This window comes from Pituophis catenifer, unplaced genomic scaffold, assembly GCF_029215685.1.
Source record: "Pituophis catenifer annectens isolate HBS135680 unplaced genomic scaffold, rPitCat1.0.hap2 SCAF_7, whole genome shotgun sequence".
Taxonomy (NCBI): Eukaryota; Metazoa; Chordata; class Lepidosauria; order Squamata; family Colubridae; genus Pituophis; species Pituophis catenifer.
Window position 1 is genome coordinate 19,972,203 of NW_027256887.1, and position 144,179 is coordinate 20,116,381.

General features: G+C 37.0%; 1 protein-coding gene across 1 annotated transcript; it reads right to left on the reverse strand.

The window, feature by feature from the left end:
- Window positions 1–6,291: 6,291 nt before the first annotated feature.
- On the reverse strand, window positions 6,292–116,319 carry PLXNB2 (plexin B2). Its single transcript, XM_070947750.1, has 35 exons — window positions 115,216–116,319; window positions 114,336–114,518; window positions 112,132–112,254; window positions 109,663–109,763; window positions 103,880–104,006; window positions 100,694–100,844; window positions 96,932–97,043; window positions 95,857–95,959; window positions 94,849–94,950; window positions 88,009–88,101; window positions 85,993–86,074; window positions 80,082–80,242; window positions 79,217–79,365; window positions 78,583–78,691; window positions 56,630–56,766; window positions 52,597–52,767; window positions 51,269–51,404; window positions 49,831–50,046; window positions 47,908–48,084; window positions 45,962–46,098; window positions 44,823–44,923; window positions 37,008–37,237; window positions 36,112–36,293; window positions 34,143–34,209; window positions 33,694–33,840; window positions 31,237–31,393; window positions 27,648–27,748; window positions 26,822–26,906; window positions 23,288–23,442; window positions 18,663–18,823; window positions 15,284–15,431; window positions 13,614–13,678; window positions 9,696–9,771; window positions 6,973–7,047; window positions 6,292–6,396 (listed from the first exon to the last, which is right to left on the reverse strand). Exons 1-35 carry the CDS (start codon window positions 116,308–116,310, stop codon window positions 6,292–6,294), a joined length of 5,520 nt encoding a protein of 1,839 aa, XP_070803851.1. The 5' UTR covers window positions 116,311–116,319.
- Between the last annotated feature and the right edge of the window lie 27,860 nt (window positions 116,320–144,179).

A 144,179-nucleotide genomic window follows, 5' to 3' on the forward strand; every position in this document is an offset into this window, starting at 1 on the left:
CTCACCCCTTCTGTTCAACATTTATGTAAAACCGCTAGGCGAGATCATCCGTGGTTTCGGGGTGAGTGTTCATCAGTATGCTGATGACACACAGCTATAATCTCCACCCCAGACCACCCCAACGATGCCCTTACTGTGATGTCCCGTTGCCTGGAGGCCGTGCGGATCTGGATGGGAGAAACAAGTTCAGACTCAACCCCTCCAAGACCGAGTGACTGTGGCTTCCAGCGTCCCGGTATAGTCAGCTGGTACCATCACTGACAATTGGGGATGAGACCTTGTTCCCCACAGAGAGGGCCCGCAACTTGGTTGTCCTCCTGGATTCACGGTTATATTTAGAAGATCATTTGATGGCCGTGGCCAGGGGTGCCTTTTATCAGGTTCACCTGATCCGCCAGTTGCGTCCCTTTCTGGATCAGGATGCCTTGCGCACGGTCACTCATGCCCTAGTCACCTCCCGTATGGACTACTGTAATGCTCTCTACATGGGGCTCCCCTTGAAAAGCACCCAGAGGCTCCAACTGGTCCAGAATGTAGCCGCACGGGTGATTATGGGCGCAGCTCGTTGCGCCCATGTAACACCTCTCCTACGCAAGCTACACTGGCTCCTGGTGGTCTTCCGGGTGCGATTCCAGGTGTTAGTCATCACCTTTAAAGCGCTCCATGGCTTAGGACCTGGGTACCTATGAGACCGTCTTTTGCCACCAATAGCCTCCCACCGACCAGTTCGTTCTCACAGGGAGGGACTACTCAGGGTACCGTCGGTCAAATTATGCTGACTGGTGACTCCCAGGGGAAGGGCCTTCTCTGTGAGGGCTCCAACCCTTTGGAATGAACTGTCCCGAGATACGAAATATCCCTGATCTCCGTGCTTTCCGCCGTGCCCTCAAGACCCTGATGTTCCAACAGGCGGGGCTAAACATATGAACATGTGAATGATTTTAAAATGTTATCTAATTTTAGGTTCTATTTAATTGGGCCAAACTATGTTATAATAATAATTTTAATTAGCAATTTTATGATATTTGTGTATCTATATTTTTTCTTGACTGTACACCGCCTTGAGTCCTACGGGAGAAAGGCGGTATAGAAATATAATAAATAAATAAACAAATAAATTCCCACCCCACTCCAAGGGAAAGATACTGCAAAATCCCCATTCCTTCCCCATTCCTGGATATTGCAAAGTCTCCATTCCCAACCCACTCTGGGATAAGCCAGAGGTGGTATTTGCTGGTTCTTTTTCTGCTACCGGTTCTCCAGAACCTGTCAGAACCTGCTGGATTTCACCACTGGTTGGAAGGGAGGGAAAGACATCCTTAACTCTTGGCAATTGCATGGGTACTTTCAAGTATAGAAATAATGGCCATTGCCTTCTATTATTTTGCTTTTTAAATTATCTGATAACCTCTAATCCAAGTAATATGACTGATTAGCTCACTGTGATCAGCAAGATTGGCCACATGCAGTGAGGGAGGTTACCAAACTGGAACAAGATTAATTTAATCAACCCAAAAGAAATTCTAAGCTATGTTCTCTTGCTCCATATTGATCTGGATGCTCATTTCTGTCAATAACCTCCTTCTCCTGGGTTATTTTATTTTTTCAAGACCAGGAAAACACTTCAGATAATGGATTGTCATCCAAGTGTGTTAAGGAAGCCCACTTGAAGGAATTTCTCATTGACATTTTAAATCTATTTGCCTTGAAAGAAAAGGTGGTTGGGATAGGAATACTGTACAATTCCATGTACATTTTTTTTAATAATAATAAAAATAATAATCTACCTGGTCTTTTTTTCCCTCCTGCAGCAAACATTGGCCCACCAGTGATGGAAGTTCTAATGCATTTGATTTGCTTGAAAAAGAGAATGCAGTTTTAAGCAGGCTTTAACAGAATCATAAAGGTGCAAAGCAGAACAGAATAGAACAGCAGGGGGGGAAGCAATGAAACTGATCAAGACCCATTAGAGAGTAAGGTTCCTAGAAAACTCTTGCGGCAACTTTACAATTGACAGGACCATCACAAACCTACCTATGCTCAGCTGCAGCAAACACATATTTTTTTAATATCTCAGGGACTGGCACTCAGGCCATGGAACCAGCAAGTGTGATCTTGTACTGAATAGGTCCAAGCTACAGGAGAGAAAAGATTAAGGGTATCAAAGGGATACTTTCCCGCTTTCATTTCTTTCTTGCTACATGGAGGATTAAAAGGGGAGGGGGGAGTAACCATTTCACTCAACGTTCCATTTTGAAGAGAATTAAATTAGCCCCAAACATTGTTCAGAATTAGAAGAGCGAAAAGGCGATTTTAGAAACACAGCATGTGACTTGGTAGTATTTTTCCTCTTCAAAACCAGGCTATAGAAAACTTGAAAAAGGAGCTATTATTGTGCTCTACCCAAGCAATGAATCATTTTTTCTCTGTCTTCTGATAAATACTTTTAAGTCTTTAAAAAAAAAAAAGACATTTTTCTGATTCAAAAAGCAATTCATCCCACAGATTATATAGAATGTTGGTTGAATCATTTAATTCTGTTAAGCTCTCTTGGGTCTTTTCGTTTAAGGTTATCCTTAAGTCTTATTTTATTTTAAATCTTTAATCACTATATATTTTAATAGGGTGGAATGATAAGAATGAATGAAAAACAAGGAAAAGTTATTTATTTCTGTTTGTTCATTCTACTGGTTCACTTTATAATTTTAAGCATCATTTTTAAAACAGCATTTTAAAACAAGCAATAATAAACTCCTGTTTCAGGCTATCAACATTTTGATGCAAAATAATGTTGCTAACCCTAAAACTGAAGCTTATTATTGAAAATTCTTTGCATCTCTTTTTCCTTACTCTTTGAATTCCGTTTCCTCTCAAATTCCCCAATCTGGATCAGCTGAATTTCATAATCTAATATATAAATATTGGACTACTGGACCTAGCAGTTAAGATGCTTTCTCAAATGTCTGAAAGATTTGTCCCTTATGTTTCTGTTTTTGTTTTCTCCCGATCGCTATTAAAAAACAGATAAATACTAAGATGGACATAGTATTATATATTCCTCTTATAAAAATTTTGAAGGCAAATTGTCTTTGTTTCAAGAGTCCTGCCTTCCTTGTTTCATCAAATCAACTATATTGCTTCATCATAATGCAGTCTTATGATCTACAACAAACTCAAAACAGGATTGATGGAAAAAAAGAGATCTTTTTCAGATGAAAATGAAAGATCATTTCTCTTTCAACCTTCCCTCCCTGTCTATTTTTATTTTAGAAAAGGATTGCTTTCTACTGTAATACTCAGAAACTTTATACCAATTTGTGGGCTGCTGCTGCTTTGAATTGTGATTTTCAATTCTTCAAAGATGTGAAATACATTCTTTTAATAAGAGTACTCAGTTTCAGCACCAACTTCCTGTGAGATTTTCCTTGCATAAATTACAGTTGCCTGATGAGAAAGATAGATTTAGCTTTCAAAATGTTCATTGGGCATGTAACCTCCTTTCAGTCACTCACTGGAATATTGGATTTCAGAATTAGCTCTTCTTTGAGCCAAACGTAAAGAGTTATTATCTGATCCCATTGAAATCCTTGGAAATTTATGGGATTGTACAGTTTGTGCAGTATTTTGCTTTAGTAACAGCATTAAATGTTGTAAGACATAAGCAGAAAATATTGAGTCAAAATCTAACACACATCTTTATCTGGAATTTATCTAAAAAAGCCTTTGCTGATTTAGAGAGAATACACATTAAATGAGTCAGCATATTGAATATCACTGTTATCACCAACATATTGAAAAGTAGTTTGAGAAGCAGCTCAGTTTCTGCTTAAACCAAATATTCAAGGATCTGAGGACCATGTCTTTTTAAAGACTCTTGCTGCTACTATAGCTCTTTCACAACTTAATAACTAGAGGTATTTTTTTCCTGAGGCATTAACTTGTGACCTAATACACAATCACAGTTACAGAGGAATCTTAATGAAAAGCCAACTCAAAGATCTATTTTTAAAAAAGAATTAAAAAGAAACTTTAAAAATTCAAGGAAAATGCTTTGTGGAAAACAAAAACCCCTTGTATTTGATTTACAATTAACAGGATTTACAAACAATGACAAAAACAAAGCAGGTAAGCATGTTTGTTGATCAGTCAGAAGGCGAGTAAAAGAAGCTTAGTTTGACCCAGAATTCGTAGGTAAACTCATCCAAACAATTCATAGTTCCATATACTAAGGTGTGCATACAATGTATGAAAACAAAAGGAAAACAAGAAAAGCAATATGCTGTTTCCCTCTTTTGCTTCTGCAATTCCCCTACAGTAGGCAATGAACATTGTCACCAGCCAATACAGTCTGTAATTCACTCTACAGAAATCAAAAGATTAATAAAATACATTTTAAAACCGACATCAGGACAAAAGCTGAGATCAACTTCAATACAGATAGAGGTAGCAAATAAAATTGTTATCATGTTAAGAGCAAAGCAAGTTTAAGGTACCAAAGAACAGAGCTATCTGGAAAATGCTATTGAATTGACCAAAATAATCCACCTTATTGTAAAAAATAAATGTAACCAAGATTGCTTATGTGTGTATACATGTGTGACACAACATTTTAAGATTACATATCAAATTTTATAAACTTGCCTATAAGCTAATACTGTCCACACACATTACATACTCAATAAGGTACTTTAATTTCAACTGCAAAGGTAATAATTCTATTGACTGCAGTTTTCCAAGGCTCAGTGTTTATCCTTGACAAGGCATGGAATTTCTTTACAATTAGTATTTCAGACACAGGGTATTCTTTGTTTCTACTTGTGTTTTAAAACAATCTAATAGCAATCTTCCCAGGATAATGTGAAAATTCATTTTAAAAATCCTATGAACCATTTCAACAAAGATACACATATTTGAATCAGGTCAAACTGCACATTATTGGCAAAAAGCTAATTACAGGCATTCTGCTGGTCAAATTTTCTCACAAAAGTCATCAAACCACACATAAATATTTTTGATATGATTCTCTTTACAAAACCATTCAGATCCACATAATTAGTACAAGTAAGGCACATTAGCATATATAATAATTAACAATTAAAAAAGAACAAAAGGAAAAGCCAGTTTGATTTGACAATCTTTTGAACAAATAGAATTTGTTTTTTCATCAGAGATTTTAAGAAATGGTCTGCAAATAAGAAGAGCCTAATCCAGATCCAGAACCAGGTATTTCTGAATCTTGGATACTTGCTAACTCAGAAAAGCAGCCTTGAACGTTGCATTATCCTTGATACAGCTAAAACTATGCCTCAAGGGTAACTGTCCATGGTGGGTATTGCAGATTCCAAATGTAACAGTAGGTTGAGATGCGTAACAATCACTTTACTCAAAGTCAGAGAAAAGGGTTTTCTATCTTTCTGGTTCCCTTTGTGCCAATGGTACACTGGATCAACTTTGGCTCTTTAGAAGTACCTTGGGACTTCATCCCATTTCCTACTGAGGAATATAAACACCATCCAAAATTTGAGTATTTGTGTTGTATGCTAAAGTTGGCACACAAGATTGAAAGTTATGTTCTTAGAGACTTGCAGAACCTTCCAAGATTAAAAAAACCCCAAACCATCACAACAGACCTACAGCATCATCTCCTTAGACTGTGAAAAAGTGGGTCTGGGGGCAGTAGTTACAACCACGTGTTTTAGCATTTAACATTCACATGAATGTAAAAAAAATATGGTACCCCAATCCACTGCAATCTCCTAAAAGGAAAGTCATTGCAAATAATTGTTTATATCCTCCTCAAAAGCAGAAGATTGATGACTGGTTTTTCAAAAAAAGAGGGGAAAAAAAGCTATTTCCAGTTATTGAAATTAAAAGGGGATATTGCATTTATCTTTCCAATATGCTATTGTTTTTTCTAGTACAAATATTGCTTAAAATATAAAGAAATTATAGGTAGTGATTTTACTAGCATAATGACTTCTAAAAAACGCTGATGTTTCAAAAATTGTATTATTTGATTAAATGAGTATAACTGCCCCCCACCCTCCCTTCCCCCTATGGACCTCCCACACGTCCCTCTGGAAATTCATTTATACACCACACAAGATTTTAATTAGAAGCATAATTTACAGTAAAAACTCTTTACATTACAGTGGTTCTATATAAAAAAGGAGCCTTTTGTTTTTTCATTTAAAATTGTAATTACACATTAAAAAATAGAACACTATTTTCTTATTAGGGAGAATGAATTTACACATCTTCAGATCAGACTTTTTTATTGCAGCTTTCAAATCAAAGGTCAGTCACTTTATGCTCTAAAGCAGCTGCTATTTGTTGTAATCGAATAGCAAGCTGCATTTTTTGTGCAGCTGGGTCTTCTTCTAGTGCATTTATAATCTAAAAGAAAATAAAGAGGAGAACATTCAAGTCAAGATATTACAATATGATCCTATAAGTATTTCTTGAGAAATATACTCCAGGGGTTTTAAAGGGTGCTATCTATTAATCAGAAAGAACCTTTCCTGCTAAAATGAATCTGTAGAGCTATTTTCCTCATTGTAAGCAGTGGGATTTTCAAAATGTAAGAGAAGAAACTACTATCAAATGGATGGCAAAATGTATTCTCTATCTACTTCAAGGGCGGTAAGCCAGGTTTGTTACATTTGAGGCCTCCTGGACATTTTGTTAATAAGCAACTCTTCACTGTTCTTGTTTAATGTAATCAAGAAATCTGTTATATTTGGATATAAAATACCATATGAAACACACCTATATTTAGAGATGGGATTCTTCTGAACATGCTTTAAAGGTGTATATTTCTCCTCATATGTGAATTACAGTCTCTTGGTCAAAGCCAAGCATCCGGTAAACCAGGAAATTATCATCCTGGAGGCAACTCAGCTTGTTAGATCTTACCCATCTCATGACTTTCTACAGAATAATAATAAAACAAACTCAGTGGTGGAAGCTTACCTCATCATAGTACTTGTTAGTATATTGGTAGAGCTGGTGTAAAGCCACAAGGGTGTTTAATGAGTCTGTGTGGGCCTATTAAATTAAACAAGAAAAACACGGTGTCAAACATAGAGCTGGCTGCACAAGAACTTTAATGAAACCTATATAGATGCACCAGATGTAATATTGTTCTTCTTCCTAGCCACAATTTTAATAGCTGTCCAGGTTGATAAGGAAGTAAAGATTCATTTTTTTGTCAGAAATATCACACCAAGCTTGTTTGCTGATTTGTTACAGCCACTACACTGTTGTCCCAATCTTAGGAATTACTGTAGAATAAATAATACCTCAAGCAGAAACCAACACTGCAGATGTATTTGCCAGCTGCTTCAATTAGTCTTCTAACACCAATCTCCTCATTTTAAGGAAGATTGTGGAGAAGATAGTAGGTCTATAACTACTGTAGGAGGAAATGTATTGTTTGGATCCCTTACAGCAGGTTTCAAGTTTGCGGCTGGTATTAACATTACATTGATTGCTCTTAGATAGATAGATATAGACAGATAAACAGATGCAGCTCCCCTGGTCTTGCTAGACCTTTTAGGGGCTTTTGATAGCATCTTTACTTTACTTTACTTTTTACTTTACTTTTATTTGATTTATATACTGCCCTACTCCCGAAGGACTCAGGGCGGTGAACAGCCAACAATAAAATACATACATACAAAATTTAAAAAGCATAAATAAAATCGAATTAAATAGTTTGGTCCAGACAGATTAAAAAACCCCAATCAATTTAAAACAAATTAAACTTTGAATATTAAAAATATTAAAAAATAATAAAAATTATTTAAAAAGAGGGAGAAAGTTAGGCCAGGCTCGCCTGGTGAAATAAAAAGGTCTTAAGATCGTGGCAGAAGGTGCGCAGATCCGGGATCCTCCGTATCTCCAGGGGAGCTCGTTCCAGATAGTAGGTGCCCCCACAGAGAAGGCTCTCCCCCTGGGGGCCGCCAGTCGACATTGTTTGGCCGACGGCACCCAGAGGAGCCCCTGTCTATGAGAGCATACCGGCTGGTGGGAGGAGCTTTAAAGGTGGTGACCAAAACCTTGAAGCGCACCCAGAAGACCCCCGGGAGCCAGTGCAGCTTGCGTTGGAGGGGTGTCACATGGGAACGCCATGTCGCTCCCATTACCACCCGCGTGGCCGCACTCTGCGCCAGTTGGAACCTCCGGGTGCTCCTCAAGGGAGCCCCATGTAGAGAGTGTTACAATAGACCAGGCGGGAGGTGACGAGGGCATGAGTGACCGTGCGTAAGGAGTCCCGATCCAGAAAGGGACGCAACTGGCGGATCAGGCAAACCTGATGAAAAATTCTCCTGGTCACGACCATCAAGTGCTCTTCTAAAGACAGCTGTGAATCCAGGAGGACGCCCAAGTTGCGTACCCTCTCCGTGGGGGCCAGTGATTCGCCCCCAATAGTCAGTGATGGTGCCAACTGACTATATCAGGACGTCAGAAACCATAGCCACTCGGTCTTGAATGGGTTGAGCCTGAGCCTATTCCTCCCCATCCAGATCCGCACGGCCTCCAGGCACCGGGACATCACTTCAAGGGCATCGTTGGGGTGGTCTGGGGTGGAGATGTACAGCATCAGGCAAGGTATGTTACTGGAGTGCCTTTGAGGTACTATTTCCTGTGAGAAGGGAGCCAATACTCTTGTACTTAACATCCATATGAAGCTATTGGGTAAGATAGGGTAAGGATGAATAGATTCGGGCTTAATCTTAGCACAACAGACTAGTTATGAATTCAGAAGCCTTCTGGTACCAGAGATAATCCAATTTTGGACTCTCTGGTTCTGTCCTGTAACTTAGGGGTCATTTTAGATGCAAAGCTGCTACTTGAAGAAAAGTTAGCTAGGAAAAGCATTGGTCAATTTCATCTGGTCAAACCAGTTACAGCCTTTTTTTAGGATGCCCTACTCCACAGTGATGCATGCTGACTAATTTTATGCACTCTACATGGGCTACCCTTGAAGACCACTCAGAGGTTTCATCTGGTTTGGAATGCAATGGCTTACCTAATGATGGAAACTGATAGATTTTCCTAGATACCATCTTATCAGAAAGAGATTTCTAGTTACAAGTTTGATTCTGGGGGCAATTTAAGATGCTTTGGGGTAGACCAGATATAACAAAAGATGCTGCAAGAAAGTTTTGGTTGGGTCCTTTCCTGAGAGCCCTGAGAATACACTGTTGATAAAATAGTTGTTATGGATTGGATGTTGTGGTTGTTGGTCAGAATAATGCTGATTCCCACCCAACCCCACATTGTTTATGTCTTATTTAAAGCTACTTTGAGCTCGTTGGCTTGAATGGCATATAAAATAGAGATGGATCAATCAATCAATCAATCAATCAGTCAGTCAGTCAGTCAGTTCGATCTGGTTAACTTGACTCAGGGAACTATGAAAATAAAACTGGTTTGAAACCACTAAAGATTCCCCCCCCCATTGACCTCAAGTGTGGTCAACCACTGAACTAAACTATTAGGAATGCCAAAACCTTGGGGAGGGGGGGAAAGTGGGAAAAACTCCAGAAAGTGGGGAAAACTCCATATCTTCTATTTTATGAAATAAAATAGAAGATATGGTACAAATAATTCAAGATAAAACAAATAACCCAGCAGTTCTATTTTTATCAGGTACATTTAAAAAGGGTTGTTTCCAATTTTGTACTTACTCGAGAAATCTCTGCTAAATGTGTATTCATATCTTGATCACTCACTTGTACCATCTGGCGAATACCTCTATAATAACTAGAAAAAAATGTTTTCGTTGAAATAACAACCTTTAAAAATACTTCAACACTTTGTACTGAATTTATGACATATTCTTAATAGACATTACTATATTGAACTAGAATTTTTAAAGGATGGTTGCTGATTTTTATCTTGGATGCATTTCAGTGGTGGGTTGCTCCCGGTTCACAACGGTTCGCAAGAACTGGTAGTAAAAATTTGTAGTAGTTCAGAGAACCAGTAATAACATTGGCTGGCCATGTCCCCGAACCGGTCCCCGGCCCGGTCGCCGCTCACTTACCCCGCCCACCTCATCAGAGGCTTTTTTTTTTTTTTTACTTTTAAAAGCATTTTTTCTACAACCTCTTTGGCCGAAAAAATGCTTTTAAAAGTAAAAAAAAAAGCCTCTGATGATCGCACGGCTCAGCTGGGATCGTCAGAGGCTTCTGAAAGCATTTTTTCTGCAACCTCTGCGGCGAAGAGGTTGTAGAAAAAAAATGCCTTTAAAAGCCTCTGGCGATCCCAGCTGAGTTGCCTGATTGTCAGAGGCTCCTGAAAGCATTTTTTTCTGCAACCTCTTACGGTTGTAGAAAAAATGCTTTTAAAAGTAAAAAAAAAAAAAAGTTGGCCACTCCCACCCAGTCACATTACCCCACCACCAAGCCACGCCCACAAAAGAAGCCACGCCCACAGAACCAGTAGTAAAAATTTTTAGAACCCATTCCTGGTGCATTTGTTTAAAAAGATCTGATATCCTCCTTATAGATTAATGTCAGGACCTGAGGTTTTCTCCATGCTGGATTTTGCAGGTTTTTTAGAGCAATTATTGACAGCTAAAATGAATCAGAATAGCAATAGTTTCTTATGATGCAGAATAAAAACATTACTGTAGGCCAGAGATTAGCAATATTATAGGGGTAGTCTACAAGAAACTATCTGCTATTGTCATGAGAAGAGAGAACCAACTTTTGGTCTATTTTAGGGGAATAATTTATTTATTTATTAGTCCAATTTATATGCTGCCCTTCTCCGTAGACTCAGGGCGGCTTACAATGCATTATAGCAATAGCCTGCATACTTTTTTGTATATACCTGCTTATTAGGGCTTTCGGCCCCTCTAAGTGGTGTTGTTCTATACAAAATTGGCTTAATGCCCCCACAGTCCGGGTCCTCAATTTACCTACCTTGAAAGGATGGAGGGCTGAGTCAACCTTGAGCCTGGTTAGATTCAAACTTGCACTAATTGCAGGCAGCTGGCAGCTAAGTGCTAGCATTTAACAGCACTTTAGTCTGCTGAACCATCGAGACTCTATACTTATTGTCTCTATACTTATTCTTAACTGTCTAAGCCCTCTCTGTGGGCATGTGCACCATCGCCAGCTGTTCTTCTGGTTCCTAGTGCACGCATGCATGCCGGCCAGTTGGTCTTTGTGCGTGCCAGAGCGCCAGAAACCCAAAGACCAGCTGGCTGGTGCATATGTGCGCGCCAACCAACCCGTCTTCGGGTTTCCGGTGCTCCGGCGTGCACACACACACGCATGCACACACATGTTCCAGTTTGGGCACTCGGTGCCGAAAAGATTCGCCATCACTGGTCTAAACTCTAGAAAAATCACATTTGGGATATTTTTGGTTGGAAATGTAAGTATGATGGGAGACATCCATTTTTATCATCATTTTCAACTTTAGAAAAAATTCATGAATAAATAGACTGTCAAAACTGTTCCCTTTTTGCTGTTGAATTCTGGCAGAGAAACCTTAGGATGCCTATGGGTTGGTTAAGGGTCTGCTTATGGCTAATAAGCTATCTATCTGGTGGTATTACAGCCAAATTCCATGCCAGCCTTTCTCCCATTCTAACCATTGGAGGAGAACACTTGAGATTTATAAGCTAACCAGGACTAGCCCAATAGGATGCTTGATAAGACATAGAGGTAAGTGACTTTCTGTAGAGCTTTCAAGTCATTAGAGCTTCTAATGCATCCATTTCTCCTTGCCCCTTGGTTTGAACATAAGCATTTCAGTGGATGGCTGCTCTTAAACCCACTAAAGGCTTATAGGCTTGACTTGTACCACAATTTGGATCAGAATTTCCATCACTCAGTTATGTGGTTATAAAGCGAGATGTCACATGACCATATTACTTAAGAAACCACAACCCTGGCTGCTATCATTAATCTAAAATCACAGATTAAACAGACTGAGTCTCAGGGAAATAGTGTGAGGTGTGCCATGGGGGGGATGAGGGAAAGCCCTGGGAAGTCTAACGCAGGATATGATCATATAAGCCCCAGCTGCCCATCACCCTATATTTCACAGGCTCTACTCTGCCCAGCTGACCTTCACTTTTTCCTACTGCTGCTAAGATGCAATCAGCCTGACCCTACTGTATCCAAGGCAGCTTCTGGTCCTGCCAAATCTTCTTCCTGAAGCTTTTATGGCATTCTCCAAATCTCTTGTGCCATTCCTCCAAATTGCATGTCCCATTCTAGTGATCCATTAGAAACCTTATGGTCTTCCCCAGGTCTCACAAGAACAGATGTGCTGTTTGAAGAATGGTAGGAGTCCTGTTCTCACAGTGCTTTGGAAGTCCTCATTCTTCAAATTGAACCCCTGCCCTTCTGAGAATTGGGGAAAACCAGAAGGTTTTTGAAGAACCACGAGAACAAGATGCATAATTTGAGAAGGACTGGTACATGCAATTTGGAGAATGAAGTCTTGCAGAGCACCATGACAACAGGGTTCCTGATAATTTCCAAATATTGTTCTTATTCTTGTGAGTCCTGGAGAAGAGCAGAACGTTTCTAGAGCATAAAAATGAGGCACTTGATTTGGGGAAGGAATGGAGCACATGATTTGGAGAACAGTGTATGTGGCCTCAGGAAGAAGGCCTGGTGCAGCCAACATATGCCGCCTTGCATATGTTAACTTTGGGCATGAGCGCTGTCATTAACTGTGAATTGTCACTGGACAAATGGTCATAAATTGAAGAATACCAGTATGATCCAGCATGACTTTCCTAATCAGCTGTTTAGCAGGATGCTTCATTGCAGTTCCCAAATGGATTCATTAGTGGAGATACTGTAATAAGGATGTGGCTCATTAGAGTATCTGCTATACTCATAGCACATTTCGAGAGGCAAGAAACCAAAAGATACAGTAGAACAATCTGTGCAGCCATCTAAAGCACCCACAAGCCCAAATTTCTCGTTTTGATTCAGCCCCAAATGTTCTCTGTTGCTTTTATTGATCTCCCACTCAGTGACTTCTTTAGAGTAAAGAAAAACTGTCTTTTCTAACCTACCCAGAAAAACTTTATCTCAGAGTAGATGATACCTTATAAAAATTCATGCCACAGGAAGTTTTGCTTCCTGACAGATATGCTGTCATACTTTTTCACTTTTGAAAGTATTTCTTGGATGGGGAATTAAAGTAAGTATCTTATTTCCTAAATCCATACTACACACAAACAAACATGCCTGAATCAAAAAGTAGAAGCTATCACAGTGAAATACTGGAATAAAATACAAAAGGCAAAAATCATGATGTTTTTAAAAGCCATGAATATATTCAAATGTTGAAAAATCATTCTACACATTAATTCAGTTTCATTTGGCATTGCTAAATTGCTATCTATTTTGAAAATGAATATATTACTGCTATACTATTTGAGTTTATTTGCCTAATTTCCAGGTCACTTTTATTATGATAAATATTCTAGTAAAATTATTTTTATCTTGATAATTTTTATTCAGGACATACTTAAGACCCAACTTGCCCCTAAGCAGAGATATGATGCGAGAAACAAACATTTTGTCCTTGAGAATATAAAATAATAATTTGTAGTTCTCTCTACTTACTCCTCCACCATTTTCTTATATGTAGAGATCTCTTTTGCATAGAGTAACTTGTTACTTGGAGAATCCTGTAAAACAGAAAGCAATAAAATCTGATTTTTTGGAATTCATATATTTGTTTTTTCCTAGCATTGAAGAAATTTGAGGTAGAAAATCCATTGCCTTCAATAAGGTGTATGTCACAGCATCATGGGTAACAAGATATATGTATGTCAACATCTACTCGATGACTGAAGTTCTACCCATCTTGTTGACTATGATGCTGAGGCAGTGGTGAAATCCTCCGCCAGTCGCCACCACTTCGATGCCCGTGTAACCACGGTACATGCCAGATGAACGCTGTGCACGCATGCACAGTGTGCACCAAACACATGCTACACATGCATGCGCACTGTGCACCAAATGCATGCTGCATGCGCGTGCATGCGCACTGTGCACCAAATGCGTACTTCGTGTGGAAAAAGAAGCCTTTTGAAGGTAAGTAGAACAGCAAAGGGGGGGGAACAGCTGTATCGCACGATTTAGATTCACTAGAAAGCAGGATTTCCTGCTTTCTAGCGAATGTAAATCATGCGGCACAGCTGATTGTCGGAAATACCGGTCCGGACCAACCGATAGCTTTTTTTACTACTGGTTCCCCGAACCGGTAGATTTTATTACTACCGGTTCACCCGAACCGGTGCGAACCGGGTAGGATTTCACCACTGTACTGAGGCCATCATATTGTACTTTCTCCTTCCTTTATGGATGCAGCCGCACACCATTTGGAAAGCAGAATATTGATATGGTCTATCAACAGCAAGAAGAAAAGTCATGGTGTTTAAAAGTTATTTATCTTTCAAAACAAGCATGAAAGAGATAGACTACCCCCCCTCCCCCAAATCCGTTGCTGCTGTTGGGAAAGCAATTCTTCTTCAGTAGGTGAAGTTAGCAGCCCATGAAAACATCTATAGAGAATCCAATTTCTGAAGAGCAGATTAACACTCCTTGAGCATCAGTATTCTGAAGCGTCAGAATACATTTTCTTTATTGCTACCTCCTGCTCATGTGTTTATTCAAATGTAACAGCAACTTGTGGTTCTTTCTCTGTCCTCTACCTTTTCCACTACCACCTCTCTTTCTAGGTACCCTCTCTTACAACATCTACTAGACTTCTTCAACCCTGGGTACAAGAAGGTTTGACTGGACTCAGCATATTTTTTTCACGATATCAGGAATACCAGAAAGAAACCAAGTAGAGAAAAATTTAGTAACGCCACCCATTTTGGGAGGATTTACTAAAAGCCCAGATGCCAGAGAAACAGGTAGAGAGAAACCTCTGACAGCTTTTGTGACAGAAGGGACAAGTAGCTGTTAGTCAGTAATGGTGACATCATTATTTTTAAGTAACTAAAAATATTCTATTATTAGATGCATTATAGAAACTGCAGGAAATAAATATCCCTGATTCTGTGAAGCAGCATAAATATCCCTTACAGGTGATGGAAAAATGAATTAATGCCTTTAATAAATTAAAGACTTAGTCTTCCCAACCTGGTGTCTTCGAGATGTATTCAGTTTTAACTCCTTTCAAGTTACTCCTTTATAGTTGGATTTTAGTGCAATAGGATTGAGGGAAGTGGTTGCAGATTCCTGTGTGTATCAGAGACATAGAACTGAAGATAAAGCCTTACCCTGCTTAGTTTGTGCTCTGTTCTTGTGCAAGCATCCATAAAAGTTTGTGCGATGACTGATAAGGAAGCATCTACTACTTCATGAACGTGAACATCAAAAATGAAATGGGGATTTTTCAATATGTTCACCCAGAACCTAAGGGGCAAGCTGGAAAGAAAACAAGAAATAACTGAAACTGGTATTCAGGAGTGAATGAAAAGGTAATACTAAGCAAAGTGTTACAAGCAATAACAAGCAAAAGTGTTATTATTAGTAGGTAGGTACAAACTAGGTTTCTTTGCATATCATCATAAACAGGAATTCCTGACATTTGGATGAATAGGATCAAACATGTATGTCAATACATTCTTATTATTTCTGCTTTGTGCTTCTTGGCAACACAAACAATTAAATAATCAAAAGTTGATTGGCTTGCTATTGTACTCAATGTTCTATTCATGGACTTGTTGATGCTGATTTGGGTTTTTTGGAGAGCAACAAAGCAGAGTGTGGTTTCATCAAATGCTAAGCAGGTCTCAGATAGAGTTTTCTTGATTTATTTAATGAGGAGCACAAGTGAAAGAAATAAAGCAGAGTGCACAAAAGAGCTTATTTATTCTAAGTAACCCAGAACATGTCTACCTTAATATGATATATTAACAAGCTTCCAGAATGTGCTTTTATACTAAAAAGAATTTAAATAATCTAGCTCCAATGCTCCATGATCCAAAGAAATGCTGAAAGGCTTATTAGCAAAAGCTCTACGCTCCGTAATAAAGATTTGTATGTAGTTCTAAGGATCTGACTACTCAGTCAAACTGCAAAAGCTTAGTGCTCATGTTGCTGACATGTATTATTCCAAAGGAAAGTCCATCTGCACAAAGAATTAAGGTAAAGTTTTTCAAATTGAGCTCAACTTTTGGTAGTCAAAAGTGAAACAAGAAAGAATCTGGGCTGCCACATATTCTCTGCCACGTCTAGACTTTTCAGGTCTAGCAAGCAATAGCAACAGAAGTGAGTAACCCTTCTCTTCTGGAAAATTGGGCTAGTGAATTCAGTGAACAGCTGGAAAACCCTATAGACAAATCCTTTGCTATGATCCCACTGCAGTGTTGGGTTTTATTGTGAACCTAGTATTTGTGAATTTCACAGATATCACAAGAAGGAGGGACTGTTCACCCTTAACTGCCTGGTGAATTGTATACTCCTTTGTAACAAAAGGCTGCTTAAATTAGGGAAATATCCAATCTCCTGTTTAATGTTTCCACCATTTCCCTTTAATAGTTTGTTGAACATATTCCTATTGATTTTTCTTTCATTTACCAAATCTTTGTATCACTTAATTTTTTAGTAATTGGTTTTTTTTTAAATCTGCTTTCAATACTCTATGCTACCCAGAGTCATGGTGAACTGGGCAGCTTTACAAATTTAATAAATTAAATTACATTGGATTTTGAGGTTCTTGGTCTGAATTTTCAAGGTTTGTGGTTGAGCAATATGAGTACCCAGAACAGCCAGTGTGATGTAGTGGTTAAAACACTGAACTAGTTTGGAAAGTCTTAGAATCAAACCATCTTCAGCCCAGGACAATGACTGAATTATACTTCTAGAATAGATTGGGCTCTGAAATTGTACTTTCAGACCCCAACCTAACTCAAGACCTGCTGCTTTGAGATAAAAGTAAGCGAGAATCCTGTGTTTGCTATCTTGAATGAAGAAATGTGGGATAAGGCCCACATAAGGCCCAACAGAGACTCCATTTCCTTAGGGTCTTGCATAAAAACAGGGTGGAACAACAACTGATGACTTCCTTTTACTAGTCCACAATAGAAAGTGTCCTCACTTATTGCATTACGGTATGGCATGCTGGTTTGACAGCCGCGGATAGAAAAACATTACAGAGGGTGGTAAGCAGAGCACAAAACATCGTGGACTGTTCCCTGATACCACTAGATGAGATTGCTAGAGCTCGCTGCCTTAGAAGAGTGAGGAAAATCCTCATGCCCTTGTCCCGTCCGGACTACTGTAACACTCTCTACATGGGGCTCCCCTTGAAGAGCACTCGGAGGCTCCAACTGGTCCAGAATGCAGCCACGCGGGTGATTATGGGGGCGACATGGCACACCCATGTAACACCTCTCCTGCACGAGCTGCACTGGCTCCCGGTGGTCTTCCGGGTGCGATTCAAGGTATTGGTTACTACCTTTAAAGAGCTCCATGGCTTATGACATGGGTATATACAAGATCACCTTCTGCCGCCCATAGCCTCCCACCGGCCAATACGCTCCCACAGAGAGGGGCTCTTCAGGGTGTTGTCGGCCAAACAATGTCGACTGGTGACACCCAGGCGGACAGCCTTCTCTGTGGGGGCACCAGCCCTCTGGAATGAGCTGCCCCTAGAGGTTCGTATGATCCCCGACCTCCGTACCTTTCACTGCGCCCTGAAGACTCTTTTATTCCAACAAGCTGGGCTGGCCTAATAGGAATTTTTAAATTGGGTATTTGTTAGTTTTTAATTTCGTGGGCCAAATTTTATATATTTGTTTTTAAATTGTTCTTAAATTTTGTGGTTTATATGTGTTTTAATATGGCTGTACACCGCCCTGAGTCCTTTGGGAGAAGGGCGGTATAGAAGTTCAATAAAATTTAAATCTAAATCTAAAGGGATGACTCACACCCTGTTCACCACTTCTTCATCCTCCTACCATCGGGAAGGAGATACAGAAGCATAGCCAGCCGCACAAACAGGCTGAAGAACAGTTTTTATCCGTGGGCTGTCAGACTCCTGAATGTGAAATAACATCCTAACTACTTGGTACGATGGACTTGCAGGGCTGGCGCTACATGTAATATGTTCACATTGGTGCAATAGGACTGGGTATTTTGTTAATATGATTTATTGGGTTAGGGATTTTCTGTCTTCATTGTGAGTTGTATTGTGTTGGGGGGTGCACTGAGGGAGCTCAACCAATCTCATTATACATATGTTGTGCACTGACAATAAAGATTTGAAATTAATATCTGGAAAACTGTTGAACCCTTCTCTGGAAGCTTAAGAGAAAGTTTGCTTACTCCCTATTTTACCTATAGTTAGTTTGTTTGTTTACTTTATTGATTAGCCCATGGGTCACATCAAAGTGCAGAGTTCCAAACACAAATTATTACTAAAATCCGATAAAAAAAAACAATGAAATTGGAATAAATGTACAATTTAAAATGAGATTGGAATAAAATACAATAATTTAATATATGGATAAATAAATAAATAAAATATGATAACATTATATTTCAGTGTCACCCCTACAATCTACCCCAATCAGTCCCACTCCTATAGTAATAACAAATAAAAAGAAAGAAAAGAAACATAGTTAATTATGTGCTATTTTTCTCCCCAGCTACCTGTTTGTTTTCCAGATGTGGATAGTGTCCTCGTCTTTGATGTCATGCTTCTCTGCTTGCTCATCAAGAAAGTCAAAGAAATATTTCACAGCTGGTGGAACAACATGGTGTGAATCAAGTACACTATGGAAAAAGTTATCTACAAATTGTTGAAGTGTACCCTAAAGTGGGGAAAGCACACACACAATACAAACAAATTCAGGTTATGGTGTTAAGTGTAACATTTTCCAGCAGATCCTTTCAATTTATAAGAATGCTCCCAAAATTGACTTATAGTCATCTGTACAAGACTTTATCCCAAATGGCCACGGAATCACAATGGCTCCAAGTGCTGCATTTTTCAACTATAAATGGGTTGTAAATGCTCTTATGAACATAAAAATGAACAGTCATAACAAATATTCCAGGGACTTCAGAAAGAATAATTCTCAGCTCTGTTTATAAAGAGGTGGCAATTTCAGCATTGTGGCTCAGGGAGAACAGACAACTCTAGTCTGAAATAAATGAGCAGCCAATAGCAGGAATTGGTGGGAGAGTAATGCACTTACAACTGAGCTTTCTGGATATATTACAACAACAGTAATGAGCTTGGGGGGGGGCATTTGATTTTTTTAATGATTTAGTAACTTTATTATAATAAAGTTTGAAAGTTCGTATTTCTTATAACAGTGTGTGTGGAAGGATGGATAGAAGGGAGGGAGGGAGGGAAGGAAAGAGAAAGAGAGAGAGAGAGAGAGAGAGAGAGAGAGAGAGAGAGAGAGAGAAAGAAAGAAAGAAAGAAAGAAACAAAGAAAGAAAGAAAGGAAAAAAGAAACTGAATGTGCACTTAGTGCACTCAAACAATGCATCAAAGATCTGGAAATCCATTAAAATAAGTTTGCTCTTCCCAATAATTTTTTTTTGAGCATCAAACTCCTCCTTTTAAAGTAGTGAGATACTTATATCATATAACTGTCCCAAAAATCTGAAGGGCATTAACATTAGCATGCTGAAATGCACTTCCTACAGTGGATTTGGAGGCCAATATAAAAAAACTCCATATGAGATGAGATTATATCCACAGACAAGGAGCCATTAAAACCACAATTCATGTCCTGCTATACTGCATCTTCTATATGGATTCACGAACTCAATTTATAATAACTCACCTAATAAAATAACCAGGAAATATTGATCTCTTTTTTGTACAACTGCTGTTATCAGATCAGAACAAACTAGTTTCTTTGAATGTAGTCAAATTTTGTTATATTGTATGCAAAATTAGACAGACTCTAACTGCCCACTGATAATCCACCCCAATGATAATATATTATTTTGTCTGCTTTTTATTTTTATGTATTGTTGCTATTATTATTTTAAATGCTTTTATTTGTAATGCTGGTCTCTGTAATAAATGTTGATAGGAAGGCAGGCAGGCAGGCAGGCAGGCAGGAAGGAAGGAAGGCAGGCCGGCCTGCCTTTGGAAAATAATTCATATTTAATTGGGATGCATAAACACAGCAAGAACACTTGTGCAATCTGATTGGACACCTTGCTAATAAACCAAGGATTTTCATAGAAAATCAGTTTGGCTTGATGAAATTTGACCTGGTCCTGTCTGCTCTGCATATCATATTTTTTTGCAGATACTGTTAAGCAGATTTTATATATCAGTAAACAGCTCACAAATGAACTTCAATATAGTTTAAATGAAATTACACACCAAGTTGCTATAGATATATTAATGTTTACAGAAGAGGACCGCATGAGGAATTCTTCCTGGGCTTTAAACTGATTTAAGCCCTATTTAGGCATGAAACTTTCCATTTATATGAACAACCCTGCAGGATGTTCCTACAGATCAGTCATATGATGTATCCCTAGGACAGTCCTCTGCATATTCAGCATAAACTTCTGCCGAGGGGAACTGCTCTAAGCTACCACGTGATCTAGAAACCTATGATGTACATCCAGAATCTTTTGCAGAAATTGGTGCTATTCATGCAGAGACTGCAAATATATTTAGCACCAAGGACAATGGGATTCTACTCTGCCATTTTCCAAATTTATCAATACCTAATTATAGATAACTCAAGTATTTAGAATTTATCAACACAGCCTAAATAAATACATATAGAGGATAAGTCTACATATCTAATTTAAAAAAGCCCCAGTATTATGGCCCTTTTTAAAATTAAAGTTTAAACTGAGCTTGGTTTCTTTGAAATAGATAAGGAACAGAACAGCATTCTAGAAATAGATTAAAATGGAACCGTTTTTGTGAGAATGGCTGGGGAAACAAATGAGCTAGTGTTTTCTGTTTTTGGTTGCTTCTACTTGTTTAATCATTGCTATACTGCATTTTTTGTGGTATTTTTAATTTTTTATTACAGAGAGCCCCAAAACATAGAGATATATGCATCTAAACAAATAAATACATTTCTCTTCTTTAATCAAATATTTTCAGAACTGAAACAATAGTATTAAATTGTTATTCACACCTTTTTTGGCTGGTGAAAATGTTCAGAATTGGGGCTCTGGCGGCTACTGGAAATGACTATAACTCCAAACAATGGCTGGCAATAAGCTATGATGTCAATTAAGATCAGGATTTTCCTTACCACATCATCTTATTGCCCTCCTTTCTATTTCTCCTTTTTGGGATGAAATGGGAATTCTTTCAAACTGCAGTCCCCCATTTAATTTTTAGTTGTTAAGGTTATTTATTTTATTTATTTTATTAGATTTTTATACCACCCTTCTCCCACTGGACTCAGGGCGGTGTTATGGGGCCCACTTGATGCTAAGGTTCATTCATGGAAATAATCATAATACTGAGGATTAGAGTTCACTTTGCAGAGTCCCCTTTTTTTTAAAAAAAAGAACAGTGTCAGGAGAAGTAGGAAATTTGGTAACATACAGGAGAAATGCCTGCAGTTACATTCAGACCCCAAAATGCCATGTTGAAAAACCCAGTTTAAAACTACATAACATTAGCCTTTCAAATTACTAGAGGAAAAATATTGCAATGGCTAAGTATGATTTGTATTAAGAGATCTCTGAGAGGTTCATGTACTTGACTTTAGATCCCAGCAGTACTTCAGACATGGCCATAACAGAAATAGAAAAAGGGAAAAGGAAAATGTAAGGGTTTTACAGTCTTTGCAAAGTCAGTATATATTGGCTTATATCACATCTAAAATTTGGATTTTTATTAAGATAAAGTTTTAATATTCTACCTTTAACGGATCTATACAAGCAGAATAGATTTTCAGAAGGTTTGGCAGAATTTAACTGTTAATCTTATTAACAGTCGCCCTGAGTCTTCAGAGAGGGGCGGCATATAAATTAAATTAAATTAAATTAAATTAAATTAAATTAAATTAAATTAAATTAAATTAAATTAAATTAAATTAAATTAAATTATTGTATAATTTACACTGTGCTGACTACTGCTGTTGATACATGTTGATATTTATATATTGCTTCAATTTTAAAACAATCTGTAATTTTAAAAGTAATATATTCAATTACTTAATAATAGTTAATGAAACAATCGAAGTTATAACCTAATTATATGATGTTTGTAAATTTCCTCTTTATTTATGGTCTTTTAATATGTTTCTGTATTTTCACTCCTCTTTTATCTATCTTTTTAAATTATTTTTTTTCCTTTTTTAAAAAATGTTAAATGAAAATATAGTAACAACAACAACAGATATAAAACTCTGGTCACAATAAATCAATTGGTAGTTTATTGAGTCAGCCTACTTCAACTCTTATTATGCACACCAGTCAATAATATGTTCTTTTAAGAAAATGAAAACACTGGAATGTTTGTTATCTCTTGGGATTCTTTGTTTTCTAACAGATACATAGTGTATTATTTCTGGAATTTTCAAACAATAGGTTCATAAGCAAATATGAAAAAAACCTGACTTTCTTTAACATCAATGAGGCTTAATTGAATCTATTAATTTTAATGCAGGTACTGTCAGCCCTGGTGTGCCTGGCGCCCCGGGGCTGCCATTCCCGTGGGGAACAGAGAAGCTGGGACTGCCTTTCCCGGTGAGCGCAACACCCACCGCATGCTACATCCACCAGACCCACACCAGACTGACGGCTGGTGTGACTGACTGATGGGCGAGGATGAGCCAGACCCAGCCGACCCGTTACCACTGATGAAATCACTGCCAAACAGCTGTGAAGTGGCCACATGGCTGAGATGTAGGCTGATGCCTATGAGCCGGGTGTGGCTGGTGCTTGGATTCTGCTACCTTCCCTGCTTGCTTTAGTGTGACCCGGCTTGTGGAAGCGTGAGGGGTGGGGCGCGCACGTGGATGGCTGGGCGGGGCTGGGGAAAGATTTAAATGGTCGGGAGGGAACTGCGTGGTTAATCCTGACTTTGTACTTGATGAACGTCAGTTTGTGCTGGGCGTTCGTGAGGGAGATAAAGCATTACAACCCATGACTGTGTTCTTTGGTGTTTTCCTCATGCTTTACCGGAACTTGACAGCTACTCTACATATCACTGTACCTGAATTCAGCCCTTTCAATCTAAATCTTAATCCTAAAGGAAAATTCTACATCTAAACTCACTATCTATTTAAACATAGTGAAATTTGATTCTTGGCAGTCAATTTTACCTTCACAGAGAGTAGCCTCGTCAGGTAGATTTCAGTGATAGCTTTGGTCCTTTCCTTCTCCTTCATACTCCCTCTTTTTGATTTACCTTCATCAACTTCATCTACTGGTCGAACTAGATGCCAGATCTTATTTTCTTCTTCCAATAAAGCATGTCCTGAATAAACCATAACATTTCAAAGCAATCAACAGATGAAATGAAATCCAGGGATTGAGCAATTGATCGCCATGCCTAAAATAATGTCCACTGCACTGCAACTAAATGGCATATTTAATGGCCTGTAATAAATATCATTTGTATTTCATAAATGAAAGAAAAATCTAAGCTCACATTATTCTTGCTTATAAGTTCCAGATTTTCAAATGAAAAAGTTGAGGTAACTTTAAAGTAAAATGGGAGGGTATTCAATATCCCCCCTTCTCCATCCCTCACAGCTGTTTTTGACTATGGTTGATAGTATTAGTTTGAAGAGGGAAAAACACAAAAACAGTAAAATAAGCCAGTATTTCCTAAAGTCTGCTGTTAAAGCCAGCTATGTCTATTTTGTGATATAGTTTCACCTGTTTGTTGCTCATAGATCCTAAGAAATTTCAAGCAGATCCCAGCAATTCAAAGTTTATCATATCTCCACAAAATTCAATAGTAACTTATACAGTTACTCCTCTACTTATGACCACAATTGGGACCAGAATGTCCATTGGTAAGCAAAGTGGTTGTTAACGGAGTTGTGCCCAATTTTACGATCTTATTTGTCATGTTGATAAGCAAATTACAACAGTAAAATGAATCATGCAGTTGTTAAATCTATCCAGCTTCCCATTTCCAAATTGGAAACTGACTGGGAAGGTTGTTCACATGTCTTTTGGGATGCTGTTATAAATATATGCCAGTTGCCAAGTGCCTGAATTCGGATCACATGACTGTGGGAATGTTGCAACGATTATAAGTCCAAATACCGGTTTTAAGTTACTTTTTTCAGTATGGTAACTTCGAACAGTTGCTAAACGAACAGTTGTAAGTCAATGACTACCTGCAGACACCCATTTCCTATTTATTTTCCTATATTTATATTTAGGCCTTGGAACATTCTTAGGCAGTTACAGAAGTGATAAAATCCCTGACTGAATCCACATTACAAAATGCTTGATTTCTTACAGTCCCAAATGCCTCAATGTTTTAGAAATGTCTCATAGACTTTGTGTCTGAAGACACCATAATCTGTTCATTTTCAGAATATATATTTCAACACATCTCCTTTTGTTGATAATGAAATTCTTAAGTCAGAGAACAGGCTGTGTAGAGGAAAAATCAGACACAGTTTTATGATAGGGCCCTGTGAATTTAAAAATCATGAACGAGTGTGTAAGGGCGGCATATAAATCGAACCAATAAATAATAAATAATAATTTATTATTATATAAATAAATAAATAAATAATTCCGTTTACTAACCTATTTATATGTTTATCTCAATTTGATTTTCCCCCCCACCAAACAAAGATTGTAAAGCATTCTTACATGGTGTGGGAACAGGAGACCTTAAAAGAAATCTCTTGAAGAGTATAAATGTAGTCCATCTGTTTAATTAACTGTACAGTTCACAGCAAAATGGGCATCGTGAATGATATAAAGATTCAAGCAATTACAAGTCTGCACATTAAATATAAAAGTTTTGATCTATGAAGCTGAATAAATATACAATAATGGCGACCAATTAATTACAGTCGTAGTACGCTCACAATGCATGTATGTCAGAAAGGTCAAAGCATAAACAATATGTACATAATGACATTTCTAACCATTCTGAATTGTATTGTTTCTATTCAGTTTCCAGCAGCATCGTGACTTTTAGCAATCAGAGAAAAGGCCACTATGGTACATTGTTCTTTCTTTGGGTAAGAAAGATAATTTCCAGGCCAAAAAATAATGAATACCTGTCGTTCTGTAGAATTATTGATTTCAAAAGACCAGTAATATAAAGAAATGCAAAGTCTAGCTCTGCTAAACAATTTAATGGTATAATGCCTATTGTAAATACTACCTAAATCCTGCTTTAAAAATTTTTGGGGCTTCTACATGTTATTGTAGTTCAGGAGCCCTGGTAGTGCAGTGGTTAAAGTGCAGTATTGCAAACAAAGTGCCTGTTGCAGGCAAACTCTGTCCACAGTCTTGAGTTCAATCCTGATAAGGCTCAAGGTTGACTCAGCTCTCCATCCTTCCAAGATCAGTAAAATGAGGACCAAGATTGTTGGGGACAATATGCAAATAATGCTTATATATTAAACTGCCCAGAGAGTGCTGTAAAGCGCTATAGGGAAATATGTAACTCTAAATGCTACTGCTATGAACATAACCTATAAAATAAACAAATAGACTGTCACTTTGATGATGCCATCATTATTTTCAGAATCATTTTCATAAACCTATGGTATTTGGATGATTCAAGTTATTTAAAAATGAAGTCTGAAAATACCATAGAGAACTTTTTTTTTGTAATCATGGTGGCTGCTAATCCAGAAGACAAATCAGTTTACCAGTTGCAAAGATCATGACAACCACTAGATGGCAGTCAAGAGACAGAAAACTTTGCTGTAAGTGGTAATGTCTGGAATTTTGCAGATAAAAGACTGGTATCTCTATTTAGGATGGAGAGTCTTTGCAAAAACACAGTTATCTTTTTCTAGTTTTACTTATCTATAAGGAGACAAAGAACTTGTGTTCCTCATACCAGTTTTAACATTCTACAATAGGAGAAAACTCCGTAAATTACTAATAGCCAGGTTAGTAATAGATGGAGGTCAGCATGACTGGATTCTTATTTCCATGTACGATTGGATTGTGTGCTACATATGATGCTGGAATGTATAAATGCAACATTTGTGAGAAACTAGCAAAAGAAAGCAAGTACTGAACAGGGATACAAAAAAAAAAAAAAAAAAAAAAGGAATAGTCAAACCAATTTTCCTACTTTCAAAATCCCACTGAACCGAATGCAGTGCAACAGCAGTCATTTAATTTAGAAATGTGAAATGTTATTGCATTATCCCCTAGGAGGATCTGTAATTAGCTACTGCATTTACCTCTGTTAAAACATCACTGCTAAACAATTTATACTTTTTAGTACTAAAAATACTTTTTAGTGAGCTGTAATCCTATTTTATCTATTATGTAATAAAAACCAACTTTGAACAGTGTCTAGTTTTATCCAAATTCATCTTTAAAAGGAGAATCAAAGCTCAAGGAGTCAACCCAAAACAATCCTTTTTAAGCCACTATTTTTTTATAAAACAGGCAGGAGTATTTCAATCCATCTCTTTTTCAATGGAAAACACTGTATCTGATTAGGGTTAATTAGGGTTCGATAGAACGGGTAGTAAAATTGGCAGGAGGCCCCGCCCACTGACCCCGTTACCAAAACGCTTCTGTGCATGCGCAGAAGAGCACACGCGCTCGCTTTGTTCGCGCATGCGCACGTCCCTGCTGCAAACCAGTAGTAAAGGTAAGTGGAACCACCCCTGCTACCATGCTATACTTACGTTCCTCTGGCATGTCTTGTTGGTGATCTTCTGGCTGCTGGGAAATCCCCATTTTTGACAAGATGAGGGTAGCACCATCTCTTACCTTCAAGAACATACAAGCAACAAATTGGTGAGAAGAGCAAAAATAACTCCTATTCCCATGCAGTTTCTACTTCCAATTTAAGCATTGTATGCGGTATAAGAATAAATTCACCTTTCTGGCCCATTTTTTTTTTTTCAGGGCATTCAATTATTCTTTTTGATGTACTGTATGTATGCCACTGAAAGAGACTAAAAAAAATCACCTAGTCTTCCATTTTAGTGGCCTCTTCACCTACATATTCATTGGAGAATAAAACTAGGCCTGTCTTTGAAGTCGTTTGGGAAGGAAATATCATGGACAATTCTGCCCAGAGTTTTTGCCCATTACTGAAAGGTATTTTTTAATCAAGCAATCTCATATTCAGGTCCTCAAAATTCTTTTGAGATTAGAAAACTGACATTCACGGAGATTAGAGAAGATATGCTGCATTCCTTAAGTTTAAGCCTTACTGGAAGGACTTAACTGATAACAATTTCTGTGCTGACTTTAAACAAAGATAACATTTTTTATCCCTAATACAGAATTTGCCAGTTTCCAAAGAGCAGCATTCAATAATTGCCCACTTGTGGCATAGCAATATAATTTTCAGATTCTGAAACTAGGCTTTGTTCAAAGAAAATAGATACTGGGTACAATAGGAAGGAAAGGGAACATTTTTTTGAGACAGATTACTTTTAATGAAAAGCTCTGGATTACTAAAAAGCAGCAAGGAGGTGTAACATTTCCAAAATGCTTCCTTACATTATAGTGCATCAGGGTATTGATGCGCTTCCACCTCCCTTCCCTTTGTGACGTTAAATCCAAGTCTGAAAGTATCTGTGCAGTAGATCCTGGACGCCACTCTGAGGAGCAATTACAAGAAGAAAAACATTTTACAGGTGTCCAAAATAACCTGCATATAAAGGAAGCCTCCATTTAGCAAATTACTGAAGTTTTGCAGAATTCTGTTCTCTTCTCTGGATCCACCCACCCAAGCAATCCTGTTTTTAAAAATGATGAATTAGATTTAATAGAAAAGTTATTTTCCTGTAGTAGAGATAAGGCATTATACAGTGGGATAGCTCCTTTTCTTCCACCTACTCAGGAAGTCATGCTAGAAGATTCTGTACTGTTGAGTACAGAATGACCCTGATGCAGCCCTCAATGAAATTGAGTTTGACACCCCTGTTATAGACATACAGTTGTTGCCTATAGGTATCAATTCTCCAGATGTTTTTTTTGTAAAAAAAAAAAGTCAAAATCATCACTAGAGGAGGAAACTGCATTTAATAGTTGAGATATTTAGAATATCCCCCAAAATTTACTTCTATTAAATGGTTTTCCTTGGGTTAGTATATTGTATTCAACTCTTTTTTTCTTGGAGATCAAGAAACAGTATATCTCAAAGTAAAGATCTTAGCTGGCATAGTGTAAGCATGGTCTTTTTTTTTTATTGAAAAGTTTTATTTTATAATCAAGCATACATACAATATATAATCAATCAATGAGTGTATCATCTGAATACATCTTTTTTCCTCATACTCCTCCAATATTTATCATATCTTGATATTATCATTTCATATGTTGTAACATTTTCCCCACATTTACTTTTATATTTGTACCTTTATCTATTCAACAATTTTATCCCAACCCAACCCTCCCCCCCCCGACTTCCCAGAGCAAAAACAGGGTATAACATTTAACAAGCAAAAGCTAAAATATACTAACCTATTACAAAGTTTAAAACTCCCTCACACTCTTTAAACTCCTCTTTTACAAATTCATCAACCTCCCTTTTGTGAATTCTCAAAATCAATTGGGTTAAATTCTTTCTTCCTGAATATAAAAACCTTTTTCTTGGTATGTAATCCAATAACTTTAACAATATTACAAGCATTAACAAACACTGATAAGTTTCATTTTCATCCCTCAAACACCTTTCTTTTTCAACATTGCTCCCTAATAAGATTCTAAATTAAACATTTAACCTCTTTATTCCTTCATAAACCAATTATCAATTTCTAACTATTCAGCATTAAAAATTCTAAATTAAACATTTTAAAACTTTAAACATTTTATCACCTATGCCTTTTAAAATAGTATAATCTTATATTAAACATTTTAAAAATCTCTTAATGCATCAATAAGACCTTCTTAATTCATTTCTCAAAATATAAATTTCAAAACCTTCAGTCAACATTGCTCCCTTATAAAGTTCTAAATTAGACATTTATCCTCTTTAATCCTTCATAAAATTAAACATTTTAAAACTTTAAACATTTTATCTCATATACCTTCTTAAAATACTATAATCTTATGTTAAACATTTTAAAAATCTCTTAATACATCAATAAGACATTAAGTCATTTCTCAAAATATAAATTTCAAGCCCTTCAGAAAGGTATCCCTCAAATTTTTAATTAGCCATTTTAATATCCCAATAACTCTTAAAAAGCTATCATTTTTATGTCCAAAACCAATTGTAATAACACACTTCCTTTATATTATTATCTTAGAATAAACTTTAAAAATACAAATTTAATTAAGCTTCTCAACCTAAATTTGCCAAAATCCTCCCTAAAAAAGGTTAATCTTCAGTTCTTCCCTTCTTTCTGTATTTTTTTCCAGTCCTTTTTCTTTGATAATTCTTTCTTCTTCAGCATTGCTCCTCCTCCTGCTTTTATTTTCGAAAATTTTAAAATTTGGATTTGAGGTTGATGTCTCTTTAAAAGTTTTTGTCTTCTTAAACTTATTTCATTTAATTTGAAACCCCCATAAATCTCTCTCAAGTCCTCCTGGTTAATCTTCCAGATTCCTTTGCTTTCCCCTCTTGGTCTGGAAAGCATCCTTTTTATCCAAAGTCACATTAAACCGGATTTCTGCCCCATCTTCTTCCAACAGCTCACTACTGTCTAACAAGCCTTGAAATGATACTATATTCTCCTTTGTCTCCATGTTTTGAGTCAAAACAGTTTCCTCTTCCTGAGATCTTTCATCAAAAAAACCTTTAAGACTTTCCAGTAAAGCAGTGGTTTGTGACTCAAAAATTTCATGTATTATAACTCTTATTTGTGTATTTGCTGGTGTGTGTAATAATAGTCCTTCAGCACTTTCAAAGGTACCAGCCATTTTCTTTTTTTCAAAATCCAATTATTCACACAATTTAAAAATGTAAATTAGTTGAAATCAATTCCATAGTCTTTTGCTTTCCGCTTCCACTTTAAATCTTTTTCTTAATGTGTAATCCGGTAGTTGTTAACAATGTTGCAGACATTACAAGCACTTTCACTGGTAAGTTTCGTTTTTCACGCCCTCAGGCGCCATTTTCCCCATTTTTTAAACCGAGTTAAAGCTCAATACTTGCTTTTTGTCGTTCTCCTGATTTTGTTCTGCCAGCATCCAAAGTCATAATATCTTGTAAAACTTAGAATTGCATTGCTGGTGTGGTCGTTATGCCTCGGTCTGCAAAAGGCAGACTCACCCTGGATCTGGAGCTAACGAAGGGCTTTCGGGGAGCTCTCACCCTGCAAACCCCAGGCTTAAAAAGAAAAAAACCTGGGGGTCTAGGGGAGCTCTACCCAGACCCTTCTGCTCTTCTCTATCCCTTTTTCCCAGGGGGAGATTTTTTTAGCCGCTAGACAGCTGGTTTTCGCTGTTCTAGCGGCTATACAGATCGCAGGGCTGGAGCTCCTACAGGAGCGTCCATTCGGCCTTCGCGAATGGACTAATAATGGACTAATGGATTAATATATGCAGGGAAATTATCTGGTTTTAAATTTTTTTAAATCTTATTGCTTTTAAATTGTTTTTTAAAAATAATTATAATTATTACTCTTAATAGGTATTTTTTTCTACCTACAGCTCAGCTGAGTTATACATTATTATATTGCTGGACATAGTATGAATAGATTCTACATCAAATGTAGCATTTCTATATGGAAAACAGATCAGTAAATTATCACTAACATAAGGAGATTTTAACGCCATAAAATTTACAAGCCATACTAACCATAACGCAAAGAGAGGCAAACTGGAGGAAACAAAGTTATAGCCCTTGCTTCTCTCTAAATTTTATCTGTTCAGGTAGGAAATTACAAAGGGAGCCATACTTTACCTTCTTTATCAGACAGAGTAAGTACTTTTCAAGTAAATGAGAACTTCTGAATGTATGGAAATTGGAAAAAAATTGGGGTAGAGTTTAGTGGGCAAAGTACTTTTCTTTTTACTTTTAAATCATTCCATGGATTCAGATGGAATTACTAAAACAATCTTTTTGTTTTTTGCAAACATTTGCATTTTGACAGCAATGTGTTCTTTAAAATACATAAAAAAAAACATCCCAGATACATACCAAGAACAACACTGTCAGGCTTTGGCCACTGTGAGTAAGGCAGATTTCGATATACTTGCTCTATGATCTTTTCTTTTACTTGAGAAATGGTATCACAGTTGAGCACTTTTACAGGTGTGGATTCTGTGCCTTCATCTTGAACAATCACATTTACAGTCTGCAAGGTTAGAAATTTCAGGGTTATTAAAATCACACAAGAAAAGTCAATGCTGGTATAAACCTGTCTATTTATAGACATTTAGACAGGTGGTACAGTTCATGTCATTTCATTCCATACCCGTTTCTCTGTTTTTTGATGGAAACTGGGTCATACTGAGATTTCTTTGAGAATTCATTATTTTTAACACTGAACCTGCTGAAAATATAGAAAGCCTTCAATATATTTCTGTATCATCACAACTGGATTTTGAAGACTTATTTTTTTTATAAATTAAACTGAGACATATCATCAGACTAGTGCACTAGCTACTGTTTGTAGATGCTTAGATTAGTCCATTAACCTTATAGGAAGACACTTACTATGTTAGAAACTCCCCCTGTCAACACAGCAGAGAAACCAATTTCCAGAAAGGTAAAGCTTCACAGACATTTAATTCCTACTGTAATCCCCAAATAACAGTTTTGATTGAAATAGACTCATGCTCTTAAATTAGAAGAGGCAAGTGAAGTCATAACTTTTAGTAAAAGAGCATACAATACACAGATGACATTCAAGAGATATTTTGGTGAACATTTTTTTTAAAACTTACATATATACACTAAAACATTGCTTTCACGAGCTGATTGAGTAAGGGGTAGTTATCCATTAAGTCAAAAATTAAGCCATTTGCAGCAAATTATATTGTTTGCATATGCAAATTGGCACACATTATGTAAATTTAATGTTTAGTTAACCTCCATTTAATTGCCTCATTCAGAACACTTGTCCAGCTATCCTTTTATTACAAAGATATTTAGGCTGTCTGATTTACCAATCTGTAAATGTGTTTCAGCCAGTCCACCAAATGAGGTGGACTGTAAAATTACTCTATATGGTTTATTACTAATTGCTTCCCTAGTTTTGATTTGGCAATTAAAAATGATACATATTTAAACTTGACTAGAAGGTTCTTGTCTAGGGAGAAATCCCAAATAATGAGGCTGAACTACAATGCACTGCTTTTCACGCTGGCAGGTAAAGCATTTACAGATGCTTGATTTTACTGAGTATAGTGGATTAATGTTAGTAATTAACTTTGTCACTAGTTACTTTCCTGAAATTACCTAGATTTATACTTAAAAAATGGGCTGAAAAAAACATATAATTCTAATAATCTATTATTTTACAACCAAATCTTCCATTGATGTCATTTGCTTCCATTTATTTGCAGATATTAAATTAAGAAGAAATTAAATAGTAAGTGAGAACTTGGCATAAATTGTATTGTTTAAGAAGGCTAAAAGTTTTTGATGGTCTCCCTATATAAATTTTGGAATAATAGTTTTGGAAATCATATTGATGATCAATAACTGAAAACCCTGCCTGACAGAGATGGTCATTTGGTCAATTCAGAGTTATAGCTAAAGAATTGAGAAAGGATTTTAAATATTTTCCTCTGCTTCTGAAATCCTGAGAAAATCCTTCCTTCAAACTAATTCTGAATTAAGAGGAAGATATTTTGGGAGTTCCTCTCCAAAGCAAATAGCAACTTCACCTGTGTTTTTGATTAGCTAATCTGCAACTTGTTTTAAGAAAATAAAACAAAAAAATTCACACATATTTTACACATTAATATCTGTGCAAAGACATAGTAGTTTGGTTCTTCAGTCCCCTCAAATGAAGAGCCTGTTTGATGTAATCATACCCTCTGTTCAGCAAACTAATAAAATTATTAATTGTACTAATATTTAGCTGTCTAGAACTATTTTGGGCCTTCAATGGCCATCTGGCCATCCCAACTTCTTATCTTTAAGAAGAAGGAATCCTTTTTTCCTCTAATTCACACGTGGCATTTTTAGGCAGGCTGGCTTTATGTACCTGAATTTTATATATTAGTTGACGTAGTCAATTAAAGTACTGAACGTCATAACAAATCATTACATTAGTCTTAAAGCTTTATCTCATTCTTTCTGTATGTCCAGCAGTTAAGATGCTGGACTAGGAGTGGTGAAACAATTATTTTAGTCCTTCCTTACATGTGGAAGCTGGATGGACCAATCACTGTTTCTTTTCAGTAAACCAGGAAGTTGAAAAAGTTATTTCTAGCAACCCACACGGAACCAGAATTTTGATAATGACCCATAACCTTCGAAGCCTTCATTTTTCAGTGAATTGATTTGACTGACAGTAATAATACTTTTCTATCACTCATGTTTTACAAAATAAATACTGTAAGTGGTGAGAAAATAGTAGATCGTACTTCAGAAGCATTTCATTTTTTGAATATTCTAAAACAAATATTAATGAAAGCTACATACCAATTGTGAATACTCTACATCATCTCCCAACAAACCAGTGTCATTCAGTGTGTATTTGGCTTTCATTTGCACAGCATCTACTGGTCCTTTCTCTACTTGATGTTTGATAGCTTTGAACAATTTATAAAGAGGTTCCCCAGCATTATCCTGATAAAGTTGATGAAAGAGGGAAAAAAATGGTAAGTCTACTTTGTAATGGAGAATTAGCATCCCACCATTGTTGAATATTAAAAAATCTTCTTAAAATCATTATTTCTGCAGAATACATTTTCCCACTGAATTTAAACTAGCATTTATAACTGCTTTCAGATCATGACTACTGTGGCATGTTTGGTTATTCTTATTGGCGTATACTCGGAAGAAGGCACAATCAACTAAAGCTTAATATCAGTCTACAATTTGATACGATATTCATAATAAATGTATAGTGAATGCATTTTAGATCATACCTTGAGGTACTGATACAGACAAATGGACATCCAATTAGAAAGCATTCTTTCCACAACGGTTTCAGATCTAAAATAAAACAACAACAACAACAACCCTTGTGTTGAGGTACATGGCTAGGAATTGTACATGAGTATGTCAAGAACTAAACATGCATTATATGTTTCTCCCATTTCTCCATATCCAATGTATGCAAACTAATGGCTTTGGAAAATATGAGGCCTACTCAAATCCTTCAAAAGAACATTTGGCTTTGAAAGCTGATCCTATTTTGCTGATGAAGCAACTGTGGATGATCTAGATAGCTTTTGAAGCAGTTGTCAATTCCTCTAGTTAAACCAGATCAGGAAATCAGCTCCACAAGAAGACTAAAACTATTTCTATTGGGATTGACTACTGTAACACAAACATGTAAATCTGATTGTGCTGTAACTCCTCCTCTTCCTTATTAGTTCAGTGAATTATGGAGATCAGTGTTAGTCACTTCCAAATATTATCTGGCTGTTCTGGACTTTACAAATGCTTCTTCCCCCTTTGCCCAGACAATAGCTCCTTAATATCTCCATCAAATTTATGTTCTTTACTCTTTATAGCATTGTGTGAATTTGGAAAAAAGACATGGCTGCTTTAATGATTAGGAAAGAGTTGCTTCATATGTGCTCTTGCATTCTTCAAAATCCCTCTTTGAAAATATTTTTGTAGCTTTCAAAAACAAGTCATTGCTCTGTGTTGCTGTTGCAGTGAAGCAGAGTTAGAAAGATTAGGCTGAAATTCTCACTTCTTCCTTGGTGACTTTAGACCAGTCACCCTCTCTTGTTTAAACTTTCTCTCAAGGTCACTGTAAGGATAACATGGGAGAAGAACCATATATATGTGAGCTTCTCCTGAGGCAGTACAGGGCAAAAATCAATAATAGTAATCCAGTAAATAAAACATTATCTCAGTGAAGAATGTGCTGACTTTCCTGCTGTCATACGATATAGGAACCACCCATGTTGTGAGCTGTGGGAAATGCTAAAACTGTCAGTAAGATAAACATGCTGTCATGAGTCTTCCTCTCAAATAATTATACCAGAAAACAGATTCTAGATTTTTTTTCTCCTTGGGTACATCAGTGAATTAAGTGCAGACTAAGATGGTTGCTTCTCATTATTGGCATGAACAAATATTCTAATTTCAAAATTAAGTAAAGTTGCATCCTGTACTATGGAGACCAAAAGCACAACAAGTGACAAAACATGAGAGAGAGGGGGGGGGGGGGAGGGAAAGAGAGAGATAGGAAGGGGGAGAAAGAGAGAGAACATCATACTCTGGAACAGTGAATTCACAAGAAATTAGAAAGAAAAATGCTGAAGTTAGTAGGAAACAGAACACAACTCCTTAACCAAACAGGTGAGAAACATGGTAGACCTCACATAATAAGTAAATAATATAAAAGTAAAAGAACTATACATATCCATTCAATATGGCATAAATTTTAAAAAGACAAAATTCCATAATATGGCCAAATCAAAGGCTTTACTTTCATAACTAAATGTGGCTATTCTTTAAATTCTAATCAATGACGAATGGTCAGATTTTTGCAGTTGTCTCAAACTGGCAACTTGGTTGCTTATTTGGAAAGTCAGAAATCTGTTTTAACAGTCCTTGCCTGTGGCTCCCAAGCTAGCTAGCTACACTCAGATGAAATGGTGGATGCATCTCATCTTCACCACTGGAGCAAGACAACTGGTTATTTGGCTTCTCCATGAGAGGAATGAAGTGGGCGGGAAAGCAGGCTTTTAATCTTATCTCAGACAACAAAAACATATTGGACCCGCCTACTTGTAATATATTAAAGCAAACCCTTGCATTTCTTGCATTGCACGGTGTACTCATTAAGTTATGTAAAGATTAAAAGAAAACCAAAGAAATGAGAATTTTAAAGGGGGAACTTCCATTGTACTAGATTACTGAAGAAAATGTCCCTACCTTCGGAGCATCAGTTTAGGATTTTTGGCCACAACATACTGCTCCATAAGTTCCAAAAACAATGTCCTCATGATGTCAGTATAGTATTCTAGCTTCCCATGCAAAGCCACGGTCAAAAGAGATGCAAAATATACTTTTGCACGGGCAGAAAATTCCTTTTGCTTTTCCAACGTGTGAATGAACTAAACAGAAACAACAACAACAGATATATGAATGAAACAGTTGAGGCTTATTCTTTTTATTGCTCATTCTGGAAACATAGTATATAATGAGATAAAAATTGGGGTACAATACATTCCAGAATAATTGAATATAGTTTTTGTGGTTCTGGCCAGATAAACTGAGGACTTTGTTTAATACACCTTTTTTGCATTCAGTTTATCATTTGCAACAATTTCGTGCACATGTTCAGGACTCTGTTTTATGCTTTAATTTTGGTTAATTTGATCCCTGGCATATATTAAACAGGGTGCCAACAAGGCAAGTCAGCAACCTCAAAATAACAGGGACAACTGAAGTCTTGTCTGATACTTTTTTAAAAAGGATGGTGAGGCTTCATTTGACAGTTGCTTCCACCAGGTTGCTGCTGTTGACCTTTCATAGATACCCCTGAATATGTACGAAAAGGGTGGGATCTAATTGCATTTCATGGTTGGCATAACTATATAATGAATGTAATGGGTACCGGCTAATAGTATTTCTGGTGAATACCATTCTTCCACAGATGACAGGTACAGGAACAAAATTATGTAAGATGCTATTATACATCACATACACAGCTTTACAAGATGTTCAGGACACCAAATATGCAGATTAATTTATTATTCTAATAAACAGATGTATCAAATGAAAATGCTTTTTAGCAACATAAAAGTTGACCTTTATTTTCTACTCACGTTAATAAGGAATGATTTACTGTTGAGCAGATTGGAGAACTGATTCAACGCCTGCTCTACGGTTGGCCGTCTGGCTTCAGGAATGTCCAATTTTCCAGTGATCATTACATCTTTTTCTCCGTCTTTAGAGGGCAGAAAGAAGACTCTGTCTGTATAAGTTTTGTAGTCGAGCACGGGAATTCTTGCTTCATTGATGTCATTTGTCTGATCCTCCATTTCTATCATTAAATCTATGCAACAGGAAACAATTTTAAAGCTTTAGTAGAAAATAATATTATTGATTCAATTATTGCTACCCTGAACAAAACATTACAATGCTTTAATTGAAAATTCTCTTAACTTATTACAATAATACTTACACCCAACCAGTAAATAGGAGTTTTGGTTTTAAACACATTTGTGAATGTCTGATTTAGATTCCAATTACTTTTGAATAAACATCGTCACCATTCTAATCTTAGAATGAAATCATTGGAAGAGAAAACGCTCTTTCTTTAGCAGCTCTAGTTGTTTTTCTTGGCGACACTTTGGAGGGCTATACTGGGGGCTGCATAACAAAAATAATGTGTAGGGCAAGGACAAAAATTGATTTCATTGCACTGATATGTAAATTTAATTGAAATTAAATGTGGCTAATTTGATTAATCTCTAGTTCATGTATTTAATAATTTTCACCATCTGTCACATGTAAATTATAATTTGGTGTGAACCTTTAATGGTATCTGAAGGCTGTAAACAAGGTTTTTCTGCAGGGGAGAGAGGACAAAGAGATTGAGGTTGTACAGCTCTGCATTCACACACACATAGCCCACTGAGACTAGGATATTTTTGTGTTAATTAGATCAGAATGAATCCAAATCTCCCAGGTCATATTCTCTATCCACAAAGTGGAACTGGTTCTTAATTACAATCTACCAACAAAAGGTCCTTGAACTTTTATTTGTCTATAGGAAGGAAACGGTCTCATCTTGCTGTTGCAGTCTGGTTTAGCTCTATTATATTACCAAAGAGAAAGGCAGTGAGGAATTCTTGCTCCCTCTGACTTTCTCTTGCTATAGCTTTGGAGCAGGGGTGAAATTTATTTATTTATTTATTTATTTATTTATTTGATTAATTAATTTTGTCAACAAGTATAAGGAAACAAGTAACAGTATAGACATAGGCAAGGACACATGAAATATTTTTTGGCACAAATAAAAGGATATAAATAGGCAAAACAGCCATAAACACATAGAATAATTACATATAAATGGGGATAGTAGGACAGAGACGGTAGACATGCTGGTGCGCTTATGCACGCTCCCTTAGGCACCTCTTAAGAAACATGAAAGGTCCATGGTATACGTTTTAAGGTAAAAGGTATGGGGATTAGAGAGACTAACAACAGGATCAGGTAGAGTGTTCCAGACATTTACTACTCTACTGCAGAAGTCATATTTCCTACATTCCTAAATTCAGCAGGTTCTGGAGAACTGGTAGCAGAAATTTTGAGTAGTTCAGAGAACTGGCAAATACCACTTCCGGCTGGCCCCAGAGTGAGGTGGGAATGGAGATTTTGCAATATCTTTCCCCAAGGTGTGGGGCAGGAATGTGGATTTTGCAGTATCCTTCCCCTGGAGTGGGGTGAGAATGGAGATTTTGCAGTATCCTTCCCCTGCCGCGCCCACCAAGCCATGCCCACAGAACCGATAGGGAAAAAAATTGAATTTCACCCCTGCTTTGGAGATGGGATTGGAAGAGGAATGGAACATACTTGCGCTGTCCTTTTTCAGTATAATCTTCAATTCCTTTCAAAGCATTGTTCACAGTGCCCAAATAGTGAAAAGTGAGGGCATCCATCATCAGGGACATTGAGCTGATCCTGCTTCTACACACCCATAACAATGTGACAATAAAAACAAGCATGCTTGTCCTCATTCTTGCTTTGGGACAGGGACAAACTACTCAATATGTTAGATACGTAGCTATTTTTCATTAAAAAGCAAAACAATATAAAATGTTGCATGAATGTGCATGAATGCCAACCTGAAATCGAAATTACCATAGCACTATGGGAATTTAATCTTTTTTCCCCTTTTGTTTGGGAAATATATAAACCTTCTTTTCTGTGTATTGTTGTTATTTCTCCACTTTGAAAAAAAAACTTAATTGGCACCAATTAAATGTTAAAGGAGTATATATTCAATAGATGAATTTTCTAAAACAGTCCTTGGGGAAGAAGGATTAAATTTCCTTCAATTGCATTGTAAGACTCAGAATAGATCTACCATTAAATGAACTAACAAAAAAAGAAAAGAAAAAGCAGTTCCACATTACACTGTAAACATATTGAACTATTTTATTTTTTTTTAATGGATAACTTCTTTCAACTTGTATTAGACTGCAACAGAATGTGAGAAATGGGTGCTGGGGAAAATAATGTATTAAAACAATTTTTATTATTTATTGGATTTTTATCCTGCTTTTAGTATTTTATAAGTACCTCAAGGCATTGAACATACCTAATCTGTATGTTCAATGTATGACTGTAACCTTGTTGCTGGTATCCTTACGATTTATATTGATATTGTTTCCTGATTGCTTATTTGTACCCTATGACTATCATTAAGTGTTGTACCTTATGATTCTTGATGAATGTATCTTGTCTTTTTATGTACACTGAGAGCATATGCACCAAAGACAAATTCATTCTGTTCTGTTCTGTTCTGTTCTGTTCTGTTCTGTTCTGTTCTGTTCTGTTCTGTTCTGTTCTGTTCTGTTCTATTCTATTCTATTCTATTCTATTCTATTCTATTCTATTCTATTCCATTCCATTCCATTCCATTCCATTCCATTCCATTCCATTCCATTCCAATACCCTGTGAGGAAAGTTGGGCTGAGAGAGTATGGCTGCCCAAGGTCACCCAGTTGGCTTTCATGCATAAGGCGGGATTAGAACTCACAATTTCCTGGCTCCTAGGCCAGCACCTTAACCACTACATCATAAAAAAAAAAGTCCTACCCCAAAATACTGGTTTTAAGGGATTCAAGTTACCATAGATTTACACTGATATTTTTTCCAAGTTGTTTAGAACAGGGGTCCCCAACTCCCGGTTCCTGGACCGGCACTGGTCTGTGGCATGCCAGAAACTGGGCTATGCAACAAGTGAAGCCCCATTTGTGAGATGCAGGCAGCACATGAAACCGTGCCCCCTCTGGTCTGTGGAAAAACCTCTCTCCATGGATCTCGTCCCTGGTCCCCAAAAGGTTGGGGGCTGCTGGTTTAGAAAACTAGTGAATCTATGATTTAGCTCATTTTGAATGATGACTGTTCCAAATTTGGGATTGATTTTTAAAGACAAAAATGATTTAGGTCTCTTAAATTATCATCCTTTGATGTTTTACTTCATATCATTTCCAGCAGAGATGCGCTCTGTACTGCCCTATGGCCGTATGAATGTAAAGTGAACATAATGAGAAAGGATGTGGAGCTGCTTGGAATAGAAGGAAAAATAGTTATATTATAAAGCCCACAAAATTATGCGAGTGAAAAGTATGAATAAGGGTGCTTGGTAGAACAGTCAAATGAAAGATGCAATAGATGAGAAAAATGCATCTATTTATTTGCTGCAAATAAAAATAAGAGAAAGATACTGTATAAAAGAGTTGCAAAAAGTGTACACAAACATCAAGGAACAGTTAAGATTGAAAGAGGCAGATAAAGTGTAGAATTTTATACTTTCATTTTGATGAAAATAAGAAAAAGTATTTTAGAAGTTGGCTAAACAAGTAAGTTTGTAATATATTTTAATGTAATATATAAAAATTATGAATTGATTTGGAATGAAACTGATGTGATGAGTGCTGGAATAATTATTTTAAGCATTCATCTGGTAATTACTGGTATCTTAAAGGTGAAACCAAAATAAATGCTATAAATATTAGTTCAGAATGAAAAAAAATCATCCTTAATAGAGTATTACATTTTGCTCTTTAGCAGGTCAGTGAGAAACGTATGCATGAATGACAGTCAGTATATTGTACATTTGTAAATTAGAAAAATTAGAAAAAGTATATGATAAAGTGAAGAAGCCTGAATCCTATATATAAGTATGGACTTGAAGATTGTTTGCTGAGAGGTACTCTATGTAATAGAACTAAAGCATGGATGAGAATAATTAGAATATTTAAGGTAATGGTTCACAATTGAGTTGGAAGAAAGAAAAGGTTCTGTGATTTCTTTATTGTTCAGTATTTTGCTATATAAACATAGAAGAAACATGTGGTGACAATAGAGAGGTATTAGTTGGTGAAATTTTCAGATTATTGATAGAACAGTAGTGTATATATTACATGTGTGTGTATGTGTGTAGTAAGATTACAGAAAGGGTTTATATGTCGGTGTTACAAATAGTCCTTATCTTATAACCGTAATTGGGATCAGAATTTCCATTGCTCATCAAGGTGGCTGTGAATTGCACTTGATTTTAAAATGATTTTGCCACAGTTATTAAATGAATCATTGTAATTGTTAAGTGCATCATGCGGTTATTAAGCGAGTATGGCTTCCACCATCAACTTTGAGAATTATGGCTAGGAATGTTGCTAATGGCAACCAGATTTATTTGTTTGTTTGTTTGTTTGTCAACAAGTACAAGGAAACAAGTAACAGTATAGACATAGACATGGACACATATAAAAGGAAATAAATAAGCAAAACTTAGCCATAAACACATAGAATGATTACATATAAATGAGGACAGTAGGACAGGGACGGTAGGCACGCTGGTGTGCTTATGCACACCCACTTAGGCACCTCTTAAGAAACATGAAAGGTCCATGGTAGACAGTTTAAGGTAAAAGGTATGGGGATTAGAGAGACTAACAACAGAATCAGGTAGAGTGTTCCAGACATTTACTACTCTATTGCAGAAGTCATTTTGGATTTAATTTTTCTTTTAAATGTATTTTAATGTTTATATTATATGTTTTTTAATCTTGGCTGTTCACCGCCCTGAGTCCTTCGGGAGAGGGGGCGGTATAAAAATTTAATAAATAAAATAAATAAATAAATAAATAAATAAGTCGTATTTCCTACAATCAAGATTAAAGGGATTTACATTGAGTTTGAATCTATTGATAGCCCTTGTATTATTACGGTTGAAATTAAAGTACTCATTTACAGGTAGAACATTTTGGTAAATAATCTTACGAACTAAGCATAGGTCAGAACGTAGACGGCATATTTCGAGGCTATCCAGACCTAAAATTTCAAGCCTGGTGGGATGATGATTCAAGATGATTCAAGTCTTTCAACTATTATAAATCCCTACCAATTGCCACATGTCTAAATTTTGATCATGTCATCTTAGGGATGATGAGACAGTCTTAAGTGCAAGGACTGTTAATTTTAGTATAAATTATATGTATGTTAGTGGTCAGCAGAGCTAAGACTGATATGTGTGATTTAACAAAGATCAGAGAAAACACATTAGGTCAAACAAATTTCTTTTAAATTTGACACAGGGGACAATTACTTTGTCCACTTATTGCTGACAAGATCTTCAAGTTAATTAATCTAATAGCCTGCCACCTCAGAAATTTCTGTTGACTATAGCAATAAAAAAATTAAGAAATTGACTGTTCAGTGAACAATTTAGCATCTACGAGAGATTCTAAGATTCCTGACTGGTAGCAGCCCAAACATAGTTATCTGTTGACAAAGAACTAGATAATAGAACTGAATAATCAGTGGAAAGAAAAAAAAATCAAAGAAGAAAAGTAATTTCAAAGTTCAAGGCAAAAGACTAGACAGAATTAGTAAGGATTAAATGCAATATATTGGCATGTTCTTTGTGTTGGACAAAAAGATATATTTGTACCTTATGCTAAAGAAAAAACTGACTTCAGTATAACACACACAACATGATTTTGGGCTCTGCCTGTGTAATAAATCAAACTGGGATTTGGTACTTACACACAACTTCTATCTATGTCAGCCTCCAAATGATTGAGGGCTATTCTTGGAAGTCAAAAATAATCTTATGAGGCCTATGACAATTTTATGGCTTTAGGTAGGCTGAAATCATTGCTAAGGATGAAGCATAGTGCCAAATTAAATCAACAATATGATTTCCCCAAATTCACAAACATGAGTTTGAACTGCTATCAGCAACGAACAAGCACATGAATATCATACATAGATGGCATCCATGAGTCAAAGAGGTGAGACTTTCTCACCAGCTTCAAAATATGACGGCTTGAATGTATAATGAGCATAATAGATTCAAGACAGATGTGTGCATTTGGAAATTCCAGAACTGTGAAATCATTATGTCTAAAATTCTTACAAACTGAAGATTTCAGATAAGTCACTTCCAGATTGTGAAGTGCTAAATTGACACAAGCACCATATGCCTAAATGTGACCTGGGCTGCATTCCTTAAATCTTGTTGAAAACTGGATTGATAGCATATTTCTACTTTGATTGCTATCTTAGATATATAAATATGGTTTTTATTCTTTATTAACATATGATATAGTACTGTATATTGGGTAAAGAGATGCCTCTTTGAAAAAGGCTTGTCTTTGCTGCCTTTTGGGATATATTCCGGCTTAGGGCCGGAATATTTGGTGGACCATCTGCAGCCAGCAACAGCTTCCCATCGCCCTGTGCATTCCCACAGGGAGGGCCTACTCAGGGTGCCATCGGCCAGACAGTGTCGGCTGTCTACCCCCAGGGAGAGAGCTTTCTCTGTGGGCGCACCCACTCTCTGGAATCAACTCCCTCTGGAGCTCCGGGTGTCCCCTGACCTTCGTTCTTTCCGCCATGGCCTGAAAACGTGGCTATTTCACCTGGCCGCCCTGGACTGATGGGGGTTTTAAAAAGAATTTTAACTGGGTTTTATTGAATTTCTGTTAATTTTAACCTGTATTTTTGTTTTTAATGGTTTGTTTGCTTTGTTTTAATTGTTGTGAGCCGCCCTGAGTCCATTGGAGATAGGGCGGCATACAAGTTCCATTAATAAATAAATAAATAAATAAATATTTTCAGTGTTCCTGTCTATTAACTGCCCTAATATTTCCTGGTCATTTTCCATGTAAGTACTAACAAGGTCTGTAACTGCAAAGAACTAATTTCTATTATTGGTTCTATTTTATCAGATTTTTTCTGCAGTCTAAAACTCTACTAAACTTCTACAAATCAAATTATATTTGGAACCCTCTCTATCCAGGCGAGAAGCTAGTTGTGAAGCTGATCAGCCTTGTCCGGCCTCAAAAGGCTAAGCAGGTACAGACCTTGTTAGTACTTACATGAAAGATGACCAAGAAATACTATGGCAGTTAATAGATTGAAAAAAATATCCCAGAAGGCAGCAATGACAAACCTTCATTGTTGCAAAGAAACCTACTTGGATGAGTCCATGAATCACTAGTAACTGGGCTTGTTTCAAGAGAGATTTTACTTTTCCCCCTTTAGTCAACAGGAGCATAACTTTCAAATATTAATCCATTTTCTGTTGAAATACAAACTGATTTACTATGTCCTAAGAGAAACATCTTGAGGATTTTATTATCAATGATTTAGTTCCTGATACGTATTATTTTATTTCTACTTTAAAAACACAGTAAATGCTTAAAAATACATTATCTTTTTATGGATAGCTTTTGGATCATTTGCCAGAAGAGTAAGCCACAGTTAAGTTAACATAGTAATCAAAAATGTTTTTGCTTCCTGCACATTCTCTAAAGACAGTTTAAAGCAGACAGTAGTAGGCATTCAATACATCTTGTGAATTCTCGGAAGAATTCTAAGAAATCCTGCATCAGTCACACCTGTAAATTCCTTTTTGCACCGATCTCTGACGCTTTCCTCCAAGCCTTCGAGTTGTGATTTAATTTTTTCGTATTCTCGTTCTGCTTGTTGGCTTTTCCGTCTATAAGGAATAGAGAAGAAGTTCAGAAAAGTTACAAATAAATCATTTTATAACAGTAGAGGTATCTTTAGAAGTACAGGGTTATATTTTATCCTAAGCTATAAAATAAACACATAGAACTAAACTAATTAAATGTTTGTTATATTTACTCAAAAGTACATTGTTGTGAGTTTAGGTTGTAATTATTTCTAGCTTTTACCAAACTTGTTTATGAATTTAATTTATATTCAGAGTGATATTTTTTTAACCACTATGGATCTCAACAATCATAGATCTCAATTTTTTAATACACAGACACATGCAAATATCATTTCATGTGTCAAGTTTCTGAAAGATGCCCTAATTAATTCATGAGCCATGATCCAAACTTTTCATCTTCCCCTCCCTAAATATATGCTTTTTTCTACAAATCTACAAGACCAGAGAGAAAATAATACAATTTTTAGCACATGGATGTTAAAAATTATGATATGGAAAAGACACCTTGGAATTAACTCATAGGGTATGTTTGTGTACAATGAAATCATAATATGCAAGAATTGTGATGCCTAAGTATTTTGGAAATAAACACTTTCAAGGAACAAAAATCAATATAAATGTTTCTAACAAAGATCCCTGAGAACAGGAGTGGATGAACCCAATACCCTAGCTACAGAATTCACATGTATCTTCCAAGTAATATGTTGTACATTTTCTTTTATGGAGTAGTTCCTTGCAAGAGAAAACCAAAGCCTGCCTTTCATTATTTTTAGTATGATGTGAATGAAAACCAGCTGCCTTGAAAAGATATATAACAAGAGGTTATCTTGCTTTCTCACACACAATTTAGTGTGATATGGTCAGAAAATAGCCAGTTAAGACAAGTTCCCATATCTATTCTGGATTGTCCCTTAAATCCTTAGAGTAAATTCTATAACTGCTGTGAGAAGTTTAGGGAAGAAAGAAAGCTTTGCCTGCCTAGATTCCTCCCACATTTTTCTCAGAAAATCAGTTTTGCCTTTATTATTTGTACAACAGCTGATGACAATAAAAACTTACCTGTAGCAAATGACTGAGATGATGATAATGGCCACCATGGGGATAATTACCAATGTCAAGATCAGACTCAGTGGTACATCGCTGACTTGAGCATACTCCACTCTTCCTAGGACCCATTCTTTGAAGCCAAATTTTACCTAGGGAGATAATTGCAATTCTTAAAAACAGATTTTGATAAGCATTCAATGCTTAGTTATATACCATTTGGGCAATTTAAAAGAATCAAAATAATAAAAGCTCATTGGTATATGCAATTCACATTCCAGATGTATTGGGATTAAACCTTCAGAATTACCAGCCAGTGTAGACAACAGTTTTGGAGAAATGGCCCCAATATATCTGGAATGCACCAGTTTGGGAAAAATAATCTGAAAAAAACATTTGTTATAAGACAGTAAAGTCGCAATAATTAATGAAACAGAATATGACCCATACATAAGAAATATAGAAACACAGGTTGAATTTAGTTCAAATCATAATGGTTTTAAAAATGATTAATTATGCCCGTTGTTAGCAACTGACAGTCATTTCAATCCTACTTTCAGCCGTTTCAGGGCACTTAAAACAGTTTCCAGATGAAAACAAGAATAAACAAGAACATTAAATCAACTAAAACAATGTCAAAGAGAGAATTTAAACAGATCTGTTTAGGTTTACCAAAACTACTAGGAGTATATTGTGAATGAAGCAGTATGAAATTTTTATAAAAAAATTTAAAATGATGGCCCATTTAACATAGTGACAAAATTTAAAAATATTCTAAATCAAAAAAGCAAGAAATATGAGAATAACTTTTGAAAGTGGACGCCAAATTGAGTAGATTATGGAACAATGGTCACGTCCATATAAATGGCATTTGGGTAGGCAGGATCACATAGAGAAAATGATCCCCTAGAAAGTTAACTGATGACCCAATGTATAAAAGCAAAATAAAAACAAAATGCTAAACCATATTTCGTTTTAAACATGATTTGTTGAACTTACCAAACTGGACTAATTATCACATACGTTAAGCAGAAACTATAGTTTATAAATCACAATGGCAACATACAGTGCTAACATTGAACAGATCACCTTATGCTTAATGCTAGCAATGAATCCAGACAGACTGTTGAACTCTCAAATTAAATTATTATTGTGGTCACCACTTGTCAGCTTGGCTTAACATCAATTGTCCAGATGAGATGCCTGCTAAATTCACAGTAAAGAGGACTTGACACTTTGTTATGTGCTTGAAGATTCCTGGGATGCCATTCTGTTTCATTGAGGTGACATTGAGGTGAATGTTAATGAATACAAGTAAAAATTTTAGCTTATAGAAACCTTGCCCAAATCAACATCCTCTAGAATTCTGAGTCATCATGAACTCGCTGATTGGGAAACTGAAAATCTGTAGACCTTGATTGTAGGTGGTTTAGGCAAAGAAAGGCAACAGTTTCCTTGTATCTTGTTGAAAATGGATAATAGCAAATGGAATTGGGATTCTTGTTGAATAAATTTTAAGAGAAAACCAAAATTACTTATAATTGCAAGTTTTTGTATTAAATTCTATATCAGAGGTGTCAAACGCGATTTCACTGAGGGCCTTATCAAGTTGTGTTTGACCTCAGGGGACCGGGGTGGGTGTGGCCAGCTTGACATCACTCATATCGGGGATGCCTGTGGTGGCCCGAGCACTCTGCCAGCATAAATGGACCCCTGAGCTCCTTTTTTGGCTGCGACGGCCTCGTGAAACACTCTGCCAACGAACCTGGAACTAGGGAGGGACGTGTGTGAGCTCCATTTTCGCTGACAGAGACACTGCAGGCCAGTCCTTTGCTGTTTCCAGGGTGGCCCTGTGGGCCAAATCTAAGCACCACATGGGTCAGATCTGGCTCCCGGGCCTTGAGTTTGACACAGCTGTTCTGTATCATGTTGCTAAAAAAATATAGAAAAATGTGACCTACGATGAATTCTGGAAGGTTGTTGACCGTATCTCTTTTTTGCCTCCGCTTGGGTAGAGGTTGATCTTCAGGTGGTTCACAATATAAATCCTTCTCAGTTAGAGTTGTTATGTTGCAGGGTTCTTCTCCTACAAATGCACGTGCCTCGTCGATTGTCATTGCTTTGTTCAGATTACTACCCTAGATAGAAAAACAAAACGAGCCACTTTAGCTATTTGGTAATTTAAATCTTTTTCAAAGTAGGGTTTATGGGTACAAGGAGCAATGGAAAAAAATGCAAGATCAATACATTAACTTATAGTATATGTCTATCATAAAAGACGTGGGCTGAGTTTATAACCATATTAAATCAAGATACTCAATGCAGTTGAAATACTAGAGCCATGATGGCAAACCCATGGCATGCATGCCAGAGGTGGCAGGCAGAGTTCTCTCTGTGGGCATGTGTGCCGTTGCCAGCTGCTCTTCTGATTTCTGGCACATGCATGTACGCCGGCTGACTGGTCTTTGTGTGTGCTGGAATGCTGGAATCCCGAAGACCAGGTGTCCGGTGAGCATATGCACATGGTCCACCTGGTCCTTGGGTTTCCGGTGTGCATATGCGTGCCAGCAGCTGATCTTTGCACGCACCAGAGTGCCGGAAACCCAAAGACCAGCTGGCCGGTGCGCATGCCTGCGCATGTGTTCCGGTTTTGACACTCAGTGCTGAAAAGGTTCGCCATCACTCTATTAGAGTCTGTGACTAAGCTAGATTTTGCTTTTTTAAAAATATTATTTTTTTATTTTGAATACAAATAATACAAACATAATACATATAAATCTAAATTCAAAAAAGGAAAAAAATACAAATATTACTGTGCACCCACCCGAGACCATTTTTTTCCTTATATTTCTTCTTCTATAACAACTAAAAGATATATAATATATTCCATTTGTGCCCTTATCTCCTTCAAAACAACATATATTCTTGAGTAGGTTTATTCCCTTTGCCTTCCACCAACACTGTTTTTATAAAATCCCCCCATATTTCATCATAATTGTTTACTTTAATCATGCCTTTTTAAAATTCAATTTCTGTTGTTAATTTATCATTTGTTGCCATACTCCAAATTTCATTATACCTCTCATTTCTTTGAATATCCCAATTTTGTCCCCAATATTTAGCCATTACTAATCTAGCTGCCATTATCAAATTTACAATCAATTCCTTTTTTTTTCGTTCATATCCTGTTTTTCCACCAACAGTAATGAAATCCTCAGTGACATATCTAAATTTACAATACATTCAAAAGCGCTCTAATTTCCCTAAACACCATGTCCCATATTTTTTGTGCATTATTACAATCTCACCACATATGTTTATGTGTTCTAATCTCTTTCTCACACCTCCAAAGAATATTTGTATATTTAACATCTATTTGATTTAATTTATGTGGTGTTAGGTATCACCTCCACTAAACTGGATCTTGTTTATAAACTATTGCTTTGCTTATTCAGCTAATCTTGAAGGACCAAGGGATCAATGGTGGGATTCAATTTTTTTTACTACCGATTCTGTGGGCGTGGCTTAGTGGGCATGGTATGGATTGGTGGGCATGGCTTGGTGGACGTGGCAGGGGAAGGATACTGTAAAATCTCCATTCCCACCTCACTCCAGGGGAAGGTTACTGCAAAATCCCCATTTCCTCCCAATCAGCTGGGACTCAGGAAGCAGAGAATAGATGGGGGCGGGGCCAGTCAGAGGTGGTATTTACCGGTTCTCCGAACTACTCAAAATTTCCACTACCGGTTCTCCAGAACTGGTCAGAACCTGCTGAATACCACCTCTGCAAGGGATTAACATAAAAAGTATTAGGATAAATTTATTGAAAAAATCCTAGGTCATAATAGAAAAATGAAGCACATAGCATAAAAATCAATATTTACCTTTGCATGAATAAGTTTGTTGACCTGCTTTTTGACTCCATCAGTAAAGTTTTCAAAAGTTGGATCAGCAACATATTGAAAATCCTGACGCTCCACCACATGCCCATCCATTTTAATAAGTATAAAAATTTGATAATGTTCTGGATCCTCCAGTACTGGTGGAGATAAGAAGACTAATGCAGTGTCGTTGATTTTCGAGATGGTTTTTCCTTCAAACTAATGAAAAACAAAAGGAAAAGAATATTGGTTGTTACTATTTATAAATTATGTATTTTTTATCTGAAAAGGAAACCAGTACTGTAAACCGTCAAATAATCTCATAAATTTTGGTATATTTCTATTGTAGTTTGTAAAAATCTGCAACACCTTCAAGATGTTTTAGAGTAGCTGAAAAATGCATGCCATGATGAAAACAGAATTACAGTTGGTATAGTTTTCACCACCTTATACAGAGTGAATATATGAATTTTATAAATGATTTTTGATAAGATATTCCTACTAAATCAATGTTTTTTTTCCTCTAAACAATGAAAGAAACACACTTATATGTGGGTTTACCTTGGACTGAATATCTCCTGATTGCTAAATTTCTTTAAGATGTGATAAAATGTAATTCCTGAAAAGTTCAGTTAGGGGAAAAAAAGCTATCTTCAAAACTGCAACATAAATATATTATCATGAACTTTATAAAATGGTTGAAACATTAGGACCCACAATTTCAATTATTTTCCTATTCTAAATATTTTAATATTTGTTATTTGTAATATTTCAATTACTTGGTTGTTTTGGTTGCTTTCAACAGAGGGTGAAATAACATTATTTATTATATCCTGGTGTATTGCCAAATATCCAAAGTTTGATCACTCAACCATAGGGATGCTGCAATAATTGTAACGGTGAAAAATGGCCATAAGACACTTTTTTCAGTGCCATTGCAACTTTGAACTGTCACTAAATGAATGGTTGTAGCCAAAGACTACCTTTATTAAGAGTGGTTGTCACATGCCTAAAATTAATTAAAATTTGCCTTGAATACAGGGAACATGGGGTAAGATTAATCCTTTTTCAGGATTAATGGGTGTAGAAATAATCAACTCTAGAGCCTTTTGACTATAATCCTTGAAATACCTGATCATTTGCCACCAAGTCTAAATATTGGAAGTATGGCTCCAAATACTCTGGTGGAGCAGAGGCTAGAATGCAGTATTGCAAGCTAACTCTGCCCACAGCCTGGAGTTTGATCTTGATGGGCTCAAGGTTGACTAAGCTTTCCAACCTTCCAAGGTTGGTAAAATGAGGACTCAGATTGTTGGGGCAATATGCTGACGTTGTAAAGTACTCAGAGAGTGCTGTAAAGTACTATTGAGCGGTGTATAAATCTAAGTGCTTTGCTTATTCCAAAGCTAGACAGTATTTTGAAACAAAGGATAAGTAATACCTTTTGATGCCTCTCTATTTGTCTCCTCCTCCTCCTCCTTGATGATATATCTGTAAAAGGCTTGAATTTAAGTTCCACAGAGAACTTCTGAATGATATCAAACCCAGCACCAAGTACAGTAATATTTCGTCCTCCACTAAAATACACAAAATTAGAAATCACATAATATATGTTTTCTGATTTTAGACAGGGATTTGAAAATACCTACCTTGCTTTTATTCTACACTGAATCTTGTTTGTAGATAACAGAAGAGTATCATTAAATGTAGTCTTAGTTTTTAGGTATGTTATAGCTTTTTGTTCTTTTTCTTGTGACAGAAACTCAGAAACATAACTAAAAAATAAATTATGACCGTTTCTTCCTCCGCATATATCATAACCTGATTTACTATGTTTATTAGTTGCTTGTGTTACTACATATCACCATTGATAAAACAAGCAGATATTCTGTCAAGAAACTAAAAAACTACATAGCTATAGATCAGTGTTTCTCAACCTTGGCCGCTGGACGATGTGTGGACTTCAACTCCAACTTCAGCTCTGCTGGCTGGGGAATTTTGGGAGTTGAAGTCCACACATCGTCCAGTGGCCAAGGTTGAGAAACACTGCTATAAATGCATGGCGTAGAATCCAACTAATTGGGAAGACACTAGCATGACACATTAACTTTGGTCTGTGATTGCATTCATGTCCCTGCTTCTCAGTTGCTCTTGGTCTGCATGGGGTTGTTTTGTTTTTCTTATGCTATCCAGAAACAACCCCGAGTCTCACTAATTAGAAAAATAAAACTGTGAAGCGGAAAATTTAAAACAGCCAGGTAAACCTTATGGACAAGGTATATTTCTTAAATGAACTATATGTGTGGAGCTCAACTCCCAGAATTCCCCCATGCTGGCTGAGGAATTCTGGGAGTTGAAATACACACATATTAGAATTGCCAATGCTGAGTGGGCACTGCACTAAACTGAACTGGTATTAAGCATAAACAGAACTGAACCGTATAGGCCAATGTTTAATACAGTTTAAACAGCTTCCTATATTAAAGATCACATTGAATGTTTTCCTTTAATTTTGTAAATCAGTAATTTTGCTTTTTTCAGATAAAGTAAGCAGTCACACAAGCGCTTGATAATTTTTTCATTAATTCTTAAATGGATGAAAACATTTACCTTCCCTGAAGGTGATGACTTTTATTTTAGAAGAAAGATACAATTATGTTACATTTATTATGACTGCCAAGACCTAAAATAGTAGTTATCTAATAATTACACTGGGAAAAAAATCTCATTAAACCTGAACATATCTTTAAAACAGAACCATTTTATTACCTGCGAATGCTGACTTCAGGAGTGATCTTGCTAACAGTAGGGTTTTCACTATAGGTAAATTGTACATTTTGTATTTCTTTTTTGGTGTTTCCATGCTGTAAGGTTACAGACACAGGCCCCTTCTTGCTGTTTGGTCCAGTAACACAAACGATTTCTTGCCCAAATGAAATACTATTTAAGAGTAGAGGAAAGGGAAAAACAACAACAATAAAACAACTTTTTTTAAATCAAGTTTACTAAGACATCTAACTAACCCATTTTGGGTTTCATATCTAGATAAAGGAAAGCAGGAGTTTCAAAAAGAAAGGATTAGGAAAATCAGTTGCCTGAGAAACCACCTTCACCACCCAAACAGGTGTCCTATTTTGGGGGAAGAGTACACAGCAGTACTCTTCAATTTATTTCTGCTTTCCGGATATTTGCTTCAGTCCAATTTAGCCTGGGATTTAGCCTTACTATTAGATTACCGTAATTTTGCTCAGTGTGAAAGGGAGAGGATTAAAAAAAAAATGCTTCTTTTTTAGTTAGGAAAAGATATTATCAATTAAGAACGGGTGAGCATTAATGATGTGTACAAGTTTCCACTCTGGCTTTTGCATACCTAAACCATTTTCCTTACAAATACCTAAAGAAGTGATTTATGATTCTACGATCAGCAAGCTTTTTCAATAAGACTAGGTTATCTTTTTTTATAAAAAAAATGCCTGTATCATAGATAGAAGTTATGTTAACATAAATTTTGTTCAGTTTCACCATGAAACTGAATATGGTTTCATTTCATTCATCCATCCATTCATTTTTTTATACTGTTTCAATCTTATCTCTTCCCATTGAGGTGCTTGAGAATTGCCCTATCTATGGTCCTTTAGGTGTTTCATGGGAAGCTGTCTTTTTTATACTACATGTATAATATATTACACTCAGTGGTGGGTTCCAAATTTTTTAACAACCGGTTCTCTGACTGGCTGTGGGGGGGATGTCATGTGACTGAGTGGGTGTGGCCAACCCTACATCACTTGTGTGGCTGGTACCTGTATGGGACAGGCAGGGTTGGGGAGGGAATCCAGGGGTTTCCGGTGGGGGGGGGGGAAGGGAAAGAAAGATCCAACCTGTTTATGTGTGTGTGTGTGTGTGTGTGTGTGTGCCTGTGTGAGCGAAAGACTGCGTCAAGCTAGACTGGGAAAGCTGGCTGAGAGAGGAAGAGAAGCTGGGTAAGCTGAACCCAGACGCTTCCCGGGTCCCCTCATTCCAGAAGCAACAACCTTGTACTCTCCCCTCTCTGCTAACCCCCTTCTTCGCACGGGATCATCTAGCAGCGGAGATGGAGAAGAGGACAGCGGTGGCTGATAGCATTGAGGGGAGAATGCCACACAGATTTGGGAGCACACAGAAATGCCGCCCCCTTCTCCCTCTCTGTCTCCATTGCTGGGCGATCCCATGCGAAGAAGGGGGCTAGCAGAGAGGGGGAAAGTGTGAGGTAGCTGTTTCTGGATGAGGGGACCTGGGACACGTCTGGGTCTGGCTCACCCAGCTTCTCTTCCTCATGCATCCAGCTTTTTTGGGCCATTTTCAGGCCTTTTTTCAGGATGTTTTCTGGCTATTTTTTGGCCTGATTTTGGCCAGGAAAACAGCCTGAAAATGGCCCGAAAAGCAGCCTGAAAACTGCCAGACAGCCAAAAACTTCCAGAAAAATGGCCTGTTTTGGGGGCATTTTTCAGGCCATTTTCAGGCTGTTTTTTGGGCAATTTCTCAGCGTGATTTTGGCAGGGAAAATGGCCTAAAAAACGGCCTGAAAAACAACCTGAAAAACAGGCGGGGGCGGGGCCAGCCAGTGGTCCGATTTGCCAGTTCTCCAAACCATGCAGAATCAGAACAACTGATTCGGGCAAACCGGTCCAAACTGGAAGCAGGCCATCTCTGATTACACTACATCATATTAAACAGCACAATGTGACCTGGTGTCTTTTCTGCATGGGAAAATAAGTGTAAGAATGCTCACAAAATATTGTCTCCTTTTATGTCCGAACTGACCAGCCAGCTCATAAATGGTAAAGTCTCATTTAAGACATCAGTATAACAGAAGATACACCATGTTTGTTGACAACACTTTCTCATTCATGGAAATGTTGCATGTGTAATGTGTGTAATATATATTATACGTAATCTTTATGATAGCTTTTAAAGTTATATTTCCAAATTTAATCATTTCTATAGTTCTTTTGATTATAATGCCTCAACCTAGTGTGCATGTCTTCAATGTCAGCATTAACATCTGCTAACATAACCTATGCTTTGTTTTCAATTATAGTTTTTGAGGGTATTCTAATATTGCAACAATATTAGCACTCCAGATATGTGCACTTCAGAAAAAAATTACTAGACTGAGAATGTTCAGCCCTTCCTAACATCAAGCATGTAATAGGAATGTGGTATCAAGATTACCATCTAAGAAGTACTAAGTAGAAGAACTTAAAAATGAACCTAAACTGTTCCTGCATCACCCAGATGGAATACAAATGTGATAAATAGATAAAGCTTGATTCACTCATATTGCAAATATTCCTTAATTAAGGCTGAAGCACATGATTAATTACCGCATTACTTGAGCAATACAAACCAACTAATTTTCAATGAAGGACAATTCAAGTATTCCACAGGCAGAGCATGACATATTAACCAAAGCAATTCTGTTCCCCTCCATCAAACTGGACTCTCTGAAGTGGATAATACCAATTTATTACTGAACTCTTTCAGACAACCCAAAATACCTCAAATTGTTGTACTGTTGAAAGTTATGTAGATAATACATTTTCCACCTCTAATTCATCAAGCAGTGATAAATATCTCCCCTGTTTATCACCCATTAGAAATAATTAGCTGTAACTTCCATCTTTCATTAACCCTGTATATTCACCTTACTGTCAAATGGCTTTATTGTGACTCATCACCCCTGCCATTTTTCAGAGACTCACATTATAAAAATGAGGCAAGAGTTGCATTTTAAAACTATTCTGTTTTGGTCTTGTTCTTGCCTGGAAAATTATAGATTAATGGTGGACCTATAAGCAACTAGAAAAACAACATGCCCATATATAAAGAGGCATTTTGATCTGTTACTGTTATGTAACAGGATTTAAAATGTTATCATGATCTAAATTTTGCACCTTCTGCATATGCAACAACCCAAAGGATAAGGCAAGGATCATGATGCCACACCATATTTTGATACTTTCTATTCTGGATGCCCTTTCTTTAAGGTGCTACTCCCCCAGTCCTGTTCATGTTGGCTCTTTAATAAATACGTGGAGACCTCACACTTAATAATGGTAATTTATTTCAGGGAAGCTGTGATTGCTGCAGTTGCAAGGACTGGTCATAAATCTCATTCAGTATTATTGTGACTTCTAATGATCATTGAATGAGTAGTTGTTAAACGAGCATTACCCTCAAGATATTTTCATTAAGTTGGTACTTTCTAGATTTGGAATATTTTGTTCATATGCCTAGCTTACTTACATCAATGGCCAGTGGTTAGACATGCCAGGAGTATAGTTACTCCTAACCCTGTATTAATGCTGACTAGAATATTGAAAAACAAACACCATAAAATTAAATTAACAACAACAAAATGTCACTATCAAGATAACCAACTGTTCTCTTGACAGAATGTATGCTGGAATACGTGATACAAATGGCACAACAGTATATAAAGCAGTAGGTGGGATGCAGTGGTGGGATTCAAAATTTTTAACTATGGGTTCTGTGGGCATGGCTTGGTGGGCGTGGCAGGGGAAAGATACTGTAAAATCTCCATTCCCTCCCCACTCCAGGGGAAGGTTACTGCAAAATCCCCATTTCTTCCTGATCAGCTGAGACTCGGGAGGCAGAAAATAGATGGGGGCTGGGCCAGTCAGTAGTTCTCTGAACTACTCAAAATTTCCGCTACGGGTTCTCCAGAACTGGTCAGAACCTGCTGAATGCCACCTCTGGGTGGGATGGGATATTAAGAACAGGTCATGGATCTTATACTTACACTCTACAGGGTCCTTCATCAAGGTAAACACTAACATCTTGAATAGAACCTGTGGCTAAGTTTGTGCCACTGATAGTTAGAACTGTTCCTCCAGCTTGGGGACCTCTCAGAGGATTTATTCCTGTAGGTATAGGATCCTGTAATGTAGAAAGTCATAGATTAGTTAAATTCTGAATTTCTTCTGACAATACATTTTCCAAACATTGTAATAATACATTTTAAGGGTGCAAAACAGATCAGAGGGGGGAAAAAAGACTATTATAAACAACTCATTCTCAAGGTTGGACTATTATAAGCTGCTGCTGATATCAGGTTCCCAGGAATAATATAGTGGATAAGCTGCCCATTCAGTTCTTAAAAAAATTCTTTGAGAGCATACTTTTTTCATACTTTTTTCAGACTATTAATGCTTCTTGCAGCACATTCTTGGATATAATCACATCAGTGGCATGAACAGCAAAGCCCATCATTTGAAAGGAACTGTGAAAGCAGCAGATAATTTTATCATGTGTAATAAGGAAACCCTGCCCACCTATCTCAAATCAGAACATTTGCTGATCTGGAAAGCAGCATTTAGGTGTGCACCTTAAAAGCAGGCCTGCACAGCATAACGTGTGACTTCCTGAACCAGATATAGCCTCTCCCCAGCTTGATAAAAACTTCCTGCCGAGAAATGCAGTGCAAAACTAATTATTTCCTAAACAAATAATGAGGTTCTGTGACCTTGCTGAATTTGCTGTAAGCTGATCTACTAACAGTTTTTTAAAAAAACTGTAACCTACACATCTCCTGTGTCTGAATGAAAATGTCTTGTGCCAAAATATCATTGAAAATTTTGCTGCCCTCAGAAAGAAATAGTAAGAATGCAGTTTTTTTCCTTGTGATTCTTTCAAATTTTATAGTTTTGTTAGTTTAGGGCACAACAGAAATATAATAAGGCTCCAAATTCCCAGGATTTTACAGGTATATGAAAGTCTTTCCATGACACAACAGGAGAACGTACAATCATTAAAATTTAGACCCCCAGTAGCTAATGCAGCAACCAAAGTTAAGAAGAGCAAGTCCCATTAAGTACATTGCAGTAAGCCAAATGTAAGAAAATGAGGGAAAGTGCCATAGACATTAATAGCTTCCTAGTCTGTGAAAGGCTTGCCAATGAAGCCAAAGTTAGGTAATATAGTTGACTTTGACTAATGTTAAAAACTTAAAATGGGTTAAACCTGTTTTAGTACAAAGAAGGGAACTAGACTGGAAAGTCAAAAAACTTTCAGAAGAAAAAACTTTCAGAAGAAAATGGGACGCCGCCGAGGGAGGATTGCAGGGCTCCGCCTGAATCTCTTTGAATCTAGACCTTTACAAACCAGGTCTATTGTCAACTGTGGAGGAGAGAGTGCAATCTATCGATTTGGAGCTCGCTGGTTGGAGGCTTATCGAAGATTTGGGAGTTCAAGGGGGGGGAAGAAGATCTGGTGGAGACCGGGGGAGCTGGGAAGAGCTGGGAGATGGTGTGGACTGTCCCGCCCCCCTTTTTGGTTTGTCTCCACCCCGTCCCCCTTTTCTTCCCTCTTCTTTTTCCGCCACGGCCTGGTTTGTGGGCACGGCTTGGATTACTATCTCCCCGACCAGATTTTTTCTTGCACCCGGACTTAATAGCTCCTTGTATGCCCACAGCTGACCTCCGGTTTCCGGCAATTCCATCGGCCCTATTGACATTAACATCCACTTGCTGTGAGGAGAGATGTGAGCCTGGGCGGGGGCACCGAGGGAGTCATCTTTGTTGCAGCTGCCACTGTATAAATCCTGCTGACTCTGGCCACCGTGAGAGGGTGACCGGGTCATTGCCTTCTGGGACAGCTGCCTGAGACTCCTCTCCACTGTCGTGGGAGGACACTGGAGTCCGGTTTATCCCCGACCGAAATGGTGAACTCTCTCCCCTGGACTTTTTATACCATAATTAAGAATCCTTGGCCTTTTTCCATCTTCCCCAGACAGACTTTTGGAACCTTTAGATGTACTCATCCGCTGATCTCTTCGCACAGCGAGACTCCCCCCTCTCACGGGCCTGGCCCTCCACGTTATCGAGGGCTTATCTTGATGACAGGCTTTGGAACCCCGAGAGATGGCAAGCAGCGAAGAGGGGGTTGAGGGGTTTTTTACGCAAATTTTTAATGAAATTTTTAAGGGGACCTGGGAGGAGGGATGGGAATAATGATTTTTTAAGGGGAACTGGGAGGAAGACCAAGGGGTTTGGGGGAGGACAAACCCACTAAGGTCAGAGCCGAGCCCGGCACAGGAGGACAGCCTGGAGGGTGTGAGTCGAGGGATTGGGGAGGGGCTGGAGGACCATCCGGAAGAGGAATTTTCCATCCGCACGGTGAATGGGAGGGGCAGATATGGCAGGAGTAGGGGACCATATCATGTGCGGGGGTGCGCACTCGCTGTTTGAGAGCAATTGTGCGCCCTGGTCCCCAAGACTCCACTCAGATACTAGGTGGCTTAGATACTCAGGACCTGGGCCTCCGGCTGATGTTATGCAATGCCAGGTTCGTGGTTAATAAGGCCCCCCTCATTTATGATCTTATACAGGAGGGGGGAGCGGACCTGGCAGCTATTACTGAGACCTGGTTGGGCCCGGAGGGAGGGGTCCCCCTGGTTGAGATGTTCCCACCGGGCTTCAGAGCATTTCATCAGCCGAGGGCACAGGGGAGGGGTGGGGGGAGGTGGCGGTTATTATTAAAGAAGATCTTGGTTCGAGGGAAACCACTGTGCCACAGATTGCCGGATGTGAAACCCTCTTTGTGAGATGGGGTCATGGGGTTCAGATGGGCCTGTTGCTCACGTACCTGGCTCCCTGCCGCGTGGCAACGGCCCTGCCCGAGCTACTCGACATGATAGCCACGGTGGCAGTTGATACACTATGGTCATGGGTGATTTCAACCTGCCATCCGTTGGTGAGACGTCTGAGATGGCACTGGAGTTCATGGGTTCCATGACGGCCATGGACCTGACCCAGTTAGTTCATGGCCCCACTCACAGGGGGGTCACACTCTGGACTTGATTTTCGTCTCTGGCCAGTGGTTGAGTGGCCTTGTTATAGGGGATATAGACATGGAACCCTTGTCATGGTCTGACCACTTGCTCCTTCGCCTAGATCTTCGAACCGCTACACCCCGCCGCAGGGAGGCGGAGCCTACAAGATGGGTCTGCCCCAGGCACCTGATGGATTCTGATAGATTCCAGACGGAGCTTGGGCCATTTCCTGAGGTTCTAGCTCAGGGCTTGGTCGGGGACCTGGTGGCGGCCTGGGATTGGGCCGCTAGCGGAGCCTTAGATCGAGTCGTGCCTCTGAGGCCTCTGACACGGTCCCGATCCCTCGCGGCTCCTTGGTTTACTGAGGAGCTGAGGGAGATGAAGCGCTGGAAAAGACACCTGGAGAGTGGTTGGAGGGCCAGTCGCACCGAATCTGACCGAACACTGGTAAGGTTGCATATTAAGACCTACCTAGTGGCGATAAAAGCGGCAAAGTCCAATTACTTTTCCGCTCTTATTGCATCATCAGAGAATCGTCCGGCGGCCCTGTTCAGAGTGACCCGCTCCCTGCTTTAACCAGGAGTGAGGGAGAACCCTCTGGAGGGCAGGGCTGAGGATTTCGGACGGTATCTGTATGACAAAATCGCTCAGATCTGGCAGGATTTGGACTCTGACTGGGTAGATCCGGGCAGGGTGATGAGGAATAGTCTTGAGAATGTTATCTGGGAAGAGTTTGACTCTGTGACTCCGGATGACATGGACAGGATTTTGGGGAGACTTAATGCGACCACATGTTTACTGGACCCGTGTCCCTCCTAGTTAGTACTGGCTTCCCGGGAGGTCTCACGAGGCTGGCTCCAGGGAATTATCAACGCTTCATTGAGTGAGGGTCACTTCCCCGCTACCTTGAAAGAGGCGGTGGTGAGGCCTCTCCTCAAGAAGCCCTCCCTGGATCCGGCAGTATTGGCTAACTATCGTCCTGTCTCCAACCTTCGCTTTGTGGCGAAGGTTGTTGAGAGTGTGGTCGCATGACAGTTCCCACAATTCCTGGAGGAAACGTCCTATCTAGACCCGTTCCAGTCGGGTTTCAGGCCTGGGCACAGCACGGAAATGGCATTGGTCGTGTTGGTTGATGATCTCTGGAGGGCTCGGGACAGGGGTTGCTCCTCTGTTCTGGTCCTATTAGATCTCTCAGCGGCTTTTGATACCATTGACCATGGTATCATGCTGCACCGGTTGGAAGAGTTGGGGATGGGGGGCACCGTGTTATGGTGGTTCTCCTCCTTTCTCTCAGACCGGTCGCAGTTCGTGTTGGCAGGGGGGCAGAGGTCGACCTCGAGGCCTCTCATCTGTGGAGTGCTGCAAGGGTTGGTCCTCTCGCCCCTTCTGTTCAACATTTATGTGAAGCCGCTGGGCGAGATCATTCGTGGCTTTGGGGCGAGATATCACCAGTACGCTGATGACACCCAGCTGTACATCTCCACCCCAGGCCACCCCAGCGATGCCCTTGAAGTGATGGCCCAGTGCCTGGAGGCTGTACGGATCTGGATGGGGAGGAACAAGCTCAAGCTCAACCCTTCCAAGACTGAGTGGCTGTGGTTCCCGGCATCCTGATATAGTCAGCTGACTCCATCGCTGACTATTGGGGGCGAGTCTTTGGCCCCTGTTGAGAGGGCGCGCAATCTGGGAGTCCTCCTGGATACGCAGCTGTCTTTGGAGGAACATCTGACGGCTGTTGCCAGGGGACCTTTTGTCAGGTTCGCCTGATTCGCCAGTTGCGCCCCTTTCTTGATCAGGATTCCGTGTGCACAGTCACTCATGCCCTCGTCACCTCTCGCCTGGACTACTGCAACGCTCTCTACATGGGGCTCCCCTTGAGGAGCACCCGGAGGCTCCAACTGGTCCAGAATGCGGCCGCGCGGGTAATTATGGGAGCTGCATGGCGCTGCCGCATAACACCGCTCCTGCGCGAGCTTCACTGGCTCCCAGTGGTCTTCTGGGTGCACTTCAAGGTGTTGGTTACCACCTTTAAAGCGCTCCATGGCATAGGACCTAGTTATCTCCGAGACCGCCTTCTGCCACCGACGACCTCCCATCGACCCGTGCGCTCCCACAGAGAGGGCCTCCTCGGGGTGCCATCAGCCAAGCAATGCAGGCTGGTGACCCCCAGGGGGAGGGCCTTCTCTGTGGGGGCACCTACCCTCTGGAATCAGCTGCCCCCAGAGATAAGGAGAATCCAAGACCTCCGTGCCTTCCGCCGTTCCCTTAAAACTTTCCTTTTCCAACAAGCCGGGCTGGCCTAACAATGCCTTTTAAATGATTTTAAATTTGTATGTTTCTTAAATTTTTTGGCCAAATTGAGATATTTCCTTTTAATTTGTTCTTAATGTTTATATTATGTGTTTTTATCTGGCTATACACTGCCCTGAGTTCCCAGGAAGAAGGGTGGTATATAAATTCGAAGTAAAATAAAATAAAAATAAAATAAAACAAGTATCTGTTTAGTGACCATGGGGATCCTGAGGATCACAAGATCACCATTTATGATCTTCTGAGCTGGCTTCCAACAAGCAAAGACAATGGGAAGCCAGATTTTCTGAATGACCACTTGATTCACTTAACAACTGTGGCAAAAAAACACTATAAAATCAGGTGTAACTCACTTAATATCCACCTTACTTAGCAATGGAAATTCTGATCTCAGTGTAAATCAAGGGCTATCTGTATTTGATTTTTTTAAAAAATATTCCAATTATTTAATAGCAAAATACTTTAAGCATTTTATTCCAAAGTATGTTTGTTTAAATGCATTGGGAATGCTTCTACTGTATTGTTTTAAAAGCAACATATCAATAAGCACAAAAAAAGAGATGACTCCACAAAAATAAAACATTTACATTTGGTCTATTATGGATATCCTGTTATCTCTGATTGCTCAATTAATTGTTGTCATGAGTCTTCTCTTTGTAATGGAAGAAACATATCACATGATAATAATGTCAATTAAAACTTCAAAACAGGCGTGCCCTCTTATGGACTGCCTCAACTCAGGAACTCTGCAAGTGAAAGCTTAGTAGTAGATGGTTTAGATGGATTTTTCTTAACAAAACTTAATGGCCTGGGCCTGATTTTACAAGGCATAAAACAAGTTTTGTAAGGCTAGACTTGGTATTTATCAGCAGTTTGAGTACATTCATTATACACAGTGAAACCAAGTGCAACTGCCTATTGCTCTCTTACATAAATAGATATTACAAGTAGCCCTAGCTACAGAAACCTTAATGACTGCACAAAAAGATATTCTTATGAAACATGCCTTGGGAGCTTTATAGCATAGCAATTTATTGCCACACGTTTATTTCCTCTTAATTTAGAACTGAAATTGGCTGTTGAAACCTAGGCTCTTTATTGCAACTCTGCTGTAAAATTGTAGACCTGAGAATTGGGAAGGCTATGTGGGGAAACAAGAAGTGAATGGGACCAGGACAAAATGGAATTTGATTTTAAATTCATTAAATGAATTGAATATTGTCAATGTCACTTCTCTGGATTATTCTGTCATGATAAAAAAAGTGCAATAAGGTAGCAACTTTGGGAAGTGCTGGGGAGAAGACAGGCAGCTCTGTATTATCAGCCCTGAAAACATTTAACAGCACCACAAATTGGGAATGCAGATACATGTAAAAACTGAGACGAGATGGATTGATGGCTGGCACTGTACGGCCTGAAGAACAGCTGACTCTTACTGGTTCACAACAGCTGATGATATGGCTATGTTGGTCTGTCATTTTTGTCTAAGGCAGATTTAAAGTAGAAGAAATGGCTCACAGGATTTTGGATCATCTGTGAGACTTAGAAGAATTAAAAAACACAATTTACATGTCAGAGATGGTATTCAGCAGGTTCTGACCAGTTCCGGAGAACCAGTAGCGGCAATTTTGAGTAGTTCCGAGAACTGGTAAATACCATCTCTGACTGGCCCTGCCCCCATCTATGCCACACCCACCAAGCCACGCCCATAGAACTGGTGGTAAAAATTTTTGAATCCCACCACTATTACATGTGGTCATTCTGGGTGATTAGTCATTTACTTTGCTACTGAAGACTGCAGTACTTTTATAAAATATTTTAAAATATTAATTGCATGTTATATGATATTTACTCTGACATGAGACAGTGACATTGTACAAAATATGTATTTCTATGACATCTCCATTTTTTTCTAAGAGATCCTGGAAGAAAAACGGAGAATGTTTTGAGGAGGAAACTATAATACATTTTGTGAGTAGAACATATCTTCCTTTATATTGAACTCTCAGACTAGAAAGATAGAACTATTATTATGTCATTCTCTCATATTGATGTTTTGTGATTCCATCATTATGGGGAAAATGGACGATTTCAGACCTATGTATATATAATAGCCCAAAGCCCATACTCTACTAGGAAGATGTTCCCTGAGGATGGGCTCCAGCACGAATCCGAAAGCTTGGAAAACTAAACCTCTGGTCCCAGTGACTGATCCAGATTAGATTCTGCAACTATTTCAGTGTAACAGATTATTTAAGGATTGGAGTTTATCAGGTATACACAACCACTGTAGTTAATATAGGTTTAATATGGTTAGAATATCTCTGTGCCAATCCAGTTGAAATGAATAGAAGCTTCTTGAAGACAGCACTCTCAACTTCTGAGAAAAGGAACATATCTTGTGCACATAATTACATATATTGCATTTAAATAAATACTATGTCATCATAGAATATGAAGACTGATGCTGAAAAACACAGCTGGGATATTTTCTGTGAGGCTGAAATTCCTTTGGGGAGGCATTGTTCTGTAAGGAGAACACAGCTTTACTCCTAAAATAGAAAGCTTTGATGAGTAGTCAAGGGTATTGCATATATCACAATTTCTTGATTTATGCATAGATACAATGGAGTGGAAATGTGACAAACTTTTTCATGTCTTGGTCAACAGAACCTATTTTAGAAACCTGGCTTCTAAAGACTACTAAGCCAAGCAATATATATATAATTACTTGCATATACATGCAGAAATCAATTCAAGTATCAGCTTAGCCTTCTTGCTAGTTCACCAGCCAAATTAAGCAGCATTTATTACATATATGAATGATATGTCTACCTAGCTTTATCATGAAAGTATCATCCAGAAGTGGGGTTAAACTTATTAAAAAGAAAAACCCAATTTATAGTTGATTAAAAAAAGTTTAGATCAGGTGTGCCAAACTCGATTTCATTGGGGGCTCATCAAGGTTCTGTTTGACCTCGGGGCGGGGGGCGAGGGAAGTGGTTGAGGTGGGCATGGCCAGTGTGGGCGTGGTCAGCTTGACGTCACTCATGTTGGAGGCACCTGTGATGGCCAAGTGCTAAGGCAGGACTTCCCTCAGACCCTTCCTCCCTCTCATTATAATCTCCTTCCTTCCTTCCTTCCTTCCTCCCTTCCTTCCTTCCTTCCTTCCTTCCTTCCTTCCTTCCTTCCTTCCTTCTCTTCTTCTTCCTTCCCTCTTCATTCTTTCTTCTTCCTTGCTCTCTTAAATAAATAATAAATAAATAATAACTTTATTGTCATTGTACGTGTATACACAGTATACCCGTACAACGAAATTCACTTAACACCCAAAGACCAGGTCCAACACACATTACAATCCCCAAACACCCCCCACCCACCACAAATTCCCCACCCCTAAACCACCTAAACACTCTTCCCATCTTCCCATCTTTTTCTTTGTCTTTCCTCTTTCCCTTTCTCCTTTCCTGTCCCTTCTTGCGTGCTCAAATGCAAAAGGGGAAACATTTCTCCTTTTGTTTTGCATTTAGTTTACTTTGCTAGCCCTCTGCCAGTGAAAATGGAGACCGGGTATGTGCGCACATCCCCCGGGCCCCATTTTTTGCAGCAATGGTCTCCTGCAGCCCTCTGCCAGTGAAAACAGGCCCCGTGTTCTCTGGCAGAGGGCTGTAGGAGGCCATTGCAGCCAAAAACGGGGCTGGGGGGCCGCACATGCCCCCCCAAGCTCTATTTTTGCTGGCAGAGGTACTGCAGGCCTTGAGTTTGACACCCTTGGTTTAGATGATGGTTTAAAACCAATGATTAAAAAGAATCAAGGGCAGAAGTATGCTTCAGTGAATTTTAAAAAGTTAAAACAAAAAAAGTCAGTGTCATCCCTTCGAAAGAATAAAATCTTAAATAACTGAAACATTATTTTTCAGATGGGACACACAATAAAGTAATATAACGGATCAGAAAGCCTCAGCAGCACCTGTTAATTGAAAGCCTGATATTGGAAGTTTAAATGCTCACGGCCAGCTGTAATTGAACACAACTTTCCTACAAAGCACATTTTGTCTACACAAACCCCATGTGAAATAGGTTTTGTGGAGTGACAGTAACTGGTCTCAATTACCCAGCCAGCTTCATGATTGTATTGCGATTTAAAATCATATCCCTTCAGTCTTTGCTCAGCCTTCTATTCAATGTATCAAATGCACAGCACAGCAAGCGCTCATTGATTTCAGTGGGGGAAACGGAATGTGTCTATAATTCTAGTCCTAAAATCAATTAGAGTTAAAATAATTGACTTTTTCATACCTTGGTTTTGCTCCTTTTTTGTTTCTGCGTTTTCTGTTTTAGCATGCATTTCAAACTCATGTACACAGTAACAAAAAACAGATGATAGAGGTCATACACACAGATTTAAATTTTGAAGATGCTTCTTTATACAAGAAAATGAGGCATGTACTTTCTTCTACTTTTAATATAATTATCCAGTGTTCAACAAAGCTGCCTCAGTACACCTAATGGTTTTTTTTTAATAGGCCAATAAAGCAAGCCATAAACCTTTTTAGTGCTATAAATTTAATGAAAGGTTCTTTTTAGAATCAAAGTATACATAGCCATGATATTTGGAGTTTCTCAGTTTTGATTGTGGTAATGCTCCAACTTCACTGAAATATTTTTTTTCTACCTTAGGCTTACCTGAAAGTTCTCTCAAACAATGGATCTTTTTTACCTTTATCAGAGCCGTTTGGTGTACTGGTTAAGGTACCAAGTTAGAAACCAGGAAACTATGAGTTCTAGTCCTGTCTTAAGCACAAATCCAGTTCAGTAATCTGTGGCTAATCATGTACCTTGGCTCCAGAAAAAAGACAGTAGCAAAAACCAGTTCCAAAATTCTTGCCAAGAAAACAGCAGGAACTTGTCCAAGGCAGTTGCCAGGAGTCAAGACTGACTCAAAATATAAATAAATAAATACTTAAACACACAATAATTAAATGTACTTTGCATGCTTTACTACCATTCTTTTGAATTTTCAGCAAATGGAGGCCTGGACGAGATCTGCAGCAAAAGACTTTGCAAATGGAGGGAAGGCCTGAAACATCGAAGGTTTTCCTCCATTTGCAAAGCCTTTTGCCATCTTTGCAAAAAACCCAAAACGGAACTCCGGAGGGGTGGGGGGTGCCCCTCCAGAGCTCCACTTTGGCACTCCATTTTGGCGGGGGCGCCCCTCCGAAGCTCCATTTTGGGTTGCAAATTGCCCCTCTGCAACTCCATTTTGTGCTGCAAAGTGTTGGATGAGGCCTGCGTGCACTGAAACAGAGCTCCGGATGAGCAGGGGCGCACCTCCGAAGCTCCATTTTGTTCTTTTTAATTTAAATTGGTTGTTTTAATGATTTTTATGTATTTTTATTGTCTTATTATATGCCATCAGAGTCATTATCTGAGATAGGTGATTATACAAAATATAGATAAGTCTCGAATTATGACTACAATTGAGCCCACAATTTCTGTTGCTAAGTGACACATTTGTTAAATACATTTTGCACCATTTTACGACCTTCCTTGCCACAGTTATTAAGTGAATCCCTGCAGTCGTTAAGTTAGTAACACACGGTTGTTAAGTGAATCTGGCTTCCCCATTAACTTTGCTTATTAGAGGATTACAAAATGTGATTACATGACCCCAGGACACTGCAAACTTTATAAATATAAGTCAGTTGCCAAGCATCTCAATTTTGATCATGTGACCATGGGGATGCTGCAATGGTCGTAAGTGTGAAAAACAGTCATCAGTCACTTTTTTCAGTGCTGTTGTAACTTTGAAAGATCACTAAATGAACCGTATTAAATCGCAAACTACCTGTATATAATATGAATGGGAAGCTACTAAAAATACATAAATAAATGATAAATATTCACTCATTCACTTTCATTCATTTCTCCCATTCATTCATTCATCCATTCCCATATTCTCTAAATCACATACAACCAAAACCCATGTAGAGAGAATATTTTCCTTGCTTTCATGGACTTCAAGAAATTCTGTTACAACTGTCTTTACTGAGAAGTATTGCTGAACAGTTACATTGTGGTATATGCTTTTAGCATAATAACAGGAACTGGCTTTATTTAAATTAAGGTTTAAATAAAGATTACTTCCTTGGTATGATTGTAACCATGTCTGTACCATGTCTGTGCATCATGTACAAATTATTTTACTTAATTCAATTTAAGCATTGCCTGATTCCAAACCAACTCTGGGCAGCTCACAAAACAATAAAAACCATAAAACACTATACAAGATAGGATTTGGTTGCTGTATAGAATCCAAATGCCCAACCAGGTGTTCAAGGTGTTATGAAATGCCAACAAGGTGGAACCCTTTCAGGGGGTATATCATTCCAGAGGGCAGGCTCTGCAACAGAGGAGGGATATTTTCTGGGTCCCAATAGATGGCACTGTTTAATTGAAGGAACTCAAGAGTACGCCAACTCTGCTTGACATGTACTCAGCAGGCAGAAACCGTAGGTCTCTCAAATAACCTACCCTTATATTATATATAAGTAAATTATATATATAAGTTGTAACTTATCAGGAATCTGCTGAAAATCAAGGAAGGATACTGATCTCTCTTTTAATTATTAGATAGGATTTGGTTGCTGTATAGAATCCAAATGCCCAACCAGGTGTTCAAGGTGTTATGAAATGCCAACAAGGTGGAACCCTTTCAGGGGGTATATCATTCCAGAGGGCAGGCTCTGCAACAGAGGAGGGATATTTTCTGGGTCCCAATAGATGGCACTGTTTAATTGAAGGAACTCAAGAGTACGCCAACTCTGCTTGACATGTACTCAGCAGGCAGAAACCATAGGTCTCTCAAATAACCTACCCTTATATTATATATAAGTAAATTATATATATAAGTTGTAACTTATCAGGAATCTGCTGAAAATCAAGGAAGGATACTGATCTCTCTTTTAATTATTATATAAAAGAATATATGGTGCAGTCAGTTAAACAACTTTGATTGTTCCTTACCCAAATATTTATGTAGAAATATGATGTTATTTCAGGTGCAGTTGTAATTAATTTTCTAAGAGTCCCCAAATATTTGAAATGCAATTCACATTTGAAATGTTGCTTTAGGAAATCTTTTTTTTGTTTTCTTTTGTTTACTTACTGAAGAACAGTAAGTATACTTATAATGAGGTTTCATAGATTAATTTAGGAGTGGATGTAACTTTGCACTAATGTACAGTCTACTTCTTTGCTCTAATGCACAGTCTAGTTCTGCGATGGGGGGAAGGGGGAATAGGGAGAGAGATAGGAAATCTCTATAAATAATGCATGTACTAACTAGTAAATTAATAATTATTGTGAGTGGAAACAGGGGTTTATACCATTCTTTCAAACATAATAACTGAGAAAAAATTTTCTATAAACAACTCTTCATAATTTTAAGTCTTAGAGCATATCAAATACTGGATTTTTCTTTGCAGATATGCACACCCTATTTTTGTTAGAAAGTTACACAGTATAAAATCTGAACACTCTGAAAATCCTATAAAAGCATGAGAGAAAAAGTACCATCATGCTCATCTGGAGTCATTCCCAGTAAGCGACTGTTCCTTTTTATGAAGTAAAGTCAAGCTTAACTTCATAGCCACATATTGCTCCATACAGTTAAATAAAGGCAACTTTGACTCATCCTCCTCCATCTCCACCTCTTCCTCTTCTCTTTTAAGTCACTTATTGAACAATTAGTGAGGAATTAGATATGATCCTATACCAACCCCATTATCACAACACTGATATTATAGTTTCTATAACTTAAATGAGAAATTTAACTGTTTTGTCTTATGGTATGTCCTAAAACTATATTCCTAGTAAATCAAATGTATCTACAATGTATTCTAAACACCTATCACCAAGAGGAACTCAAAACAAGAAAGGAACTAGTTCCTCAGGATGTGACCTACAGTATGTGGGTGAAGCTTTATATCCTTATTCCAAGTACGATTAAGTTTCATTCCCCTGTATGCTGAAAGGCTAGTGGGTGAATATATGCTATTAATTTCTTGGGCAGAGTGTATAGGAACACCTCCAGACATACACATCTCTTAATAGGAGGTTTACTAGACTGAGACTCAATTAGAATGTTTCTTAAGAGCCTCAGTCCTCTATTTGGAAGGACTATTGTTGAAAATTAAAGTTGTGAAATAATCACTGAAAAATAAGTAGAGAAAATGTTTTGTCCTTGCATGTACTTGTGGTATCAGAACGTATGGCCATCACCAAAGGGCAAAAGGTGTTGGTGGAGATAAGGGACTCACAACAGCAGTGGGATAAGCCACCATCCTCCTCCTCATTGCTACCCAAGAATAAGTCACTATTCTTAGTTATCAAATATACCACCCCTTAATTTCTATGCTTTTTTTCCCATCGTGCCCTGTTGCTGTTATCTCAACATCCACTTTCTCTTCTAGTCCTTTTCTAGAAGACTCTCTTTTACCTTTTCTCTATATCCTTTACCCATCCTTACCCTCAAGCCCCTTTTTTATCACAAATTGTCCCCCAAATAAATCATCTCCGATTTCCCGCCTCTCTACCTTCTTCCATACTTCCTTCTCTCTTTATTTCCTAATATCAAGGAACCTAGAGCAAGGCTAGGCAACTCCGACCCCTTTATGACATGTGGATTTCAACTCTCAGAATTCCTGAGCATGGTTGGCTCAGGAATTCTGGATCTTGAGGCCCACACCTGACCTAGAGAAATGAATTACCCCAGAATTTCCATATGACGTATAGTGACACAGTAGAATGACACAGCTAATGACACAGCAGAAGTCAAAGATGTTAGAAGGGTTTTACTTTGAAATGCTTCCGACTACAATTAAAACGGAAAATAAATAGGCAACATAAGTAATTTGGAGAAATGAAGCAAACTAGATCAGTAAGATTGGTGACCATGATTGTTGAGATTGTTAAGGGACAGATTTGTGAATTATTGAAACAATAGAGTCATAACATTTTAAATATTATTAACTGCTGCTTCAAAAATGAAAAATAGTTTACTGGTTTCCCTCCAAAATTCAAGCAATAGTGTCCTTCACCTCTTGTTTCTAAATTAGAAGTTCTAGTTTGTATTTTCTTTAAAAAGACTATATTTCAGGGAACAATTTTATTCCAGCAGCAAAAAGGCTAGATGGCAACAAGCTATTTAAGATCAAAGCTGATCTCTAAATGAAAAAGAATAAATCTTTCGGAGGATAAATTACCCACAAACAGCAGCCACAGGCTATTTCAGTGAGAAAAGCTATTAAAACAATACAACCAGACTAGCTTCCTTGGTTCGAACATCAACTGCTATTCAAGACTGAGGCGGTTACAAATTTCACAAATAAAATGCAATACCAAAAAGTCAAAGTTCATGCCATAGATCTGGAGATGTCTGTTTATTATAATTCTACAAGCAACTTACCAAGCCAATCATTTCAGTCCTTTTCTTAAAAAATAAAATAAAATGGGAAATTGTGGAATTCTTCATTCGCCATATCCTATTACACTGCTGTCCAAAGTGCTATAAGGTCTTGGCTTAGAGTCTCGGTTTTGATCAAACAGATGTGACTTTAAATTCACATAAAATGCATAAACAGATCTTGTGCTCAGAATATTTCATTCTGATCTGCCTCAACTAAATTTTATGAAAATGAAAAGCAAAATAAAAATAGACTCATTGATGTCAATCTCAGCTGCTTGGAAGAAAGCGCAAGGTGGTTAATGCAGTTAAATAGACTCTATTAATTTTTTTATTACTGTAGTTTTATACATAGCCCTGGAATGATGAGTTTTAAAATGAAAGCCTAAAAGTGCTCATGAGAACTCAAATGCATCCAAGTGCAACCTACTGTTGCTATAGAGTATGGCAACACAACTATACATATATTTTTTTCTATTTTTGGTTTAATAATATATATTTATTAGACTTCCTTCTTCTTGTGACTAATATTTCCTCTCTGTGATTTTCAATAGAAAAGCTGAATTTGCAGAAGCAGAAAAAAAAATCCACAGACTAAGCTAACTTTGATTTTCTCTTAACAATATATATTTCTTGAATTTTACTTTAAACTTTTAAAGTAAACCATAACTCTTGATGTGTTAATAATAGAAGTCAATGTATACTTCATCAAAGACACACTACAACATCATCAAATAACAATGGTTGAGGCTGCTAGAAGAGCAAGAACCAGAACTTTGTATCTCCCTTGACACTCGAAGTGGTAAAAGAAGGCGGGGGGGGGGAGAGGAGGAGGAAGAGAAGGAGAAGGAGAAGGAAAAGGAAAAGGAAAAGGAAAAGGAAAAGGAAAAGAAGAATCTGTACTTCAGAGGGCTGCTCAGCAAGAATCTACAGGCATTACAGCAGGGATAAGCAAACTGGTTCCTTCTAGATATTTTCAATTACAGCTTTTATTACTTCAGATTATATTAGCTGTATCTAATAGAACTGAAACCTAAAATGCTTGGTGGGCACTAGATTACTTATCCATGTATTATAGGAATCTACCCTATTCATCTCAAAGCAATTTCAAATTATCTTTTGAAATGAAGGCCCTATGATTCACCGACTGCCTTCATGGTTATATCACCTTGTTCACCACGTTAAGATTCTCGTCTTCTGGTCTCCCTTTCAGATTTCTTAAGTCCCAGGTACAACTGTATCTCCCCAGAATTTCTTAATATGCTTTCTGATACATGGGCACCTCTTCTTTCTTCTTTATTTACTTCCAAAGAGTAAATATTCCCAAGGACTAGAGGAAGGTTATTGCTATGCTTATTCACAAGACAGTAAGGGGATTCATCTAATCTATTAGCCTTTTGAGTATAATAGGGAAATTTCATTTTAGATATCTGAACCAGAATTGGCAGAATAGGTTGGATGGAATAACTGAATTGGAATATGAAGATTTCAAATGGGGAATTTGCTTCTCAACCATATTTTTGTGTTGTATCACCTGTACAACAAATACTGTACATTTAAACAATTCAGTCTACTTTATATAGGGCTTTCTTGATCTTAAATCAACATTTGATTTATTTTTTCATGAGATTTAGAGCTGCCTGATCCCACAATTATTCTGCTTGTCTTACATTAAAAATAAGAACAACAAAAAGAAAACAATAAAAATCCCAAGTGTCTGGACAAACTAGTCTTCAAAATTCAATAATGAAAATCGGAACTCAGTGCAAAAACAGTATTAAGATTAAATGTAACTAATTATAATATGTACTGCAACTTAGAACTGATTATGAAAATACTGAAGTGATATATTTTAGGATCAACTATCAACATGAAAGGAAATGGTAGTCAAGAAACATGCCATAAACTAGCACTTAGTAGATTAACCATGAAAGCCTTGGAAAAGATGTGTTTATAACTACAAAGATCAGAATCATACAGGTGATGCTTTCTCTGTGATACTCTATGGAAATGAAAGTTGAATTTTGAAGAAGCAGAAAGAAGCTTTTGATATTTGATGTGGGAGAACATTCCAAAGAACACCATGGATAGCCAAGAAAGCAATCAAGCAATGGATCACTGAACAGATCAATCCAGAGTTTTCACTCAAAGCACAAAAGACAAAATTATCATGCATTTACTTTGTGTAAAGTCTAGGTCTACTCATTGGATCAATCAAGCAAACAACTTTCATGCAACAACTCCAAAAGAATTCTTTGCAGTGATTAAATATGAAAAAAAAAATTAAGAACAATTTTTATTGGTTTAAATTGGGGGAAAAATATTAAAATTTTATATGTCCTTGTCAACAATCAACAATATTCCTTAGTATATAAGAGTAAGGATAGATAAAGTGCAATCAGGCATGCATGACTCTTTTATTATACCATGTTTCAATAAAGTATACTTCAATTCTTTCTGTATAGTTCATTTCCAGATCAGGCCAACTCCCAAAAAACTAAGTTCCTTCTTATATCCAAATAAATCAGGAATGAGCTTGTCTAAGTCTCTTCTGAGTGCTATCTTGCATCCAAGGATTTAAGAAATGTTTCAGCCCTTTTGTTTACAAATGCTTTTTGCCTATTTACCCCAAGATTCTCTACAGCAGGGGTGTCAAACTTGTGGCCCATGGCCTGGCTGCATCACGTGCTGGCTCCACCCCTCCCTGTTTAACGAAGGGGGAAAATGTCCCAATACGTCACATGGAACCATCGTGACAACATTAGTTTGACACCCCTGCTCTACAGGAACCTTGATCCCCAAACAGTTAGTTTTAGAGTTCCCTATTTCCATTACAACTCAGTAATCACCTTTCCTTTCTCCATTCCCATATACTTTTTAAACATTTCACATATTTCACAAAGGAGATTCTTCATCTTGGCCCCAACTGGCAAATTACAGTATCCCTTATGAAAATCCCACCGGTATATGTTAGAAGTCGAATTGATTTTACAAATACTGCTAGAATGCCCTCTATACAATAAATGGAGGACAGAATCATAACACCAATTGTAAAAAAAACTTAATTGCTCCTCTGAGCAGGAGATCGTCATTTTTCTCCTTGGCAATCAAACTTCAGCTATTTCCAATAAGGTTGCTAAATTTTTAATAATTACCATGGCTTGCATAAATAATCTGGCAGTTTCCCTACTCTGTTAATTGCTTCAGGCTTTTCTGTATAAGATTTCTTTTATTTTTTTAATGTTATATTGTTTTAATATATTTGGTATATTGGTATTGATATATCATCCTCTTTTAAATGCATGTCTTAGAACATAAACAAACAAACAGAAATGATGTCAGGAATGTTACAATACTCAGAAATTCATTTTCTAAAACTACTGGATACACAACACCTATACCAATGATGGGGAACCTTTTAGACACCGAGTATGCTCAAACTGTGCGCAGGTGTATGCCCAAACTGAAAAGTGCATTTGCGCGTGAATCAGTGGTGGGTTGCCCCCGGTTTGCACTAGTTCTATAGAACCGGTAGTAAAACTGGCGGGAGGCTCTGCCTACCGACCCTGATGTCATCAGAACGCTTCTGTGCATGCGCGGCCCCATTGCGAACCCACCACTGGCGTGAATGCATTCATGTGTGGACATGTGCATGGAATGCACATGGCCATGCATAGCCGAAACCTGAAGACCAGTTGACTGGCAGGAAGCTGGGGCATCCCAACACCGGCAGTGCGGCAAGACATAAGATCTTTTTCTTTCGTGAGCTTCTCTTTCATTGTTCGCAGGGAAACAGAAGCTCACGAAAGAAATGCCACGGAGATCTGACCTGGGGTGATGGTGCATGTGCCAGCAGAGAGGGCTCTGTGTGCCACCTCTGGCATGCATGCCATAGGTTCACCATCAAGGACCTATACCCTGTTTGCATTAATGATGAAGAAATTATCTCCAATACTTTGGACTCAGAAGGGCATTAAAAACTATTATGCACCAATGACTTCTATAAATTGATCATAAATCATCATAAATCAATCTTCAATAATGAAGATATGACTATTATCCTATCCTTGGAATAGATTGATAGTTTTTTTTGTTCTCTCTCTCTCTTTCTCTCTCCCTCCCCCCCACAGATATATATTAGTCAATGGTGAACAATTCATGTATGAATCTTTTTCTTTCTGACATTGTTGTTGAAGCCATTAGGAGTTGAATAGCGTCTAAATGTTTAAAGTAAAGAAATAAAGGTTTTTGCCTGAAAGCTGAAACATTACCGAAGGATCTGGGTGGACATAGCATAGAATAAGATCTTTAAATACCTTGGAATGAGATTCTATTCTATAGGTTCCAGGAAAGTCACTACAAAATATATTAGGGACCAGGGGTGGGTTTTACTTATTTAAATACAACGTATTTAAAGTCCAAAATGGCCAGATAACATTCAAAAGCACCTCAGACATCTTTCTAATTCAGAGGCCTCCAACCTTGGCAACTTTAAGACTTGTGGACTTCAACTTCCAGAATTCCTCAGCTAGCAAACGTTGGAGACCCCTGTTCTAATTCACTGAACTACAAGAAGGAAGAGGAAGTACACTACAATCAGACTTACAAGGTTCTGTTATTGTAGCCAATCTCAATAAAAGTAGTGTTGTGTTACAGATTTTAGATTGATTTAATAGTCTGGCCTACCTAGTGGGTAGGAGATGTCTGCAATTGAATGTAGGGCTTGGAGGATAATACTGCCATACTGGTTGAAACTAATTTTTTCTTCATTACCACTGGCTCCAGTATTGTCTAGGGGTCACCAACCTTTCAGACCTCAAGGACCACTAAAATCATAATTTTAAATCCCGCGGACCACTAATATGATCTGCCTAATGACTGGCTGGCTGGGTGTGGTTAGGTGGTCATGTGACTGGGTGGGTGTGGCCAACTTGATGTCACTCACATCGAGGGCACCTTGCTGGCCTCTACTCACCCCTTCCCTCCCAGCCATTCTTCACCTGCCCGCCTGGGCTCCTTAAGGCCCCAACAGGAAACAGTTGTTGGAGCTAAGCAGCCATCACGAGAAAAAGTTGGCAAAATAGCTGGCTCAGTTCAAATTGGATCTGACCGAGAAGGAGGCTCAGCTGAAGCACCTCATTGAAGACTACGAGCATAGGCTTTCCAAGCAGAGGGAAGACCTGTGGAAGTGCAAGGCACCTGGAAGCTCAGCGGGCTGAGATGGTCACACAGTTCCAGGCCATGATATAGTCTCACTGGAACAAGGCCCTCCGGCTCTTCGCCACCAGCAGCGCTTCCCCCCAGCCTTTGCCCAAAGCCCCACACCAGGAGAGTGAAGTAGACCCCAAGTCAAAATTTCTGCCCCCATCCAACATGCACAAAAAGACCCAAAGGGGGAGACTCTCTGCAGTAACACAAGCATTCATTGCATGTAACCGGCCCAGGGGCCATACTTTGAAGATCCCTGATTTAGTGCAATATAAAAAAAAAATACAAATAATTTTTCTGCAGACCACCAAAATTTTCTTGCGGACCACCAGTGGTCCATGGACTACCAGTAAGTGGACCACTGGTCTAGCAGATGATAATTCCACTATGGGCTACATCAGCAGAAAGTCAAATAATTTCTATTATATCAACTAAAGATAATTTTTATCTCTTTCTGCTGGCTCTGATCAGGCTAAGATATTATTTATCAACAGCTGGGAGACATAGAACATCAACCTGAAATTGGTTTCTTACAGAGTTTTAGAATACTCATTACTAGGAATACATTGAAACCTGTAAACTATCTAAGCACATTCATTTATTTTGGTTTAAGGAAAGCTTTCTTTTTCAGCCAGGCATAATGCCTTACCGTTTACCCTTTTTAAGTAGAGTACATTTAATAAAAACTATCTGAACATTTATACCAAGGTAATTCTATAATTCTATAGAGGTTTTTACTGTACAGCAATTTTTATACTTGTGAAATTTATTTAGTATCTGTCTTCCAGTGATTTTTAAAGAGAACAGATGAGTTTTATATAATCCTCTTTAATCAAATATTAATCAAGAGATAACAAGAATAACTAAATACAGTCTGGTTGCAGTGAAAATGCAGCTATTTCCTTGGACTACTATTTAGTTTATATTTATTTTTTAGTTTATATAGTATTTTATTATTGCACATTTTTCTAAGTGGATTGTGACACATTGGTCTTATTTTTCTATGGTTTTTTTCTATGGTTTCATATCAGACTGTTCTTTGATAGTATATAATACTATATAATGCTATACAATTTGCAGCTACATAATGCTAACTTTTCCTTAATGTTTCATTTATGAAAAGTTTTTCTTAAATAAGAATCTCCTGAAAAATAGTTTTTAATTCTTTAGTTATCCTTCAAAAACAATGCATTAATTAAAGTTATTGGTTCAGGAAGGAATCATGAACTATTTATTAAAACTTAACCTGGTTTCTGAGCTGAATCTTTTCTTAGGAATAGGTCATCATTTCAGTTCTACAACATAGCTACCTCTGCTTAAATTACTGCAAGCAGAATCAATAATTCTATCTCCTTGGCCCTCTCAACCTCCATTGACTGCTATTCCTTCTCTGGCAAAACACATTTCACCTTAAAGAAGAGAGATAGGCAAGAGGAAATCTGCAATTTAGATTGAACATTTTCAGTAGGCCCATCTGCTGGCAAAAAATATACATATTGTATATTTTTTTCTACATAACATGGGATTAGATTACTAACCTGGTATTTTCTGAAAGAAATATTTCATTATCTGAAATATTACAGGGCACACTCATTTTCATTAGAGTTCTATTTTACCTACAAATTAATAGTTTCCAAACATGACAAAACTTTGGTCTTGCATAAAGTGGAATTATAGCAAAATAATACCTTGCATTTCTACACTGATTCCAGAAGAAAATATTCCAAATGCATAAGGGATTCCTATACTGTATGGAATGAACTATCTATCTTCCCCCTTTTCACTACAGTTGTAATAATTTTTTTCAGTATGATATCAGTAGGCTTATTGATTTACTTTGGAGATGATGTTTAGGGTTCCTCAATAACAAATCAAATATCCAGTAAATAAAAAAGGAATAAAATTTTCCATGCACATGTATATACGTATATACACTCACCTGATATGTAAATTGCACTTCATTTGTGGATGTGCCGTATTGTCCATTTATATTAACTTGAATGTCACCTGTTTTTTCTATTGATCCATGCCCAACTTCACAAACAATTCTGTTTATAAAAACACAAAAAGACATATAAAGCTTTAACAGTGCATATTACCAGCTAGTCCATTCTTGAACTACATGCATACAAGAACACACACAGATTTAGCTCCTAAGCATAAAACCAAGAAATGTAAAAAAATATATGTTTATAGGGTCTCATTATCCTAGGGCCATTATGATAAATAAGCAATTAGTTATATCATTTATTTGAAGAGAAAACTTTCAATTTTTGTCAAAGTCAGAAATCTTTCCTCAATGATATTATTGAAAATATCAGTTGATGAAGTAAACAGAAAACAACTTGGATTGTAGCCCCAAGATTATAAAAATAGATGGCTGTTATTGTCTAATATTTTAATTATACTTTGAGACATTATTTTAATCAAAATAACAATTAAATAGTTATTGTATATGTCAAATTCTGCATTATATTTGTTATATTTAAAGTTATTTTATTTTACATTTATGTAGTCACTGATACATAGACTTTATTTTTACTTCTTTGTCAAAGTTGTCAGAAATTACTTACTTGGTAGAAACAGAGTAGAATTCTTTTCTAAATTGACATTCAGTGTTGGCTACCATTATTTCTTTGACATCTTCAGCCTTAATGCCCAAGTTAGATCCTCTTATTGTTAACAAAATTCCACCACTTAGAGGTCCATTCTTTGGTTCAATCTAAATGTGCAGGAAACATTATTATTGCCACCCATATTATATAAAATAATATAATAACTAGGCGGTAAACATTTATGAAATGCCACGGTAGCAGTTGAATTAGCTTAAAACAATAGGTTCCCAAACTGACAGGAAAAACAGAAATAGATCCAGGGGACTTGGATTCCAAAAACATTATAGGTTTTTTTAAAAAGCCATTATCTTTGGCACTATTGACATATTTTGATTAATCTTTGTAAGCCATAGGACACCTTCTATATAAAAAAATCCTAGTGATTATTTAGGTGCTCTAATATTTTGTCTTCCAGATGTTGTTTACTTATTTGTTTTTATTTATTAATCAAATTTATATGCTACCCATCTCACTGACAGGCGACTCTTATTCATGTCAATCTTACACAAACCAAAACAGCAATGCTGAGGAATGATGGAATCTGCAAATTAGTAGCTTCTGAAATCAATAGGATTTGTCCATCTTCCATGGCACTACAGAAGGCCTTTTATGAACTCTTCCCCTTCCTGAAACCTAGGTTCAGACTTCTTACTATTTACCACTTTGCATTTTGATGGTAAGAAAATACAGATGACGTTGGGAAAATACAGAGATTATTTATTATGGGACATGACCTACTTTGCTAACTGCTCCCAGCACTGCATCGCAAATTGATGGTTTAATAATCAGAACAATATCATGAAATTATGTGACATTCATTTACCTGAGTAATGACTGGAGCAGGGCAGGTAGTTGTAGAAGATAAGCAACGTTTTGTGAAAACACAACCATCCCTGGCTTCACACCAGACACACTGGTACTGTGGATCAGCCGCGAGACATAAGCTGCAGTCATCCCGACCATAAGAACAGCTATATAAAGTCACTACAAAAGTAATGTGCATCTGCTTAGTATCAATTTCTAGTCCACAATTCAGAGCCACAAAAACAAATTGTAATGGAAGCATGGATCAGGATAAGAGGCAAAGCAAAGCAATGAGGTGAAACAAAATGCTGCTCCAATGGTCTTTTTTTTTTCATTTGTTTAGTTTCTTTTTAGATTTAGTGGACTGTCCTTAGCTATTTAAGCCTGGGTAAGAATGACTCTTGAATGATACAGAGAGGGGACGAAAGAAGATTCGTTGCTATTGTTCTATTTCTTATGTAGTTGATTCCTGCAGTTCAGTAATCTACTGATCATTTGCTTTACAGGCTTTTTTTTTTTTGGTCAGACTGACACATTATAGACTGACCTATGGAGATGGCTGTATCATTTCTGTGTTTAGCAGTTCTCAAATTGTTCTTAGTTTGGTAGCTGTGGCATGTTAAAGCTATACCACCCAGGGGTCAGGCCCAGGTTCCCTCAGACAATTTGTAATAACGGCAGGCCAGTAGAGGTAAGGACCAGAAGAAAAAGCAAGTTTTGTCAAGAAACACCAGTGCAAAAAACCAGTACAGTGAATGAGCGCAGTTGGAACAAGAGGACTGGAAACTAGTTGTTCAAAGCAAATAAGGAATAAATATGAAGCAATTTATTCTGTATTTTGCAGAATAAAAAAAGTAAAAAAAAAGTAATTTGAAAGTAAATGATAACATAGATGTGACAAAACACTATGGGATGGGATATTGAAAACACATAAAGCCAAAACTATCGTTAAATATGATTCAGATTTTTCCTCAAATAACATATATTTTCTTTAATTTGGTTTGTACTGACATTCCATTCTTAGAGTCTTCTTACTATTAACACGGTCCCTACTATTTAATTAATGCAACATATTTTTAGCAAAAATCCAGACAGTCCCTAACAATAAAATCAAACTTTCCAAAATTACTTTAATGAGTATGCTGAGGTATACCTATAGTTAGAATTCAAACAGTGTAAGAGAACTTTCACTCGGTATTTTGATATACCAATATCGTTCAATCTATATCTCCAACATTTTACACTTCAATTTAAAGTCAAGGGAATCCAAATAGTTTTCTGGCATGCTTTGAGATTGACAGATAAGGTCAGAGACCATGGGTAGGGGAGTACTGCAGAGCACTGAAATCCTGATAAAAAATGCCCTGCCACTTTTGGTTATCATGATCATGAATCATGGGAAAAAACAGAGTCTCTCTTAAGCTTATATAGACCCCTTAGGTTTTGTGTTTGGATGGATAAAGTTAACTGGAGCTGAATTTACAGAAGGAAAGAATCTTGCAATAATACAATGTTGTTGTGGAGAAAATAGGAGGAAGGAAGATTATTAGATAAGTTCACTTATAAAGTTACTCATAAAGTAATAAAGGTGGATAAAAATCTAACAAGCAAATAATAAATACATTCCAGACATTGTCCTCTAATATCAGGACAGAGTTAGTAAATCCAGCATGTTAAACAGTTATATGAGAACTGGCCATATTTGAAAATAATCTGGAAGAGGTTTCCCCACACAATGAACACATACTCTCTTAAAAAGAGCTTCATCTTTTTTTCAGGCTTCTGTATACACCTGAAAAAACAACAATCACTAGCTGTTTCAATCAGTGATATTAAAAAATCTACCATAATAAGAAAGGAGGTAACGACAAACCACTTCCAAAAAATCTTGCCAAGAAAACTGCAGAGACACAAAACCCACAAAACTTTCATGAGCTGACATATGTTCAGAATCTAAAAAAAAAAACCAAAAGCCAAAAACACATCTGTTTAAAGGAGGAGATTTGCTCAAGCCTTTTAATGCTTTCAAATCTCATTTAAAGCATTCACAGCTGTAAGGATTGGAGAACTAGTCCAAGAAAATAAGAATAACAAATAATACCAGCGTGTTCAAACATTGTTCATCAATGGCCATCGAACTGAAATATACAACTGATTATCATTATCAAATTTCTTATTTCTCTTATGTTGCTCTTTCCTTTATTAAATTTATATCTGGCTTTTTAGCTCAACAAGGAATATGTTGTCCTCTCCATTCCTCCTCCCATCCCCAAGTAACAGGTAAATTGGGCTGTGACTAGCTTAAATTCTCACTGAGGATGAAAGATTGGATCTTCCTAATGTTAGTCCAACACTCCTTAGTTATGATGGGAAATAGAGAACGTTGCAAGTTACATAGGAATCAGAGAATTTGTGACAGTCTTGCCCAAATTGTAACTGATTTTTAATTATAATTCTTACTCTCAGAGATCATGATACAATAGAGTGAGAGGTCTTCCATTAAAAAAAAAAAATACATTTTCTCTCCTCACATTCTTCTTCTTGTCCGAAAGATAAAAATATACTCTCTGGGAAAGAAAAAGAAGGTATCTACTATCATAGTCTAAGTACACTTTTGCATTACAATCATGCATCTTGCATTTATTTTCAGATTTAAAATTTTACTCTTATTTTGCCTGTTACAAGAATTGTAGATTATTTCCTCCATTAAAAGGGAATTTTTAATTCAACTCGTGGTAGTTTCATGGATACAACATCATTCTAGTTTTCTTGCATCAATTAAGGGCATTGTTTTTCATTACCTTACTCTTGGTTATTTGGAAGAGCACAACCATGTTAGTTTACTCTAAACAAGATCTTGGTTTGGTAGTTCCTTTTCACACTAACAAATTTTCTTAAAAAGCACACGCTTTCAGAAACTTTCATAAAACTTTATCCCTTTTCATAAAATTTGTTAATATGAAAAAGTATTATCAGAGACCTTCTGATATTTCTTCCTGAGTAAATTCTGAGCACTATGCTCCCTGTCACTGGTTCATTAATTCATATGAACAGGTCATTAAAATCTATGAAAAGACAAGTTAGCTGTATGATTAATAGTCAGATTTGACAAAGAAACAATCTGTATAATGTCTTAGATTTGATTCTGAATTCCTAAGATAGGTATGTATAAATATGGACTTCTGATAGAAGGCATATGCTTTTAATGGAAATCATTTGGGGGTTTTTGATTTCAGCTTCTGAATTGGATATGTACATATAATCCATTTGAAGGGAACACTGATAGGAGTCATGACAGAGGCTGAGAGAACTCCATTTCAAAAATCTGTATTTCAGAAATCTATCTGCAAGTCCTCTATATCTAACCAAGTGATTCAAAATATATTTCATCTGGGCATGCAGAAATGAGAATGACTCCTGTGTCTGCAAAAGCCAGCCTTCAAACCGTCTTCAAATTAGACTTGTAATATACTGAATGTCCTCACAGCTATATATAATACAGATACAGAGCTCAAAATGTTAATAAGTTTTGTTACTGATCAGCTCATTAAATGTATCAGCAGCAAGCCTGACATTAGATTCTAGCCCTCATCCATCGTTTTTAGATTCTAGCTGGGAGACCATTGATAAAACAGGACAAAGGATAAAAGGGCTATATTGAATTTAACATTGTTCAAAGTCTCCAGTGGCTATAAAAAAAGTATTAGATACCAATGTTACTTCCTTTAGTTAAAATAGGCGATCGAAAGAAAGGAATTCATTTACAGTTGGAAATGCAATAATTGCTTTACTTCTGAGTAAATATTAGTCTTGAGAATTGGGTAATATAGAAATATGCATAATAAAGATAAATAACCAACGTGATCGATTTAATGATGTAATTACATCCAGCTATTAAATTTAGTAATAATATACACATACACATAAAAAAGGATTGTAGTGATAAAAAAATCTTTCCCACTTTGTTTCTCATTTCCTTTTATACTTTCTCTAAGCTTGACGAGCTATTTAGATAGATGGCAATCTGTTATTTCCAACTGATTTTAAAAAAAGATAAAACAGGAGCATATATAGTATCTGTAGGCGAAACAGAGGCTGTGGCAATGCGTGCAAGTGGTGGCAATTGGCCGCAGAAGAAGTGAGCCAACAGCGGGCTCCTGCTGGATGGGGCTGTCGGTGCTACTGCCGCGAGGTGAGTCAATAATTAGAACCCTCCAAAAAGAAGGCCTAGCCATTTTTTCAGGGGTCAAAAGAAAATAAGACCCGGCCTTCTTTTTGGAGAAACACGGTAGAAATGGTATAGGTGTCCTATGAGAGCAGGGGGTTGGACTAGATGACCTCCAAGTTCTCTTCCAACTCTAATGTTACTGTTACTTAATCATGGGTGGCATTGATTGTGTGATGAGGTTGGCTTGATTTTTTTCCTGTTCCATTTTATATTTTTTAGAGTTTAAAAACTGTGAAGTAAACCAGTTCAATCGCTAGCCTTATTCTCCTAAAGAACCCCAAATAACCCCAAATAGCAATTGATTTAATGCCATTTTCCGAGTTGGGGGAGATTAAGGATAGACTTAATCCCTGCTCCAATCCCCAGTTTTAATTTTGGGGGAAAAAAGGGGTTTTGGCAGCTGGATATCATGCAGCCTATACCTGCACAATATTTATCTATTTTTTCTTGGGAATGCTTAGTAAAACATACGCTACAATTTTTTTTAAGGTGGATACATTCCATCAATGGTTCATTTATCTTGACAAATAATAAGATGTAGTCTGTTTGGGTTGAGAGGATATTTTTAAAAAGAATATATTTATTTAGAAATTGTTACAATCATTAAAAAGGATTACTATTGCTCGTAATTACAGCTAGAGATTGTAAGATTTATTAGGAATATGGACATATCAGATACACATGACACTGAACTCCAGCAAAAGGATTACTAAAATGGCTTTGGAAGGTTATGGTTTGATTCTGTCAAGTTTAATTACTCATTGTAATCGACCCTCCTGCCCAGCCATGAAATACACTGGCTGGATTTATGCTTTCAGAAAAACACTTCTAGATTGTAATCAAAAATACCCTCATGCATACTGATCTAAAGTTTAAAAAGGCAGTGGTAATAGTATCACAAAGAAACAAAAATCTTGATTTATTGTCTATAGAGTGGAATGCCTGAAATGAGAAAAGAAAATGTGGCCGTTTCTACACAGAATTAGTTTCAATAGCAACTTGGGGTTAGACTAGACTCAGACGTAATATATCAGAACTTGGAAGGAATTAGATAAAACTGCAGAAACTATTAGACATTTCTTTTATTTTCTCACCCTACTTGCAAATGATATGAGAAAGTTTAACAATTGCTTTAATCTCCTCTTGATATATAGTAATAATGACAGGTAGTCCTCGACTTCCAACCACATTTGAGCCCAAAATTTCTGTTCTAAGTTAAGTTCGCTCCATTTTACAACCTTCCTTGCTACAGTGTTGAGTGAATCAATGCAGTGGTTAAGTTAGTAACATGGTAGTTAAGTGAGTCTGTCATCTTGTCATAAAGTCGCAAGAGGGGATCACATGACTTTGGGAGACTGCAACTGTTATAAATATGAGTCACTTGCCAAATGGCTGGATTTTGATCATGTGACCATGGAATGCTGCAACAGTTGTTAAGCGTTGCAGCATAAGTCACTTTTTTTCAGTACTGTTGTAACTTTAACCATCACTAAATGGACTGTTTTAAGTTGAGGACTACCTGTATAGTAATTTTGACCTATCGTGGTTTTCAATTTATGTGACTAATTGTTCATCTTTTTGATAAGTATATATTCATCATTTAAATAACAGACAACTCTGAAAAGATACGACCTTAGAGAAATGAAAATATTTCGCATTAATTTCTATTTCTCTTTTTCATTTTTGGTTGCTGGATACTTACCAATTAACTTGCTATCAATTTTATCTTTATCTGTTTTAATGAATAAACTCAATGGTAGAGTTTCATTTTCAATATTGGTAATCTGAAAATAAAAAAAAAATTGCAAAAAGCAGGTTTACTTGGAATAGTTTACATCCTGGGATGATATTTTTAATATTATTATTCAACAACATTTACCTGTCCCAAGTCCGTGGGAAGAATTCAATAAGTGGACAAAAATGCCAAGTCCAGTCTAAATGACTGTGTAATCAAACCATAATAATAATAGTACTCATAGTAATAGGCCCCTTGGATGCAATTCCAAAACAGGAGCATCATTTGAACACTATCGGCACTGACAAAATCACCATCAGTCAATTGCAAAAGGCAATTTTACTTGGAACAGTTGTGATGGAATGTGCACCCGGAGAAGCGGAGAGCGGAGTTTTGCCAGCACAGAGCTTTCTTATGGAGGGGGGAATACTAAGGATATACCTAGTAATTTAGAAGGTTATATAACTTTAGTTTGACAAGTTAAAATTAGTCGGGATATACCTTGTAACTTAGACGGTTGTAACTTTACTTTGGCAAGAATCTGTCCATTAGGCATAGTTTGGATTGGGCTCAATTGGATTTCACTGTATTGTCTTTGGGCTTGGACCTGATAACAGCTTATATTATGTGATGATACTTTTAACAGCATTGAACAACATCATCTTCCTATCTTAGGTCCTTGGGAAGGACTCAATGGGTAGATAAAAATGTCAAATCCAGCCTAAATATCTAGCTGAGTGTTTAACCACCATCACCATCAATTTCATTTAAAAATTATCCAATGTTTTTGGCCATATATCTAAAACTAAATGGTTTACTACTACTGCAATATTAGTCACCTAAGTAGATATATTCATAGTTATATTTTTCCAACACACACACACACACACACAAAGAATTGTGCAGCAGAAAGCCAATAAATGCACCAAAAATGTTACTCTGTTTTGGAAAACAGAGGAGCTATTCTAGAAACAGATTAAAGTATTTATTGTATGTAGTCCCAACTAATTCTGGAATTTGCTACTTTCATTCATCAGGAACTATTATTGAGAAATATACTGCCTCTGGATAGTGGAGTCAATATGTAAACATCATTGCTAGAAAGCAGTCCTAACCTGCACCAACATTCTCTGGTCCTTTAAGTTACCCATTTTGTGGCAGTGTATTCCATAAATTAACCATGAATTATATGAAAACAATACTTCTATGTTTCTTGGGTCACATTTAGTTTTACTTACTAACTCTAGGACCATATAAAGTGGAAGCAAAGTGCTTACTCAGCTAGGCTATAAAAGAAAAATACCCGTAAGTATATTTATTTTCTTGTTTCAGAAATGTGGCTTTCAAAGAACTAAGAAAAAATATGAATAAAGCAGACAAAAAATATACTTTACATTCTAAAAGTATCTCCCATTACTATAAATTTTCTTTCCATACAAAAGCTCATGGGATGAGAGTTTCTAGAACCATCTGTTCCATCATATGTATAACTATCGTAAGTACATTTTATCCGACAGAGAACATTTGAATGACATCAAAAGCTGAGTTTATAATTTATCTTAGATAGGTCTTCAAAACCAAACCTCCTCTACCTTCTTACCTCCATTGCAGGAGGCATATGATATATGTTATATGAAAGATGACATATTTCCTGCCACATGAGATCAAAAGGAGCATTCATAAATAGTCTGTTTATGAACACACCAACAGGAAATCAATGCCATTTTCTCTCCACACAAAAATATTGTCAACAGTTCTCTGAACATGGCCAATAATATACCAATTATAGGTGACAGGGGAAAAATAGGACTTTCCCAATATTACATGAAATCAACTTCATTGTGAATCTACTATCCTCTTAATCAACCTAACTATGACTACACTCCCATTTAAAAAAGACATGATTAATTGTTCTATAACAATGCAAAGAGAGAAAAAGAGAAAGAAACAGTAAATTGTTCTTTAAAAAAAGAAAATGTTTACCTCTGGGCTTTCAAAGAAATATTTTCCATTTTCTCTTTGTTCCACTGTGGTCTCAAATTCAAACTGATTATTTCCAATTTTGAAAGTTCTATCCTGTGAAAAGAAATATTTGACTTATATTATTTATTTCATCATTAAATCAAAGGAGTTTTATTGAGCAATATAAATGTTGTGGTCCGCCAGCAGCCTGAGGAGCTGGCAGCGGAGTCGGACAGCGATGAGGCTGAGGAAGAACATGGGCCAGTCCTGGAGGCTGGGGTAGGCCTGGATGAGGGCTCTGCGTCAAAGGCAGAGATGGGGCCAGGGCCATCGGGGAGTGATGTACGGACTCCGGAGCCTCCAGAGACTGACAGTAGAGAGGCAGAGGAACAGGAGGAGCCTGTTCCTAGTGCACGTATGAGAAGATCTGCCAGAAGGCAAGAGCAGCTAAAGCAAAGAGGATGACTCGGAAGTAGGGGCAAGAGATGATTGGCCCCTCCCATAAGGCTTAAAAGACCAGCAACGGCTCTTGGGCTCTGTCGGAAAACAACGTTGATAGTCTTGCTGCACTTATCTCTTGTTGGCGTCTTCTGCTTTTGAACTTTTGCCAAGAGAAGCCTTTGGCAGTTTGCCTAATTATACCAAGGTTGGTGATTAGACTGAAGAATTTGTGTTATGAAGAGTTTGTTTTAATTTAGTTTGGCCTACGCTGAGAATGAGTTAATTCTCAGCTGTTCTAATAAAGTCTGTTTGTTTGTTTGTGTTGATTACTACCTACTTGGGCCTGGGTCACAACAATAAATTCCACTTCCGGGGTGGGAAAAAACTACATTTGTAACTAATATAATGAAATGTTCTGTGTTGTGTCTGGGAAAGAGGTTTACAGAGGTGGCTGACTTCCCAAAAGTTCCATGAAATTTGCATTTATCTAAAATACACACTTAGAAATAATTAGTATAACTAATTATTAGTATAACTTAAACAATAACAATGCATTGATGAAGACTATGTCCAAGTCATTTATATACTTGTTCTGCCTATTGAGCCAGTTCTAACTGTGGATGGACAATTTTAAAGCGTCTAGTCTATTATAGTATTTTGTCTTTATAATAAATACTTATATTTGGTATAAAGAAGCTCTGGTGACACAGTAGTTAGAATGCAGTATTGCAGGCTAAATCTGCTACAGTCAGGAATTCAATCCTGATCTGCTCAAGATTGACTCAGCCTTCCACCCTTCTGAGGTCAGTAAAATGAGGACCCAGATTGTAGGGAGCAATACGCTGACTCTCTAACTGCTTAGAGAGGGCTGTAAACTATTATGAAGCAGTATATAAGTCTAAGTGCTATTGCTATATTTGACAAAGATCCTTTGTTGAAAAATAACCTATTCTCTAAAATAGGCCATTCATTGTCAAGTCTACTCTAACAATCTGCAAAGTGTGCCAAGCATGTTTTCTTCATATCCATTAAAATATACTTTATTGTTTAACACTAAATACCATAAATGTTTATGATAACTTTAAAGTTTTACCCCATTAAACTCATTTTGAATCATCCAAAGTAGAAATGCAAAGGAAATTACACAAGACCAGCTGGGGGAAGATGGTATAAAATATTAAAATTTTATTAGCAGGTTTGTGTTTGGTATATTAAAAAACTAACTTCCTCTTTTATTTATTTATTGTCACGATTGTGTGCAGGTTAGGATGATTTTTACTAACAGCCTTTTAATTCCTTAATTAAACAAAGAGAAACTTAATCAAAGTCAGATATTACCTATCATAGTATTTTGGTTCGCTTCCTCCAGGCACTATATAATAAAAGCAAAAGTTTGTTTTTTATTTTAATAGTGACCTTGGCTCATAGAAAACAGATAACAGCGAATATTATAATCTTTGTTTTCCTATGTATAAATATAAAACATATAAATAGAGAGCCAGTTTGGTCTAGGGATTAAAGCATCAGGCTAGAAATGGAGAGTGTGAGTTCTTATCCTGCCTTGGGCACAAAGCCAACTGGGTGACCTTGGGTGTGTGATTTTCTCTCAGCCTTAGTAAGGAAGCGAACCACTTCTGAAAAACTTTGAGAAGAAAACTGCAGAGGCTTGTCCCAGAAATCTCTACAAATCAAACATGATTGAACAAAAATATCCATCCTGAACAAGCTGAGTATACATTCAGAAATCAGAGTGAGAGTTTTCCTACCTCCTGAATGTGCAAAAGGCATCTGATAGGGTACACAATAGGATTTTCTATACCAAGCATTTTACCAACACAAATTTGCTACTTGAAAGATAAAAATATGCTACTCTATTTCTTTTGCTAATGTACTATAAATTAAGTTATCTCTTCATTTATCAAGACCTCTTGTGGGACTCATCAAGAATGTCCTTTATCTCATCTTGATCTTAATTTGATATAAGAACCATCAGCCTGTTACATCAGTAAAATTGAGGACCTTTTGAGTTTAAGAATGGCTGGATTGAAATATTAACTGTTAGAATACATTGAGGATAGTCTCTTTGATAGTGATGAATTTTATATACCGGTATATTGCTTGTTAATTTGTGAAGTTATGTATAGAACAGGAGTGTCATGTACCTCCTTATAGGTTGTGATGCCCGTTACTGATCAATCAGCAATAACTGAGATCTCAATTGTTGCTTGAAATTCTTTCAATTTTTTAAAAGAAGTTATGGCTCTAAATGTTTCTTTTTAAAGATTAAAATCAGCATTAATAGAAGATTAAACATCTCACTCAAGTCATAGAAAAAACACATTTTGTACAAATAAAAGTAACTTTTAAAATCAATACATTAGTGATATCTAAACGCAATATTCGTATGTGCCCTTATCCTTTGCACATGATCACACTCTGGTTGGGTTCATTCAAGCTGCCAACAAGTTTGGTTTGCATTACATACTAAGAAAGTTATATCTAATCAAGCTTATCACGTTATGTGAATACAGCTACTAGCTGTTTAAATAGCTTTGTTGAGAGTGAACTAAGCCACTGAGCACTAAAAGCTGTGGGTAAGGAGAGGAGTTGTAAATACATTCAGGTGATGATTGTTTCTTATTTATTAGGTAGCTTGAAAATCTTTAGAGACATTTGAGCAGAGCCATCCTTGGAGGCTTGTAAGTACGTTTCCAGGAAACTCCTAATTATAATACGTGCAAACTGAATGACTTTTTAGTTTCCAAAGAAAGACATGAAGATAAACAATAAAAACAAAACAGTTACAGAAATTACAATTTAATGCAAATTAATAATAATAAATATAATGCAAATTTGACTACTGAAAGAGGAATATATAGATTAATTCAAAGGATTTTAAATAAGATAATGATGACCTGGTAAGCCACAATGATAAAAACTTATCATCTAAAATTTGTCAAAATTTGTCAAAAATTGGGATTCTGAACAGATGGGTTCAAGACCGAGAGAATTCCCCAGCCCCTTTTTTCCCCCCAGGAAAATTCTGTAAGTTCAAAGATCTTTGGTAAGGCTTTTAAAGGTCAATTGCTTTTATTCACATTCACACAGACATAACCTAATTGCTAATCATGCAGAACATAAATAGTAAGGAAAATGACCTTGATGGAGATATACAGAAGCTCTTGTCAAGGCAAAAGGAGTTAAAACATTTTTTGAAGTCCAGATAATGTTTGGAAGAGATTCAATAAAATCTCTGAACAATAATCAGAATAGACACAGCACAACCAGATATGAAAGTTTCTATAATGATAGCCAAACTAAATAAAATTACATCCTATCTTCTTGTGGAGTTGATTTCATAGTTTGGTCTACCTAGGAGACCAAACACACTACTACTCCGGTACAAAGGAAATGACTATGAACTTTCTGTTTTTCATTTAGCAAAACATGCATAAACACTGACCAGGACTTTTCCTCTGGCCAGGTAATTGTGGATCAAAATGTGGCAAGATCACAAATATTTGCAAAGTTATACAAGTTTACAAATATTTTACAAAAATATTTGTAAACTTGCAAAGCTTAAAGGATTATGTTCTATGTAATGGTTACTTGAATTTTAAGTATTGTTGATATCATTTCACAGTTTTTGCCATTTTACCAAACACCAAGTAAAATAATCATATTTATTGACTACTGAATAACTGCTTTCCAGTTATTATGAGTAGCAGACATGATTATTTTCCACAACCCTCTAAAATTTCCTTTAGGATATAAAATAGGCTAAGAGTTAAAATCATCTACTAAACTTTACATGCAAGTGGAGATTAACCATATGCTCCTTGCTTTGATTTAACTTTCAAACTTTTTTAAAAATTTTGTTTGACAATAATAAAATGCAAATACATTATTTATTTATTTATTTATTAGTTTGATTTATATGCCGCCCTTCTTACAATACTTTTAAGCAATACATCCAGCATTAACAACAATTAAAAAAGAAACAAAATGGTGTATAAAAAGGAGATCAAATGATCCAAATTTCAAATAAATTTAACATTAAACATATATATAGAATCCACATAACGGGTCTAACTTTCGAACCTCTATATCAAACTGACTCATTTTGTCTAGACTTGAACATTTTAGCAGCAGTATGACAAATGTAAATCCCAAATGCCTAATGGGAAAAATTGGTTATGTTTCTGATCATTCAACAGAGGCTTTAGTTCTGGTATATAAAATACTAAAAATAAAAATAAAACTCTACATAATACAATATCTTAATCTAAAGCAAAATTTAATAAAAAGATAGACAGGAAATGGTTTGCAAGTTCAACGCAATTAGACTATTGTAATCTTTCTCCCTCCTCATTTTGAGCCCAAAGAAATGTCAGATTTTAAATTCCTGCTCCTGAAAAGATATCACATTAGTTATACAGAACCCTCAATCCGATTTGTGTCTTCACATTTAATTAACTCATTTCAACTTAATTAACATCAGTAGGGCACCTCTGTGATATATTTGGAGTAACCTTGTAGTTTTAACCTAAAATAATTCCTTGTATATAATCTATGTCAATGGCACAAAAATAAGGAAGAAATTCCATCATTATACAAATAATATGTATTCTTGGTGAAGTCTGAACCACCAGCATGTTCTGATAATGGCAAAATTATTTTGCCATTATTTAGCAGATTCTCTTTGCAAAAATATGTACTGTATTCTATAGGCATAGGGCTATGCAGTCAAAATATTTTGTGCTAATGATAAATACATTGTTTTTGCTTTTTTGTTTTTTTTTGTTTTTGCCTTTACTTGCAACAAAAATGTTGCACTTTTGTTTGGAAGCAAGCAAAAGTGCATAATCAGTCGATGAGGAGCAAGTTGAAGAAAGAGAATTACAATTGTTGGAGAATTCATATGTTGGTTACGATTCTACATCTGAGTAAACTTTTCCCCGTTATTGTTTTATGACAATTTTCCCTATCCTGATGAAGTGACCTTGAACAAAAAGGGGAAGGAAAGAGAACAAGAGGACAATCAGTAGTGAAGTGGATAGTCTTAATTACAGTAGCAATGAATGCACCATTGGAAGAGATGAAGGACCATCTTAGGGATAGATCATCATGGAGAAATTCTTTCTGTATGGTTGCTAAGAGTTGACAATGACTTTATTAAGGCAGTGATCATTATCATCAAATAAGAAGATTATTTGAAAGAATCTTATAAGAAAACAAACGAAAGGAAAATAACAGCAAGAGCTAAATTTGAGATCCCATCTATGAAATAAACAGGCACCTAAACAAAAGAGAGACAGTATTATTCTGGTAGAATTAATATTGAAAGTACACCAAATAATTCAAGAGCATCCACTTTTTGAATCAGTATTCCTATCGGGATACTGCCACTCCGGTGGGGAGGTAGGGATGCTCCTTAAAAAACCCTTTCCTGTTTCTGGCTTTCCTGTCACTTTGATGTACCTGCTTGGGCAAGAGAGGAGGAGGGAACTGCAATCTGTTTTGTCTCATCTCTGAAGAAATAGCTGGGCCTGAGAACAACTTCTTATCACCTTTCTCTGCTCGAGTTCTCAAAACAACTTCACACCTGTGGATTGGCTCGACTCGGACTGGAGATATGGGAGGGGCTTTTTTCAATGTTGAATCTAATGGTCTTTGAGCGGAAAATTCAGATCCTGTCTTACTACCCTTGCTATCACTTTTCCTCAATAAAAGTTTCCTTTTGAAGTAATGCTTGTTCTAAGAGTTCTGCTTTCTTAAGGAGAGAAGAGAGGCAAGTCCTTACAGATTTTCTCATATATCCTACAGTGTACATAATATGCACTGAGGACTATTACTATACTTTATTCCTCAATATTAATCATAAATACAATCATAAATATTGTGCAGAAAAAACACCAGTGCTTAGGATATGTCCATTCATAAGAAACACATTTTGTTTAAAAATGATTTACCATGTGTTGTTTTGTTTGCATCATCCTAAAGCATGGAAGTGGATTTTAATCATATCTGCAGACAGATCAATTTCTAATGAATCACTGACTCTAATACAACAGTGATCAAATTTCCAGCCTTATAGAAGCGTTCATTAACATGCAAAGCAGCTCTCTATATGAATCCCTATAGATAGATGTACAGGTTCATCTGCTGATGAAATTCAGCGAAACCCCACAGTGCTACACCACACTGGAACTTCTGATTGTGATAATGTATAACTTTCATCTAGTAAAGATATTTTTAAATTATCCATCAAAACAATCTTTAAAAATTACATGATAAATTATGTATTATTTCCATTCTAAAAGGCTCCTCATAACATGTGACATTTAATTTTTAAACAAGGGAATTACAAACTATCAGGTTTTATATCTTAAGTACATATTAGCGAATTTTTAATTTTACCTGATAATTATCTAGATTCTTTCCTTCAAAATAAACTTTTGTTGAGACCTCCATTGGTATTATTTCAGGACTGGGATTTAAAAAGTGTGGACATTCTTCTTCCTAGAGGGCAAACATTTCATACATATTAGTACAGAAATTTTATATATCAGAATATGCTTTGCACAATGACTTTTTGGTGTTATTATTATTTTTCTAGATTTGATTACAAGCATACAAATTTGTATGCTAGAATGCCTGAATTACTACTCAATATTTGAAAACTTTCCATCCTTTCAAGTAAATTATGAAAAAGAATGGAGGGCACAGAATTATAACTCAGATATCTACCGTGTTTCCCCGAAAATAAGACATCTCTTGATAATAAGCCCTTCCCAAAAATAAGCCCTCTCCAAAAATATTTAACCTCATGCACAGCCGGTCCCCGTTATTTCCTCTGGTTAGGGTTAGGGAGACAGAGCTGGAAATCAGGTAAGATGGCAAGAGGAGCCCCGTCTTGCTTCACACACCCCAAAATAATAAGACCTCCCCAAAAATAAGGCCAAGCACTTATTTCGGGGTTCAAAAAAATATAAGGCAGGGTCTTATTTTTGGGGAAACACGGTATGTCATATTCATGTAGCCCCTGCTTCTTGAATGATGGGGATTTTTAAACAGGTCTATATCTTTTTTCTGTGAAGCATAATCTACTCTGATTTTGGCTCTTTGCAATGCAATTGGACAAATTTCCCAATATAGTTATCTTATAGTGTATTGCCTGATATACTATCAATCTGATTTATTAGCTGATTGCTATCCTAATATTACCTGCAGAACTTCTAAATTTTATTCCTTTATATGCTCACTGGGCTGTGAAATATTACTATGAGGTTCTTTTAATACAGTTCTGTACAGTAATTATATTTTATTTGAATTTTAAGGTTGTTGCCCATACTAAACATTTATCTCATTTTATCAAAACTATGTTCAGCCAAAGTCTTGAATAAGATTCCATCTTACAACATTTACCATATTCTGTTTAATCACATCCTGCTCTAGAGAAGCATCTTCACAGACATGATTCTTCCAGTCCCACTGGCAATTCCATCTACTGCTTGCACAGGAATAACACCTACATGAATAAATAAGAAATGCTCTTAGTTTGCATGCTCTTTGGCTCCTTTTTAATAATAGCTTACAATGTCATTTTGTATATTAATAAAAATCCAAAATCTTGCAGTCTTTCAGAGACAAAAATGTCATTTGATGGATAGAAAATATTCATTACCGCCTGAGTACATGAATGCACTCTTTAAGCCAGCTATATCTTTAAACCCACAGCTAAAATATGATTCTGGGAAAAGACTAACTAGTTTATGGTGATGAAAACAGGATCACTACAGACATTCTCATATACAGCAAATCACATGTTTGCCTTATATCACAAATACATAATGGCTTGTTGCTAACTCAAGAGTTCAACAAGGATATCTCTCCAAACTTCCAGATACGCAGATACATGTTCTGATATAAAGACTTAAGAAAGAGCTAATGGGATCGCAAAGATTTCAGTTAGAAATCTTAATGTTGTGTTATATGAGACTATGCCTGCAGTTTTTCTACCAGAACAAAGGGCTGGAACAATGGTTTGTTACCATTGTGATCAAGATACAAGTGTAGAAATCACTTGTATATCACGCTATTGGACCAATAATCATCTTCAACCAAAATTCATCTTCATCAATTCATCAATTGTTCCTTAACTCATCAAGATAATTATTTATATTTTTCTCAAAGCAAAGGAGATAACTCAGACTGATCTTAGATGCTTGAGTAGTAAAGGTCAGACCAAAAATGCTTCAAGGAAAGCAAGTGAGGTCTTTCTCCCAGTATGTAAACACTTTTTTTCTACTCAAGACACAGAAGCCCTCAGCTATAGAAAAAGTCAAGGTATAGTTTGTATCACCTTTGCTGACACTTCACAGAAAAGTCTTCTTCTTTGAACAACATGACAACGAAATCAAAGGCATTAATTATTATAATATTTGAGTGCAAATAGCATGGGAAGGGGAAGTATAATGAAGTTCAGCAGCCAAATACTTACGGCTCATTTTCAATACGATTTATAGCTTCTCCACAGTCATAAAAAGGGTATGTACCCGATGCAAAAAATATATTATCTCCAAAGGTTAGATTTACCAGAACCAGGACAGAATCTACAAAAAAAACAACAAACAAACAAACAAACAAAAAAACCCAACCCAAAAAACCACATTAATTTGATTGAAGATGCTTTATAATTTATATAGCTTGGTTCAATTTATGGTCTACTCCAATAATATAGCCTACTGAAGCATTTATCGAACTTGTGAGCTTAGGGCATGAATCTTTGGCTCTTTCTTAATAGAAAATTAAATCTGATGACAATAGGTATGTTAAAATATTTTAGAATCCCAAGCTTTAACAATGCACAAATGTTTTTCCCCCCCAAAACTGGTAAACTTCCTATTATTGAAAAATGCAGTCAGATAAAAGCAAAAAGAAATAGCAATAACAATAGCATTTAGATTTATAAACTGTTTCATACCGCTTTACAGTACTCTGAGCTGTTTATAACCTCCCACCGGCCAATACGCTCTCACAGAGAGGGCCTCCTCAGGGTGCCGTCGGTCAAGCAATGTCGGCTGGCGGCCCCCAGGGGGAGAGCCTTCTCTGTGGGAGCACCCGCCCTCTGGATCGAGCTACCTCCCGGAATACGGCTGATCCCGGATCTCCGCACTTTCTGTACGGCCCTGAAGACGTTTTTATTTCAGCAAGCCGGCCTGGCCTGAAGAGGTTTTATGGGTTAGTTTTTAATTGTATAGCTTGGGGTTTTAAATTGGGAGGCCGATTAATTTAATTTATTTTTAGTTATCTTAACTTTTATATTGTATGTTATTTTAATTTTCGACTGTTCACCGCCCTGAGTCCCTTCAATAAATAATAATAAATAATAATAAATAATAATAAAAATAATGTCAGCATATTGCCCCCAGAAGAATGCCAATCTCAGAAGAATGCAAGGCTGAGTCAACCTTTAGCCCTGTGCAGATGGAACTCCAGACTTTGGGCACAGTTAGTCTGCAATAGTCTACTCTACACCACCAGGAAAACACCACAGATAGATAGCAAAATGTATGAATAAATCTATTAATGAAAAAATCTTTGTTGTTAGATTTTGAATTATGTTAATGATTCAAAAATGATTAGTCGGAAGTGCTTTGGACCTTGTGTGAGTTATAGCACCTGTTTGCTCTTTATTAAAACACGCTAACTTATTTCAGATTTCTAAACAAGCCTGTGAAAAGTCAATGTGACTTTTAAAAAAATCAGAATCATTTTATCAAGTTTATATGAAAACCTGAAGAAATTTAGGATGCTTTTAAAGAATAGCAAAATACTTTGCTTGTATTTGTTTTTAATAAGATACATGGATTCAAAAATAAATACAAACATACACACAAAGATTGTATACGGAAAGTATATGTTGCTCAAGTCATTTATGAATAAAACATGCTTCTCAAATAGCAAATTGTTCTGAAAATAATAACTGAAGACTAGAATTTTGGAAAAACACTAATATATTGCACATATTTCCTCTATTAATACATTGCTAATCTGAATTATTACAGAATTAAGAATGAAGATCTATAGAAATTGAGGCTTTCTCAATGAGACTCCTAGCTCTTCCTCTTATGGAAATCATTAAATCCTCTGACAAGTTATTTCACAAGCTATTGAGCAACTTCAAACTCTGCTTTCCTCTAACAGCTTGTGGAAAAAGTGGTGACAGCTTAGATTTAAGCTCACTTCATGAAAAATTCCAGTGAAAATTGTTGGATGTTTTTCACTTTAGGCCATATTTTCAGAGGTCAACTGGAAACTGAACATATATTTTAAAGACATTAGTTAATTCAGAACTGTCACTTTCAAAACAAATTTATCATTTGCATTGATCAAATCTTCTCAGGAGAAATGAATGTGACTAGAAGCATTTCTTACATTCCCCAGGAAACCACTAATTCTTACATTCCCCCCAGGAAACCACTTGTAACAATTTGCAAGAAATGGCTTTATATAAGAAGGCATGCACTATTAACTTGGTAGAAAAATGCGCAAACAGAAATTCTTGTATGTTCAATATTTATGAAGCAGCCACTGTCTGATCTCCCAAAGTATAATCTACAGTGAAAAATAACCCAAGATACATTTTTCTTTGGGGCAAATTGTGTAAAGGACATTCTTGTTTTATCCTGGAAATTATGAGAAACATTTATATGACATTCTACCACCCAAGATAGAAATGGCATCTAGGTCAACTATTAACTTTGGCTTTAGTCAACCAATGGTTTTGCCATATGATATAGCTTTTAAGACAACGTTTTCAACCTGCTGTCCTGGATAGATACTGGAATGCAAATTTGAGAAGATCAGATAGCATAATCTTTGGGGTTTACTATTTGTGAATTTATTTACTATATTCATAACCTGGCCCAATCAACTAGGATTCTGGGCAGAAGATAACCCAATCAGTATACCCAGAACAAAATAGAAAGTTTAACTGAATAAATTAACAATAAAATATGTAATGACCAGGACAAACTAGGGGCCAAATGTCCATTAAAATTTGAACTTGTATCCTAAATAAAAGGATGGAGAAAGTCAACCTTACTTTTGGGCATGGGGTATTTCAAAGAATAGTTGATACCACTGAGAAGACCTAGCATCTGATCCATAGCCTATGGCGCAGTGGTTAGAATGTAGTACTACAAGTTACTTCTGCTGACTGCTGGCTGACTGCAATTTGGCAGTTTGAATCTCACCGGCTCAAGGTTGACTCAACCTTGCATCCTTCCGAGGTTGATAAAATGAGGATCCAGATTGTTGGAGGCAATATGTTGACTCTGTAAACCACTTAGAGAGGCCTATGAAGCACTGTGAAGCGGTCTATAAGTCTAAGTGCTATTGCTATTGCTATAACTGCATGGAATGGGGATGGGGAAGTTCAGTAGTCCTGTGTGCAAGATGAATTGGATGGATAGATTCTAACGTGACATATCATTGTCTGATATAATCCAATGCTTTAAAAGTGGATGAATAGCACTTTGAAAATAGTTGTATTTACATTCTGATGGTTGTCTTATAGATAGAATAGGAGTCTTATCAGGAGTTTTGTCAATGAAATTTTGAACCAGACAGTTTATAAATCATCTCCAAGGGTATTCTGACATAGAGAGTATTATAGTAATCTTACTATGTGGTGAACTGAATATGAGTCACCGTTGCCAGGGCATCTTTTTTCAAGATAAGAGACACAACCAGTGCAGCAGCTGAAACTGAACAAAGGTCTCCCTAGCCATGTCTTACATTTGCTATTTCAGCAAGAATCATGAATGCGGAAAAGATCCTCAGGTTATGCATCCTCTGGAAGAAATACTATCCTATCAAGAGTAACTACTATATTGATGTTTCTTTAAAAATAACCCAATGTTTACTGGCAACAAACAACTCAATTGCAGCAGGCTTTAGTCCAAATGAAATTGAATGCCTATTGATAAGTTCATCCTTCACCTTTTAGCTTTTTTTGTAATACTTAATGTATTAATAAGGGAGCCAAATATGCCTGGAATGCATGAAACAGAATTAACAGACAAGTTGCTATTAATATTTCTAAGAAGAAAAATGTTAAAGACACCATTCTTAGACTAAGGCCAAGAAAAATGAATCACAGAAAAACCCACACAACATTTGTGGTTTCAAGCAGTTAAAATAGTAGCTTCAAATTTTGGATTTGAGCTTTAAACCTGGGGCTCAGCTGTATCTTTACCTTGGCCTTTGGTTGTTGGAGGAATTTGATTTGGAGGTTGGCAGATAACAGCATCACCTTGTTTCTCTGCCTGCTGCCTCATTTCACCAAACTGACACCAAAGCTGGTCATCTTCATTTAAATCTGGCAAAGGGCTTATAGTAAATTCTACCTGGAATTGTAATAACGAACAATACTTAGAAACAATACAGATTCTAACAGAGCAACAAAGAAGTGCAGCAGTAAAACTTTGTACAAAAATAAAGCAAAACTGATCAATGCATAAAGTTGATGTAACAATAGTGGCATTTTAATGGATTACTCATAACTGTATAAATTTTGGAAAGCAGCCACATGCTTTACATACAAAAGCTTAAAGATTCAATACTTGGCACTGAACAAATTTTGAAAAGTTTGGGGCAGAAATCTCAGTAGAGATGTTTGCTAGTTGAAGTAGATCTTGTTTATATCACAGATAATTATGGCTCTCTTGATATTACTGGATTCCAGTTACTATCACACAGACCAATGGATGGTAGGAATACTTCCAATAACTTTCTAGACGAACCATCTGTTGCTATCTAAGGCATTTTCAAGGTACCTTCATATATTTGGTTAGCTACTGTGTTTCCCTGAAAATAAGACCCTGTCTTATATTTTTTTGAACCTGGAAATAAGCACTTGGTCTTATTTTTGGGGAGGTCTTATTATTTTGGGGTGCATGGAGCAAGATAGGACTCCTCATGCTGTCTTACCTGATTTCCAGCTCTGCATTTAAATATTTTCAGGGAGGCTTATTTTGGGGGGAGGCTTATTTTAGCGCATGCGCTCAAAAGCCTGATTGGGCTTATTATCAGGGGATGTCTTATTTTCGGGGAAACAGGGTATTTCCAAGGAGAGTACTTCAGCAAGGACTCATAAAATGACTTTCAAATGACACCTTATGTTATTTCAAGAAACCTGATGTACTGATAAATTTTGCCTTTTTTATATCGGAATGTTTTTTTTCCTACTTTTAAGAATAATACTTTTTGATGATTTTATGGAAATCAAACCAAGCTATTAACAGATTTCACCCATGCACTCTTGTGTTGTCATCATATTTACATAATACAGTCTGCTTTAATTTTTTTTATAAACTTTGATAAACCTTTGGAACTGCCTCATTCTTGTAAAAAGAACAACAGGGTGGTCCCAGCAGAACATAATTTGAATAAATCTGCATGAATTTCCACTTTTTCTTTTTAAATTTCTAGATGGAATTCTCTGTGTAACTTGCAAAGATGCTTTGTCCCCTAAAAACCTGCCCTGCATATTTTTGAAATACGACATAAGCCATTGTTTTCATGCTTTTATGTCTCTACAGAATACAACAAGTCTTTTGTTGAATTCTCACTTCAGCCTAAATGTAGCATCTATTCAGCACAGAAGTTGTTTAAACTTTTCCAGCACAATTAAAGCATGCTGTCCACAGAACAGCATAAGCCAGAACACACAGCGGGAGTTGCAAGTCAGGCTGGAAATAATCAAGGAACTTATTCTGAAAGGACAACAAAGACAAACTTCTCATCAAATAGAGCCAACACAACATTTTATTTGGTGAAGGACAAATATTAAGATGTTTTCTGAGGAAGAGTGATGCCTGGTTGCTTTGCAAGCACTGCAGAATGAGTACCCCAATATTTAATTTTTTCTACAACCTTAAGAAATCAATATCCTCAAAAAAGGTGAGGAAAGAATGGAATGGGATAAGAAGTACATTGATTTGGTTAGCTCCCTAAGATGTCTTCTCCCAACATGTTAGACTTCACAGTTCCATTCTGTTCTGCCATCACCTTTAACTGCTGTGTGTTTTAAGTAATTGTGTGGCCTATTTTCCCAAGTAAGAGGGTTTTGCCTTTAGGAATCATAACATTGAAAAAATGAGCCATGGGAATGGGTAAATGTAACTATACAGTCAGGGAATGAGCAAGAGATGAAAAGATGCTATCTTTCTGTACTATAATTAATCACAATATAACATTGGTCCTATTCATTGTAACCCTTTTCCCCCAAGTACAGTATAATACTTTTGTCTTGAAAGGAATAAATATATCCTATCTTTCTAAAGAAATTAAATTCATGATTTAGGATTTTTTCTGCTTTATAGTAATGATGATCTCAGCAAGATACTTTGCTTATTGAAGCTGAGTCTTCAATTGCTAACCCACCACAACATGCTTCTGTATCCTTATAAATACCTAATTGCAGAGGACTCCCAAATTGTAGTTTACCATTTGAACAATGGAATTATCTAACAGGAAATCTCTTGATCATTCTGTGCAAAATGCACAGTTACTAAAGATATGTCAACAACAGATGTTTCTGTCTCTTGGATGTACTAGAAATAGCCAGTAAATCTAATTCTAGATTATATCTCCTAAGAAGGATCTGCTTTAGTACTTAATTCTGGGTTTTTCTTTTCAAAGTTTTAGGTTTACAGGGTTATTATTATAATAGTTGTGGTTCTCATAATATTTTTGACTTGTTTAGCTATAGTTTAAGCTCTGATTGGAAGGCTAGTCTGCAAAAGTGGCATGACCCTTTTTCTCAGATATTACGGGAGTGGTTCTCAACCTTGGGAACTTTAAGACATGTGGACTCTCAAAAACTCTCAAAATTAATCAGCTTGCAAGATTGGCTAGGTGTTGAAGTCCATACATCTTAAAGATCTCAAGGTTGATTAACACTATATTAAGAGCATATTAAGAGTCATAGACAAGCCATAGGATATAGTCGCACCAATTTATTTGCTTGTTTTAGTACTTTGGAACCAAGTCTGTATCTAAGCAGATATTATGAAAATATGGTATTCTCAAAACTTGGAATCCTTAAGTCAATCTACCTTTGTGCCTCTCATAACTCAAAATATAGCTCTGTAGATGTCTGTTTAAACTGTCAATTTCTTGGGTACAGGCAAATTTCACCTTTTTTTGCATCCAGATGTTTTGAAAAACAAAAATAGAAATTCAAGATTTTGTATAAAACATGCATTTTCTCAGAAATAAATTTAAAAAACCCACCACATTAAACAATCACAAAGAATAACAGTAATTAGAATAATCTAAACTGCTTTTATGTATGACCATGCAACAAGTGTGCACAATTATTTCCTACCCTCCCAAACTTATTTTTTTCATATTTATGATGAATTCATTGCACATTTACCTTGCTCAGAACTTTCCGGCTCATATTTTGAGGATTAGCACTTGTAATACTCAAACAAACACCATTAGGACTCCAAAGCCAATTATTTTCCCTAGCAGATCTTCCACAGTCCTTTTTCCTTGTGCATCTGGAATAAATAATAAAGCCTAATGTTATCCAAAGTAATTAAAAATTTTAACTCAGCACTCAGTCAAAATGAAATGACATTCAAACCTATGCAAATTGATAAATGACAGATGGCACACATTAAATGTTTAATATTTCATTTTTCTTTTCTTTCAGTTTACTTATTGTTCTTTAAGACAAGATAATTACCTATGAGCATTTAAAATGACAACAATAAATGTACAAATAATTATCTTAAATACAATTTACTGTACAGTACTGGAAAATCTAATCTAATATTCAAGAAACATATAATGGAAAAGTAGCTTTAGCTGTTAAGAAGCTAAACTGCTTATGAAGTATATAAATCTGGACTGTTTTGATTATTCTTTAGCACTTTTCAAATTTGTCATCAGTTCTTTATTTTTAGCCTGAGGCTTAGCTCCGTAGGCTCTTACTGTGCCACAGAGAAAAGCAAACATTTCTGGCTTTGGAATTGGTTATTTTTCATTGCTGGAGAGAATATGAATTTAACAAAGTTCTTGAGATATGATCTACTTTCAGGTTTTGTCAATAATTTTAAGGAATAGAATAGCACTGAGAACTCCAAATAGAGCTGAGTGCAGCAGAACCCATCTAAATTTACTGTGACTTTGGGTGGCTGAATATATTATTGCCTCATACTCATGAAATGTAAATAAAAATAAAAATACAATGAAACAACCATATATGCATTCTACAGGAATAGATTCCATTAATACAACTCTTTTGAGATGGATGGCAAACCAACAGCTGTGGCAGACCTAAACTTCATGAAGAGAAACAGGGAAGCTAGACAACTGAAAATATTATGGGAGATTGTAAGGATCTAATTATCAATGAGACTAAACCCACACCGAATGGCACACTTGACAAAAACTTTTTATTTGCAGCTCAGTGTGAGTGATCCTGAAAGCTACCTCTCCTGAATTGCAAATTCTAGTTGAATTGTCTTGGGGATTTTTCTAACATATTTAGTATGCTCTATTTCTTGGATATTAAAAAAAAGATCACATTCTTAATACAAGACATCAAGTATATTTTTAATTATGTAGCAAAGTAGAATAGAAATTGAAATAGAATAGAAATCTTACTTTGAACTCTTCTAGGCAGAGTCACATGACTTCCAGATTTGTTACGAGAAATTTTCCTGGACTATAGAAAACTTTATTTGGCATATATCTTTGGAAAAAGCTAACACTGTTGAATAGGTTCAGTAATGTCTACTCAGAATGACAGTGATTTTCTAGAACTTCCTCCAAGATTTTCTGCCAAGTCTATGTGGCAATGAAACCAGTGGGCCTTCTGTTTTCACTGTTTGAATTTGTTTTTAACAGTTTTAATTGTTTATTTGTAACTATTTTTTTGTTTTCTGTTTTAAAGTCTGTGAGCTGCCCAGAGTCACATATGAGAGATGGATGACTATAATGTAATGGTGTGCGGGAAAGGCCTTGTGAGAATGGGCCACGAAACCTAGGGAATGATCAGATAAGAGACAACTGGCCTGCAGCTGGACAGTGGGTAGAGCAAGAGACTCTGAAGTGACCCTCCGCAATTTTGTAAAGAAGACCGCAGGAGAACTGTACCTTCAGACTTGTTAATATAACTTTACAATGAAGTAGAATTAGCTGATTTGGTAGTGTTTCCCGTCTGGTCTACCTAGTAAGGCTAGCATATAAAATGAATGAATGAATAATTTAATAATCTGCATGGTAGGAATCTAACACATGTAAACTGGGATTATGTAACTGTGACACTAAAATAAAATGTTGGCAGCGTACAATAGCTGTCTCTTCGTAATTAGGACATTATCACTATTGATACTTAAGACTAATGAGTATCTACCACATACTGTGTTGCATCAAACTGCTCTTACTACTGGCAAATGAAATCCCCAATTTGAGCTCTAGGCTCAAATTTCCTATTTTAGGAGGATAGAAAATTTGTAATATGCCACAATATTCCTCAATATTTTTTTTAAAAAGTAAGCATGTCTCCATTGTATTATTTTTATTTCATATTTAACTGTTAATATTTGTATTTTATGCTTTTTCCAAGTGTCCAGCATATGTTGCATCCATTTTTTCCTTCTTATTAGAGGTTTTTGCTTTGAGATTTTTTTTTAATTTAGGTTTACCATGTGAACTTCATAACTGCTTAAGAATTTGAATCTGGGAACCTTGGTCCTAATCCAAGATTTGAATTATGACATGGACAATGTTGGTGAGTGCCGGGAGTTATAGTTCCACTTGAATACTACAAGTTTTCTATGTAGTGTATTAACTATACCATCGTAACCAAAATAAAATAATCCAATGCTACAAGAAATAAATTTTATGTTCACTGTGTTCTGCTTTAAGGTTCTAACTTCTAGTACATTCTTGAAACATCCCTGAGCAAACTATGTTGCAATTGATCTTTTTAATGTGGTTCTTCTTAATTTTGTCTTAAATCTTTCCTCAAGACCAGTGATACCCTCTTCTTTGATGGTTGTTGGTACCACTCACAGATTTGACTTGGTATTACTACATGTATCAAACCATACATTTTCCTGCATAGATCTTTGATACCTTAAAATAATGAGGAGAAAAGTGATCACCAGAAGCCAAAAAAAAGAGAGCTACTTTTCCAGGAAATGTGATTGCTTTATTCATATTTTATGAGTTGCAATGACCAAATATTTCAGACTGTCTGCATTGGCACTGTACTACTGTAAGCTTTTTGGTAATTTTCCTGAAATCTTCTATATATTTAGAGGGGAAGCAGGATCCCCCAAACCTAGCCCCTTCCTATAATTAAGTAAACTATGTGCCAAGTTTATGAACTTCACATCACAAAATCCCATTTGGTTCTGCCATGGGGTTAATTAACTTGTACTTAGAAACAGAGTTTAGACCCATACCTCCTTCTGTTACTGATTAAAAATAAGCCTAGAGACATTCAAAACGTTTGGTTCAGCAAATTTTAAGCATACTTCTGAAATATCATTTAATTACTATGCTTGATCTTCAGTCAAGTGATAGATTGTTCAGTAACTGGCAGAATTAATGGTAGTAGTAGTAGTAGTAGTAGTAGTAGTAGTAGTAATAATAATAATAATAATAATAATAATAATAATAATAATAATGTGAGCAAGAACTGGTGGGCCCACAAAATAGACAAAATATTGGAAAATGAACAAGCTAATGTACTCTGAGACTTCAAAATTCAAACAGACAAGCACCGCCATATAACATCCAGACTTAACAACGGTGGATAAGAAATCTGGATAGTTGACATGGGAATACTTGCAGACAGCAGAATGGAAGAGTAAGAACTAGAGAAAAATCACAAAAGACCAGCAAACAGAAGTAGAACAATTGGGCAAAAATAAAGCAAAGATAGTACCAATAGTAATAGGCTCTTGAGTGCAATCCCAAACATCTGGAGCACTATTTCAACACCATTGGCATTGATCAAAATCAGCATCAGTCACATGCAAAAGGAAGCCTAACTCAGAACAGCTTACATCCTGTGACAATATCTGTAACAGCATCAGACACCCACACGTGCCTATCCCAGCCCTTGGGAAGGATTCAATAGGCGGTCAAAAAATACCAAATATAGTATGAATATCTGACTGATTGTATGATATACCATAATAATATCTGCCTATGGTGGATAAAAATGCCAAATCCAGTCTAAACATCTGGCTGACTGTGCGACAAAACATAATAATAACACAAACTAGTGTTTTTCTTTCAAATTGCAATGTAAAAGCTTAGAAAGTTCATCTGATTGTGAATTCTAAAAATGAAAAAAAATTGAGAAACAGTAAAACCAAATAGCGGCCGATTTTCCCTTCTGCGCCATTTTTTTTTGGGTAAGTGCCAAATTTCCAAAATTAGGTTTGGGTCATGACCAAATCGGTTTGCGACCAAAGTTATGGAACGAATTATAGTCGTGACCAGAGGTTCTTCTGTATATAAAATGAAAACTTATTCAAATTGGAAATATAATCTTTCTTAAAGTTTTCCTAAAAACTCTCCACTCACAATTGTAAATTTAAATAACCTATATGTGCATATATAGGTTGCGTTTGTATATTTTGTGTTTGTAACAACATCTACTGGGATTTATTTTTTGTGATATGTTGAGATCCTCTCTCTGAAACAGCTCTTTGTTATTATGGCACAGGTTTTTCAAGAAATAGGATTTAATCTTCTACATCTCCAATTAACCCAGAAGAGACCTATCTGAAATCACAGCAATTGTGTAGACAGCTAAAATAGTTCATTTTTTAATTATGTATTATGTTGTATGCTGCACAAATTTAAACAAGAGAAATGGTACTGAATTTCCAGTGGGCAGTTGATATATAAATCTAAGAAAGCATAAACATAAAACCAAAACTAATGTGCTAAGGATAACTTTTCTAATCAATCGGTTTATATTTCTGGTAAATTATCAGTTAGTGTTTGAAAACATTGTGGCTATATCTCACTTCCGTTTCATCTTTATTAATTTGAAGATAATGTTTTAATACTTTTATCCTGTTGCTTTTGTTGACTGTAAGCCAGTGATGACCAACCTTTTCAGCACTGAGTACCCAAACAGGAACATGCGCCACCTGGTGTTTGGGTTTCCGGCATGCGCATACACGGCGGCTAGCTGGTCTTCTCGCGTGCTGGAGCACCAGAAACCTGAAGATCAGGTGGCAGATTCGCGCATGTGCACCGGCCATCTGGTCTATTGGTTTCCGGCGCTCCGGCGGGTGTGAATACCAGCTGGCCAGTGTGCATGTGTGTGCTGGAAACCAGAAGAGCAGCTGGCAACGGCACGTTGCCCACAGAGAGAGCACTGCATGCCACTTCTGGCATGTGTGCCACAGGTTTGTCATCATGGTTGTAAGCTGTCCATAGTCACATCTAGGTGAGATTGCATATTTTATAAATTTAACAATTAATAAATAAGTATCTATGCTTGAATGGGCAAATAAAAAACCCCAAGAATTTTGTTGTTGTCATTAACTCAGTTTTACAATGTCTATGCTTCAGGTAAGCCAAATTCTAATTTTGACTAATGTAAACTGTCACCATTAAGGAACTGCCAAGTGTGAAAGGATTTGGAAACCTGGCATCCACCACACTGCAGACATAATCCTGGATAAGTCTCTGTCATTGCACGCTGAACATTACAAATTCTAGTTTATCCTTCAGTAGCAAAATTTTTTTAGAAAATGCTTCAGACATGAAAAACCTTTTAGCTAGAAGCATAGACAAAAGAAAGCAAAATTTGGCATAGTGTTTATCCCTTCTGCCTCGAATGATTTATAAGCATCATTTTTTGGAGCTATATTAAGGACCATTTAGGGTTAAAACACAAGAATAAGACTATCACTAGATAAATACTAAATGTTCACCAGCTGTGGTTTGGCAACTACCATTTTCATGCAAATTATATTCAAACTATACAGGAAAAAATGTAAATTGGTTTCCACCATGCTGCTCATTATATGTTTATATTGTGATAATTTGTGATGAAGATTTTTCAGTTCTCATACAAACGCTTTGAAGAAATTAGTCGACGTCCTGGCCTAGTGAAAAGAATTAACTTGCATACTAAGATATCTCTCTCTTAGCTGCTGCTACAACACTTACTTTCCTTCTGTTACACACCAGCCACAGTAAGGATCTCGTGCTTGGGTGCAAAGGTTACAGGTTGAGTAACTAACACAGTCTTGGACAGGCAAACGAAATACCTAGTAAAGAAACCAATTAACATTAAATAAGAATATCACAGTAACTTTGAAAAAGAAAGCATGGAAAATGATCTTTGCACACAAATGATATTCCAACAAGTACAAGGTATTTTGTACTCTTAGCTTATCTACAATTTGTCCTGCATCTACCTTGAATAATTTAACCAAAAAACTCAGGAACAAACATTCTTCAAGGTACTATTCTAACCCCTGAAGATGATGTATCTAATGGGATCTTCTGAGCCATCTGATCCAATGAAAATACAATGATGGATTGGTTTATACCTACTTAACAACACATTTATATGATGTATTATTATACTGAAAACCACTGCAAAGTTTTTTCTCCCCTTTTGAAGCAATTCTCACTAAATCTGATCTTCTGTGATAAACTGCTTTTGAACCTGAGGTTCCATTTAGTTTTAATAACTCCTAGCTAGCAATAAACACCCATCCCTTCCTCATCCTCTGCCCACTGAGCTGCGATATTAGCACAGTAAGTACCACATTTCTATCCTTTATAATGCATAATTGAGAGCTTGGGGGAAGGGAAGCAAGCACTCTCTTGGAACTAGGAGTGCAGGATTATAGGGCACTCCTTCATGTCAAGGCAATGATCACTTCTTTCTGTAGAAATGTCAGTACAAGTATGTTGCAGATTGCATTTCACTGGATGCTTATACAATCACAAGGCAGCTGAAATTAATAGTACCACCCCACCCCTTCCCTCCAAGCCCCAAAATGTCGCTCACGGTTTTAAAAAACTGCCATTGTTCTTGTGAAAATTCACATGAATTTGGGTTCTTCCCCTTTATTTCTTACTTCCAAATTTTCATTAATCAAATTGTTTTCACAAAGTCCCTTGGAGACTTGGGATCCTTTGTCATCAGCCCTCATTAAAAAAAAAAGGTTAGAACACACTTTGTAAATAATTACAACATACAATTGTTTAAGGGGATTCTCATGATAATTAGTGAGGGATACAAGGCTTAACATTTTTGAACCTCACTTCAAATTTGGCTGGGAGGTGAGTGAAACATTTTCCCAACACTCAGTCATGATCAGAAATGAATATTATGGTCTATATATATATATCCTTATTGAAGACACCACTCTGGGAGCCTAATAGGATTTATTTCAAGTCAATCTGTTAAGAATTAGAATGTCATATTTCATAACTGTTAGTCATATTAAGTTCCTGCAATATCTTCCTTCAAGCAATTTAATATCAAAGAGATGGCTCTTAAGCCATAGGACAAAAGCACTCATTTTAAAATCCCAGCACTTTCGAAGCAAATCATTAAAGAATTTATAATGCAGTATAATTTATATATAAATGTATTGATTAAAAAAGTTTAGTATAGATTTTTCCACTGTAAATTTTGCCAATCATGCCTATTTCACAAACTTCTGCTGATTATCCTTAACAGTATTTTTAAGAAGTAGGAGGAGGCAGGAAATCTGAGCCATCAAGTGAACAGCAATAATAACTAGTGTGAGCTGTTTTAATTTAGAAGACTACATTTGAGAGCAACCACATCTGGTTAAATAACACGATAAACAAAAACATAAGAGATTGTGGGAATTGATGGTGTGGGTATTCTCCGATTACTACATGAAAATGGGAATAATGTATGAGAAGAATAAAAGTTAACTCAAGATTCTAGCAGCTCCATGGTTTCCATAATATTAACAAAAATGATATAGCAGAAGCTTAAAAAAAATCCAATGGTTTCTCTATATGATACATCCTGGCTTCCTATCTGTATTGTCTGTTTTCCTGTGTCAAACATTCTGATAGTTCTTAATAGTTTTGGGGGTTATTTTTGCACCAAATATTGTGTCATTGCTGTTGCTATCTTAACTCTGCTCCAAGATGCATGTCATCTTCTAATGGTACTTCCCAGCTACAGTTGGACAATAAATCACTACAATTATTGGCAACTGAACCTTGTGGTCCAGTGGTTTTCATAATGGGTTTGAATTAAGGTCAAACCAAATGCTATGTTAGAAATAGATGCTGTGTGTGTGAATTAAAGGAGAGCTATTAATGTTAGTTGTGGAAACAAAATGTGTAAAAAGCTCTCGTTCTCTCTACGAATATAACAGCCATATTCTCTCTACTGTAAATTTCTTAATACATTTCCCCAAATATCTGACTTTATTGACTTTATTCAAGAATAAAGAAAACTTAACCTTCTTCTCATGCCAGTAAAGAAGTAAATATGCAATTGCTGTGATTTTCATTTAGCATCACAGTAATTTGTTGATGGCTCATTAAATAGTCCTGCAGATAGGCCTTATGATGCAGAAATACACATTTAACATGACTTTTATGATCTCATTATTGCTACCAAAGATTTTGTACCTTATCTGTAGTCATCACATATAAGTTCTCATGGACAGCATCAAGAAGAAGATCCTTTTTTATAGGCTTGTTTTTTTCAATAAGAATGCTAGCATATTCCTTTGCAGGATTTGACAAAGCTGCCTGAAATGCAGATTAGGTATATTATTTTATCTGTTTTCAGTCAAATTAGAAAGATGGTTATTCACTTAAAATGTATTTAAATATGCACCTTTTGTTAGTTAAATGATCTAATTAAATAATTTTAAGCAAATATGTTTTTATTTAAATAGTATCGATAGCTTTAAATATTTTTATTCCCAAAACAAATGGAAAGTTTGATTTGCCATTTTTGTGATGTATTATGAAGCAATATGGTCCAGGTTTTCAAATGGCAAGTCAATATATTATCAAACAACTTTCCAATAGAATTTATGATCCATTTTATTTATAGCAGATATCTATTAAAATGTTAGAACCAGAGAACTTTATAAGGGTGAGAGTTTATGGCATGTAATTCTAGAATCATGATTTAGATTTATGTGCATAATCTTAAATGAACTCGACTGAAATGTTAAGCCATCATGATTTCTTCTTTTAAAGAGAAAAAAATAGTTTATCTGCATTTAAAATTTGCTTACTGTATAAGAAATATCATAGGTTTAAAGAAACCATGATTCGTTAAGCTAACCTGCTACTAAAATCCTGATTAGCAGATAAAAATTAAAATCCCTTCTTTGATTCTTATATAAAGACATATCAAGACATGTTGAAAATAAAATTAAACTTTATTTATGTCTCTCATTCAACTATAGGGACAGGAGGGAAAGGAGGCTACCTGAGGTTCCAAGTGTTTATTCAAACACATGCATATAACGGGACATTAGTATTTGATTAAAAACTATTTAGTAACTGGATATGGACCAGGCGTGAAATTCAACTGGTTCTATCCGGCTCTGGCAAACCGGTAGCGGCAGCTGTGGGAGGATCCGCCCACCTGCACCGACATCATGATGTTGCTTTTTTTGCAACAATTTTAAATGCATGGACGATGATGTGTGCACATTTGTGAATCGATGGGGAACATAAGTGAATTTCACCCGATATGGACTTTGGACTGATGCTCCTTTCCTCTTCCCTTATCATGTATTTCTTAATCATTACAAAACAAACTTGTAAGCAAACTAGGATAAACAAATTATTTGCTTGCCAGCCTGAAATGGAAATCAACTCATAATTGTAAAAATGTTTGTGTCACTACAGAAAATAGTTCGTTAAAATAAACTGTCTGTAGATATTTTCTGCTGGGTTTTGACCACCACTAAACACTCTGATCAAATGCTTTCCCAATAACAGCTGTTGTAGTCTTTAAGATGCCAAAAAGCTGTTTTTGTTGCAGGAAGCACAGCTACTAAAATGGAAATAATATTTAAGCATATTTCTAATCCTGGTTAATAGGCCAAACATAATGAACATAAATTAGTTTGCTCATGTTGGCTATGCCAGTGAACAGATGTCAAGTATCTAAGGGAAGAAGATAAAATGAAAACCTATGATTTAGATCTCATTCACTATTGCATTAGGCCCTGATTTAACCAGTCTATTGAATTAAGCCATGACTAGTTTGGTATATGCACTTCATTAATCCATAAATGAAATGACAACATTGCATTCTTTATCCAACATTGAACACTGACCACGATGAAGCCCAAAATTTTGGTTGCTAAGCAAGACTGTTACTAAGTGAGCTTCACTCCATTTTACAACCTTTCTTGCCACCATTAAGTGAATCACCATTAAGTTGTTAAGTTAGTAACATGGTTGTAAAGTAAATCTGAGTTCCCCATTGATTTTGTTCATCAGAAGGTCGCAAAAGGTGATCACATGATTCCTGGACACAGCAACCGTCATAAATATGAACCAGTTGCCAAGCCCATGTGTTTTGATCATGTGATCATGGGAATGGTTCTAAGTGTGAAAAATAGACATGAATCTTATTTTCAGTGTTATTGTAACTTCAGTCATTAAGTGAATGGTTTTAAGTCAAGAACTATCTGTATTGTCTTATCAGAATTTATCCTTCAAATGCTTTTGGCTTCATTTATTTTATTTAAAAGTCAAACAATCACTTGGAATAACTTTATGTCTATAGCCAATTTATGATAGTCGTAATTTTAGTATTCTATCTCACCTAATTTTTAGCATTAAGTTACATAAGAAATTACCTTCAGAATTCTGCCATCTGATGTTCCAACAAATAATACAGTCTTCCCATTCTCCACAGCAAAGGTCACTGCTGTTAAATTTATCCCTTCCTTTTTGAACACAGGTTCTGCAGAAATCCCTTCTTTGCTTCCCAAAGGATATGGTAAATGTTCAGAGCCACATGGAAACGTTACACTTGAATTCTAAGAAAGGAAGCATGAATTAGGAATCATAAATTCAAACAAATATTAACCTCTAAACCCTGAAACTAGGATTGATCTGAAAATTCAAGTGTTTCAGAAAAACAGAAAAGTTGCACATTATGACATCTCTTTAAATTGTGAATGGATCAGTAGATTAGAAAACTGTGTGTTCAACAATGTTAACATGTCATCTAGAAAAATTGTTCCCCATATGCAGGACCTGTAAAGCTTCCTCAGGTGCTCTAATGCTACTGATACACTGCCATTAATATAATCAATATTTTTTCTCCTATAAAAATATATATTTGCAGAAGCAACTACTGTCCCTTGATATAGAAACCATGAAGCCAATAGGAAGCACTTTTAAATTGGAATTATTTTATTGAAAGGTATTTATGGACACGCTTAGATTTGACTGAATTATGCCTGTTTGAAACCCTTGAATGGACAGCATAAAAACCTACATGAAATGCAGTTTGAAATAGTTGTCTTTCTTATGAAATAGTGATCCAATACTGCTTAAGAGAAAAGAAGATTTTATAAATATTATGCAGGATTATTTCTGGATGGTTAAAAACTGCCCAGAAAGATACATTTGGGCTTACTAATGATGTTTGAGTCTTGTGGTTTCATCCTATGGATAGGAAACATTAGATGAATGCTCATCTTCCACAGCAATTTAATTATTTCAACTCACCTGGTGCGACATAGTTTTGCACGGAGCATTTTCTGTTCTGAATGGTTTGTAAAATACATTACGTGAATCCTTTGTATAACATTTCTCCCTGTTTTCTTCCATTTTTTTGTTGATATCGCTCAAATTATAAACACACATGGCAGACACCAAGGAGTCTTTTTCCATCCTCCTGAAAAGGCCAATGAGCAGCTTGTCCTGTGGTGGGACCTCAAAAGGTTGCTCTGACGATGCTAGATGATGTTCCCCATGGACAGAAGCATAGATTGCATTGCTTTGATTGAAAGGGCCGGTGTCATCTTTACACTCCAAGTCCATTTCAAAATAGGAATGATAATGTTCATCTTCTTTGCAGAGTCGCCCAATAAGTGTCCTATTTATAGTGGCCTGCCTCTCATTCTGATTGAAAATAAAATAAACAAATTCATTGTCCTCAAAGATGTAGAGGAACTGCTGTGAGCTTGAGTAAGGGTATGCCGATTTAATAGCAGCAGGATCCGCATACAATTCAAAAATCTCTCTCCCATCTCCATTAAAGAGCTGTCGAGTGCTGATTATGACCCCGTTGTCATTTCCCCCATTGCCCTTCCCCACAAACATCATTCGGCCTTTTTTCAAGGAGGTGATCAGCCCCACAGTGGCTACATTCTCATCATTACTTGCAACAAAAGATTTCTCTCCACTGCCAGTCTCGTAGTAAGTCCTGTTGGAAATATTTTCAAGTTCTCTTATGGAGCATATGCCCCTAAATAGACTCCCACAAACGACTATTCTTTTCTCTTGCGTGTCCACCAACAGTAATTTGTTGTAATTGTCTGTCATTTGTTTGTCAGAGCACTGGCTTTCTTCAATGGGAGGTGTGCATTTTTTGTTATCCAAGTGTGGCCCAGTGATTACTTCATCTATTGACGGTTTCAAGTCTTTTGTGAGTTGATGCAGGGCATTTACGGCTCCTAAATAGACTGTCCCCGTATCGTGGTTCACTGCTAGGTGACTAAGTTCTGTCCTACTCTGGTACATATCCCATTTCTTCGACCTTAATGCACAAGAAATGCAGGAGTAGCTCAGGATGCTCAATATCCAAATCCATAAAGCCATTTCTCTGTGGTACCTGATGAGTAAAAATTGAAAAAAAGTTTACATTATGAATTCCTAAAATAAAACAAAACACACCTTGGTAAATGAACAAATTGTAAATATGAAAAATCTAAAAATAAAGCAGAGGCCCCCAACCTTTCTGGCTGAGAGGGCATGGTTTTGCACCAGCTGCGGACTGGGGGTTGGGAATCCCCACTGTAAGGCATATCAACTTACTCATCAAAACCTTAATTCAGTTTATGAGTGGCTATTTCATGACATGGTCACAAGATTTGCCACATCAGTACCTACATTACAATAGCACATTACAAAGTGTTATTGAGCTAATGTTACTGCAATGTAGGTACTGATGAGTCAATACGAAATGCTTGCATCTACCTCCTTCGTCTTTTGGCTTTATTGGTTAAATTATTAAAAGGGACTAATAGTTTTAAATTACTTAGTCTTACTTTTAGATTATTTTACCCAGTTGGGCAAAGACCAAATCACTGTTTATTGTGTGAAAGCAGTACAAATCAAATAAATCTGAGGCAGGAGCAAGATATTGTCTTCTCACCCCAGAGATTTTTAAAATTACTTTCTAGTAACAGGCAGCCCATTTTGATTAATTGATAACTTTATAATATCCTTGTCTAATATAAACCTTGTAGAGATTTACAGCTTTAAAACAATGAAAACATACCCAAGTTTTGAAAACTGTATACAATGAAATAAAAAAAAGGCTGGGAGATGGAAAATGATAGTCTATTTACACAGTTATAGTTCATAATGTCAAAATCATAGCCTAAAATGCATACTCATACAGAACAGAATATGCTTTCGTTAATGGGGGAGGGGGGAAACAATCTCTGAGGAAATCTCCACAAGGTTACTTTTAAGTGAAATCTGAAATGTGTAAACAAAAATAATTCCTTGTTTTATATAATACATACTTTTTATAATACATACTTTGAAAACAAAACCAAAGCTTAGTTCTATTTAAGGTGAAAGACTCTGAATATTAAAAAGGTAGGGTTGTCACAGAAAATGCCTCCCAGGTTCCCCGTCTTTTCTAATATGTAGCGAAGTTAAGTCTATGACATAATGCCATTCCTGTTGGTATTTTCCCATTACTGACAAAAAGAAAAAAACACTGAAGAGAAATTTAGCAGAATGTTACAGTGAGGAAAACGTGGACACAGAACTTCCATCAATGGCAATCATTCTTTGTTTTTAGCAAGTGAAATTCTGCCATTTGCATTCTGCATTTTATCGTTGCTAATTTGCTTCCTGATTCCATAAAGGAAAAACAAGCAACTCCTTGCATCTCTCATAGGAGGCCCAACTGATTATCTGCAAAACCACTGAAAGAGAAGGAAGTGGGAAACACTGCCCATTAAGAGAAAATAAAACGATGAATTCTGGAATAATTGGCATTCAGTTAATCTGGTGACTAATCATGGAGGCCACGAGAGAAAACCATATCTTCTCACTCTTTAATTAAAACAGAACTTAGTTTTTTTTTTCTTGGACTATTAAAGTGCATCCATTAACACTATTCCTTTTTAAAGGTGGTTTGAGAAATTCTGTCATGAAAGGTTAATGCTTTCATAGCTATTTAATTAATTCCTAAAAGAAATAAAACGAAGGTGGCATGCAATTCTTCATTTTTTCAGCTCTTTCTTCTGTGCTGAGTTAGGGCAGAACTAGATAGAAGCTACATATTTAAGCATGAATCTTCCCTAATCATACAAGTCAATTAAAGAAAGGCACCACTCAGTGAGAAGAACTGGGAATTTTTTGCCTGTTCTGTACTACATATTCCCATATTTTCTGTTCCCAGCTGCTTTTTGGTCATGCTTTACCAACATGGGTGTCCCATGTGAAAAAAGTAATGCAGAGAAAATGACCATAGGATAAAGGCACATGCAAATATGCACTGTACAACCTTGAATTTCTTTTGCTTCAATTTCTGAGATTTACAGGTCCATAGTTTGGCATTTAAATTGTAGACACAGAAAACAATAATATATATTGTTGAAACCAAATGACCTCTTTAACTAGAAAATGAGTTCATGCGATCTAATATTTGCCTTCTCTGCAGCCTAGTTTATTTTGATTTCTATCATTTCTGCTCAGCCCATCATCTTCTGAGTTATTTAAATGTACACGGTACATATAAGTTTTGCACATTCTAATAATGAATCATGAATATAAAACAAACATTGAAAGCAGTATACCTGGAAGTCGTGTATATATCTTAAAAGACAATATCTATGTTTTTGCATTGATGTTCGAGTTTCCAAGAACATCCAGAAAATTTATTGAGCGAGCTCCTGGTTATCTATGATACTTGAAAAAATAACTGGTTTGGGGCTTTAGAGTTATACTCTTTGTTTATACTGACATTAATTTTCAATTCATAATGAGTTTAATTAAATGAAACATCTTAAAGCCACATTTTTGATTTGGGAAGGTAGTAGTGAAACGTTGCACATTAAAGTCCTGTGATAAGCTTTGGTTAAAATGAATTTAATTAAAATTTTCATATTATCAACCCTGGTCTTCTTGGAGATCTCTTCACCTTTCACTGGTTGTTCTATGTTTTGGAAGCCTGCTTATATTGTTCCAATGCTCAGTAATTACTTGAAGCCCAGCTATTTTTAACTGAGCTCTAATTAACAATCAATAAACTTGATTAGTGTACTCACTAGCAACAGCCTACAGTAAAGAACATGCAGAAGCAACCAAAACTCCATCTGCTATTAGAGAACACTAATTTAATAGACATGCAAGACTGGCACATGGCACATAGCCAGCTGTGCCATAATAAAAACAGAAGAAAGGAAATGTTGAGGATTGGTTATAGGAGGAAGAGGAAAAGTCATAGACTCAGTGAGAAGCCATAGAAAATGGAAAGTTGTTTAGGTTTGTTTATTAAATGAGTATAGTTACTAACTATTATATCTATTAAGATTACAAAAAGTAACAGCTTAAAAAAATACACCTTAATTCAAAACTGGCTGCACATGATTTAGTAAATTTTAGTTGATTCTTTTCTGCAAACAGTTATATTCTCTGATACAGCTTTATTAAAATCAGATTAAAAAAAGCAGATTAAAAAAAGCATCTGAATTTAGCTGAGAATTGTCTATCTTTTTCAATTTATTTCTCTGAGACTTGATAAGTATTATGGGTAATATAAAATATAATATGGTAACAAGGGCAGACCCTTTGTTTAGCAGAGATTTGCTGATATTTACCCTCAATTACAACCTTGGTCATACCCTGTAATCTTAAAAGTTGTAAATGCTTGGTGAGCTTTACAACTGGTTGTACTGACTTGTCTCTTTTCAAGCTGCACGTGAAACAATGTGCAGAGTTCTGGAAAACTTAGGGAAAGCTCTCTAGAGTGATATTACTAAATTCAGAGATTTATTGGATCCTACACTGAATCAAGAATTTAAATTTTGCTGATAATAAATATTCCTTGGAATACACAAATATGTTTTTCATTACATGAGTATGCAGCAAGGTTTATTTTTTAATTTATTTAATTTACTAGACTCTCTAACAAGAGGGTCAGTTTGGTGTAGTGTTAAGGAATCAGGGTAAAATCTGAGAGACCATGAATTCTAGTCCCGCCTTAGGCACAAAGTCAACTGGGTGACCTTGGTTCAGTCAGTCTCTCTCACCTAGGAAGGAGGCAAATACAAACTACAATTGATAATTGGCCAAGAAAACTGAGGAGATGTTTCCAGACACTTTCCAAGAGTAATCATTGAGTCAAAGGTGGGTGCATGCATACACACATACACACTTTAACATCTTCATAAACAATCTAGACGAGGGAATAGAAGGGTAACTCATCAAATTTGTAGGAAACAGTAAGCTGACAGGAATAATCAAGACTCCAGAAGACAAGTTCAAAATCCAAAAAGATCTGGACAGACCTGAGTACTGGGCCCTATCTAATAAAATGAAATTATATGAGATAAAAATAAAGTTTTACACTTAGGCAAGAAAAACTGTATAGGTACACATTAGGTGGGACTTGGCTTAATGTCAATAACTGTGAGAAGGATCTTGGAGTCTTAGTGGACAATCATTTAAATGTGAGTCAACAGTGTTCACCGGCAGCCAAAAAAGTCAATGCAAGTCTAGGCTGCATTAATAGAGGGATCAAATCAAGATCTTATGAAATTCTAGTATTGCTTTATAAAGCCTTAGTAAGATCACACTTGGAATAATTCATCCAGTTCTGGTCACAACAATATGGAAAAAAATGTTGAGACTCTGGAAAGAGTGCAGAAAAGAACAGCAAGAATGATTAGGAGTCTGGAAGTTAAAACATATTGAGCCAGGCTAAGATTCGATATTGGGATAAAACTCAAATATTAGAAATCCAAATCTTTGGTCAAGACAGAAGTGCCTCTCCCGTGCCAAGGTGCTGAGATGACAAACGGTATTTGACGTAGGTACAGAATTGTAAAAGGGCAAACTGACCCTAACCAGATACATTTTGTTGTTTAATGTTTATTGCATCCCAAATGTCATGCATATCCCTGGATAAGGGGTGCTGCTTCCTTATTGCCCTTGAGGCGTCTCCTAGCCTCTTATCTCCTTTTGTTATGTCTTGAGCTCCGGAGCTGAGAACCTGAGCCTGTGGGAACAGGGCTGTTATGTCTTTCCTAGAGATAGATTAAAGGGTAGCTTCTACGTGTGAAATGCATCACTCTCTGTAATAATTTTGCCTTTAAACTGTATAAATACATGGCCAAAAGAAGCCATCGGCGTTCAGACCCTTTTCTTGTCTTTGGACTGTTTGAACCTTGCGCAAATAAACTCTTTCCTGCATTGAAGAGCTTGCTCTAGTCCGTTATTTTGTCTACAACAGCTGGCGATGCCGCCGGGACTAGGGGCAAGGCGATATTTCGCTGAGGACCGTTTTGACCCCTCGGGACCATCGGGAGGTCGCTCCTGAACATTCTACAGGCGCCACGGAGATACGTCTCCGGGAGACAGCCGCGATAACCCCATGGCCCCGACGGTGCTCTGATCGAGTCCAAGAACCCTGCGGTGCAGGAAAGGTGGTCTGAACAAATTCCTGGCCAGGAAGCTACAGAGTGGGAGCGTTTTAAGTAAGTGTATTGTAAAAGAATTGTACCTGCTTCATTTGAAAGCAGAAGGAGGGAATTGATCACTCCCTCGGACTCGGGGTAGGCTACCCTAATGAAGTCCATGTCAGGTTGTGTGGGTGGTTAAGCCGTCACATTTCTCATTAGTGGCTGTGAGTTTCCGGGGCTATGAGTCGACGGCAGTGTGGTAGAAGGGATGGGGTTCAGAGCGTGCCAAATACTCCGTTGGCATACATGTTAAAAGGTTTTGACAAGTATTTTAGCAACCCTTCCTATCCGAAAGGATCAAGGGATCAATTAAAATTCTTATGTAAACATGTGTGGCCACAAAGGGAGATGGGCTGACCCCCTCCCCCTCAGGGATGGTTAAGGGAAGAAACAGTGGATAAGTTGTGGGGAGTGATTGTAGTGAATCAGGATAAATATCCTGATCAATTTCAATATATTGATCAATGGGTGAGAGCCCTGTTGAAAAAAGCTGAGGATTTATTGCAATGTAGGGCTGAAACAGTCGGGTTATGTGTATCTGAGCAGGCAGGAAAAGTAAGGGGGCTGCTGGAGGGAGCGGAGGAGGAAATCAGAGGCGTATGAGTGATCCTGGCGTGAAGTCAAAAGTCAAGGGGAGTCATTCGCCTAGAGGTAGCAGTCAGAGTGAGGGAGAGGGGGATGATGATGATGATGAGGAGGAGGATTTGGAGGCTGTGGGGGCTGTAGGTGGAGAAGAAAGAGCAGGAGGCACGGATGAATAAATAGGCTGATTTGTTGGCAGGAGCACTGCGAAGTGGGATGCAAGGGGGTTTTTCTCCCCCCCTTCCTTTGGAGGGGAGAAAGAGGAAAAGAGATGCTTTTTTTCTCCTTTCTGGTGTTTGTTTTGTTTTTTAAACAAAATAGGCTGTACACCGCCCTGAGTCCTTCGGGAGAAGGGTGGTATAGAAATAAAATTACTTGGGAAAAGGAATTACTTGGGAAAAGGAATGCCCAAGACAGATGTTGAGAAGTAGAGGGATGAGAAGAGCGGATTTTGGGTCAGGGATGCGTGGGCAGTTTGCAGGGAGAAGGGGAGAACGAGGACAGAGGAGAGGTTGGGGTTTTGGTAGAGGATTTGGAGAGGGCGCAGGGCAGCAGAAAGCGGAAAGTATTGGATTGGCAGACATGACTTGGTCAGATTGAGGGGGACCAGGCTTGGAAGAACCCCCGCCTGAGCCATTAGTTACAATGAAAATAGGGGGTCAGTACAGAACGTTTTTGGTAAATATGGGAGCAGGAAGATTAGTTGTAAATAAGCAGATTGTAGCCCCCCGGATCCCATAAAATTCAGGTCCAGGGGGTATCAGGGCAAGCCATGGGGCAGCAGGTCTTGAAATCAGAGATGTGTGATTTTAAGGAAGCTGAAATCCAGCATGAATTTTTGTACATTCCTGAGTGCCCTATTCCATTGCTAGGCAGGGATATGCTGAGCAAATTAGGGGCAACAATTTCTTTTGATGAAGATGGTTAGAGAATGACCATAAGGCATTCTCCGGAGGAGATTTGGAGGTTGTTTGATGTGCGCTGAGGATAACCTGCCGGGTTTTGCAGCTCGCCACCCTCCAGTGGGGGTGGAACTAAAACCTGGAGTGGAGTCTGTGAGTATAAGGCAGCGTCCCGTTTCTTGGGAAGCTATTTGTGCTATTTATGAAAGCATTCAGAGATTTGGAGGCGGGGTTTTTGGTGCCTATTTAGTCCTCCTGGAATACTCCAATTATCCCAATTAAACAGTTAGATGGGTCTTACAGCCCGGGGCACGGTAACTTTACACCCGGCCGTGTCGAATCCATATACCCTGTTAAGTTTAATTCCACCCCGGGCTGAGTGGTTTTCTGTTATTGATTTAAGGGATGCATTCTACAATTCCCATTCACCCCGTAAGCCAGCCACTGTTTGCATTTTGAGTGGGAATCCTTACACAGGAATGAAAATGCAATATACTGGGACTCGGCTGTCTCGGGGATTTAAGACCTCCCCTGCATTGTTTGGCATAGCGGTAGCTAGAGACTTACAGTATTATGTGCCTCAACAACCTCATTATGTGCTTTTGTATTCTATATATAGGTTACCTTGATGTATATCTGCTGATGTAACCCGCTGTAAGTTAAAAAGAGGATGGAGCACCTGCTCTCTTGAATTAGTCTGGAACTTGGATCCTGACAAGAGATTGAAGATCATTGCGGACCCATGTGGGAGGAAAATTGGGTGTGGGCACTTTGAGTAATTGGGGTAGTAGCTTTATTGATTATTGTGTTTTACAGATATAAGCAATGGTTTTGTGGACAACCAGGGCCCATTTGATTTCTCAGTCGTTCCGATTCCTAATATTTCCCCAACCGGCTGCGGAGTGTGAACCTCTTACAGAGGAAAGAAGTCCCTGCTTAGGACACCCTGGAAGCTGCCTTTTGATGCAAAAGAACAGAAAAGAGAATTTTCTTTAAATGTGTTGGTTTTGTAATTGTGCGTGTGAGTGTTGTTGTTGCACTCACTGTATTGATTGTGTTTTATGTATAAGCTGTAAGGTAGAGTGGGACGTGAAAATTATAGAGGAGGTGCTAGTACATTATTTGGTAATAAATACTGAAGAAGTCCCCTTGTAATATTATCTGAAATGGAAAAGCTGAAAATACCCGAAATTCCTAGTCATGTAACAAATACCTTTGTCAAATTGGCAGAAGACATAGCCCACATTCTGAATGTATCGAATTGTTTTGTTTGTGGAGGAACTAACATGGGAGAAAAATGGCCATGGGAAACTCAAGGAATTAAATTATTCCAAAATATTAGAAATGGATCAGAAAGGTAACCTGTCATATAATAAGGGTAAGGATGGAGACTGGACCTTGACTACTAGTCTGGTAGGGAATGTTTGTTTTCAGAGAAAAATTGTGCCAGGCTGTCATCAGGTGGGAAACCTCATATGTACAGGAAAATGGGAAAGTAAGGTATGGTGGTCAGGAGCTAATGCCACAGAGGGAACTGATAAAAGGGCCCTGTTTAAGGTAAACGGGTTATCCTTTTTAAAGGATCCAGATAATCAGACCCTTGAATGGCTGGCTCCTGATGGACTATACTGGATATGTGGTAAGATGGCATATGGGGTTCTACCAAAATCTTGGTGTGGAGCTTGTGTCCTGGGAATAATTGGACCAGGATTCTTTTTGCTTCCCCTTAAAACTCGACAGGTTTTAGGTGTCCCGGTATATGATGAGGTGGGAAACTTAAGACAAAGAAGACATGTAGATACATCTGCAATAGGAAAAGTTAGGGTTGGAGGTAACCAACGTAGTTGGGGAAGTGAAGAATGGCCTGCAGAGCGAATTATTGAGGTTTATGGACCAGCTACATGGGCGGAAGATGGCATGTATGGCTATCGGACCCCTATATACATTCTGAACCGTTTAATTCGTCTGCAAGCGGTGGTTGAAATCATCACCAACGAAACTGTGAAAGGTCTTACTCAATTAGCTAGGGAGAGTGTCAAATCAAGGACATATCTTATGCAGAATAGGTTAGCCTTAGACTATTTGTTAGCCAAGGAAGGGGGGGTATGTGGAAAGTTTAATTTGACTAACTGCTGTATAAAGGTTGATGAAAGAGGAAAGGTTATTAAGGAAATAACAGACAAAATGGTTAAAATAGCTCATGTGCCAGTCCAGACTTGGAAAGGTCTTAATTTACAGGATATGTTTTCAGGATGGTGGCCAAAGTTACCTGGCCTGCAGGCCATTTTTGGCCTGGTGGGATTAATAGCTGCGGAGTGTATTTTTCTCCCATGTATTTTACCTCTGTTTGTTAAAACTATCTCTAACAGTCTATCCTTGCTGGTGGAACGTAGGACAACTGCTCAGGTGATGGCTATGTGGGATTACAAATGGCTCCAGCAGGAAGAGGACCTATGGTGTGACTCGTCTGGATAAATAGATGAGTCACAAAGGGGGGTATGAGCCAGGCTAAGATTCGATATTGGGATAAAACTCAAATATTAGAAATCCAAATCTTTGGTCAAGACAGAAGTGCCTCTCCCGTGCCAAGGTGCTGAGATGACAAACGGTATTTGACGTAGGTACAGAATTGTAAAAGGGCAAACTGACCCTAACCAGATACATTTTGTTGTTTAATGTTTATTGCATCCCAAATGTCATGCATATCCCTGGATAAGGGGTGCTGCTTCCTTATTGCCCTTGAGGCGTCTCCTAGCCTCTTATCTCCTTTTGTTATGTCTTGAGCTCCGGAGCTGAGAACCTGAGCCTGTGGGAACAGGGCTGTTATGTCTTTCCTAGAGATAGATTAAAGGGTAGCTTCTACGTGTGAAATGCATCACTCTCTGTAATAATTTTGCCTTTAAACTGTATAAATACATGGCCAAAAGAAGCCATCGGCGTTCAGACCCTTTTCTTGTCTTTGGACTGTTTGAACCTTGCGCAAATAAACTCTTTCCTGCATTGAAGAGCTTGCTCTAGTCCGTTATTTTGTCTACAACAATATGAAGAATGATTACAGGAATTGGAGACATGATACCAGTGTTTCGATATTTGAGGAAGTCCCACAAAGACAAGGGTGTCATACTCTTTTCCAAAGCACCAAAAGGCAAGACAATAAACAATGGATGAAAACTAACCAAAGAGAAAAGCAACCTAGAACTAAGAAGAAATTTCCTAAAGATGAGAGCAGTCAACCCATGGAATAGCTTGCTTTTGGAAGTTGTGGGTACTGCATCACTGGAGACTTTCAAAAAGAGACTAGACAACCATTTGTCTGAAATGGTATAGGGCAGGGCTGTAAAACTCCCGGCCTGTGGGCCAGATGCGTCATGCACTGGTCACACCCATGACAGGTTTAGCGAAGGGGAAAAAAATCCCGATATGCCAAGTGATGCTTCTGTGACAACGTGAGTTTGACACCCCTGGTATAGTGTCTCCTGATTAAGCAGGGTTTGGATTAGAAAACCTCCAAGGTCCCAAAAAACAAGCTCATTTTTCTGAAGAAAATCAAAATATTCCAGTCCCCTCTCTCCAAAAACACAAATCAAGAAACTGAGGCTGAATAAAAATTCCAATAATCATAAATAAGATATACCATGTCAAGATGGAACCATCTGGCTCTCAAGAGACAGTTGCTCCAGAGGGCAGGTACCATGAAAGAGATTCAGTTTTAGTAAGGGTACCTGGACCATGCCATACAGTGAGATCAGTGGGAAGGGAAATGAGATCAGAAAGACTCAACAGTGCCCCACACCAGAGGTCAGTACTTATTAAAATTGCCTTACAGTGTCTTCTGAGGTGATGCAAAATGTTTACTTTATTATTCCTGTTGAATGTGATTTAGTAAGCATTAAATCAATGATGGTGAACCTGCATGGCCTCCACTGCCTCAGAAAATCGTGCAAGAACAGGGCATGCTTTCTCAGAGTTTTTGGAGGCTACAGAAGCTGCACCTGTTAAAAGAAAGCGAACACTGCCTGAAAGTAACCACCTCTACCTCAGGCTCACTCTTGGCACTGCTACCAAGTGGCTTAGATGGGGACAGATAGAAAATTGTTTCTATTTTGTTCGGGGTGTGTGTGACATGCCAGCAGAGTCATAGTAGGCATTTTCCAAATTTTTGACTTGCCAAGCCTAAAAGGTTTGCCATCACTGCATTAAATAGTAGTTCACTTGTGTTTTATAATCCTTGCTTACATTTTACTTTGTTGCTAATATCCAAATTGTGTTACTTTCAAGATTTGTTCATGAAAAACATTATTTCAGTTTTTCCAATCTCTGGTAGACATTTACATACACTGTTGTGGCCCGTCAGCGGCCTGTGCAGTTAGTAGCTGATTCCGACAGCGAGGAGGCTGGTGTGGTGCTGCGCCAGCAGCCTGTGCAGCTGGCGCTCGAGTCAGACAATGAGGAGGCAGGAGAAGATGTGGTGCCAGAGGCAGGGATTCAGCCAGGGCCTTCAGAACCTCCAGAAGCTCTCATAAGAGGAAGAAAAGGAGGAGCCTCTTCTCGATGCACGAGCGCGCAGAGCTGTTAAAAGGCAGGAGTGGCTCCTCAGGAGGAGGTCTCCTCGAGGGTAAGGCTTGGGGCTAATTGGCCACTCCCCTAGCCTATTTAAGGAAGGACGACGACTGATGCAATTTGCAGGAAACAACTTCATTCATATTCCTTCGCGTCTTGATTCCAGAAATGTTTGATTCGGCTCTTGTTTCTCTCTTGTCAGTTTTCCTTCAAATTGCTTCTGGGCATTCTGCCAACCACAGTAAGATTACGGTTATCTGAAATACTGTGCCTCAGAATTGAGTTATTATTCTTTGGATTCTTGTCAGCTGTTAATGAAGTTAACAGTCCTTGTTCAGAAAAGACTGATTTAAACTGTACCTGTGTTCGAACAACTACTAAGAAAGCTAATTAGTAGTCCTTAATTAGTAAACTAAGGTTTGTACAGATTTTGTGTGTGCTGCGTTCTTTGGGGTCCGTAGCTGGAGCAGAACATAAACACACTCTACACTTAGCTGTATTCCTTGCCTATCTGCTGCAAATTTTAAATACATTTTTATGATTTATTTCATATATAAACGATCTATGACTTTTCTGGTTCAGTTATTTTTCTCACTGGAGTGATCTTTCCATTGAGATGCAAAAAAATCTGAATTTTTTTTCATGCACCTCAAGAGGAAGATAATTCCTCAGCCCTGAAACAATTCACAAAGTCCTTCTTTTGGCCCCAGCAATTCTCATTTCGGGTGAAAGAAGTTACTGCATTTACTGCAGCAGGTAATTCAGGAAGCTTTTCAGTTTTCTGCTTCATGGATTCATTTAAATATTGCCCAGATGAAGCACTGCCCCCTCTTGTATATGGAAGAACAATTCATTTGCTTAGATGAGTTTTGAACTCTCAAACATGACAACACAGTTGCTATTTGCAAATTAATCATGCCTATTCAATAAATTCTAATAAATAAAATGATTTCAAAATTTTGGACAAAGAAACATTGCAGTAATATGAACATACCCTGCTTACTCCAATTATGATTAATATGCAAATTGCAACATGTACAGATATATCTTTGATTTTCTATTTTTTTGTCATTTTAAAATGGATTGTGTGAATAAAGACTGCATGTTTGCCAAAACCACCTTATGAGCTTTACGTTAAAATTAAGATCTGAACCTGGTTTCTCATTTCCAAGCTCAGCTAGGTATGGCACTGTTCCGATTATTTAATTACTCCTGCATCTGAGCCCCTGTGAAGAAGGACACCGCAGAGTATAACAAAGCATGCTCCCTGTTCAAGAGATGAAAGTCTCAAGATGGCAACTTATATTGCTTAAGATGAAATACTAGAAATGGATCCATGAAATTTGTCAAAACACATATATGAAGTTACTCTGAAAGTCAGATGGATGGTACCTAAATCTGACGTATAAATAAATAAATAAAGAAAGAAAGAAAGAAAGAAAGAAAGAAAGAAAGAAAGAAAGAAAGAAAGAAAGACTGGTGAAATTAAAATTTCTTTATTCTCTGCCTGATACCCAATCTTTCTTTTGTAGACATATTTAAATTTCCATCCCACAGGAGTGCCAGTTCAGGACGGTTCTCAGAAATCTCACAGAACTGTGAGGTATAAAGGGTCTTTGACACAGAACCTTATTAGTTATGCAGTTCTTTTCAGTTTCAATCTCAAGCTGTGTGCATTCTTTTTTCATCCTCCGAAAACCGTCAAGGCCCCTCATTTGCCCTGTACATCTGTTGGGATTAATTGAATTGCAAAGCATTCTGTTCTGAAAAACCTGTTCTCTTCCTCTACCCATTCACTCTCTCCAGGAGCTGGGGTTACTTATTTACAATTCCGTTTAAGTCAAATCCTTCTCATGGAAAGCAAATTTGTCAAATTATTACCAATAAATATGCACTATAAAGAGCAATATTCAGTTATAGAGTAAAATATTTTCAAGAAGCAGAAAATACTTCGGGGAAAAAATGTCAAGGAAGGATACAAAGGGATAGCACACCGCAGGTGTCTCTTCTTACAACAGGAGAAGAAAATGGTTGTTATTAAGAAAGGTAAAATACAATTTGCATGCAAACTGTTTTAGATGGCTCCATCACATTGCAGGCACTTTATAAGAAGGTTCATTTTCAACTTTAGGAATAAAAGCCTGAATATTAAGTGTAACAGTTTCATTGACAATAAATTGTAACTTTTAGAATGTCTTCCAAGATGAGACTTTTTTTTCCCAAAGACAAAATAGCAGCCATTTTTCTTTTTATGACTGAACCAATGTTAAGATACAAGAACATGATTAGATGTTTTCATTAACAAGCTCAATAGCCAGACAGTGTTTTATAGAATATTGTCCTCCTATGAGCTCAAACAATAGAAAGGAAAAAACCCCAATGATTTCAGACTATTAGGAGGGTCCAGATATTTGGAAAGTGAAGTTAACTACTATTTTAAAGATACCAGAGACAAAAAATATGATTTTGGTATCTGGATTATTATTTTTGGTCAATGGAATAGAAATGAATTCCTGTCCATGCTTAACTACTATGTTACATGAATTAAACGGTATGTGGCAATATGCTTATGAAAAGCCACTCTTCCAAATGCTTTAAACTTTTCAAGTGTACGCAATAATAGATATTCCTTCATTGTTTTCTTGCCTTTAAAAACCTGCCAAACAATAAAGCATCTCATCTTGTGCTTCAACCTTTCTTGACATTCCTGTTGAGAGAAATAATGTAATACATATATAAACAGCCAAGGCGAGTCATATTTGATTTGTTTACTGGTTTTTGTTTTTTTTAATCTGCTTGATGCATTTCTATTATCTATTTTAGGAAACCACTTTGTGCAAAAGAAACACCAAATTAGTTTTTATGATTTCACTTTTAAATCTTACGGGAGTAACTTGGAACTCAACCAGTGGGTTTCAAAACCTGCCGCTACTGGTTCACTCATGGGCACTTCTGCGTATGCATAAAAGTGTCCGGGCGGGTGGGCGGAGCTTTCCGCTGCTACTGGTTCGCCCAATCTGGGGTGAACCGGTAGAAACCCACCACTGAACTCAAGCATCTAGTAGGGAATTAGCACAGGGGTGAAATGTAAAATTTGTTACTACTGGTTCTGTGGGCATGGCTTGGTGGTGGGGGTAATGTGACTGGGTGGGCGTGGCCAACTTTTGTTTTTTTTTAACTTTTCAAAGCATTTTTTCTAATGCTTGAAAAGCCTCTGCCGATCAGGCAACTCAGCTGGGATCGTCAGAGAGGCTTTTAAAGAAATACCTCTCTGACGATCCCAGCTGAGTTGCCTGATCGTCAGAGAGGTATTTTTTAAGAAGCCTCTCTGACGATCCCAGCTGAGTTGCCTGATCGGCAGAGAGGTATTTGTTAAAAAATACCTCTCTGCCGATCAGGCAACTCAGCTGGGATCGTCAGAGACTTTTCAAAGCATTTTTTTTTACCACCTCTTCGGCCAAGAGGTTGCAGAAAAAAATGCTTTCAAAAGCTTCTGATGATCCCAGCTGAGCCGCACGATCATCAGAGGCTTTTTTTTTTTACTTTTAAAAGCATTTTTTCGTCGGAAGAAGTTGTAGAAAAAATGCTTTTAAAAGTAAAAAAAAAAGCCTCTGATCATCGTGCGGCTCAGCTGGGCATGGGGGGGGGCAGGGATTTTTGCTACCCTGAACCACTCATTGCTACTGGATCGGGCGATCCGGTCCGAACCGGGAGCAGCAATTCGTATAGAATGGTAAATCATCTCAATGACAAATCAGAGAACTTCTCTTTGAACCTTTTGGAAGCAACAAAAAAAATCTTTGCTAAAATAATTTGTAGTGCTCCTATAGGTCAAATGTGAGCAAAAACAATTTTAAGCCAAAACTGTAGCTTAGTTAAATGTGAACATTATCCTATTCTGTTTCATTATCTTTGGTCTTCAAACACTAATGCAAACACTTGCCAGAAATCAAAGCTGATTTTTTTTTGTCTAAAATATTTTGTACAGTAAATGGGATAAATGTATTCCATGGCTTAGATCTAAAAGCATATCTTAAAGATCAAATATGTAACAGGAAGAGTCTGACTTAGAATGGCTCAACCAATGTTATTTTATCGTTGGCCCATAACTTTATTTGTTCAGAGAAGAATCAGAGATGAGTGGGTTTTGTGCACGTCTAGTCACATTACTGTGGACATTCAACTAACTATTAATCTGAGGAAAGGGAAATGAGCACTTGAAAGACTGAGGACTCTTGTTTGCGGTTTAGTTTACTACCCATCTCTTGTTCCTCGCAAAAACTCTAAATTGTGGGAGTCCTTCTGGACTCTAAAATAACCAGGAAATCTCAGGTAGTCATAGTAACCAGGACTTTTATTTCTTATTCATTTCTTTATACCAATTGGTATGTAATCTGGAGCCTTCTGTGGAAAAAAACATACCTTGCTTTAATATCCATTTGGGCTACTGTAATACAATTGTAAACCCTCCAGAGTCACCTTTGGTGAGATGGGCAGAATATAAGTTTAACACATAAATAAGCAAGTAAATAAATAAATCTCTTATGAACCAGCTTCTGAAGATGCCCAGGAAGATGGTCTTCCAGGCCTATGCCAACATTTAGGAAACTTCTGAAAATTTAATTAATTAATCTTCATTTATTCTTGTACAGGGTTTTCAAGGAGAAATGTTCCGTCATTCTCTTTATGTCTGCTCTGATTTTTCTTCTGCATAAGTAAGAGGTTTTAACTGTTAGGGTCTCTAGATATTAGCAGTCTTGGCATTTTATTGTTATATGATTCTTATAGTCACTTTCTATAGTCACCATCTATTGTTTGAAGAAGCAGAATAGAAAGAATATTGATGTTTTTGAACTCTGACACTGGAGAAGATTCTTGAGAGTACTATGGATAACTAAGAAGGCAAACAACTCGATCATTTAACAAATCAATCAGAGTTCTCACTTGAACCAAGAATGATTGGATTAAAATTATCCTACTTTGGATACATTTTGCAAAGATTTAGGTCTCAGGAAAAAATCTTTACTTCTGGGAAAAAGTGAAAGAAAAGAGAAGTGAATGATTCTTCTGGGGAAACTCTACCAACCAAAATGTCTATGGAGATTCTCAGTCATCCGGGTCCTGGTTGTCCCAAAGGTGCTTTTTCAAGAAAAAACTAAACTTTCTTGTTTTCTTTGAAGAAGTTTCACTTCTTATCCAAGAAGCTTCTTCAGCTCTGACTGGATGGTGGGGAATGGAAGGATTTATATTCCTTGCAGAGAGCTGGTTATTTGCATTCTTTTAGGGAGTCATTGAGGCCACTTGGAGGTTTGTCTGTGTCCTCATGGTCACCTGAGTAGTGTAAATCGGTGTGGAGCCTTCTTGGAACTGCTGAAAAGACTGTGAGGTAGAGCTGTGCTTTCTGCAGGATTCTTTCTGCCCTGTATCCTTTTACCGTTGAACACAGGCGCAGGCTGCTGGAGATGAGTCTGTATTGTCTGCATCTTAAACTGAAGAGGAAATGGTTCCTGTAAACTTCAAAGAAAAACCAGAAAGTCCAGTTGCCTCTTGAAAAAGCAACTTTGGGACAATCATGATCTGGATGACTGAGAATCTCCATAGACATTTGGCTATGCACTTTGGGATGAACACCTTTCAAATGGTGCAGGAGTATGGAATGGATTTCTAATGGCAGATAACAATACTTTTGTAAGTCAATATTGTTGTAAGGCATTTTAAGAGGGCTTATATTTTAATTATGTTATGACCCAGGTTGCCTAGGCAGAGGCAGGCATCAATAGAGTCCTTTATTGTCCTGTTAGCTGCCACAACAAACGACCCTACAATGGCTGGTAAGGTTCCCCCCCACACTTCCTTCAAGGCAGTCACCCTCAGTCCTACAAACAAAAGCTAGTCAACAGACAAAACCAATTTGTAAAGGCAGGCAGAAATTCCAAAGAGAAGGGGAAAGCTTATGGGGTAAGGTCCAGAATCAAGGTCCAAAGGGCAAGGCAATTCCAAAGGTCAGAGGGGTCCATGAGGCCAGAGATGACCCATCTTGAAAAGAAGCCCTATCAAGTTTTTGATGTATAGGATCAAATTAAGCCCCACCCACAAAATTAGCCCTAAGACCCCACCCCCCAAGGGTGCAGGGAGAGGGGCGGGGCACACAGGTAAAAAATAAGCTAGGGTGGGGATGGGGGTTGGAGCTGCCCTACTTACCAGGCCTCGCCCACCCCGACACCTGCCTTGCCTTCTTCTGCGGCCGCTTGCCACTACTCGCACATATTGCCCCATGCCTCCGTTTCGCCTTCAGATGCTGGATCCAGAGCTCTGTTATCAACTGCAGATACCTTCCAGCAGGCATCTGAATGCGAAACAGAGGCCGGGGCAATGCGTGCGACTGTCGGCAAGCGGTCACAGAAGTGGACCAGGAGTGGGCTCCTGCTGGGCAGGGCCGTCGGTGCCACTGCCGCAAGGTGAGTTAATAATTAGAACCCTCCAAAAAGAAGGCCTAGTCATTTTTTCGGGGGTCAAAAGAAAACAAGACCCAGCCTTCTTTTTGAAGAAACATGATAGTAAGTCAAATCTATAAATATTTTCTTCTTATTAATCATATAACTTCCCAGAGAGGTTTAATATTATCTCCTTATGAATAGAATTCTCCATTTTCACTTGTTAGCAAAAGAGACCTATGAACTGAGGAGAACTTTTGATCACTGCATAAACCTATCCATGTAGTATTCTTGATAGTAATAAGCATATAGTTTGTCACTGTCCTCTTCCAGGATGTTTTCCGACTTGCTAGTCTAGCCAATAACTCTAACATTTCCTGCTGCTCACCCAGGGGTGAGTATGGAAATCAACCAAGGGCAACTAATTTCTATCCTTATGTTCAATGGGATACCTAAATTTACTGATATGTAAGAGAGGGGAAAATATTAGAATATAATTAGAAGTACGGTTTCTTAAGGACAGAGATCATTCCACAACTGTATAAATTGAATCATCAGTAACTGATTGAAAATTATAAGTGCTTTGCCAACAGTCCTGAACTGTGATTAAATATCTAAATGTGATTCATTCTGTGGAGAAATGGAAAATCAGTGTCTAACTGCAAAGACATAATCTAATAATTTTGTCGGAGTGCAGAACAAAGTTGTTTCATATTTTTCAATCCAAGCAGCATATTCTTGTTTTTATGAGTCTTTGCAATATTCAGGATTCACTGTCTACCGAAATGAATATCGTATAATCCTATACTCTAATGTAAGAAGCTCGTCATCATGTCAGAGCAAACACAAGAACCTGGCAATTATATTCTACTTAAAAAGTTCTAACTCATTAACACCAGCAAGTTGCATTGGGCAAAATGTTATGCTCCAATACAAAGGTCAATTATTATTCTCTTTGCTTTAGCGGATAGTAATTATTATCATGGAGGGGGAATCACCATTGAACATAGCTGGGAGACAACTGATTTTAAATAATCCAAGATCAGAAATTTTCTGGTTTGAAGCTGGGTATCCTTGATAGTTCAAAAGCATTTAACTATCAATCGTTCCTGTGGCTTTCCTGCATCTTTGAATGCACCTTTTGATGTTTTCCCAAGAGTCCTGGGAAGGGAGAAGTGTTATATCAACCTACTTCTCTTGCATATAAAGATTTATTAGGTGTGAAGTGATGAATTACCATATGTTGGAACATGACAGTATCTCCGTATAACACACTTTAAGGGAAAAGTAATTTCTTTTATTGCATATTTTTGAGATGAGCTCAGGTCAGCTAGGTGCTGCCATTTAGCTATTTGGAGATGTAAAAAAGAAGATTTAGTAAGAAAAAACAGATGTGGAAAAAATACAATTTCCGCAGCTGTTGAAAAATACTTTCTTTTTTTTATATATATATATATAATTTTTATTAATATATTCTATACACCAATACACAAATAAAATATACAATCCTGCCACCATGGTATAATATGATTACATTGTCCATAAGTATAAAGTCATTCCTTTATACATACATATTTGCCATCATATATATACATCATCATATATCTATTCTATCCCACCTTTTCTGGACCCAATCGTACCATACTTTCCAACTGTTATAAAATTCTGAATCTTTTTTACCATTGATCAATCTAGTTAATCTATCTGATTCCGCACACTCATTAATTTTATATATTATTTTCAAATCTATCGGTAAGTATTGATTTTTCCACTCCTGCGCATACGCTAATCTTGCTGCAGTGATAATGTGAATCAACAAGAACCATATATCTGATTTAACATTCAAAGGTTTTGCCCCCAATAGGAAAATCTCAGGTCTTAATTCCAAATTAATCTGTGTAATTTCCAAAATCCATTGCCGTATTTTTTTCCAATATTTAACCGCCTGCGGGCAGGTCCACCTTTGGTGAAAATAGGTTCCATTACTGTAACTGCACTTCCAACAGCAGGCAGATGTCCCAGGAAACATTTTAGCTAATCTCGCCGGGGGGAGATGCCACCGGTAGACCATTTTATATATGTTTTCTTTATATGAGGAGGCCATGGTTAATTTCATATTTTTCAACCAAATCTGTTCCCATTGCTGGAAATCAAGGGGATATCCAAAATTTCGCCCCCATGCTATCATACAATCCTTCACTACATCCTGTCCTATCTGCAGAGACAATAAATATGCATAACATTTAGATAATATCCCTTTCCCTCCTTCTAATAAGATCTTATCCAATTCTTGTCTTTTACGGTAGATTCCTTCACTATATAAATCTTTTTTATACCTGGAGTGCACTTGAGAATAAGACCACCAGTCTATCTTATATACTTTCCATTTATAAATTTTGCTATAATTTTATCTGACAAGTGTTTGATAAAGTCAACCTTAATTATAAATTACAGTCTGGGTCCTACATAAAAGAAATCCATTTTTCCATTTAAAACCACCATTCACCCATCTTATGAAAGGGGGAATTCAGAACCTTTTTTTTTTTTACAAGAATACAATATGAATAGTCTTTAAAGTCCCCATAAATCAAACTTAACTTGAAAGAAATTCTACCTTTACTTTATATGTCAAATATTAGATTAATATAGCCTAAATAGTCTTTCAGATTTTTCTAAAAATAATATTTTTTGCTACTAATGTTTTTGACCAACTAATTATTACAAAATAAATAAAACAATCCAAACTCTCTGAATTACAGAACACAAAACAATGAATCACAGGACAAATATCAAACTAAAATTTAAATTTACACTTTGACCACGATATACTAATTATTTATTAATAGCCCAGTATAGTACTGACAAATAGTAATGAGAAATAATTAAAAATACAAATTTGAAGTATACTATATATGTCAGATTTTTGAACCCATGAAAAGTAACTACCTCTCTTAATTCTCACTTAACACAATTTCTCAACTATATGAATTTTTCAAAAAATGAATTATGTACAGTAACTAATATACAATTCATACTATGATAATATTATTTCAACTTTTCCAAAAGCTATATATTATAATAATAACTTTATTGTCATTGTACATGTATACACAGTATACCCATACAATGAAATTCACTTAACACCCAAAGACCAGGTCCAACACACATAACAATCCTCAAACACACTCCCACCCACCACAAATTCCCCACCCCTAAACCACCCAAACACCCACACAACAGACCAAGTAATACTGTCCAACAGCTCACTGATGGTTACAAGTCACCCTTACCAGAGTGCTTATGAAAGAATGAAAGGGCAGCAACTAAAAGGTACAAAGACTAAGTTTTGGACATCTCCACTCCACATATAGATTTCTTACAAAATCTACAGAAAGAAAATGGAATAATGCGTTATATTTCTGAAGGTGTTTTTTCCACAGTAAAGAAAAAATTTGGTTTAAAATCCTTTCAAAAACATAATCTTCCATATCTCTTGGGGAGGATATAAACTGGAAAAAAAAGACATTCTGTGCAATTTGTATCTGTGTACAAATTGTTCAGAAGACCTGCTTTGTAATGCACAAATATGCATATCAAGCACTCTTTTTGAATTAATAACAAAGAACTACCCTTCATCCTCATACGGAAGCTGTTCCTGGTTGTCTCCACCTAGAAGGTGGATGTGCCCAATCAAATAAATCAATATTTCAAATGACTTTCATATCTCCAGAACACATCTAGCAAATTGCAGTTATTCATGCTTCTGACTTGAATGTGGATCCCGCTAAAAGAAGGTAATTTACACACATCATCCGTTCCAAACAGTGGCTTTGACCAATTATCATCATAATTTTCTCAATAACTGGCATTTTGCCACGTGAGATTTTGGAAAAATCAGGGTCACTGACTTTAAGAACTCGATAACCCAATTTCTTCAACGTGGCATTTCTTGTTTCAGTTCACGAATTGTATTTAATTTCCTGGCAAATCATATATACGAACTACCTTGGGGCAAACCAATAATACAGTAATGTAGTATGCATTTTGGAAGACCTCCTCCCACCTACACACACATATACCCCAAAAGGCATATACCTGAACAAGTATTTATCTATTATATTTTTCATAAAAGGAGATATCAGATAGTTGAGATTTGCTCTTATATGCTTTGGGCATTCAAAGAAGCACTGCTATATAGGCTAAATATTGTTGTATAAACTACTTCATAACCAATGCTTCCAATTACAAGAAAAAGAGACACAGCTTTCCTGATCACCTCTAATGGCCACTCATCGTAAATCAATCAGAGAAGAAAGCTAAATAATATTTTGTAGGAGAAGCAGCCTCTGCTTACTGTTGGTATTATTCCAACTAGTTTGGATTTCTTCCAATCTATTTATACTCAACAACTTGAATCCTGCATCATAACTGAAGCTTTAGTGCTTTGAAACTGCCTCTGAATGCTTAGTTCATGAAATATAAAGGTGACTACAATCCACATACATACAAAGCCCATCTCCAAAGCTCTGAATAATGTCTGCAAACAGCTCATGCTGACGTTAAGTTGAATTTATGGTAAAAGTGAGGTTCATATAAAATGTTTTCAGTCCCCAGTTGGCTAACTTAAAAATCCCCAATAATGAGCTGCAGAGAAAAACTGCATGAACAATTCAGTCGTACACATATCTGGTCTTCTAAAGCGTTATTCGAAGTTACTGAGGATTTGAAAAGCATTGAAAATTAATAGTTTCCTTTTCAACTTGTGTATAATGCCACTGTAACTGAGAAGGGCCTTGGTCAAGCTCAAAATATATTTTAAGACTACCTGAAGAAGAAAGTGTTAATTAGATGTGGTTTCTTTTCTACATTGTTAATTAGACTTGCTAAGAAATGCAATTTTGAGACAGGTCCAGCACTGCTAAATAATCCATTTTTTAAAGAATGGGTAGATGACTGCATTTAAGCAAAGTGTGCTCTACTTTCTTGGATTTAATGAATTCCCTCAGTCTCTCTAGAAAGATACCCCTAGTCACAATTCTTGAATCTGACAAAATGGACTTCGAGCAAAAAAACCCTTGCTTTGTGAGCTTTTTCCTTATTTCAAATTCATGCATTCTGACATTAGACAACATTAGAAATTTAGAACTTTTTTTAAAAAGGCCGAAATATAAGAAAGAAAATATTATTATTTAAATTATCTGCTACACAACAAAAATGAAACAGTTTAGTTTAAACCAGGAATATTGTTACAAGGAACAATATTATTCAGGGAGTTAATAATACCTTCTGAATGCTATTATGATACCATTCATAGCAGCATAACGCTGGAACAAAACTCTAAGCTCTAATGAGTTGTTTATAGTTGCAATAGTGAATATTAGACATCTTTTCTGATCCTTTGAAGTCTTAATTAGAACGGAAATGAACAATTCTTTATTCAGAATCAATCAGTCAAATGAGAAAGAAGATAATTTCTTGTTTGCACCAAGTATTTCTAAGTTGAATTAAAGTGCAGTGAGAGGCCAACTCCTCACTCTACTCTTCTACTCCTAATATTAATTACCACACTTTTGAGACATACATACACAAATATCTTAAGCAATAATTAACAAGCAGTTTTAGTGGCTTTCAGGAGACTGATGTCCTGACTAGTACTCCCAGAACAACTAAGTACCTTTTCCCCCCTCAAATCATAGGGTCATATTTTTAGTAAAGAAGTTTAATTTCCAGAGGGCATCTAAAGCAATAAAGAATCTTGTGCACTTTAAAGCCTATTATTATCTTATAAGGTTTCATGAAAAACTATATACCACAATATGGAACATAAAATGTATTATGGTTGTACTGGCTAGGAGCTATACTCCTCCAATGTTGTGACCATTTTCTGGTTTTGCTCTTTATTTCATATTTGATGTTTGAATTAGAGACTCTGAAATTCTAATGTCTCTAGTCCTAGTGTATAATGGCAAGTAAGCAAAACTGTCCTGTTTTTATAGTGGAAAACTATTTTTCATAAATTCCTCTGCTTTCTTGCCTTTCTTTAATATACCCTTAAAATCTTCATGGGAATAAGAACAGGAGCTAATTGATTTTAATGGGCCACACTCATAAAAACAGTTCATCCCCTCCGTTACATATTTTTTTTTGGGGGGGAGGGAGGGGGGGCTTCTATACAGAAAAACTAATACATTTGTAGATAACATGGCCAGGCCAGCGGAGGGTGGGGGGCGGGGAAACGTTCTCCCACATTGTTAGAACTCAAGATTTTCTCTGAGATCAAGTTCTGAAAGATTCAGAAGCGGCAGATTAAAGTCCCCTTCCTCCCAGTGCATAATAAAGTTGGGAAATTTGTTTTAGAAATAAAAGTCTAATCAGACTATATACCGTATTTTTTGGAGTATAAGACATTCCGGACTATAAGACACACCTACCTTTTTTGGGAAGGAAAACAAGAAAAAAAAATCTGCCTCTGCCTCCCAGCACTTTACCTCGTTGCAGCAAACAGCAAGCTTTAGTTTCAATTTCGTTTTCAGCACAGCCTGATTAGCACAAGAAAATTTTTTTACCTCTTTGCAGCAAACAGTGGAGGCCCGCGTGGCAATAGGCAATGGCAATCCCTGCAGCCTGAAACAGCTGAGGGTCGGAGGCCCATCCAACCGACAATCAACAGCCAATCAGGCTGTGCTGAAGCTGAAATGGGCTGTTTGCAATTTGCTGCTTGCTGCAAGGAGGTAAATTGCTGGGAGGCAGAGGCCAAAGGGTGGGGGCCAGTGGGTGGACGAGACTACATTCTGTGTATAAGACGCGCCCAAATTTTCACCCTCTTTTGGGGGGGGGGGGAAGTGCGTCTTATATGGTAACTTGAGGAAAAAATGTAATCATAAAGATCAATATAATCAAGAAATAGGGCCCTTAATATATTTGGACATGTATAGTTTCCTTTATTGTTCTTCAACTGTAGACGGAATCTTGCCAACTACTTGCATAACTACATATATACTCTGGGAAAAACTAGGGAGAAGCTCTTTCTGCCAGTCAGGCTTTCTAAGCTACACTGCCTCTTTGCTTTCTGGAAAGCAGCCCCCCACCCCCTTCTGGAAAACCAGACTACATTCCAACACCTCTCTTCAGGTCTCACTTGTCCCTCCCCAGCAACTTCTCCTGGGATTTCTGTACCTTGCTAATGTGTGTAACTCATGAGCAAGACATTGAACATATCATATTGTGCATGCTCAGTAGACAGAGTATTTAAGTTTTCATAGCAACAATGCTCTCTTGATAGAAACAACTACAGCATCTGGCTTGCATATCATGACATTTAGAATCTAGGTATTTATAATTCCAGCTTGTTTTCTTAACCATGATCTCATCCTTCCCTTGATTTGGCATCAAAAATTTTCAGCTTGGCTTTGAACTGCTTGACTTGGAAATGCATACTTCGTTCAGCTAGGTCTCAGCTATGATTTGAAAAAAAAAAAAACCTTCCCTTTAACAGTCTTTGCTTGTGGAGGAGGGAAAGGAGTAGGAGATATGAAAAGACCAGCAAAGCTGGGGCCATCCTAATCTCTGGAGAGAGAATTTTCCAGATGGCAGGGACTATGGTAAAAAAAGGCATGTGTCCTAGTACCTGCATGGGATACATCAGAATGAATTGGACAGATAGAAATAGCAGGTAAGCTCAGGTAAACCCTTCCCAAGTGATGAAGGGCTTTAAAGATGATAACTAGCACCTTGAGTTGCACCTGGAAGTGAACCGGCAATAGTTGATGCAATAGGGATATTACAGGTGTCAAATATCAACCTCATTTGCTATCATGCATCTGTATTCTGCAGCAGCTGAAGCTTCTGAATGCTCTTCAAGGAAAACCCCATGTAGAATGCATTGCAGTAACCCAGAGGAGAGGTCATGAAGGCATGACTGATCTTCCTGTGAACTTCCTAGCTGCAATCAATTGACCATTGTGGGACACAAAATGTTGGACTTATATATTTGTATTTTGATCAAGCAGAGCTTTTCTTAAATTCTTATATAACATCCATTGAGATTGTTAATCCCAATAAACTTCAGCAGTGCCTTCAACATGAACTTTCCCATGGATTCTTTATTTAATGTGCAAAATTAAGCTTTCAAGGCAATATATCCAGGCAATTTTAACTCATGCAAATTCACTTTCTACCCCCAGTTACTAACCCAATTTACATTTTCTTCTTCCATTAGTTTTTAATGTTATAAAGTAAACCAAATCAAAAATAAATTCCGCTTTCAAAAGAGTTCTTCATCAAATCAAGAAAGCAAGCAAGCAAGCAGACAGGCTATGGGAAGGGGAAAAAAATGAGGCCGATGTCATGCTTGTATCTTGTCACTAGTTTAGATGAAATAAGTCTGCTCTAAAGGCATAGGCAAAGAAATTCACATTCCATAAGAGTAGGGATGGGTAAACTCACTTCCCTCTTGCATTTGATAAACCAATTTTCATTTTTTTCTTATTTTTTAATGAAATAAAACTAGGTGAAGGGTGTAAAAGAATGCAAACCAGTTCATTGTACCCTGTTTGTTTATATCAGCATTCTTCGAATGGGATTAATTTCATGGCCTAATTAGATTGAACAGCTATAATCATAATTACTGGACGCGTGTAACAGAAATGTAAGAAGCTAAATGAAAAAATAAATAAATGTACTTTTCTTTCACCAACTTATTAACCTGCCTATAATTTCCATCATTTAAGCAGGAACAACTGCATAGTGGATTTTTGAATTTAGAATTTGGGTTATATGTCTACTATCAAGTTCAAATGATAATGCATCTAATCATAGAGAATTGTTAAAAATTACAAGTAAATGCCCTTTATGTATATTTCTGTCCAGATTTGTGCTCTGGGGCAATGACCCTTTTATTAAAAAATAGCCCGAAATTTATTTTTTTCCCTCTCTTTATCTCAGCCTTTATAAAAGTAGATAAAAAGGACTAGATGCTATTAGTCCAATGTTTCTTTGAAGTCTCATTTGTTTATAACTCAAAGGTTATTTTCAAGGACTACATCTGCAGTGTCTCTGGACTAAACAAATAAGGAAGAACTTTACAAAACACAAAAAAAAATCATCAAGAAATTTATTGAATAAAGGACTATTTTTAATCTGTCAATAATTGACTTAAGTAACAATACTACTAAACAAGTATATTTCTCAGGATTTTCATCTATCACATTAATAAATAGCAGTTCAAAGATATATTGATTGCAGTGCATCTTTAAAAAGGAACACATATTTTGAAACTAGAACCAATTATTAAAACAAGTAATGCACTGGAAGGTCAAAAAATCAGAAAATGGTATTTGCCTTTGTGGTAATTTTTTTTTCATTGCACTCTTATTTCAAATGAAAAAATGTATTTTTTAAAACATGGGAGTCTTTTCATTCATTATTATTATTCTACATTCTACGTTAAGTGTAATTTAGTTTCAAAGAAATCTATCATTTTGTCCTACTAATCTTCCAATAGAAGGGAAGGGAGTTTATTAACTCAAAAGTTAACATAAATGTAACAAACATTTTGCTCTGACTTTATGCATACAAAACTTGCTTCAGAATTGTTGTGTATGCTTTCGCTGTTCACATTTTACAGACTTTCATTGTCTTGTCTTCATATATAGCATATATGAGCAAATTTAAAACTAGTAAATATATAAGTTGTCTTAATATCAGATGGATGTTTGATCCTATACTCTTATCTTTTTAACATTTTTTTAAAAATTGGAACTATTAAACATGTCAACTTTGATTTTCACTTTCTGTATGTGAAGAATTGTTATGGACAGGACTAAAATCAGCTACGTGGGTTGGGATTTGAGAACCTCAGCAGTGTTCACAAACAGACTTTGTACTATAACCTCAGCTATGGCTGGTAGCTATAATGGGGACACATATGTTATACTTTATCAGACTAGTGAAAGGATTACTGAGCCAAATATGGACTGTGTCATAAAAAAGACTTCAGTTTTGTTGTATTTCATAAATACAAGTAATCTATTTGCTTCTTTCTTCCCAACCAATATTGTAGATGCTTAATGTAAATTCAAATCACCTGTGAATTTGACAATATTCAGATTATGTGTCTGCAGATGAGTATCACATTTCATTAAATCTCTAACTGGGAGCAGGCATCTCTTGAACTCCACTCATATTCTCAAAACTTTTAACTTCTTTTTTTCTTGGATGTTTTACATAACCAAATGGTCATGGAATTTGGAAAATTTATAAACCAACCAGCAAAACCTAATAAAAGT

What these genes read in the sequence shown, in the direction of transcription:
- PLXNB2 (XM_070947750.1), bottom strand. Translation starts at nt 116,310, where the DNA reads ATGGCTTTATGGATTTGGATATTGAGCATCCTGAGCTACTCCTGCATT. An exon ending in ATGTGATTAAACAGAATATG is followed by an intron (nt 94,951 to 95,856) that starts GTAAATGTTGTA and finishes TTTGCCCTCTAG; the next exon opens with GAAGAAGAATGTCCACACTT. An exon ending in AAATAGAGAGGCATCAAAAG is followed by an intron (nt 50,047 to 51,268) that starts GTATTACTTATC and finishes GTTTTTCATTAG; the next exon opens with TTTGAAGGAAAAACCATCTC.